Source organism: Heterodontus francisci, chromosome 27, assembly GCF_036365525.1.
Source record: "Heterodontus francisci isolate sHetFra1 chromosome 27, sHetFra1.hap1, whole genome shotgun sequence".
NCBI lineage: Eukaryota > Metazoa > Chordata > Chondrichthyes > Heterodontiformes > Heterodontidae > Heterodontus > Heterodontus francisci.
In genome coordinates, this window is record NC_090397.1 from 3374163 (window position 1) to 3518341 (window position 144179).

At 43.9% G+C, this 144179-nt stretch overlaps 1 protein-coding gene across 1 annotated transcript; it reads right to left on the bottom strand.

The window, feature by feature from the left end:
- Window positions 1-57009: 57009 nt before the first annotated feature.
- LOC137384961 (chloride anion exchanger-like) lies at window positions 57010-115328 on the bottom strand. The gene is made up of 20 exons (XM_068059673.1): window positions 115185-115328; window positions 111095-111234; window positions 100918-101028; window positions 100660-100823; window positions 100410-100574; window positions 100048-100200; window positions 95639-95721; window positions 94031-94178; window positions 88891-89004; window positions 83472-83549; window positions 81172-81267; window positions 78648-78754; window positions 72170-72239; window positions 71984-72076; window positions 71635-71730; window positions 71057-71293; window positions 70015-70069; window positions 63240-63385; window positions 57230-57289; window positions 57010-57143 (listed from the first exon to the last, which is right to left on the bottom strand). The coding sequence occupies exons 1-20, from the start codon at window positions 115310-115312 to the stop codon at window positions 57120-57122; spliced, it is 2268 nt and encodes a 755-aa protein (XP_067915774.1). The 5' UTR covers window positions 115313-115328; the 3' UTR covers window positions 57010-57119.
- Between the last annotated feature and the right edge of the window lie 28851 nt (window positions 115329-144179).

A 144179-nucleotide genomic window follows, 5' to 3' on the forward strand; every position in this document is an offset into this window, starting at 1 on the left:
GACTGAGGAACAATGCTGCACTCTCTCATTAATGTATAGGTCCTGAGGAACAATGCTGCACTCTCTCATTAATGTATAGGTCCTGAGGAACAATGCTGCACTCTCTCATTAATGTAGAGGGACTGAGGAACAATGCTGCACTCTCTCATTAATGTATAGGGACTGAGGAACAATGCTGCACTCTCTCATTAATGTAGAGGGACTGAGGAACAATGCTGCACTCTCTCATTAATGTATAGGTCCGGAGGAACAATGCTGCACTCTCTCATTAATGTAGAGGGACTGAGGAACAATGCTGCACTCTCTCATTAATGTATAGGGACTGAGGAACAAAGCTGCACTCTCTCATTAATGTAGAGGGACTGAGGAACAAAGCTGCACTCTCTCATTAATGTATAGGTCCTGAGGAACAATGCTGCACTCTCTCATTAATGTAGAGGGACTGAGGAACAAAGCTGCACTCTCTCATTAATGTAGAGGGACTGAGGAACAAAGCTGCACTCTCTCATTAATGTATAGGTCCTGAGGAACAATGCTGCACTCTCTCATTAATGTCGAGGGACTGAGGAACAATGCTGCACACCCTCATTAATGTATAGGTCCTGAGGAACAATGCTGCACTCTCTCATTAATGTAGAGGGACTGAGGAACAATGCTGCACTCTCTCATTAATGTATAGGTCCTGAGGAACAATGCTGCACTCTCTCAGTAATGTATAGGTCCTGAGGAACAATGCTGCACTCTCTCATTAAAGTAGAGGGACTGAGGAACAATGCTGCACTCTCTCATTAATGTAGAGGGACTGAGGAACAATGCTGCACACCCTCATTAATGTACAGGTCCTGAGGAACAATGCTGCACTCTCTCATTAAAGTAGAGGGACTGAGGAACAATGCTGCACTCTCTCATTAATGTAGAGGGACTGAGGAACAAAGCTGCACTCTCTCATTAATGTATAGGTCCTGAGGAACAATGCTGCACTCTCTCAGTAATGTATAGGTCCTGAGGAACAATGCTGCACTCTCTCATTAAAGTAGAGGGACTGAGGAACAATGCTGCACTCTCTCATTAATGTAGAGGGACTGAGGAACAATGCTGCACACCCTCATTAATGTACAGGTCCTGAGGAACAATGCTGCACTCTCTCATTAAAGTAGAGGGACTGAGGAACAATGCTGCACTCTCTCATTAATGTAGAGGGACTGAGGAACAATGCTGCACTCTCTCATTAATGTAGAGGGACTGAGGAACAATGCTGCACTCTCTCAGTAATGTATAGGTCCTGAGGAACAATGCTGCACTCTCTCATTAAAGTAGAGGGACTGAGGAACAATGCTGCACTCTCTCATTAATGTAGAGGGACTGAGGAACAAAGCTGCACTCTCTCATTAATGTAGAGGGACTGAGGAACAATGCTGCACTCTCTCATTAATGTATAGGTCCTGAGGAACAAAGCTGCACTCTCTCATTAATGTAGAGGGACTGAGGAACAATGCTGCACTCTCTCAGTAATGTAGAGGGACTGAGGAACAATGCTGCACTCTCTCATTAATGTAGAGGGACTGAGGAACAAAGCTGCACTCTCTCATTAATGTAGAGGGACTGAGGAACAATGCTGCACTCTCTCATTAATGTAGAGGGACTGAGGAACAAAGCTGCACTCTCTCATTAATGTAGAGGGACTGAGGAACAATGCTGCACTCTCTCAGTAATGTAGAGGGACTGAGGAACAATGCTGCACTCTCTCATTATTGTATAGGTCCTGAGGAACAATGCTGCACTCTCTCATTAATGTAGAGGGACTGAGGAACAATGCTGCACACTCTCATTATTGTATAGGTCCTGAGGAACAATGCTGCACTCTCTCATTAATGTAGAGGGACTGAGGAACAATGCTGCACACCCTCATTAATGTATAGGTTCTGAGGAACAATGCTGCACACCCTCATTAATGTAGAGGGACTGAGGAACAATGCTGCACACCCTCATTAATGTATAGGTTCAGAGGAACAATGCTGCACACCCTCATTAATGTATAGGTTCTGAGGAACAATGCTGCACACCCTCATTAATGTATAGGTTCTGAGGAACAATGCTGCACACCCTCATTAATGTAGAGGGACTGAGGAACAATGCTGCACTCTCTCATTAATGTAGAGGGACTGAGGAACAATGCTGCACTCTCTCATTAATGTAGAGGGACTGAGGAACAATGCTGCACACCCTCATTAATGTAGAGGGACTGAGGAACAATGCTGCACACCCTCATTAATGTAGAGGGACTGAGGAACAATGCTGCACTCTCTCATTAATGTAGAGGGACTGAGGAACAATGCTGCACTCTCTCATTAATGTAGAGGGACTGAGGAACAATGCTGCACTCTCTCATTAATGTAGAGGGACTGAGGAACAATGCTGCACTCTCGCATTAATGCAGAGGGACTGAGGAACAATGCTGCACTCTCTCATTAATGTATAGGTTCTGAGGAACAATGCTGCACTTTCTCACTAATGTAGAGGGACTGAGGAACAATGCTGCACTCTCTCATTAATGTAGAGGGACTGAGGAACAATGCTGCACTCTCTCATTAATGTAGAGGGACTGAGGAACAATGCTGCACTCTCTCATTAATGTAGAGGGACTGAGGAACAATGCTGCACTCTCTCATTAATGTAGAGGGACTGAGGAACAATGCTGCACTCTCGCATTAATGTAGAGGGACTGAGGAACAATGCTGCACTCTCTCATTAATGTAGAGGGACTGAGGAACAATGCTGCACTCTCTCATTAATGTAGAGGGACTGAGGAACAATGCTGCACTCTCTCATTAATGTAGAGGGACTGAGGAACAATGCTGCACACCCTCATTAATGTAGAGGGACTGAGGAACAATGCTGCACTCTCTCATTAATGTAGAGGGACTGAGGAACAAAGCTGCGCTCTCTCTTTAATGTAGAGGGACTGAGGAACAATGCTGCACTCTCTCATTAATGTATAGGTCCTGAGGAACAATGCTGCACTCTCTCATTAATGTAGAGGGACTGAGGAACAAAGCTGCACTCTCTCATTAATGTAGAGGGACTGAGGAACAATGCTGCGCTCTCTCTTTAATGTAGAGGGACTGAGGAACAATGCTGCACTCTCTCATTAATGTAGAGGGACTGAGGAACAATGCTGCACTCTCTCATTAATGTAGGGGGACTGAGGAACAAAGCTGCACTCTCTCATTAATGTAGAGGGACTGAGGAACAATGCTGCGCTCTCTCTTTAATGTAGAGGGACTGAGGAACAATGCTGCACTCTCTCATTAATGTAGAGGGACTGAGGAACAAAGCTGCACTCTCTCATTAATGTAGGGGGACTGAGGAACAAAGCTGCACTCTCTCATTAATGTAGAGGGACTGAGGAACAATGCTGCGCTCTCTCTTTAATGTAGAGGGACTGAGGAACAATGCTGCACTCTCTCATTAATGTAGAGGGACTGAGGAACAAAGCTGCACTCTCTCATTAATGTAGAGGGTCTGAGGAACAATGCTGCGCTCTCTCTTTAATGTAGAGGGACTGAGGAACAATGCTGCACACCCTCATTAATGTAGAGGGACTGAGGAACAATGCTGCACTCTCTCATTAATGTATAGGTCCTGAGGAACAATGCTGCACTTTCTCATTAATGTAGAGGGACTGAGGAACAATGCTGCACTCTCTCATTAATGTATAGGTCCTGAGGAACAATGCTGCACTTTCTCATTAATGTAGAGGGACTGAGGAACAATGCTGCACTCTCTCATTAATGTACAGGTCCTGAGGAACAATGCTGCACTCTCTCATTAATGTAGAGGGACTGAGGAACAATGCTGCACTCTCTCATTAATGTATAGGTCCTGAGGAACAATGCTGCACACCCTCATTAATGTATAGGTCCTGAGGAACAATGCTGCAATCTCTCATTAATGTAGAGGGACTGAGGAACAATGCTGCACTCTCTCATTAATGTATAGGTCCTGAGCAACAATGCTGCACACCCTCATTAATGTATACGTCCTGAGGAACAATGCTGCACTCTCTCATTAATGTATAGGGACTGAGGAACAATGCTGCACTCTCTCATTAATGTAGAGGGACTGAGGAACAATGCTGCACTCTCTCATTAATGTATAGGGACTGAGGAACAATGCTGCACTCTCTCATTAATGTAGAGGGACTGAGGAACAATGCTGCACACCCTCATTAATGTATAGGTCCTGAGGAACAATGCTGCACTCTCTCATTAATGTATAGGTCCTGAGGAACAATGCTGTACTCTCTCATTAATGTATAGGTCCTGAGGAACAATGCTGCACTCTCTCATTAATGTATAGGTCCTGAGGAACAATGCTGCACTCTCTCATTAATGTATAGGGACTGAGGAACAATGCTGCACTCTCTCATTAATGTAGAGGGACTGAGGAACAATGCTGCACACCCACATTAATGTATAGGTCCTGAGGAACAATGCTGCACTCTCTCATTAATGTAGAGGGACTGAGGAACAATGCTGCACTCTCTCATTAATGTATAGGGACTGAGGAACAATGCTGCACTCTCTCATTAATGTAGAGGGACTGAGGAACAATGCTGCACACCCTCATTAATGTATAGGTCCTGAGGAACAATGCTGCACTCTCTCATTAATGTATAGGTCCTGAGGAACAATGCTGTACTCTCTCATTAATGTATAGGTCCTGAGGAACAATGCTGCACTCTCTCATTAATGTATAGGTCCTGAGGAACAATGCTGCACTCTCTCATTAATGTATAGGGACTGAGGAACAATGCTGCACTCTCTCATTAATGTAGAGGGACTGAGGAACAATGCTGCACACCCTCATTAATGTATAGGTCCTGAGGAACAATGCTGCACTCTCTCATTAATGTATAGGTCCTGAGGAACAATGCTGCACTCTCTCATTAATGTATAGGGACTGAGGAACAATGCTGCACTCTCTCATTAATGTAGAGGGACTGAGGAACAATGCTGCACTCTCTCATTAATGTATAGGTCCTGAGGAACAATGCTGCACTCTCTCATTAATGTAGAGGGACTGAGGAACAATGCTGCACTCTCTCATTAATGTAGAGGGACTGAGGAACAATGCTGCACTCTCTCATTAATGTATAGGTCCTGAGGAACAATGCTGTACTCTCTCATTAATGTATAGGTCCTGAGGAACAATGCTGCACTCTCTCATTAATGTAGAGGGACTGAGGAACAATGCTGCACTCTCTCATTAATGTATAGGTCCTGAGGAACAATGCTGTACTCTCTCATTAATGTATAGGTCCTGAGGAACAATGCTGCACTCTCTCATTAATGTAGAGGGACTGAGGAACAAAGCTGCACTCTCTCATTAATGTAGAGGGACTGAGGAACAATGCTGTACTCTCTCATTAATGTAGAGGGACTGAGGAACAATGCTGCACTCTCTCATTAATGTAGAGGGACTGAGGAACAATGCTGCACTCTCTCATTAATGTAGAGGGACTGAGGAACAAAGCTGCACTCTCTCATTAATGTAGAGGGACTGAGGAACAATGCTGCACTCTCGCATTAATGCAGAGGGACTGAGGAACAATGCTGCACTCTCTCATTAATGTATAGGTCCTGAGGAACAATGCTGCACACTCTCATTAATGTAGAGGGACTGAGGAACAATGCTGCACTCTCTCATTAATGTAGAGGGACTGAGGAACAATGCTGCACTCTCTCATTAATGTAGAGGGACTGAGGAACAAAGCTGCACTCTCTCATTAATGTAGGGGGACTGAGGAACAAAGCTGCACTCTCTCATTAATGTAGAGGGACTGAGGAACAATGCTGCGCTCTCTCTTTAATGTAGAGGGACTGAGGAACAATGCTGCACTCTCTCATTAATGTAGAGGGACTGAGGAACAAAGCTGCACACCCTCATTAATGTAGAGGGACTGAGGAACAATGCTGCACTCTCTCATTAATGTATAGGTTCTGAGGAACAATGCTGCACACCCTCATTAATGTAGAGGGACTGAGGAACAATGCTGCACTCTCGCATTAATGTAGAGGGACTGAGGAACAATGCTGCACTCTCGCATTAATGCAGAGGGACTGAGGAACAATGCTGCACTCTCTCATTAATGTATAGGTTCTGAGGAACAATGCTGCACTTTCTCACTAATGTAGAGGGACTGAGGAACAATGCTGCACTCTCTCATTAATGTAGAGGGACTGAGGAACAATGCTGCACTCTCTCATTAATGTAGAGGGACTGAGGAACAATGCTGCACTCTCTCATTAATGTAGAGGGACTGAGGAACAATGCTGCACTCTCGCATTAATGTAGAGGGACTGAGGAACAATGCTGCACTCTCTCATTAATGTAGAGGGACTGAGGAACAATGCTGCACTCTCTCATTAATGTAGAGGGACTGAGGAACAATGCTGCACTCTCTCATTAATGTAGAGGGACTGAGGAACAATGCTGCACACCGTCATTAATGTAGAGGGACTGAGGAACAATGCTGCACTCTCTCATTAATGTAGAGGGACTGAGGAACAAAGCTGCGCTCTCTCTTTAATGTAGAGGGACTGAGGAACAATGCTGCACTCTCTCATTAATGTATAGGTCCTGAGGAACAATGCTGCACTCTCTCATTAATGTAGAGGGACTGAGGAACAATGCTGCACTCTCTCATTAATGTAGAGGGACTGAGGAACAATGCTGCACTCTCTCATTAATGTAGAGGGACTGAGGAACAAAGCTGCACTCTCTCATTAATGTAGAGGGACTGAGGAACAAAGCTGCACTCTCTCATTAATGTAGAGGGACTGAGGAACAAAGCTGCACTCTCATTAATGTAGAGGGTCTGAGGAACAATGCTGCGCTCTCTCTTTAATGTAGAGGGACTGAGGAACAATGCTGCACACCCTCATTAATGTAGAGGGACTGAGGAACAATGCTGCACTCTCTCATTAATGTATAGGTCCTGAGGAACAATGCTGCACTTTCTCATTAATGTAGAGGGACTGAGGAACAATGCTGCACTCTCTCATTAATGTATAGGTCCTGAGGAACAATGCTGCACTTTCTCATTAATGTAGAGGGACTGAGGAACAATGCTGCACTCTCTCATTAATGTACAGGTCCTGAGGAACAATGCTGCACTCTCTCATTAATGTAGAGGGACTGAGGAACAATGCTGCACTCTCTCATTAATGTATAGGTCCTGAGGAACAATGCTGCACACCCTCATTAATGTATAGGTCCTGAGGAACAATGCTGCAATCTCTCATTAATGTAGAGGGACTGAGGAACAATGCTGCACTCTCTCATTAATGTATAGGTCCTGAGGAACAATGCTGCACACCCTCATTAATGTATAGGTCCTGAGGAACAATGCTGCACTCTCTCATTAATGTATAGGGACTGAGGAACAATGCTACACTCTCTCATTAATGTAGAGGGACTGAGGAACAATGCTGCACTCTCTCATTAATGTATAGGGACTGAGGAACAATGCTGCACTCTCTCATTAATGTAGAGGGACTGAGGAACAATGCTGCACACCCTCATTAATGTATAGGTCCTGAGGAACAATGCTGCACTCTCTCATTAATGTATAGGTCCTGAGGAACAATGCTGTACTCTCTCATTAATGTATAGGTCCTGAGGAACAATGCTGCACTCTCTCATTAATGTATAGGTCCTGAGGAACAATGCTGCACTCTCTCATTAATGTATAGTGACTGAGGAACAATGCTGCACTCTCTCATTAATGTAGAGGGACTGAGGAACAATGCTGCACACCCTCATTAATGTATAGGTCCTGAGGAACAATGCTGCACTCTCTCATTAATGTAGAGGGACTGAGGAACAATGCTGCACTCTCTCATTAATGTATAGGGACTGAGGAACAATGCTGCACTCTCTCATTAATGTAGAGGGACTGAGGAACAATGCTGCACACCCTCATTAATGTATAGGTCCTGAGGAACAATGCTGCACTCTCTCATTAATGTATAGGTCCTGAGGAACAATGCTGTACTCTCTCATTAATGTATAGGTCCTGAGGAACAATGCTGCACTCTCTCATTAATGTATAGGTCCTGAGGAACAATGCTGCACTCTCTCATTAATGTATAGGGACTGAGGAACAATGCTGCACTCTCTCATTAATGTAGAGGGACTGAGGAACAATGCTGCACACCCTCATTAATGTATAGGTCCTGAGGAACAATGCTGCACTCTCTCATTAATGTAGAGGGACTGAGGAACAATGCTGCACTCTCTCATTAATGTAGAGGGACTGAGGAACAAAGCTGCACTCTCTCATTAATGTAGAGGGACTGAGGAACAATGCTGCACTCTCTCATTAATGTAGAGGGACTGAGGAACAATGCTGCACTCTCTCATTAATGTATAGGTCCTGAGGAACAATGCTGCACTCTCTCATTAATGTAGAGGGACTGAGGAACAATGCTGCACACCCTCATTAATGTATAGGTCCTGAGGAACAATGCTGCACTCTCTCATTAATGTAGAGGGACTGAGGAACAATGCTGCACTCTGTCATTAATGTATAGGTCCTGAGGAACAATGCTGCACTCTCTCATTAATGTAGAGGGACTGAGGAACAATGCTGCACTCTCTCATTAATGTAGAGGGACTGAGGAACAATGCTGCACACCCTCATTAATGTATAGGTCCTGAGGAACAATGCTGTACTCTCTCATTAATGTATAGGTCCTGAGGAACAATGCTGCACTCTCTCATTAAAGTAGAGGGACTGAGGAACAATGCTGCACTCTCGCATTAATGTAGAGGGACTGAGGAACAATGCTGCACTCTCTCATTAATATAGAGGGACTGAGGAAAAATGCTGCACTCTCTCATTAATGTAGAGGGACTGAGGAACAAAGCTGCACTCTCTCATTAATGTAGAGGGACTGAGGAACAATGCTGCACTCTCTCATTAATGTAGAGGGACTGAGGAACAATGCTGCACACTCTCATTAATCTATAGGTCCTGAGGAACACTGCTGCACTCTCTCATTAATGTAGAGGGTCTGAGGAACAAAGCTGCACTCTCTCATTAATGTAGAGGGACTGAGGAACAATGCTGCACTCTCTCAGTAATGTAGAGGGACTGAGGAACAAAGCTGCACTCTCTCAGTAATGTAGAGGGACTGAGGAACAATGCTGCACTCTCTCATTAATGTATAGGTCCTGAGGAACAATGCTGCACTCTCTCATTAATGTAGAGGGACTGAGGAACAAAGCTGCACTCTCTCAGTAATGTAGAGGGACTGAGGAACAATGCTGCACTCTCTCATTAATGTATAGGTCCTGAGGAACAATGCTGCACTCTCTCATTAATGTAGAGGGACTGAGGAACAATGCTGCACTCTCTCAGTAATGTAGAGGGACTGAGGAACAATGCTGCACTCTCTCATTAATGTAGAGGGACTGAGGAACAATGCTGCGCTCTCTCTTTAATGTAGAGGGACTGAGGAACAATGCTGCACTCTCTCATTAATGTATAGGTCCTGAGGAACAATGCTGCACTCTCTCATTAATGTAGAGGGACTGAGGAACAAAGCTGCACTCTCTCATTAATGTAGAGGGACTGAGGAACAAAGCTGCACTCTCTCATTAATGTAGAGGGACTGAGGAACAATGCTGCGCTCTCTCTTTAATGTAGAGGGACTGAGGAACAATGCTGCACTCTCTCATTAATGTATAATTCCTGAGGAACAATGCTGCACTCTCTCATTAATGTAGAGGGACTGAGGAACAATGCTGCACTCTCTCATTAATGTAGAGGGACTGAGGAACAAAGCAGCACTCTCTCATTAATGTAGAGGGACTGAGGAACAATGCTGCACTCTCTCATTAATGTAGAGGGACTGAGGAACAATGCTGCACTCTCTCATTAATGTAGAGGGACTGAGGAACAATGCTGCACTCTCTCATTAATGTAGAGGGACTGAGGAACAAAGCTGCACTCTCTCATTAATGTAGGGGGACTGAGGAACAAAGCTGCACTCTCTCATTAATGTAGAGGGACTGAGGAACAATGCTGCACTCTCTCATTAATGTAGAGGGACTGAGGAACAAAGCTGCACTCTCTCATTAATGTAGAGGGACTGAGGAACAAAGCTGCACTCTCTCATTAATGTAGCGGGACGGAGGAACAAAGCTGCACTCTCTCATTAATGTATAGGTCCTGAGGAACAATGCTGCACTCTCTCATTAATGTAGAGGGACTGAGGAACAAAGCTGCACTCTCTCATTAATGTAGGGGGACTGAGGAACAAAGCTGCACTCTCTCATTAATGTAGAGGGACTGAGGAACAATGCTGCACTCTCTCATTAATGTAGAGGGACTGAGGAACAAAGCTGCACTCTCTCATTAATGTCGAGGGACTGAGGAACAATGCTGCACTCTCTCATTAATGTATAGGTCCTGAGGAACAATGCTGCACTCTCTCATTAATGTATAGGTCCTGAGGAACAATGCTGCACTCTCTCATTAATGTAGATGGACTGAGGAACAAAGCTGCACTCTCTCATTAATGTATAGGTCCTGAGGAACAATGCTGCACTCTCTCATTAATGTAGAGGGACTGAGGAACAAAGCTGCACTCTCTCATTAATGTAGAGGGACTGAGGAACAAAGCTGCACTCTCTCATTAATGTAGAGGGACTGAGGAACAAAGCTGCACTCTCTCATTAATGTAGGGGGACTGAGGAACAAAGCTGCACTCTCTCATTAATGTAGAGGGACTGAGGAACAAAGCTGCACTCTCTCAGTAATGTAGAGGGACTGAGGAACAAAGCTGCACTCTCTCAGTAATGTAGAGGGACTGAGGAACAATGCTGCACTCTCTCATTAATGTATAGGTCCTGAGGAACAATGCTGCACTCTCTCATTAATGTAGAGGGACTGAGGAACAAAGCTGCACTCTCTCAGTAATGTAGAGGGACTGAGGAACAATGCTGCACTCTCTCATTAATGTATAGGTCCTGAGGAACAATGCTGCACTCTCTCATTAATGTAGAGGGACTGAGGAACAATGCTGCACTCTCTCAGTAATGTAGAGGGACTGAGGAACAATGCTGCACTCTCTCATTAATGTAGAGGGACTGAGGAACAATGCTGCGCTCTCTCTTTAATGTAGAGGGACTGAGGAACAATGCTGCACTCTCTCATTAATGTATAGGTCCTGAGGAACAATGCTGCACTCTCTCATTAATGTAGAGGGACTGAGGAACAAAGCTGCACTCTCTCATTAATGTAGAGGGACTGAGGAACAAAGCTGCACTCTCTCATTAATGTAGAGGGACTGAGGAACAATGCTGCGCTATCTCTTTAATGTAGAGGGACTGAGGAACAATGCTGCACTCTCTCATTAATGTATAATTCCTGAGGAACAATGCTGCACTCTCTCATTAATGTAGAGGGACTGAGGAACAATGCTGCACTCTCTCATTAATGTAGAGGGACTGAGGAACAAAGCTGCACTCTCTCATTAATGTAGAGGGACTGAGGAACAATGCTGCACTCTCTCATTAATGTAGAGGGACTGAGGAACAATGCTGCACTCTCTCATTAATGTAGAGGGACTGAGGAACAATGCTGCACTCTCTCATTAATGTAGAGGGACTGAGGAACAAAGCTGCACTCTCTCATTAATGTAGGGGGACTGAGGAACAAAGCTGCACTCTCTCATTAATGTAGAGGGACTGAGGAACAATGCTGCACTCTCTCATTAATGTAGAGGGACTGAGGAACAAAGCTGCACTCTCTCATTAATGTAGAGGGACTGAGGAACAAAGCTGCACTCTCTCATTAATGTAGAGGGACTGAGGAACAATGCTGCACACCCTCATTAATGTATAGGTCCTGAGGAACAATGCTGTACTCTCTCATTAATGTATAGGTCCTGAGGAACAATGCTGCACTCTCTCATTAAAGTAGAGGGACTGAGGAACAATGCTGCACTCTCGCATTAATGTAGAGGGACTGAGGAACAATGCTGCACTCTCTCATTAATATAGAGGGACTGAGGAAAAATGCTGCACTCTCTCATTAATGTAGAGGGACTGAGGAACAAAGCTGCACTCTCTCATTAATGTAGAGGGACTGAGGAACAATGCTGCACTCTCTCATTAATGTAGAGGGACTGAGGAACAATGCTGCACACTCTCATTAATCTATAGGTCCTGAGGAACACTGCTGCACTCTCTCATTAATGTAGAGGGTCTGAGGAACAAAGCTGCACTCTCTCATTAATGTAGAGGGACTGAGGAACAATGCTGCACTCTCTCAGTAATGTAGAGGGACTGAGGAACAAAGCTGCACTCTCTCAGTAATGTAGAGGGACTGAGGAACAATGCTGCACTCTCTCATTAATGTATAGGTCCTGAGGAACAATGCTGCACTCTCTCATTAATGTAGAGGGACTGAGGAACAAAGCTGCACTCTCTCAGTAATGTAGAGGGACTGAGGAACAATGCTGCACTCTCTCATTAATGTATAGGTCCTGAGGAACAATGCTGCACTCTCTCATTAATGTAGAGGGACTGAGGAACAATGCTGCACTCTCTCAGTAATGTAGAGGGACTGAGGAACAATGCTGCACTCTCTCATTAATGTAGAGGGACTGAGGAACAATGCTGCGCTCTCTCTTTAATGTAGAGGGACTGAGGAACAATGCTGCACTCTCTCATTAATGTATAGGTCCTGAGGAACAATGCTGCACTCTCTCATTAATGTAGAGGGACTGAGGAACAAAGCTGCACTCTCTCATTAATGTAGAGGGACTGAGGAACAAAGCTGCACTCTCTCATTAATGTAGAGGGACTGAGGAACAATGCTGCGCTCTCTCTTTAATGTAGAGGGACTGAGGAACAATGCTGCACTCTCTCATTAATGTATAATTCCTGAGGAACAATGCTGCACTCTCTCATTAATGTAGAGGGACTGAGGAACAATGCTGCACTCTCTCATTAATGTAGAGGGACTGAGGAACAAAGCAGCACTCTCTCATTAATGTAGAGGGACTGAGGAACAATGCTGCACTCTCTCATTAATGTAGAGGGACTGAGGAACAATGCTGCACTCTCTCATTAATGTAGAGGGACTGAGGAACAATGCTGCACTCTCTCATTAATGTAGAGGGACTGAGGAACAAAGCTGCACTCTCTCATTAATGTAGGGGGACTGAGGAACAAAGCTGCACTCTCTCATTAATGTAGAGGGACTGAGGAACAATGCTGCACTCTCTCATTAATGTAGAGGGACTGAGGAACAAAGCTGCACTCTCTCATTAATGTAGAGGGACTGAGGAACAAAGCTGCACTCTCTCATTAATGTAGCGGGACGGAGGAACAAAGCTGCACTCTCTCATTAATGTATAGGTCCTGAGGAACAATGCTGCACTCTCTCATTAATGTAGAGGGACTGAGGAACAAAGCTGCACTCTCTCATTAATGTAGGGGGACTGAGGAACAAAGCTGCACTCTCTCATTAATGTAGAGGGACTGAGGAACAATGCTGCACTCTCTCATTAATGTAGAGGGACTGAGGAACAAAGCTGCACTCTCTCATTAATGTCGAGGGACTGAGGAACAATGCTGCACTCTCTCATTAATGTATAGGTCCTGAGGAACAATGCTGCACTCTCTCATTAATGTATAGGTCCTGAGGAACAATGCTGCACTCTCTCATTAATGTAGATGGACTGAGGAACAAAGCTGCACTCTCTCATTAATGTATAGGTCCTGAGGAACAATGCTGCACTCTCTCATTAATGTAGAGGGACTGAGGAACAAAGCTGCACTCTCTCATTAATGTAGAGGGACTGAGGAACAAAGCTGCACTCTCTCATTAATGTAGAGGGACTGAGGAACAAAGCTGCACTCTCTCATTAATGTAGGGGGACTGAGGAACAAAGCTGCACTCTCTCATTAATGTAGAGGGACTGAGGAACAAAGCTGCACTCTCTCAGTAATGTAGAGGGACTGAGGAACAAAGCTGCACTCTCTCAGTAATGTAGAGGGACTGAGGAACAATGCTGCACTCTCTCATTAATGTATAGGTCCTGAGGAACAATGCTGCACTCTCTCATTAATGTAGAGGGACTGAGGAACAAAGCTGCACTCTCTCAGTAATGTAGAGGGACTGAGGAACAATGCTGCACTCTCTCATTAATGTATAGGTCCTGAGGAACAATGCTGCACTCTCTCATTAATGTAGAGGGACTGAGGAACAATGCTGCACTCTCTCAGTAATGTAGAGGGACTGAGGAACAATGCTGCACTCTCTCATTAATGTAGAGGGACTGAGGAACAATGCTGCGCTCTCTCTTTAATGTAGAGGGACTGAGGAACAATGCTGCACTCTCTCATTAATGTATAGGTCCTGAGGAACAATGCTGCACTCTCTCATTAATGTAGAGGGACTGAGGAACAAAGCTGCACTCTCTCATTAATGTAGAGGGACTGAGGAACAAAGCTGCACTCTCTCATTAATGTAGAGGGACTGAGGAACAATGCTGCGCTATCTCTTTAATGTAGAGGGACTGAGGAACAATGCTGCACTCTCTCATTAATGTATAATTCCTGAGGAACAATGCTGCACTCTCTCATTAATGTAGAGGGACTGAGGAACAATGCTGCACTCTCTCATTAATGTAGAGGGACTGAGGAACAAAGCTGCACTCTCTCATTAATGTAGAGGGACTGAGGAACAATGCTGCACTCTCTCATTAATGTAGAGGGACTGAGGAACAATGCTGCACTCTCTCATTAATGTAGAGGGACTGAGGAACAATGCTGCACTCTCTCATTAATGTAGAGGGACTGAGGAACAAAGCTGCACTCTCTCATTAATGTAGGGGGACTGAGGAACAAAGCTGCACTCTCTCATTAATGTAGAGGGACTGAGGAACAATGCTGCACTCTCTCATTAATGTAGAGGGACTGAGGAACAAAGCTGCACTCTCTCATTAATGTAGAGGGACTGAGGAACAAAGCTGCACTCTCTCATTAATGTAGCGGGACGGAGGAACAAAGCTGCACTCTCTCATTAATGTATAGGTCCTGAGGAACAATGCTGCACTCTCTCATTAATGTAGAGGGACTGAGGAACAAAGCTGCACTCTCTCATTAATGTAGGGGGACTGAGGAACAAAGCTGCACTCTCTCATTAATGTAGAGGGACTGAGGAACAATGCTGCACTCTCTCATTAATGTAGAGGGACTGAGGAACAAAGCTGCACTCTCTCATTAATGTCGAGGGACTGAGGAACAATGCTGCACTCTCTCATTAATGTATAGGTCCTGAGGAACAATGCTGCACTCTCTCATTAATGTATAGGTCCTGAGGAACAATGCTGCACTCTCTCATTAATGTAGATGGACTGAGGAACAAAGCTGCACTCTCTCATTAATGTATAGGTCCTGAGGAACAATGCTGCACTCTCTCATTAATGTAGAGGGACTGAGGAACAAAGCTGCACTCTCTCATTAATGTAGAGGGACTGAGGAACAAAGCTGCACTCTCTCATTAATGTAGAGGGACTGAGGAACAAAGCTGCACTCTCTCATTAATGTAGGGGGACTGAGGAACAAAGCTGCACTCTCTCATTAATGTAGAGGGACTGAGGAACAAAGCTGCACTCTCTCATTAATGTAGAGGGACTGAGGAACAAAGCTGCACTCTCTCATTAATGTAGAGGGTCTGAGGAACAATGCTGCGCTCTCTCTTTAATGTAGAGGGACTGAGGAACAATGCTGCACTCTCTCATAAATGCAGAGGGACTGAGGAACAAAGCTGCACTCTCTCATTAATGTAGAGGGACTGAGGAACAAAGCTGCACTCTCTCATTAATGTAGAGGGACTGAGGAACAAAGCTGCACTCTCTCATTAATGTAGAGGGTCTGAGGAACAATGCTGCGCTCTCTCTTTAATGTAGAGGGACTGAGGAACAATGCTGCACACCCTCATTAATGTAGAGGGACTGAGGAACAATGCTGCACTCTCTCATTAATGTATAGGTCCTGAGGAACAATGCTGCACTTTCTCATTAATGTAGAGGGACTGAGGAACAATGCTGCACTCTCTCATTAATGTATAAGTCCTGAGGAACAATGCTGCACTCTCTCATTAATGTAGAGGGACTGAGGAACAAAGCTGCACACCCTCATTAATGTAGAGGGACTGAGGAACAATGCTGCACTCTCTCATTAATGTAGAGGGACTGAGGAACAATGCTGCACTCTCTCATTAATGTAGAGGGACTGAGGAACAAAGCAGCACTCTCTCATTAATGTAGAGGGACTGAGGAACAATGCTGCACTCTCTCATTAATGTAGAGGGACTGAGGAACAATGCTGCACTCTCTCATTAATGTAGAGGGACTGAGGAACAATGCTGCACTCTCTCATTAATGTAGAGGGACTGAGGAACAAAGCTGCACTCTCTCATTAATGTAGCGGGACTGAGGAACAAAGCTGCACTCTCTCATTAATGTCGAAGGACTGAGGAACAATGCTGCACTCTCTCATTAATGTATAGGTCCTGAGGAACAATGCTGCACTCTCTCATTAATGTAGGGGGACTGAGGAACAAAGCTGCACTCTCTCATTAATGTAGAGGGACTGAGGAACAAAGCTGCACTCTCTCATTAATGTAGAGGGTCTGAGGAACAATGCTGCGCTCTCTCTTTAATGTAGAGGGACTGAGGAACAATGCTGCACTCTCTCTTTAATGTAGAGGGACTGAGGAACAATGCTGCACTCTCTCATTAATGTAGAGGGACTGAGGAACAAAGCTGCACTCTCTCATTAATGTAGAGGGACTGAGGAACAATGCTGCGCTCTCTCTTTAATGTAGAGGGACTGAGGAACAATGCTGCACTCTCTCATTAATGTAGAGGGACTGAGGAACAATGCTGCACTCTCTCATTAATGTATAGGTCCTGAGGAACAATGCTGCACTCTCTCATTAATGTAGAGGGACTGAGGAACAATGCTGCACACCCTCATTAATGTATAGGTCCTGAGGAACAATGCTGCACACCCTCATTAATGTATAGGTCCTGAGGAACAATGCTGCACTCTCTCATTAATGTAGAGGGACTGAGGAACAATGCTGCACTCTGTCATTAATGTATAGGTCCTGAGGAACAATGCTGCACTCTCTCATTAATGTAGAGGGACTGAGGAACAATGCTGCACTCTCTCATTAATGTAGAGGGACTGAGGAACAATGCTGCACTCTCTCATTAATGTATAGGTCCTGAGGAACAATGCTGTACTCTCTCATTAATGTATAGGTCCTGAGGAACAATGCTGCACTCTCTCATTAAAGTAGAGGGACTGAGGATCAATGCTGCACTCTCGCATTAATGTAGAGGGACTGAGGAACAATGCTGCACTCTCTTATTAATATAGAGGGACTGAGGAACAATGCTGCACTCTCTCATTAATGTAGAGGGACTGAGGAACAAAGCTGCACTCTCTCATTAATGTAGAGGGACTGAGGAACAATGCTGCACTCTCTCATTAATGTAGAGGGACTGAGGAACAATGCTGCACTCTTTCATTAATCTATAGGTCCTGAGGAACACTGCTGCACTCTCTCATTAATGTAGAGGGTCTGAGGAACAAAGCTGCACTCTCTCATTAATGTAGAGGGACTGAGGAACAATGCTGCACTCTCTCAGTAATGTAGAAGGACTGAGGAACAATGCTGCACTCTCTCATTAATGTAGAGGGACTGAGGAACAAAGCTGCACTCTCTCATTAATGCAGATCGACTGAGGAACAATGCTGCACTCTCTCAGTAATGTAGAGGTACTGAGGAACAATGCTGCACTCTCTCATAAATGTATAGGTCCTGAGGAACAATGCTGCACTCTCTCATTAATGTAGAGGGACTGAGGAACAATGCTGCACTCTCTCAGAAATGTAGAGGGACTGAGGAACAATGCTGCACTCTCTCATTAATGTAGAGGGACTGAGGAACAAAGCTGCACTCTCTCATTAATGTAGAGGGACTGAGGAACAATGCTGCACTCTCTCATTAATGTAGAGGGACTGAGGAACAATGCTGCGCTCTCTCTTTAATGTAGAGGGACTGAGGAACAATGCTGCACTCTCTCATTAATGTATAGGTCCTGAGGAACAATGCTGCACTCTCTCATTAATGTAGAGGGACTGAGGAACAAAGCTGCACTCTCTCATTAATGTAGAGGGACTGAGGAACAAAGCTGCACTCTCTCATTAATGTAGAGGGACTGAGGAACAATGCTGCGCTCTCTCTTTAATGTAGAGGGACTGAGGAACAAAGCTGCACTCTCTCATTAATGTAGAGGGACTGAGGAACAATGCTGCGCTCTCTCTTTAATGTAGAGGGACTGAGGAACAATGCTGCACTCTCTCTTTATTGTAGAGGGACTGAGGAACAATGCTGCACACCCTCATTAATGTAGAGGGACTGAGGAACAATGCTGCACTCTCTCATTAATGTATAGGTCCTGAGGAACAATGCTGCACTTTCTCATTAATGTAGAGGGACTGAGGAACAATGCTGCACTCTCTCATTAATGTATAGGTCCTGAGGAACAATGCTGCACTTTCTCATTAATGTAGAGGGACTGAGGAACAATGCTGTACTCTCTCATTAATGTAGAGGGACTGAGGAACAATGCTGCACTCTCTCATTAATGTAGAGGGACTGAGGAACAATGCTGCACTCTCTCATTAATGTACAGGTCCTGAGGAACAATGCTGCACTCTCTCATTAATGTAGAGGGACTGAGGAACAATGCTGCACTCTCTCATTAATGTAGAGGTCCTGAGGAACAATGCTGCACACCCTCATTAATGTATAGGTCCTGAGGAACAATGCTGCACTCTCTCATTAATGTATAGGTCCTGAGGAACAATGCTGCACACCCTCATTAATGTATAGGTCCTGAGGAACAATGCTGCACACCCTCATTAATGTAGAGGGACTGAGGAACAATGCTGCACTCTCTCATTAATGTATAGGTCCTGAGGAACAATGCTGCACACCCTCATTAATGTACAGGTCCTGAGGAACAATGCTGCACTCTCTCATTAATGTAGAGGGACTGAGGAACAATGCTGCACTCTCTCATTAATGTATAGGTCCTGAGGAACAATGCTGCACACCCTCATTAATGTATAGGTCCTGAGGAACAATGCTGCACTCTCTCATTAATTTATAGGGACTGAGGAACAATGCTGCACTCTCTCATTAATGTAGAGGGACTGAGGAACAATGCTGCACTCTCCCATTAATGTATAGGGACTGAGGAACAATGCTGCACTCTCTCATTAATGTAGAGGGACTGAGGAACAATGCTGCACACCCTCATTAATGTATAGGTCCTGAGGAACAATGCTGCACTCTCTCATTAATGTAGAGGGACTGAGGAACAATGCTGCACTCTCTCATTAATGTATAGGTCCTGAGGAACAATGCTGCACTCTCTCATTAATGTAGAGGGACTGAGGAACAATGCTGCACACCCTCATTAATGTATAGGTCCTGAGGAACAATGCTGCACTCTCTCATTAATGTAGAGGGACTGAGGAACAATGCTGCACTCTCTCATTAATGTAGAGGGACTGAGGAACAATGCTGCACTCTCTCATTAATGTAGAGGGACTGAGGAACAATGCTGCACTCTCTCATTAATGTATAGGTCCTGAGGAACAATGCTGTACTCTCTCATTAATGTATAGGTCCTGAGGAACAATGCTGCACTCTCTCATTAATGTAGAGGGACTGAGGAACAATGCTGCACTCTCTCATTAATGTATAGGTCCTGAGGAACAATGCTGTACTCTCTCATTAATGTATAGGTCCTGAGGAACAATGCTGCACTCTCTCATTAATGTATAGGTCCTGAGGAACAATGCTGCACTCTCTCATTAATGTAGAGGGACTGAGGAACAATGCTGCACTCTCTCATTAATGTAGAGGGACTGAGGAACAATGCTGTACTCTCTCATTAATGTATAGGTCCTGAGGAACAATGCTGCACTCTCTCATTAATGTAGAGGGACTGAGGAACAATGCTGCACTCTCTCATTAATGTATAGGTCCTGAGGAACAATGCTGTACTCTCTCATTAATGTATAGGTCCTGAGGAACAATGCTGCACTCTCTTATTAATGCAGAGGGACTGAGGAACAATGCTGCACTCTCTCATTAATGTAGAGGGACTGAGGAACAATGCTGTACTCTCTCATTAATGTAGAGGGACTGAGGAACAATGCTGCACTCTCTCATTAATGTAGAGGGACTGAGGAACAAAGCTGCACTCTCTCATTAATGTAGAGGTCCTGAGGAACAATGCTGCACTCTCTCATTAATGTATAGGTCCTGAGGAACAATGCTGCACACCCTCATTAATGTATAGGTCCTGAGGAACAATGCTGCACACCCTCATTAATGTACAGGTCCTGAGGAACAATGCTGCACTCTCTCATTAATGTAGAGGGACTGAGGAACAATGCTGCACTCTCTCATTAATGTATAGGTCCTGAGGAACAATGCTGCACACCCTCATTAATGTATAGGTCCTGAGGAACAATGCTGCACTCTCTCATTAATGTATAGGGACTGAGGAACAATGCTGCACTCTCTCATTAATGTAGAGGGACTGAGGAACAATGCTGCACTCTCTCATTAATGTATAGGGACTGAGGAACAATGCTGCACTCTCTCATTAATGTAGAGGGACTGAGGAACAATGCTGCACACCCTCATTAATGTATAGGTCCTGAGGAACAATGCTGCACTCTCTCATTAATGTAGAGGGACTGAGGAACAATGCTGCACTCTCTCATTAATGTATAGGTCCTGAGGAACAATGCTGCACTCTCTCATTAATGTAGAGGGACTGAGGAACAATGCTGCACACCCTCATTAATGTATAGGTCCTGAGGAACAATGCTGCACTCTCTCATTAATGTAGAGGGACTGAGGAACAATGCTGCACTCTCTCATTAATGTAGAGGGACTGAGGAACAATGCTGCACTCTCTCATTAATGTAGAGGGACTGAGGAACAATGCTGCACTCTCTCATTAATGTATAGGTCCTGAGGAACAATGCTGTACTCTCTCATTAATGTATAGGTCCTGAGGAACAATGCTGCACTCTCTCATTAATGTAGAGGGACTGAGGAACAATGCTGCACTCTCTCATTAATGTATAGGTCCTGAGGAACAATGCTGTACTCTCTCATTAATGTATAGGTCCTGAGGAACAATGCTGCACTCTCTCATTAATGTATAGGTCCTGAGGAACAATGCTGCACTCTCTCATTAATGTAGAGGGACTGAGGAACAATGCTGCACTCTCTCATTAATGTAGAGGGACTGAGGAACAATGCTGTACTCTCTCATTAATGTATAGGTCCTGAGGAACAATGCTGCACTCTCTCATTAATGTAGAGGGACTGAGGAACAATGCTGCACTCTCTCATTAATGTATAGGTCCTGAGGAACAATGCTGTACTCTCTCATTAATGTATAGGTCCTGAGGAACAATGCTGCACTCTCTTATTAATGTAGAGGGACTGAGGAACAATGCTGCACTCTCTCATTAATGTAGAGGGACTGAGGAACAATGCTGTACTCTCTCATTAATGTAGAGGGACTGAGGAACAATGCTGCACTCTCTCATTAATGTAGAGGGACTGAGGAACAAAGCTGCACTCTCTCATTAATGTAGAGGGACTGAGGAACAATGCTGCACTCTCTCATTAATGTAGAGGGACTGAGGAACAATGCTGCACTCTCTCATTAATGTAGAGGGACTGAGGAACAATGCTGCACTCTCTCATTAATGTAGAGGGACTGAGGAACAAAGCTGCACTCTCTCATTAATGTAGGGGGACTGAGGAACAAAGCTGCACACTCTCATTAATGTAGAGGGACTGAGGAACAATGCTGCACTCTCTCATTAATGTAGAGGGACTGAGGAACAAAGCTGCACTCTCTCATTAATGTAGAGGGACTGAGGAACAAAGCTGCACTCTCTCATTAATGTAGAGGGACTGAGGAACAAAGCTGCACTCTCTCATTAATGTAGAGGGACTGAGGAACAAAGCTGCACTCTCTCATTAATGTAGAGGGTCTGAGGAACAATGCTGCGCTCTCTCTTTAATGTAGAGGGACTGAGGAACAATGCTGCACTCTCTCATTAATGTAGAGGGACTGAGGAACAAAGCTGCACTCTCTCATTAATGTAGAGGGACTGAGGAACAAAGCTGCACTCTCTCATTAATGTAGAGGGACTGAGGAACAAAGCTGCACTCTCTCATTAATGTAGAGGGACTGAGGAACAAAGCTGCACTCTCTCATTAATGTAGAGGGTCTGAGGAACAATGCTGCGCTCTCTCTTTAATGTAGAGGGACTGAGGAACAATGCTGCACACCCTCATTAATGTAGAGGGACTGAGGAACAATGCTGCACTCTCTCATTAATGTATAGGTCCTGAGGAACAATGCTGCACTTTCTCATTAATGTAGAGGGACTGAGGAACAATGCTGTACTCTCTCATTAATGTATAGGTCCTGAGGAACAATGCTGCACTCTCTCATTAATGTAGAGGGACTGAGGAACAAAGCTGCACACCCTCATTAATGTAGAGGGACAGAGGAACAATGCTGCACTCTCTCATTAATGTAGAGGGACTGAGGAACAATGCTGCACTCTCTCATTAATGTAGAGGGACTGAGGAACAAAGCTGCACTCTCTCATTAATGTAGAGGGACTGAGGAACAATGCTGCACTCTCTCATTAATGTAGAGGGACTGAGGAACAATGCTGCACTCTCTCATTAATGTAGAGGGACTGAGGAACAATGCTGCACTCTCTCATTAATGTAGAGGGACTGAGGAACAAAGCTGCACTCTCTCATTAATGTAGCGGGACTGAGGAACAATGCTGCACTCTCTCATTAATGTAGAGGGACTGAGGAACAATGCTGCACACCCTCATTAATGTATAGGTCCTGAGGAACAATGCTGCACACCCTCATTAATGTATAGGTCCTGAGGAACAATGCTGCACTCTCTCATTAATGTAGAGGGACTGAGGAACAATGCTGCACTCTGTCATTAATGTATAGGTCCTGAGGAACAATGCTGCACTCTCTCATTAATGTAGAGGGACTGAGGAACAATGCTGCACTCTCTCATTAATGTATAGGTCCTGAGGAACAATGCTGTACTCTCTCATTAATGTATAGGTCCTGAGGAACAATGCTGCACTCTCTCATTAAAGTAGAGGGACTGAGGAACAATGCTGCACTCTCGCATTAATGTAGAGGGACTGAGGAACAATGCTGCACTCTCTCATTAATATAGAGGGACTGAGGAACAATGCTGCACTCTCTCATTAATGTAGAGGGACTGAGGAACAAAGCTGCACTCTCTCATTAATGTAGAGGGACTGAGGAACAATGCTGCACTCTCTCATTAATGTAGAGGGACTGAGGAACAATGCTGCACTCTCTCATTAATCTATAGGTCCTGAGGAACACTGCTGCACTCTCTCATTAATGTAGAGGGTCTGAGGAACAAAGCTGCACTCTCTCATTAATGTAGAGGGACTGAGGAACAATGCTGCACTCTCTCATTAATGTAGAAGGACTGAGGAACAATGCTGCACTCTCTCATTAATGTATAGGTCCTGAGGAACAATGCTGCACTCTCTCATTAATGTAGAGGGACTGAGGAACAAAGCTGCACTCTCTCAGTAATGTAGAGGGACTGAGGAACAATGCTGCACTCTCTCATTAATGTATAGGTCCTGAGGAACAATGCTGCACTCTCTCATTAATGTCGAGGGACTGAGGAACAATGCTGCACTCTCTCAGAAATGTAGAGGGACTGAGGAACAATGCTGCACTCTCTCATTAATGTAGAGGGACTGAGGAACAAAGCTGCACTCTCTCATTAATGTAGAGGGACTGAGGAACAATGCTGCACTCTCTCATTAATGTAGAGGGACTGAGGAACAATGCTGCGCTCTCTCTTTAATGTAGAGGGACTGAGGAACAATGCTGCACTCTCTCATTAATGTATAGGTCCTGAGGAACAATGCTGCACTCTCTCATTAATGTAGAGGGACTGAGGAACAAAGCTGCACTCTCTCATTAATGTAGAGGGACTGAGGAACAAAGCTGCACTCTCGCATTAATGCAGAGGGACTGAGGAACAATGCTGCACTCTCTCATTAATGTATAGGTCCTGAGGAACAATGCTGCACACTCTCATTAATGTAGAGGGACTGAGGAACAATGCTGCACTCTCTCATTAATGTAGAGGGACTGAGGAACAATGCTGCACTCTCTCATTAATGTAGAGGGACTGAGGAACAAAGCTGCACTCTCTCATTAATGTAGGGGGACTGAGGAACAAAGCTGCACTCTCTCATTAATGTAGAGGGACTGAGGAACAATGCTGCGCTCTCTCTTTAATGTAGAGGGACTGAGGAACAATGCTGCACTCTCTCATTAATGTAGAGGGACTGAGGAACAAAGCTGCACACCCTCATTAATGTAGAGGGACTGAGGAACAATGCTGCACTCTCTCATTAATGTATAGGTTCTGAGGAACAATGCTGCACACCCTCATTAATGTAGAGGGACTGAGGAACAATGCTGCACTCTCGCATTAATGTAGAGCGACTGAGGAACAATGCTGCACTCTCGCATTAATGCAGAGGGACTGAGGAACAATGCTGCACTCTCTCATTAATGTATAGGTTCTGAGGAACAATGCTGCACTTTCTCACTAATGTAGAGGGACTGAGGAACAATGCTGCACTCTCTCATTAATGTAGAGGGACTGAGGAACAATGCTGCACTCTCTCATTAATGTAGAGGGACTGAGGAACAATGCTGCACTCTCTCATTAATGTAGAGGGACTGAGGAACAAAGCTGCACTCTCTCATTAATGTAGAGGGACTGAGGAACAAAGCTGCACTCTCTCATTAATGTAGAGGGTCTGAGGAACAATGCTGCGCTCTCTCTTTAATGTAGAGGGACTGAGGAACAATGCTGCACACCCTCATTAATGTAGAGGGACTGAGGAACAATGCTGCACTCTCTCATTAATGTATAGGTCCTGAGGAACAATGCTGCACTTTCTCATTAATGTAGAGGGACTGAGGAACAATGCTGTACTCTCTCATTAATGTATAGGTCCTGAGGAACAATGCTGCACTCTCTCATTAATGTAGAGGGACTGAGGAACAAAGCTGCACACCCTCATTAATGTAGAGGGACAGAGGAACAATGCTGCACTCTCTCATTAATGTAGAGGGACTGAGGAACAATGCTGCACTCTCTCATTAATGTAGAGGGACTGAGGAACAAAGCTGCACTCTCTCATTAATGTAGAGGGACTGAGGAACAATGCTGCACTCTCTCATTAATGTAGAGGGACTGAGGAACAATGCTGCACTCTCTCATTAATGTAGAGGGACTGAGGAACAATGCTGCACTCTCTCATTAATGTAGAGGGACTGAGGAACAAAGCTGCACTCTCTCATTAATGTAGCGGGACTGAGGAACAATGCTGCACTCTCTCATTAATGTAGAGGGACTGAGGAACAATGCTGCACACCCTCATTAATGTATAGGTCCTGAGGAACAATGCTGCACACCCTCATTAATGTATAGGTCCTGAGGAACAATGCTGCACTCTCTCATTAATGTAGAGGGACTGAGGAACAATGCTGCACTCTGTCATTAATGTATAGGTCCTGAGGAACAATGCTGCACTCTCTCATTAATGTAGAGGGACTGAGGAACAATGCTGCACTCTCTCATTAATGTAGAGGGACTGAGGAACAATGCTGCACTCTCTCATTAATGTATAGGTCCTGAGGAACAATGCTGTACTCTCTCATTAATGTATAGGTCCTGAGGAACAATGCTGCACTCTCTCATTAAAGTAGAGGGACTGAGGAACAATGCTGCACTCTCGCATTAATGTAGAGGGACTGAGGAACAATGCTGCACTCTCTCATTAATATAGAGGGACTGAGGAACAATGCTGCACTCTCTCATTAATGTAGAGGGACTGAGGAACAAAGCTGCACTCTCTCATTAATGTAGAGGGACTGAGGAACAATGCTGCACTCTCTCATTAATGTAGAGGGACTGAGGAACAATGCTGCACTCTCTCATTAATCTATAGGTCCTGAGGAACACTGCTGCACTCTCTCATTAATGTAGAGGGTCTGAGGAACAAAGCTGCACTCTCTCATTAATGTAGAGGGACTGAGGAACAATGCTGCACTCTCTCATTAATGTAGAAGGACTGAGGAACAATGCTGCACTCTCTCATTAATGTATAGGTCCTGAGGAACAATGCTGCACTCTCTCATTAATGTAGAGGGACTGAGGAACAAAGCTGCACTCTCTCAGTAATGTAGAGGGACTGAGGAACAATGCTGCACTCTCTCATTAATGTATAGGTCCTGAGGAACAATGCTGCACTCTCTCATTAATGTCGAGGGACTGAGGAACAATGCTGCACTCTCTCAGAAATGTAGAGGGACTGAGGAACAATGCTGCACTCTCTCATTAATGTAGAGGGACTGAGGAACAAAGCTGCACTCTCTCATTAATGTAGAGGGACTGAGGAACAATGCTGCACTCTCTCATTAATGTAGAGGGACTGAGGAACAATGCTGCGCTCTCTCTTTAATGTAGAGGGACTGAGGAACAATGCTGCACTCTCTCATTAATGTATAGGTCCTGAGGAACAATGCTGCACTCTCTCATTAATGTAGAGGGACTGAGGAACAAAGCTGCACTCTCTCATTAATGTAGAGGGACTGAGGAACAAAGCTGCACTCTCTCATTAATGTAGAGGGACTGAGGAACAATGCTGCGCTCTCTCTTTAATGTAGAGGGACTGAGGAACAAAGCTGCACTCTCTCATTAATGTAGGGGGACTGAGGAACAAAGCTGCACTCTCTCATTAATGTAGAGGGACTGAGGAACAATGCAGCGCTCTCTCTTTAATGTAGAGGGACTGAGGAACAATGCTGCACTCTCTCTTTATTGTAGAGGGACTGAGGAACAATGCTGCACACCCTCATTAATGTAGAGGGACTGAGGAACAATGCTGCACTCTCTCATTAATGTAGAGGGACTGAGGAACAATGCTGCACTCTCTCATTAATGTATAGGTCCTGAGGAACAATGCTGCACTTTCTCATTAATGTAGAGGGACTGAGGAACAATGCTGTACTCTCTCATTAATGTAGAGGGACTGAGGAACAATGCTGCACTCTCTCATTAATGTAGAGGGACTGAGGAACAATGCTGCACTCTCTCATTAATGTACAGGTCCTGAGGAACAATGCTGCACTCTCTCATTAATGTAGAGGGACTGAGGAACAATGCTGCACTCTCTCATTAATGTATAGGTCCTGAGGAACAATGCTGCACACCCTCATTAATGTATAGGTCCTGAGGAACAATGCTGCACTCTCTCATTAATGTATAGGTCCTGAGGAACAATGCTGCACACCCTCATTAATGTATAGGTCCTGAGGAACAATGCTGCACACCCTCATTAATGTATAGGTCCTGAGGAACAATGCTGCACACCCTCATTAATGTAGAGGGACTGAGGAACAATGCTGCACTCTCTCATTAATGTATAGGTCCTGAGGAACAATGCTGCACACCCTCATTAATGTATAGGTCCTGAGGAACAATGCTGCACTCTCTCATTAATGTAGAGGGACTGAGGAACAATGCTGCACTCTCTCATTAATGTATAGGTCCTGAGGAACAATGCTGCACACCCTCATTAATGTATAGGTCCTGATGAACAATGCTGCACTCTCTCATTAATGTATAGGGACTGAGGAACAATGCTGCACTCTCTCATTAATGTAGAGGGACTGAGGAACAATGCTGCACTCTCTCATTAATGTATAGGGACTGAGGAACAATGCTGCACTCTCTCATTAATGTAGAGGGACTGAGGAACAATGCTGCACACCCTCATTAATGTATAGGTCCTGAGGAACATTGCTGCACTCTCTCATTAATGTAGAGGGACTGAGGAACAATGCTGCACTCTCTCATTAATGTAGAGGGACTGAGGAACAATGCTGCACTCTCTCATTAATGTAGAGGGACTGAGGAACAATGCTGCACTCTCTCATTAATGTATAGGTCCTGAGGAACAATGCTGCACTCTCTCATTAATGTAGAGGGACTGAGGAACAATGCTGCACACCCTCATTAATGTATAGGTCCTGAGGAACAATGCTGCACTCTCTCATTAATGTAGAGGGACTGAGGAACAATGCTGCACTCTCTCATTAATGTAGAGGGACTGAGGAACAATGCTGCACTCTCTCATTAATGTAGAGGGACTGAGGAACAATGCTGCACTCTCTCATTAATGTATAGGTCCTGAGGAACAATGCTGTACTCTCTCATTAATGTATAGGTCCTGAGGAACAATGCTGCACTCTCTCATTAATGTAGAGGGACTGAGGAACAATGCTGCACTCTCTCATTAATGTATAGGTCCTGAGGAACAATGCTGCACTCTCTCATTAATGTATAGGTCCTGAGGAACAATGCTGCACTCTCTCATTAATGTAGAGGGACTGAGGAACAATGCTGCACTCTCTCATTAATGTAGAGGGACTGAGGAACAATGCTGTACTCTCTCATTAATGTATAGGTCCTGAGGAACAATGCTGCACTCTCTCATTAATGTAGAGGGACTGAGGAACAAAGCTGCACTCTCTCATTAATGTAGAGGGACTGAGGAACAATGCTGCACTCTCTCATTAATGTAGAGGGACTGAGGAACAATGCTGCGCTCTCTCTTTAATGTAGAGGGACTGAGGAACAATGCTGCACTCTCTCATTAATGTATAGGTCCTGAGGAACAATGCTGCACTCTCTCATTAATGTAGAGGGACTGAGGAACAAAGCTGCACTCTCTCATTAATGTAGAGGGACTGAGGAACAAAGCTGCACTCTCTCATTAATGTAGAGGGACTGAGGAACAATGCTGCGCTCTCTCTTTAATGTAGAGGGACTGAGGAACAAAGCTGCACTCTCTCATTAATGTAGGGGGACTGAGGAACAAAGCTGCACTCTCTCATTAATGTAGAGGGACTGAGGAACAATGCAGCGCTCTCTCTTTAATGTAGAGGGACTGAGGAACAATGCTGCACTCTCTCTTTATTGTAGAGGGACTGAGGAACAATGCTGCACACCCTCATTAATGTAGAGGGACTGAGGAACAATGCTGCACTCTCTCATTAATGTAGAGGGACTGAGGAACAATGCTGCACTCTCTCATTAATGTATAGGTCCTGAGGAACAATGCTGCACTTTCTCATTAATGTAGAGGGACTGAGGAACAATGCTGTACTCTCTCATTAATGTAGAGGGACTGAGGAACAATGCTGCACTCTCTCATTAATGTAGAGGGACTGAGGAACAATGCTGCACTCTCTCATTAATGTACAGGTCCTGAGGAACAATGCTGCACTCTCTCATTAATGTAGAGGGACTGAGGAACAATGCTGCACTCTCTCATTAATGTATAGGTCCTGAGGAACAATGCTGCACACCCTCATTAATGTATAGGTCCTGAGGAACAATGCTGCACTCTCTCATTAATGTATAGGTCCTGAGGAACAATGCTGCACACCCTCATTAATGTATAGGTCCTGAGGAACAATGCTGCACTCTCTCATTAATGTATAGGTCCTGAGGAACAATGCTGCACACCCTCATTAATGTAGAGGGACTGAGGAACAATGCTGCACTCTCTCATTAATGTATAGGTCCTGAGGAACAATGCTGCACACCCTCATTAATGTATAGGTCCTGAGGAACAATGCTGCACTCTCTCATTAATGTAGAGGGACTGAGGAACAATGCTGCACTCTCTCATTAATGTATAGGTCCTGAGGAACAATGCTGCACACCCTCATTAATGTATAGGTCCTGATGAACAATGCTGCACTCTCTCATTAATGTATAGGGACTGAGGAACAATGCTGCACTCTCTCATTAATGTAGAGGGACTGAGGAACAATGCTGCACTCTCTCATTAATGTATAGGGACTGAGGAACAATGCTGCACTCTCTCATTAATGTAGAGGGACTGAGGAACAATGCTGCACACCCTCATTAATGTATAGGTCCTGAGGAACATTGCTGCACTCTCTCATTAATGTAGAGGGACTGAGGAACAATGCTGCACTCTCTCATTAATGTAGAGGGACTGAGGAACAATGCTGCACTCTCTCATTAATGTAGAGGGACTGAGGAACAATGCTGCACTCTCTCATTAATGTATAGGTCCTGAGGAACAATGCTGCACTCTCTCATTAATGTAGAGGGACTGAGGAACAATGCTGCACACCCTCATTAATGTATAGGTCCTGAGGAACAATGCTGCACTCTCTCATTAATGTAGAGGGACTGAGGAACAATGCTGCACTCTCTCATTAATGTAGAGGGACTGAGGAACAATGCTGCACTCTCTCATTAATGTAGAGGGACTGAGGAACAATGCTGCACTCTCTCATTAATGTATAGGTCCTGAGGAACAATGCTGTACTCTCTCATTAATGTATAGGTCCTGAGGAACAATGCTGCACTCTCTCATTAATGTAGAGGGACTGAGGAACAATGCTGCACTCTCTCATTAATGTATAGGTCCTGAGGAACAATGCTGCACTCTCTCATTAATGTATAGGTCCTGAGGAACAATGCTGCACTCTCTCATTAATGTAGAGGGACTGAGGAACAATGCTGCACTCTCTCATTAATGTAGAGGGACTGAGGAACAATGCTGTACTCTCTCATTAATGTATAGGTCCTGAGGAACAATGCTGCACTCTCTCATTAATGTAGAGGGACTGAGGAACAATGCTGCACTCTCTCATTAATATAGAGGGACTGAGGAACAATGCTGCACTCTCTCATTAATGTAGAGGGACTGAGGAACAAAGCTGCACTCTCTCATTAATGTAGAGGGACTGAGGAACAATGCTGCACTCTCTCATTAATGTAGAGGGACTGAGGAACAATGCTGCACTCTCTCATTAATGTAGAGGGACTGAGGAACAATGCTGCACTCTCTCATTAATGTATAGGTCCTGAGGAACACTGCTGCACTCTCTCATTAATGTAGAGGGACTGAGGAAGAAAGCTGCACTCTCTCATTAATGTAGAGGGACTGAGGAACAATGCTGCACTCTCTCAGTAATGTAGAGGGACTGAGGAACAATGCTGCACTCTCTCATTAATGTATAGGTCCTGAGGAACAATGCTGCACTCTCTCATTAATGTAGAGGGACTGAGGAACAAAGCTGCACTCGCTCAGTAATGTAGAGGGACTGAGGAACAATGCTGCACTCTCTCAGTAATGTAGAGGGACTGAGGAACAATGCTGCACTCTCTCATTAATGTATAGGTCCTGAGGAACAATGCTGCACTCTCTCATTAATGTAGAGGGACTGAGGAACAATGCTGCACTCTCTCAGTAATGTAGAGGGACTGAGGAACAATGCTGCACTCTCTCAGTAATATAGAGGGACTGAGGAACAATGCTGCACTCTCTCATTAATGTAGAGGGACTGAGGAACAAAGCTGCACTCTCTCATTAATGTAGAGGGACTGAGGAACAATGCTGCACTCTCTCATTAATGTAGAGGGACTGAGGAACAAAGCTGCACTCTCTCAGTAATGTAGAGGGACTGAGGAACAATGCTGCACTCTCTCATTAATGTAGAGGGACTGAGGAACAAAGCTGCACTCTCTCATTAATGTAGAGGGACTGAGGAACAATGCTGCACTCTCTCATTAATGTAGAGGGACTGAGGAACAATGCTGCACTCTCTCATTAATGTAGAGGGACTGAGGAACAATGCTGCACACTCTCATTATTGTATAGGTCCTGAGGAACAATGCTGCACTCTCTCATTAATGTAGAGGGACTGAGGAACAATGCTGCACTCTCTCATTAATGTAGAGGGACTGAGGAACAATGCTGCACTCTCGCATTAATGTAGAGGGACTGAGGAACAATGCTGCACTCTCTCATTAATGTATAGGTTCTGAGGAACAATGCTGCACACCCTCATTAATGTATAGGTTCTGAGGAACAATGCTGCACACCCTCATTAATGTAGAGGGACTGAGGAACAATGCTGCACTCTCTCATTAATGTAGAGGGACTGAGGAATAATGCTGCACTCTCGCATTAATGTAGAGGGACTGAGGAACAGTGCTGCACTCTCTCATTAATGTATAGGTTCTGAGGAACAATGCTGCACACCCTCATTAATGTATAGGTTCTGAGGAACAATGCTGCACACCCTCATTAATGTAGAGGGACTGAGGAACAATGCTGCACTCTCGCATTAATGTAGAGGGACTGAGGAACAATGCTGCACTCTCACATTAATGTATAGGTTCTGAGGAACAATGCTGCACTCCCTCATTAATGTAGAGGGACTGAGGAACAATGCTGCACTCTCTCATTAATGTAGAGGGACTGAGGAACAATGCTGCACTCTCGCATTAAGGTAGAGGGACTGAGGAACAATGCTGCACTCTCTCATTAATGTATAGGTTCTGAGGAACAATGCTGCACTCTCTCATTAATGTAGAGGGCCTGAGGAACAATGCTGCACTCTCTCATTAATGTAGAGGGACTGAGGAACAATGCTGCACTCTCTCATTAATGTAGAGGGACTGAGGAACAATGCTGCACTCTGTCATTAATGTAGAGGGACTGAGGAACAATGCTGCACTCTCTCATTAATGTAGAGGGACTGAGGAACAATGCTGCACTCTCGCATTAATGTAGAGGGACTGAGGAACAATGCTGCACTCTCTCATTAATGTAGAGGGACTGAGGAACAATGCTGCACTCTCTCATTAATGTAGAGGGACTGAGGAACAATGCTGCACTCTCTCATTCATGTAGAGGGACTGAGGAACAATGCTGCACACCCTCATTAATGTAGAGGGACTGAGGAACAATGCTGCACTCTGTCATTAATTTAGAGAGACTGAGGAACAAAGCTGCGCTCTCTCTTTAATGTAGAGGGACTGAGGAACAATGCTGCACTCTCTCATTAATGTATAGGTCCTGAGGAACAATGCTGCACACCCTCATTAATGTATAGGTCCTGAGGAACAATGCTGCACTCTCTCATTAATGTATAGGGACTGAGGAACAATGCTGCACTCTCTCATTAATGTAGAGGGACTGAGGAACAATGCTGCACTCTCTCATTAATGTATAGGGACTGAGGAACAATGCTGCACTCTCTCATTAATGTAGAGGGACTGAGGAACAATGCTGCACACCCTCATTAATGTATAGGTCCTGAGGAACAATGCTGCACTCTCTCATTAATGTAGAGGGACTGAGGAACAATGCTGCACTCTCTCATTAATGTAGAGGGACTGAGGAACAATGCTGCACTCTCTCATTAATGTAGAGGGACTGAGGAACAATGCTGCACTCTCTCATTAATGTATAGGTCCTGAGGAACAATGCTGCACTCTCTCATTAATGTAGAGGGACTGAGGAACAATGCTGCACACCCTCATTAATGTATAGGTCCTGAGGAACAATGCTGCACTCTCTCATTAATGTAGAGGGACTGAGGAACAATGCTGCACTCTCTCATTAATGTAGAGGCACTGAGGAACAATGCTGCACTCTCTCATTAATGTAGAGGGACTGAGGAACAATGCTGCACTCTCTCATTAATGTATAGGTCCTGAGGAACAATGCTGCACTCTCTCATTAATGTAGAGGGACTGAGGAACAATGCTGCTCTCTCTCATTAATGTATAGGTCCTGAGGAACAATGCTGCACTCTCTCATTAATGTATAGGTCCTGAGGAACAATGCTGCACTCTCTCATTAATGTAGAGGGACTGAGGAACAATGCTGCACTCTCTCATTAATGTAGAGGGACTGAGGAACAATGCTGTACTCTCTCATTAATGTAGAGGGACTGAGGAACAATGCTGTACTCTCTCATTAATGTAGAGGGACTGAGGAACAAAGTTGCACTCTCTCACTAATGTAGAGGGACTGAGGAACAATGCTGTACTCTCTCATTAATGTATAGGTCCTGAGGAACAATGCTGCACTCTCTCATTAATGTAGAGGGACTGAGGAACAATGCTGCACTCTCTCATTAATGTAGAGGGACTGAGGAACAATGCTGTACTCTCTCATTAATGTAGAGGGACTGAGGAACAATGCTGTACTCTCTCATTAATGTAGAGGAACTGAGGAACAATGCTGCACTCTCTCATTAATGTAGAGGGACTGAGGAACAAAGCTGCACTCTCTCATTAATGTAGAGGGACTGAGGAACAATGCTGCACTCTCTCAGTAATGTCGAGGGACTGAGGAACAATGCTGCACTCTCTCATTAATGTATAGGTCCTGAGGAACAATGCTGCACTCTCTCAGTAATGTAGAGGGACTGAGGAACAATGCTGCACTCTCTCATTAATGTAGAGGGACTGAGGAACAAAGCTGCACTCTCTCATTAATGTAGAGGGACTGAGGAACAATGCTGTACTCTCTCATTAATGTAGAGGGACTGAGGAACAATGCTGCACTCTCTCATTAATGTAGAGGGACTGAGGAACAATGCTGTACTCTCTCATTAATGTAGAGGGACTGAGGAACAATGCTGTACTCTCTCATTAATGTAGAGGGACTGAGGAACAAAGCTGCACTCTCTCATTAATGTAGAGGGACTGAGGAACAATGCTGCACTCTCTCATTAATGTAGAGGGACTGAGGAACAATGCTGCACTCTCTCATTAATGTAGAGGGACTGAGGAACAAAGCTGCACTCTCTCATTAATGTAGAGGGACTGAGGAACAATGCTGCACTCTCTCAGTAATGTCGAGGGACTGAGGAACAAAGCTGCACTCTCTCATTAATGTAGAGGGACTGAGGAACAATGCTGCACTCTCTCAGTAATGTCGAGGGACTGAGGAACAATGCTGCACTCTCTCATTAATGTAGAGGGACTGAGGAACAAAGCTGCACTCTCTCATTAATGTAGAGGGACTGAGGAACAATGCTGTACTCTCTCATTAATGTAGAGGGACTGAGGAACAATGCTGCACTCTCTCATTAATGTAGAGGGACTGAGGAACAATGCTGTACTCTCTCATTAATGTAGAGGGACTGAGGAACAATGCTGTACTCTCTCATTAATGTAGAGGGACTGAGGAACAAAGCTGCACTCTCTCATTAATGTAGAGGGACTGAGGAACAATGCTGCACTCTCTCATTAATGTAGAGGGACTGAGGAACAATGCTGCACTCTCTCATTAATGTAGAGGGACTGAGGAACAAAGCTGCACTCTCTCATTAATGTAGAGGGACTGAGGAACAATGCTGCACACTCTCAGTAATGTCGAGGGACTGAGGAACAATGCTGCACTCTCTCATTAATGTATAGGTCCTGAGGAACAATGCTGCACTCTCTCAGTAATGTAGAGGGACTGAGGAACAATGCTGCACTCTCTCATTAATGTAGTGGGACTGAGGAACAATGCTGCACTCTCTCATTAATGTAGAGGGACTGAGGAACAAAGCTGCACTCTCTCATTAATGTAGAGGGACTGAGGAACAATGCTGCACTCTCTCATTAATGTAAAGGGACTGAGGAACAATGCTGCACTCTCTCATTAATGTAGAGGGACTGAGGAACAATGCTGCACTCTCTCATTAATGTAGAGGGACTGAGGAACAATGCTGCACACCCTCATTAATGTATAGGTTCTGAGGAACAATGCTGCACACCCTCATTAATGTAGAGGGACTGAGGAACAATGCTGCACTCTCGCATTAATGTAGAGGGACTGAGGAACAATGCTGCACTCTCTCATTAATGTATAGGTTCTGAGGAACAATGCTGCACACCCTCATTAATGTAGAGGGACTGAGGAACAATGCTGCACTCTCTCATTAATGTAGAGGGACTGAGGAACAATGCTGCACTCTCGCATTAATGTAGAGGGACTGAGGAACAATGCTGCACTCTCTCATTAATGTATAGGTTCTGAGGAACAATGCTGCACACCCTCATTAATGTAGAGGGACTGAGGAACAATGCTGCACTCTCTCATTAATGTAGAGGGACTGAGGAACAATGCTGCACTCGCATTAATGGAGAGGGACTGAGGAACAATGCTGCACTCTCTCATTAATGTATAGGTTCTGAGGAACAATGCTGCACTCTCTCATTAATGTAGAGGGACTGAGGAACAATGCTGCACTCTCTCAATAATGTAGAGGGACTGAGGAACAATGCTGCACTCTCGCATTAATGTAGAGGGACTGAGGAACAATGCTGCACTCTCTCATTAATGTAGAGGGACTGAGGAACAATGCTACACACACTCATTAATGTATAGGTCCTGAGGTACAATGCTGCACTCTCTCATTAATGTATTGTTCCTGAGGAACAATGCTGCACTCTCTCATTAATTTGTCGGTCCTGAGGAACAATGCTGCACTCCGTCATTAATGTAAATGTCCTGAGGAACAATGCTGCACTCCCACATTAATGTAAATGTCCTGAGGAACAATGCTGCACTCCCACATTAATGTAAATGTCCTGAGGAACAATGCTGCACTCTCTCCTTAAAGTATAGGTATTGAGGTACAATGCTGCACTCTCTCATTAATGTACAGGTCCTGAGGAACAATGCTGCACTCTCTCATTAATGTATAGGTCCTGAGGAACAATGCTGCTCTCTCTCATTAATGTACAGGTCCTGAGGAACAATGCTGCACTCTCTCATTAATGTACAGGTCCTGAGGAACAATGCTGCACTCCCTCATTAAAGTATAGGTATTGAGGTACAATGCTGCACTCCCTCATTAATGTAAATGTCCTGAGGAACAATGCTGCACTCCCTCATTAATGTAAATGTCCTGAGGAACAATGCTGCACTCTCTCATTAAAGTATAGGTATTGAGGTACAATGCTGCACTCCCTCATTAATGTAAATGTCCTGAGGAACAATGCTGCACTCTCTCATTAAAGTATAGGTATTGAGGTACAATGCTGCACTCCCTCATTAATGTAAATGTCCTGAGGAACAATGCTGCACTCCCTCATTAATGTAAATGTCCTGAGGAACAATGCTGCACTCTCTCATTAAAGTATAGGTATTGAGGTACAATGCTGCACTCCCTCATTAATGTAAATGTCCTGAGGAACAATGCTGCACTCCCTCATTAATGTAAATGTCCTGAGGAACAATGCTGCACTCTCTCATTAAAGTATAGGTATTGAGGAACAATGCTGCACTCCCTCATTAATGTAAATGTCCTGAGGAACAATGCTGCACTCCCTCATTAAAGTATAGGTATTGAGGAACAATGCTGCACTCCCTCATTAATGTAAATGTCCTGAGGAACAATGCTGCACTCTCTCATTAATGTAAATGTCCTGAGGAACAATGCTGCACTCTCTCATTAATGTAAATGTCCTGAGGAACAATGCTGCACTCTCTCATTAATGTAAATGTCCTGAGGAACAATGCTGCACTCTCTCATTAAAGTATAGGTATTGAGGTACAATGCTGCACTCCCTCATTAATGTAAATGTCCTGAGGAACAATGCTGCACTCCCTCATTAATGTAAATGTCCTGAGGAACAATGCTGCACTCTCTCATTAAAGTATAGGTATTGAGGAACAATGCTGCACTCCCTCATTAATGTAAATGTCCTGAGGAACAATGCTGCACTCCCTCATTAAAGTATAGGTATTGAGGTACAGTTCTGCACTCTCTCATTAATGTAAATGTCCTGAGGAACAATGCTGCACTCTCTCATTAAAGTATAGGTATTGAGGTACAATGCTGCACTCCCTCATTAATGTAAATGTCCTGAGGAACAATGCTGCACTCTCTCATTAATGTAAATGTCCTGAGGAACAATGCTGCACTCTCTCATTAAAGTATAGGTATTGAGGTACAATGCTGCACTCCCTCATTCATGCAAATGTCCTGAGGAACAATGCTGCACTCCCTCATTAATGTAAATGTCCTGAGGAACAATGCTGCACTCTCTCATTAAAGTATAGGTATTGAGGTACAATGCTGCACTCCCTCATTAATGCAAATGTCCTGAGGAACAATGCTGCACTCCCTCATTAATGTAAATGTCCTGAGGAACAATGCTGCACTCCCTCATTAAAGTATAGGTATTGAGGTACAATGCTGCACTCCCTCATTAATGTAAATATCCTGAGGAACAATGCTGCACTCTCTCATTAAAGTATAGGTATTGAGGTACAATGCTGCACTCCCTCATTAATGTAAATGTCCTGAGGAACAATGCTGCACTCCCTCATTAAAGTATAGGTATTGAGGTACAATGCTGCACTCCCTCATTAATGTAAATATCCTGAGGAACAATGCTGCACTCTCTCATTAAAGTATAGGTATTGAGGAACAATGCTGCACTCCCTCATTAATGTAGATGTCCTGAGGAACAATGCTGCACTCCCTCATTAAAGTATAGGTATTGAGGTACAATGCTGCACTCCCTCATTAATGTAAATATCCTGAGGAACAATGCTGCACTCTCTCATTAAAGTATAGGTATTGAGGAACAATGCTGCACTCCCTCATTAATGTAGATGTCCTGAGGAACAATGCTGCACTCCCTCATTAAAGTATAGGTATTGAGGTACAATGCTGCACTCCCTCATTAATGTAAATGTCCTGAGGAACAATGCTGCACTCCCTCATTAATGTAAATGTCCTGAGGAACAATGCTGCACTCCCTCATTAAAGTATAGGTATTGAGGTGCAATGCTGCACTCCCTCATTAATGTAAATATCCTGAGGAACAATGCTGCACTCTCTCATTAAAGTATAGGTATTGAGGAACAATGCTGCACTCCCTCATTAATGTAGATGTCCTGAGGAACAATGCTGCACTCCCTCATTAAAGTATAGGTATTGAGGTACAATGCTGCACTCCCTCATTAATGTAAATGTCCTGAGGAACAATGCTGCACTCTCTCATTAAAGTATAGGTATTGAGGAACAATGCTGCACTCTCTCATTAATGTAAATGTCCTGAGGAACAATGCTGCACTCCCTCATTAATGTAAATGTCCTGAGGAACAATGCTGCACTCTCTCATTAAAGTATAGGTATTGAGGTACAATGCTGCACTCCCTCATTAATGTAGATGTCCTGAGGAACAATGCTGCACTCCCTCATTAAAGTATAGGTATTGAGGTACAATGCTGCACTCCCTCATTAATGTAAATGTCCTGAGGAACAATGCTGCACTCTCTCATTAAAGTATAGGTATTGAGGAACAATGCTGCACTCTCTCATTAATGTAAATGTCCTGAGGAACAATGCTGCACTCCCTCATTAATGTAAATGTCCTGAGGAACAATGCTGCACTCTCTCATTAAAGTATAGGTATTGAGGTACAATGCTGCACTCCCTCATTAATGTAAATGTCCTGAGGAACAATGCTGCACTCCCTCATTAATGTAAATGTCCTGAGGAACAATGCTGCACTCTCTCATTAAAGTATAGGTATTGAGGAGCAATGCTGCACTCCCTCATTAATGTAAATGTCCTGAGGAACAATGCTGCACTCCCTCATTAATGTAAATGTCCTGAGGAACAATGCTGCACTCCCTCATTAAAGTATAGGTATTGAGGAACAATGCTGCACTCGCTCATTAATGTAAATGTCCTGAGGAACAATGCTGCACTCCCTCATTAATGTAAATGTCCTGAGGAACAATGCTGCACTCCCTCATTAAAGTATAGGTATTGAGGTACAATGCTGCACTCCCTCATTAAAGTATAGGTATTGAGGAACAATGCTGCACACCCTCATTAATGCAAATGTCCTGAGGAACAATGCTGCACTCTCTCATTAATGTAAATGTCCTGAGGAACAATGCTGCACTCCCTCATTAATGTAAATGTCCTGAGGAACAATGCTGCACTCTCTCATTAAAGTATAGGTATTGAGGAGCAATGCTGCACTCCCTCATTAATGTAAATGTCCTGAGGAACAATGCTGCACTCTCTCATTAATGTAAATGTCCTGAGGAACAATGCTGCACTCCCTCATTAATGTAAATGTCCTGAGGAACAATGCTGCACTCTCTCATTAAAGTATAGGTATTGAGGAACAATGCTGCACTCCCTCATTAAAGTATAGGTATTGAGGTACAATGCTGCACTCCCTCATTAAAGTATAGGTATTGAGGAACAATGCTGCACACCCTCATTAATGCAAATGTCCTGAGGAACAATGCTGCACTCTCTCATTAATGTAAATGTCCTGAGGAACAATGCTGCACTCCCTCATTAATGTAAATGTCCTGAGGAACAATGCTGCACTCCCTCATTAATGTAAATGTCCTGAGGAACAATGCTGCACTCCCTCATTAAAGTATAGGTATTGAGGAACAATGCTGCACTCGCTCATTAATGTAAATGTCCTGAGGAACAATGCTGCACTCCCTCATTAATGTAAATGTCCTGAGGAACAATGCTGCACTCCCTCATTAAAGTATAGGTATTGAGGTACAATGCTGCACTCCCTCATTAAAGTATAGGTATTGAGGAACAATGCTGCACACCCTCATTAATGCAAATGTCCTGAGGAACAATGCTGCACTCTCTCATTAAAGTATAGGTATTGAGGTACAATGCTGCACTCCCTCATTAATGTAAATGTCCTGAGGAACAATGCTGCACTCTCTCATTAAAGTATAGGTATTGAGGAACAATGCTGCACTCCCTCATTAATGTAAATGTCCTGAGGAACAATGCTGCACTCTCTCATTAAAGTATAGGTATTGAGGAACAATGCTGCACTCTCTCATTAATGTATAGGTATTGAGGAACAATGCTGCACTCCCTCATTAATGTAAATGTCCTGAGGAACAATGCTGCACTCTCTCATTAAAGTATAGGTATTGAGGAACAATGCTGCACTCCCTCATTAATGTAAATGTCCTGAGGAACAATGCTGCACTCTCTCATTAAAGTATAGGTATTGAGGAACAATGCTGCACTCTCTCATTAATGTATAGGTATTGAGGAACAATGCTGCACTCCCTCATTAATGTAAATGTCCTGAGGAACAATGCTGCACTCTCTCATTAAAGTATAGGTATTGAGGAACAATGCTGCACTCTCTCATTAAAGTATAGGTATTGAGGTACAATGCTGCACTCCCTCATTAATGTAAATGTCCTGAGGAACAATGCTGCACTCTCTCATTAAAGTATAGGTATTGAGGAACAATGCTGCACTCTCTCATTAATGTAAATGTCCTGAGGAACAATGCTGTACTCTCTCATTAATGTAAATGTCCTGAGGAACAATGCTGCACTCCCTCATTAAAGTATAGGTATTGAGGAACAATGCTGCACTCCCTCATTAATGCAAATGTCCTGAGGAACAATGCTGCACTCCCTCATTAATGTAAATGTCCTGAGGAACAATGCTGCACTCCCTCATTAAAGTATAGGTATTGAGGAACAATGCTGCACTCTCTCATTAATGTAAATGTCCTGAGGAACAATGCTGCACTCCCTCATTAAAGTATAGGTATTGAGGAACAATGCTGCACTCTCTCATTAATGTAAATGTCCTGAGGAACAATGCTGCACTCTCTCATTAATGTAAATGTCCTGAGGAACAATGCTGCACTCTCTCATTAATGTAAATGTCCTGAGGAACAATGCTGCACTCCCTCATTAATGTAAATGTCCTGAGGAACAATGCTGCACTCCCTCATTAAAGTATAGGTATTGAGGAACAATGCTGCACTCCCTCATTAATGCAAATGTCCTGAGGAACAATGCTGCACTCTCTCATTAATGTAAATGTCCTGAGGAACAATGCTGCACTCTCTCATTAATGCAAATGTCCTGAGGAACAATGCTGCACTCTCTCATTAATGTAAATGTCCTGAGGAACAATGCTGCACTCCCTCATTAAAGTATAGGTATTGAGGAACAATGCTGCACTCCCTCATTAATGCAAATGTCCTGAGGAACAATGCTGCACTCTCTCATTAATGTAAATGTCCTGAGGAACAATGCTGCACTCCCTCATTAATGCAAATGTCCTGAGGAACAAAGCTGCACTCTCTCATTAATGTAAATGTCCTGAGGAACAATGCTGTACTCTCTCATTAATGTAAATGTCCTGAGGAACAATGCTGCACTCTCTCATTAAAGTATAGGTATTGAGGAACAATGCTGCACTCTCTCATTAATGTAAATGTCCTGAGGAACAATGCTGCACTCTCTCATTAATGTAAATGTCCTGAGCAACAATGCTGCACTCCCTCATTAAAGTATAGGTATTGAGGTACAATGCTGCACTCCCTCATTAATGTAAATGTCCTGAGCAACAATGCTGCACTCCCTCATTAAAGTATAGGTATTGAGGTACAATGCTGCACTCCCTCATTAATGTAAATGTCCTGAGGAACAATGCTGCACTCCCTCATTAAAGTATAGGTATTGAGGTACAATGCTGCACTCCCTCATTAATGTAAATGTCCTGAGGAACAATGCTGCACTCTCTCATTAAAGTATAGGTATTGAGGTACAATGCTGCTCTCCCTCATTAATGTAAATGTCCTGAGGAACAATGCTGCACTCCCTCATTAATGTAAATGTCCTGAGGAACAATGCTGCATTCCCTCATTAAAGTATAGGTATTGAGGTACAATGCTGCACTCCCTCATTAATGTAAATGTCCTGAGGAACAATGCTGCACTCTCTCATTAAAGTATAGGTATTGAGGTACAATGCTGCTCTCCCTCATTAATGTAAATGTCCTGAGGAACAATGCTGCACTCCCTCATTAATGTAAATGTCCTGAGGAACAATGCTGCATTCCCTCATTAAAGTATAGGTATTGAGGTACAATGCTGCACTCCCTCATAAATGTAAATGTCCTGAGGAACAATGCTGCACTCTCTCATTAATGTAAATGTCCTGAGGAACAATGCTGCACTCTCTCATTAAAGTATAGGTATTGAGGTACAATGCTGCACTCCCTCATTAATGTAAATGTCCTGAGGAACAATGCTGCACTCCCTCATTAATGTAAATGTCCTGAGGAACAATGCTGCTCTCCCTCATTAATGTAAATGTCCTGAGGAACAATGCTGCACTCTCTCATTAATGTATAGGTATTGAGGTACAATGCTGCACTCCCTCATTAATGTAAATGTCCTGAGGAACAATGCTGCACTCCCTCATTAATGTAAATGTCCTGAGGAACAATGCTGCACTCCCTCATTAATGTAAATGTCCTGAGGAACAATGCTGCACTCTCTCATTAAAGTATAGGTATTGAGGTACAATGCTGCACTCTCTCATTAATGTAAATGTCCTGAGGAACAATGCTGCACTCCCTCATTAATGTAAATGTCCTGAGGAACAATGCTGCACTCTCTCATTAATGTAAATGTCCTGAGGAACAATGCTGCACTCCCTCATTAAAGTATAGGTATTGAGGTACAATGCTGCACTCCCTCATTAATGTAAATGTCCTGAGGAACAATGCTGCACTCTCTCATTAATGTAAATGTCCTGAGGAACAATGCTGCACTCCCTCATTAATGTAAATGTCCTGAGGAACAATGCTGCACTCTCTCATTAATGTAAATGTCCTGAGGAACAATGCTGCACTCTCTCATTAATGTAAATGTCCTGAGGAACAATGCTGCACTCCCTCATTAATGTAAATGTCCTGAGGAACAATGCTGCACTCTCTCATTAATGTAAATGTCCTGAGGAACAATGCTGCACTCTCTCATTAATGTAAATGTCCTGAGGAACAATGCTGCACTCTCTCATTAATGTAAATGTCCTGAGGAACAATGCTGCACTCTCTCATTAATGTAAATGTCCTGAGGAACAATGCTGCACTCCCTCATTAATGTAAATGTCCTGAGGAACAATGCTGCACTCCCTCATTAATGTAAATGTCCTGAGGAACAATGCTGCACTCTCTCATTAATGTAAATGTCCTGAGGAACAATGCTGCACTCTCTCATTAATGTAAATGTCCTGAGGAACAATGCTGCACTCTCTCATTAATGTAAATGTCCTGAGGAACAATGCTGCACTCTCTCATTAATGTAAATGTCCTGAGGAACAATGCAGCACTCTCTCATTAATGTAAATGTCCTGAGGAACAATGCTGCACTCTCTCATTAATGTAAATGTCCTGAGGAACAATGCTGCACTCCCTCATTAATGTAAATGTCCTGAGGAACAATGCTGCACTCCCTCATTAATGTAAATGTCCTGAGGAACAATGCTGCACTCCCTCATTAATGTAAATGTCCTGAGGAACAATGCTGCACTCCCTCATTAATGTAAATGTCCTGAGGAACAATGCTGCACTCTCTCATTAATGTAAATGTCCTGAGGAACAATGCTGCACTCTCTCATTAATGTAAATGTCCTGAGGAACAATGCTGCACTCTCTCATTAATGTAAATGTCCTGAGGAACAATGCTGCACTCTCTCATTAATGTAAATGTCCTGAGGAACAATGCTGCACTCTCTCATTAATGTAAATGTCCTGAGGAACAATGCTGCACTCCCTCATTAATGTAAATGTCCTGAGGAACAATGCTGCACTCCCTCATTAATGTAAATGTCCTGAGGAACAATGCTGCACTCCCTCATTAAAGTATAGGTATTGAGGAACAATGCTGCACTCCCTCATTAATGTAAATGTCCTGAGGAACAATGCTGCACTCTCTCATTAATGTAAATGTCCTGAGGAACAATGCTGCACACCCTCATTAAAGTATAGGTATTGAGGTACAATGCTGCACTCCCTCATTAATGTAAATTTCCTGAGGAACAATGCTGCACTCCCTCATTAAAGTATAGGTATTGAGGAACAATGCTGCACTCCCTCATTAATGTAAATGTCCTGAGGAACAATGCTGCACTCTCTCATTAAAGTATAGGTATTGAGGTACAATGCTGCACTCTCTCATTAAAGTATAGGTATTGAGGAACAATGCTGCACTCCCTCATTAATGTAAATGTCCTGAGGAACAATGCTGCACTCTCTCATTAATGTAAATGTCCTGAGGAACAATGCTGCACTCTCTCATTAATGTAAATGTCCTGAGGAACAATGCTGCACTCTCTCATTAAAGTATAGGTATTGAGGTACAATGCTGCACTCTCTCATTAAAGTATAGGTATTGAGGAACAATGCTGCACTCCCTCATTAATGTAAATGTCCTGAGGAACAATGCTGCACTCTCTCATTAATGTAAATGTCCTGAGGAACAATGCTGCACTCTCTCATTAAAGTATAGGTATTGAGGAACAATGCTGCACTCCCTCATTAATGTAAATGTCCTGAGGAACAATGCTGCACTCCCTCATTAATGTAAATGTCCTGAGGAACAATGCTGCACTCTCTCATTAATGTAAATGTCCTGAGGAACAATGCTGCACTCTCTCATTAAAGTATAGGTATTGAGGTACAATGCTGCACTCTCTCATTAATGTAAATGTCCTGAGGAACAATGCTGCACTCTCTCATTAAAGTATAGGTATTGAGGTACAATGCTGCACTCTCTCATTAAAGTATAGGTATTGAGGAACAATGCTGCACTCCCTCATTAATGTAAATGTCCTGAGGAACAATGCTGCACTCTCTCATTAAAGTATAGGTATTGAGGTACAATGCTGCACTCTCTCATTAATGTAAATGTCCTGAGGAACAATGCTGCACTCTCTCATTAAAGTATAGGTATTGAGGTACAATGCTGCACTCTCTCATTAATGTAAATGTCCTGAGGAACAATGCTGCACTCTCTCATTAAAGTATAGGTATTGAGGTACAATGCTGCACTCTCTCATTAATGTAAATGTCCTGAGGAACAATGCTGCACTCTCTCATTAAAGTATAGGTATTGAGGTACAATGCTGCACTCTCTCATTAAAGTATAGGTATTGAGGAACAATGCTGCACTCTCTCATTAATGTAAATGTCCTGAGGAACAATGCTGCACTCTCTCATTAAAGTATAGGTATTGAGGTACAATGCTGCACTCTCTCATTAATGTAAATGTCCTGAGGAACAATGCTGCACTCTCTCATTAAAGTATAGGTATTGAGGTACAATGCTGCACTCTCTCATTAAAGTATAGGTATTGAGGAACAATGCTGCACTCCCTCATTAATGTAAATGTCCTGAGGAACAATGCTGCACTCTCTCATTAAAGTATAGGTATTGAGGAACAATGCTGCACTCCCTCATTAATGTAAATGTCCTGAGGAACAATGCTGCACTCCCTCATTAAAGTATAGGTATTGAGGAACAATGCTGCACTCCCTCATTAATGTAAATGTCCTGAGGAACAATGCTGCACTCCCTCATTAAAGTATAGGTATTGAGGAACAATGCTGCACTCCCTCATTAATGTAAATGTCCTGAGGAACAATGCTGCACTCTCTCATTAATGTAAATGTCCTGAGGAACAATGCTGCACTCCCTCATTAAAGTATAGGTATTGAGGTACAATGCTGCACTCCCTCATTAATGTAAATGTCCTGAGGAACAATGCTGCACTCTCTCATTAAAGTATAGGTATTGAGGTACAATGCTGCACTCCCTCATTAATGTAAATGTCCTGAGGAACAATGCTGCACTCCCTCATTAAAGTATAGGTATTGAGGAACAATGCTGCACTCCCTAATTAATGTAAATGTCCTGAGGAATAATGCTGCACTCTCTCATTAAAGTATAGGTATTGAGGAACAATGCTGCACTCCCTCATTAATGTAAATGTCCTGAGGAACAATGCTGCACTCTCTCATTAAAGTATAGGTATTGAGGAACAATGCTGCACTCTCTCATTAATGTAAATGTCCTGAGGAACAATGCTGCACTCCCTCATTAATGTAAATGTCCTGAGGAACAATGCTGCACTCCCTCATTAAAGTATAGGTATTGAGGAACAATGCTGCACTCCCTCATTAATGTAAATGTCCTGAGGAACAATGCTGCACTCTCTCATTAATGTAAATGTCCTGAGGAACAATGCTGCACTCCCTCATTAAAGTATAGGTATTGAGGTACAATGCTGCACTCCCTCATTAATGTAAATGTCCTGAGGAACAATGCTGCACTCTCTCATTAAAGTATAGGTATTGAGGTACAATGCTGCACTCCCTCATTAATGTAAATGTCCTGAGGAACAATGCTGCACTCCCTCATTAAAGTATAGGTATTGAGGAACAATGCTGCACTCCCTCATTAATGTAAATGTCCTGAGGAACAATGCTGCACTCTCTCATTAATGTAAATGTCCTGAGGAACAATGCTGCACTCCCTCATTAAAGTATAGGTATTGAGGAACAATGCTGCACTCCCTAATTAATGTAAATGTCCTGAGGAATAATGCTGCACTCTCTCATTAAAGTATAGGTATTGAGGAACAATGCTGCACTCCCTCATTAATGTAAATGTCCTGAGGAACAATGCTGCACTCTCTCATTAAAGTATAGGTATTGAGGAACAATGCTGCACTCCCTCATTAATGCAAATGTCCTGAGGAACAATGCTGCACTCTCTCATTAAAGTATAGGTATTGAGGTACAATGCTGCACTCCCTCATTAATGCAAATGTCCTGAGGAACAATGCTGCACTCCCTCATTACAGTATAGGTATTGAGGTACAATGCTGCACTCCGTTATTTAAGTATAGGTATTGAGGAACAATGCTGCACTCCCTCAGTAATGTAAATGTCCTGAGGAACAATGCTGCACTCCCTCATTAATGCAAATGTCCTGAGGAACAATGCTGCACTCTCTCATTAATGCAAATGTCCTGAGGAACAATGCTGCACTCTCTCATTAAAGTATAGGTCCTGAGGAACAATGCTGCACTCTCTCATTAATGTAAATGTCCTGAGGAACAATGCTGCACTCTCTCATTAAAGTATAGGTATTGAGGTACAATGCTGCACTCCCTCATTAATGCAAATGTCCTGAGGAACAATGCTGCACTCCCTCATTACAGTATAGGTATTGAGGTACAATGCTGCACTCCGTTATTTAAGTATAGGTATTGAGGAACAATGCTGCACTCCCTCAGTAATGTAAATGTCCTGAGGAACAATGCTGCACTCCCTCATTAATGCAAATGTCCTGAGGAACAATGCTGCACTCTCTCATTAATGCAAATGTCCTGAGGAACAATGCTGCACTCTCTCATTAAAGTATAGGTCCTGAGGAACAATGCTGCACTCTCTCATTAATGTAAATGTCCTGAGGAACAATGCTGCACACCCTCATTAATGTAGAGGGACTGAGGAACAATGCTGCACTCTCTCATTAAAGTATAGGTATTGAGGTACAATGCTGCACTCTTTCATTAATGTAAATGTCCTGAGGAACAATGCTGCACTCCCTCATTAATGCAAATGTCCTGAGGAACAATGCTGCACTCTCTCATTAAAGTATAGGTATTGAGGTACAATGCTGCACTCTCTCATTAATATAAATGTCCTGAGGAACAATGCTGCACTCCCTCATTAATGTAAATGTCCTGAGGAACAATGCTGCACTCCCTCATTAATGCAAATGTCCTGAGGAACAATGCTGCACTCTCTCATTAATATAAATGTCCTGAGGAACAATGCTGCACTCCCTCATTAATATAAATGTCCTGAGGAACAATGCTGCACTCCCTCATTAATGTAAATGTCCTGAGGAACAATGCTGCACTCCCTCATTAATGCAAATGTCCTGAGGAACAATGCTGCACTCTCTCATTAAAGTATAGGTATTGAGGTACAATGCTGCACTCTCTCATTAATGTAAATGTCCTGAGGAACAATGCTGCACTCTCTCATTAAAGTATAGGTATTGAGGTACAATGCTGCTCTCCCTCATTAATGTAAATGTCCTGAGGAACAATGCTGCACTCTCTCATTAAAGTATAGGTATTGAGGTACAATGCTGCTCTCCCTCATTAATGTAAATGTCCTGAGGAACAATGCTGCACTCCCTCATTAATGTAAATGTCCTGAGGAACAATGCTGCACTCTCTCATTAAAGTATAGGTATTGAGGTACAATGCTGCTCTCCCTCATTAATGTAAATGTCCTGAGGAACAATGCTGCACTCTCTCATTAAAGTATAGGTATTGAGGTACAATGCTGCACTCTCTCATTAATGTAAATGTCCTGAGGAACAATGCTGCACTCTCTCATTAAAGTATAGGTATTGAGGTACAATGCTGCTCTCCCTCATTAATGTAAATGTCCTGAGGAACAATGCTGCACTCTCTCATTAAAGTATAGGTATTGAGGTACAATGCTGCTCTCCCTCATTAATGTAAATGTCCTGAGGAACAATGCTGCACTCCCTCATTAATGTAAATGTCCTGAGGAACAATGCTGCACTCTCTCATTAAAGTATAGGTATTGAGGTACAATGCTGCTCTCCCTCATTAATGTAAATGTCCTGAGGAACAATGCTGCACTCCCTCATTAATGTAGATGTCCTGAGGAACAATGCTGCACTCCCTCATTAATGTAAATGTCCTGAGGAACAATGCTGCACTCTCTCATTAATATAAATGTCCTGAGGAACAATGCTGCACTCCCTCATTAATGTAAATGTCCTGAGGAACAATGCTGCACTCTCTCATTAAAGTATAGGTATTGAGGTACAATGCTGCACTCTCTCATTAATGTAAATGTCCTGAGGAACAATGCTGCACTCTCTCATTAAAGTATAGGTATTGAGGTACAATGCTGCACTCTCTCATTAATGTAAATGTCCTGAGGAACAATGCTGCACTCTCTCATTAAAGTATAGGTATTGAGGTACAATGCTGCACTCTCTCATTAATGTAAATGTCCTGAGGAACAATGCTGCACTCTCTCATTAAAGTATAGGTATTGAGGTGCAATGCTGCACTCCCTCATTAATGTAAATGTCCTGAGGAACAATGCTGCACTCCGTCATTAATGTAAATGTCCTGAGGAACAAAGCTGCCCTCTGTTCTGTGATGCACAGAGCCTCAGGAATAACAGTGCACTCCTGAGTAATGTAAAGTTGTCTAGAGCTCCACTTTCTTGTTGTCTGAACTGATGTAATCTTCAGCAATGCATCGAAACCAGTACTGAAGGAGTGTTTTGAGTGATAATGTGATATAAAAAAAGACTGAGTTTTTTGTTTCATTCGTCATTTATTTTTTTGCCTGGTTCAATATGACATATTTCCACTTACGTGTTTTCCTGAAACTCAGTTTCAAATAAACATATTTGCCATGAATTGAAAAAGACATGTTTTTGTTACTTTGTTCCATTCGTATGCTTAATAATCACAATATGTAGTTATGATGAAAACCGTATTCAGCACTCCAGCTGTCACAAGCTGGGTGAACCATAATTTATTTCAACACATATTTAATTGTTTTACCCTGATCTTTCTTTTTTGCTTCTATCAAATAAAATCAGATGAACCCAAGATCCTCCTCTCTGGTCCGTATGGATTTTATTTTCCTTGATCGCTCCCATTAATAGAAATATAGTAATTCTCAATTAGACACTGAACTCATTTTCTTCCATTTTGTACAGAAATCACTGGTGTGAGCAATGTTTCTAAACCATGTGCTACAATATAAAATATCATCGCGATTTATCTGCATGTTTGACAATGCGTCAGAACTCAGCATATAATTGTCATAGTAACTACAGCAAGGTGCCTATAGAAATACAAAAACAATGTATGTCATGATGAGAATCGGGATATGAAAATGAAATTATTGATGAAAGAATCCTGAGTGTCACTGGTGAATCGTCGTCACTTGAACGTTTCGCACGTTAATGCTGCTTTCCATTTTCCCCAGAGACCAATAGTAGTCACGCTGCACTTCTATATGACCCAGAAATTTCATTGCCTTATGGTAAGCATGTAAGCAATCCAAGCTGATTGGTCTGCATTTAGCTGACGGGCCTCTGATCCAATGTCAATAAAGTGAGGGGGAGGGGTGGGGCAGGGATTCTGAGATGTTTCATCATCCAGTAAAGGAGCCTGGTGTCCTCCTTCTTTCTCCCTGCACCAGCTACTGATTTAACACTTCCACACAGGGTGGGAAATATTCTGGGTCACAATCACTTAACAACTGTATCCTCCCACCACTAACCACCATCTCGGCCACCAGTGCCAGCAATGCTACCATCAGATTCCTGAAGCAGGCTTGTGTTTAAGTGAACAGTTGAATGAAAGTAAAACAGTAGATCAATATAATTTAATTCTGTACAGTTCTCAGGATGTGGGCCCTCCCTGGTTGCCCTCTGGGCTTTAAGAATCAAGCACAGAGGCTGAAATTACATGCAGACTGGGTATGGATGACACATCTCAGCATCATTTCCTCGTCCCAGTTAGCCATAAATTACTAGATTTGTTGAATTCAGTTTCACAACTTGCCCTGTTGTCCTTTGACCTCTGGATTGTGAGTCATAGAGAGAGTCGTACAGCATAGAAACAGGCCCTTCGGCCCACCGCGTCCATGCCGACCATAATGCCTATCTATACTAATCCCACCTGCCTGCATTAATTCCATATCCCACTATGCTTTGCTCATTCAAGTACCTGTCTAGATGCCTCTTAAATGTTGCTACTGTTCCTGCCTCCACCACCTCCTCAGGCAGATCATTCCAGATACCCACTATTCTTGGTGTGAAAAATTTATTCCTTTGATCCCCTTTAAACCTCCTCCCTCTCACCTTAAATCTATGCCCTCTAGTTTTAGTCACCCCTACCATGGGAAACAGACCCTGGCTATCTACCCTATTTATGCCTCTCAATTTTATATACCTCTATCATGTCCCCTCTCAGCCTCTTTCGCTCCAGGGAAAACAGACGCAGCCTATCCAATCTCTCTTTACAACTCAAGCCCTCCAAACCAGGCAATATCCTTGCGAATCTTTTCTGCACCCTCTCTAGCTTAATCACTTCTTTCCTGTCGTGCAGTAACCAGAACTGCACACAGTACTCCAAATGCGGCCTAACCAACATTATATACAACTGTAACATGAAGTCCCAACTCTTGAACTCAATGCCTTGGCCGATGAAGGCAAGCATGCCATACACCTTCTTCACCACCCTGTCTACCTGTGTTGTCACTTTCAGTGAACTATGTACTTGCATCCCAAGGTCTCTCTGCTCAACAACACTCCCCAGGGCTCTGCCATTCACTGTATATGTCCTGCCCTGGTTTAACTTCCAAAATGCATCACTTCACACTTGTTTGCGTTAAATTCCATTTGCCAATCCCTTGCCAACTTTCCCAGTTGACCTATATTCTGTTGTAACCTTCTTCACTGTCCACTATACCACCAATTTTGGTGTCATCTGCAAACTTACTAATCATGCCCCCTACATTCACATCCAAGTCATTAATATATATGACAAACAACAGAGAGCCCAGCACCGAACCCTGTGGCACACCACTGGTCACCGGCCTCCAATCTGAAAAACAACCCTCCACTACCACCCTCTGCCTCCTATCACCAAGCCAATTTTGTATCCAATTGGCTAGCTCACCCTGGATCCCATGTGTTTGAACCTTCTGGACCAGCCTACCATGTGGGACCTGGTCAAAGGCCTTGCTAAAGTCCATGTAGACAACGTCCATCGCCCTGCCCTCGTCAATCCGCTTGGTCACCTCCTCACAAAACTCAAATCAAATTCGTGAGACATGATTTCCCATGCACAAAGCCATGCTGACTATCCCTAATCAGATCATGCCTTTCCAGATGCATATAAATCCTGTCTCTCAGAATCCCTTCCAATAACTTTCTCACCACTGATGTCAGGCTCACCAGCCTGTAGTTCCCTGGCTTATCCCTGCTGCCCTTCTTAAATAAAGGCACAACATTAGCTATCCTCCAGTCTTCCGGTACCTCACCTGTGGATAACGATGATACAAAAATCTCTGCCAGGGCCCCAGCAATCTCCTCCCTTGCTTCCCATAGCATCCTAGGATACACCTGGTCAGGCCATGGGGATTTATCCACCTGAATGCGCTTCAAAACCTCCAACACCTCCTCCTTTGTAATGTTGATATGCTCCAGGATATCGCTGTTCCCTCCCTTGAACTCACTAGCTTCTATGACCTTCTCCATGGTAAATACAGATGAGAAATATTCATTTAAGACCTCGCCCATTTCCTGTGGCTCCACACATAAATTGCCACACTGATCCTGAATGGGATCTACTCTCTCCCTAGCTACCCTTTTACTCTTAATATACTTATAGAATCTTTTAGGATTCTCCTTTAGCTTATCTGCCAGGGAAATCTTATGGCCCCTTTTAATGGAGTAACCTGCAGAAAAGATTCACAAGGATGTCGCCTGGTTTGGAGGGCTTGAGTTATAAAGAGAGATTGGATAGGCTGAGTCTGTTTTCCCTGGAGTGAAGGAGGCTGAGAGGGGATACGATAGAGGTACATAAAATTGAGAGAGATGGAGTTTAATCCGGACAAATGTGAGGTAATGCATTTTGGAAGATCTAATACAGGTGGGAAGTATACAGTAAATGGCAGAACCCTTAGGAGTATTGACAGACAGAGAGATCTGGGCGTACAGGTCCACAGGTCACTGAAAGTGGCAATGCAGGTGGATAAGGTAGTCAAGAAGGCATACGACATGCTTGCCTTCATCGGTCAGGGCATAGAGTATAAAAATTGGCAAGTCATGCTGCAGCTGTACAGAACCTTAGTTAGGCCACACTTGGAATATTGCGTACAATTCTGGTTGCCACCCAACCAGAAGGATGTGGAGGCTCTGGAGAAGGTACAGAAGAGGTTTACCAGGATGTTGCCTGGTCTGGAGGGTATTAGCTATGAGGAGAGGTTGGATAAACCCAGAATGTTTTCACTGGAATGACGGAGGTGGAGGGGCGACATGATAGAGGTTTACAAAGTTATGAGTGGCATGGACAGAGTGGATAGTCAGAAGCTTTTTCCCAGGGTGGAAGAGTTAGTTACTGGGGGACATAAGTTTAAGGTGCGAGGGACAAAGTTTAAAGGCGATATGCGAGGCAAGTTTTTTTACACAGAGGGTGGTGAGTGCCTGGAACTTGCTGCCGGGGGAGGTGGTGGAAGCAGGTATGATAGTGACGTTTAAGCGGCATCTTGACAAATACATGAATAGGATGGGAATAGAGGGATACGGACCCGGAAGTGCAGAAGGTTTTAGTTTAGGCAGGCATCAAGATCGGCGCAAGCTTGGAGGGCCGAATGGCCTGTTCCTGTGCTGTACTGTTCTTTGTTTTGTTTTCGCCCTCCTAATTTCCTTCTTAAGTGTAGTCCTACATCCCCTGTACTCCTCAAGGGACTTGCTTGATCCCAGCTGCCTATACCTGACATATGCCTCCTTCTTTGTCCTGACCAGACGCTCAATATCCCTCGTCAACCAAGGTTCCCTAAACTTGCCAGCCTTGCCCTTCCATCTAACAGGAACATGCCGGCCCTGAACTCTTCCCATCTCACTTTTAAAAGCCTCCCACTTGCCAGATGTCCCTTTTCCTGTAAGCAACCTCTCCCCTTCAACTTTTGAGAGTTCCTGTCTGATGCCATCGAAATTAGCCTTCCCCCAATTTAGGACTTCAACCTGAGGACCAGTCCTATCCTTTTCCGTGACTATCATGAAGCCAATAGAGTTATGGTCACTGGTCCCAAAGTGCTCCCCCACTGACACATGAATCACCTGCCCATCCTCACTTCCTAAGAGGAGATCGAGTGTCGCCCCTTCTCTGGTAGGGCCATCCACATACTGCTTCAGAAAACTATCCTGGACACACTTAAATTCTTCCCCATCTGATCCCTTAGCACTAATGCAGTCCCAGTCAAGATTAGGGAAGTTAAAATCACCTACTATTACAACCCTATAATTCCTACACCTATCTGTGATTTCCCTACATATATGCTCCTCCACTTCCGTCTGGCTATTGGGGGGCCTGTAGTATAATCCCATCAAAGTGATCACCCCTTTCTTATTTCTTCCCAATGGCCTCGCTGGACATTCCCCCCGGGATATCCTCTCTAAGTACTGCCGTGATGTCCTCCCTAATCAATAGTGCAACTCCCCCTCCTCTCTTACCTCCACCTCTGTCACGCCGGAAGCATCGGTACCCCAGAACATTGAGCTGCCAGTCCTGCCCATCCCTCAACCACATTTCCGTAATAGCTATAATATCATAATCCCATGTACCGATCCATGCTCTGAGTTCATCTGCCTTACCTGTAAGGCTTCTTGCATTAAAGTAAATGCAGTTTAGCCTACCAGACCTTCCACACTCCCTGTCCTGCCCCTGCCCGGCCTGGTTACTGGACGCTTGCTTTAACCTCTACATTTGCCACAACTATCTCATCAGAGAGACTATTACTTTGGATCCCACCCCCCTGCAAGACTAGTTTAAACCCTCCCGAGTAGTACTAGCAAACCTCCCCACAAGGATATTGGTCCCCCTTCCAGTTTAGATGCAACCCGTCCTTCTTGTCCAGGCCACCTCTGCACCAGAAGAGATCCCAATGATCCAAGTAGCTGAAGCCCTCCCGCCTACACCAGCTCTTCAGCCACACATTCATTTGCCTTATCCTCCTATTCCTACCCTCACCAGTATGTGGCACAGGGAGTAATCCTGAGATTACGACCCTAGAGGTCCTGCTTTTTAACCTTCTGCCGAACTCCCTATATTCAGTTTGCAGGACCTCATCTCTCTTCCTGCCTATGTCGTTAGTACCAAATTGGACCACTACCTCTGGCTGCTCACCCTCCCCCTTCAGAATGTCCTGCAGCTGCTTCGAGATATCCTTGAGCCTAGCACCAGGGAGGCAACATACCATCCTGGAGTCATGTTTGTGGCCACAGAAATGCCTATCTGCACCCCTTACGATAGAATCCCCTATCACTATAGCTCTTCCACCCCTTTTCCTCCCCTGCTGTGCAGCAGAGCCCTCCGTGGTGCCACAAACTAGGCTGTTGCTGTACCATTACCGCTGGGCTTCCCCACCTAGAGTCGAAGGCCAACTACTAACAGGAACTCCTTCCATAAATTGCTGTTTGTTGATGTGACTGAACTTACAGTTACATCCAGTATGTTATTTTTATACAATATCCCTCTTTCAGATGAGATGTTAAACCGAGGTCCCATCTGCCTGCATGGGTGGATGTAAAAGATTCCATGGCATTATTTGGAAGAAGAGCAGGGGAGTTCTCCCTGGTGTCCTGGTCAATATTTATCCCTCAAACAACATCACAAAAATAGATTATCTGGTCGTTATCACATTGCTGGTTGTGGGAGTTTGCTGTGTGTAAATTGGTTGCTGCGTTTCTTACATTACAACAGTGACTTTAAAAGTACTTCATTGGCTGAAATGCACTTTGAGACATCTGGTGGTCATGAAAAGCACTATTTAAATGCAAGTCTTTCTTTTCTTAGTATGGGTGAAAAGTGGTACTACTGGAGTGTAGATATTGGAGCATGAACGGGAAGTGTGTGAATAGACCAGTTCCAAATTAAGTGTGCAGGGCTGAGGCCAACTGTGTCAGAACAGCTCCAGATACCTTCATGAACAGACCTCACACCAGCTGTGATGATGGGACAGTGCAGGACACTCACTGTTACTGGCTCTTCGTTTCTGTATTTCTTTGCAATGTACGACATTATGTCACATCTTTGTCTTAAAAATTACAATCATACATTGATTCATTAAAGTTTCAATATGAATCCAGCACAGTGACAGCCTTTGTAGAACAAATTCTGCATATAAGGGCAACACAAGTTAAGCTAAAATGATGGTCCTTTTTGGATGTGGTTTAGTTTTCAATATTGTGATGCATATGCTTTCTGCATCAGTTTTCCAATCATATTTCAAATACTCAGTCGATCAGAACTGTGTATCCAATAACACCTGTAAGTAAACCAGATAATGGAGCCATTAACTTGGAAAGAACAATATTGTCTACTAAAAGTACAAAGGATATGTTTCTAACTTACCAAACAGGTCCTCTTTTTTAATTCTCCTTCAGAATGAAATGATTCCTTGGTACTTTGTACCTACAGACAATATTAAATAGGATTATAATCTGCAGACTCGACAGTCTCCCATTGTTCCATATTGAAAAGAGCATGATTAGTTGCTTAGTTAATGGTCAACTGCCCATGGTTAGTTAATGATCTCCTGTGCATGGTTAATTGGTTCATTAAGTCTCCTGCACGTGGTTAGTTGGTTGCTTAATGACAATTAGCTTACCTCTTTTACAGATAGAATTGTAAGAGGTGTATAACTGCCCATCTTTCCATACCAGCTGCAAAAAGTTGGGAATGTCAATTGGTCTTAACTGGTCTTTTCTGGTCTCAATTACAAGTATTGGTGTTGTCTGGTTGTCTGGATACAACTGGGATAACTGGCAACATTAACTGGTCACCATTTGGTATTCAAAATTGTCCAGTTGACTTTAACTGGAAGCATTTGGGCTCATCTGGTACCTTGTCTTGCTGACTGGTTCATCTAGAATCAGTTGGGACACAAAGTGGCACCAGTTGGAATTAAGTGGAGCCAGTTGACATATAACTGCTTCAACTGTAACCAGTTGACAAGCAGAATCTTTGAACTGGAAAATATTACTGATAGTCAATCCAGTTGAATCCAACTGATTGACTTAATCAAACCAGTAAGACTGCCTGCAGCTTAAAAAAGTGCCCCTGTGTCTCTGTCTGTGTGCTCTTTGGTTCTTTATAGGACTCTGCTTTTGTATCTTTTTTCAGAGCTCCCTACATGATATCCATTGAATTGAACTGTATTCTGCATTGCTGCACCTCTTTTTCCAATACAGCTCTATGAGAAGGTGAAAAATATGTTCAAATTTATTTTCTGGTTAAAAAGGTGTAAATATATTTCAATTCATGTTTTGATTGGAAAGACTGTAAAATATGTTTAAAGTAATTTATGAAAATTCAAAGGAATGCTATATTTGGTTTTATGAAAGTTCTGTTGCAAGACTGTGCCATTAAGGCTGGGTGAGACAGGAGAAGCCAAACAGGTTAGGAAAAAAAGTATCAATTGTTATAAGGTCAGGAAGGACAAGCTGCACAGAACTTGCACTTTGACACATATAGGCGGATCTGAAATAAGTGATACATAAAGCAGGGTCTATCCACAGAATAGGAAGAGACAGGGTCACAGCAAGAACCACAGAAGAAGACAGAGTAGAAGAAGAAAACAGAGAAGGACTGAAGACAACATCACCTGCGTCCAGGCAGCTTCGAGGAGCAAGGATCGAAAGCAGCTTGTCTACTCTCGCCTATTGTTAAGTATTTTGTTTAAGCATTTATTCTGTTGACGTGTTGCACTGATGCCATTGTTTGTTGCCCTTTTTGTCTTGTCCAAGAACTTGGCTAAGGTCAGGGACCTTACAGCTCTGTCTGATTATAAACAGATATGCAGTAAATTGGAGTTGTGCAAATGGCCTCCCAACTCTGATATATGAATGATGCTAATTATTTTTCACAAAATCAGACATGCCTAGGCATAGCGGTGCACCCCCAGCACCACACAAACATAGTCAGACATGTCTGCACCCCCAGCAAAAACCAGGCAGAGTCAGGAAGTCCCAATTCTTATGAAGCATGAAGAAGCCATACAGTGAGCAGTTGTATACTGTAATTGATGGTGTCATGCTCGGCCTCCACCTGCCAAGAATGAGACATATTAATTTTGTCATGAACATTGAGTTTAAACTGTTACTGGAGTGAAGAAAGGACTTGTTAAACAGATCAGCCGTGGCTGGAAAAGACATTTGCATATTAACAGACGGTGCTTGGAAGGACAAAGGACCATTCCCTGACACATTCAACCCACAATGGAGCTTGATCACCAGGTATTGTGTGTAACAGCAACATTCCAGAGACTGCTAAGGTGATAAAATCCAAGACATAGTCAGACCAGTTAGTCACATGACTAACCTGCTTGGCAACCTGGGTTTTCTGAATTGTACAAACTGTTTGAACTCGGAGTGTCTAATTGCTCCTGGACTGAAAAGACCTCTCTCCTGTCTGCTCCCATCTCTTTTTCACAAGCCTCTGAATCCACTGAAGATACATGAACCCCAAGAGAGAAAAGTCTCCTGCAGTGAACTAGGATTAAGAAGAATACTGGGCACCAACAAAAAGCAACATCTACCTACAATCAAGGATTCTACAGTGAGTTCAAAGCACCATAACAAAAAACCCTCTTCAGAGATTGCCTCAAACGTTTCCACTTTATTTTTCTTCTGCTCTTTCTGTCCCTATCTGCATGTGTGTATCACGTATGCATGCTCGCATGGGCGTGTCGTGTATCCATAGGCATTAACCGAATTAGAGTTTAGGTTTAAGTTTAATAAATTTCAACTTTTCTTCTTTAAACCTGAGAAACCTTATTTGTGCTGGTTTCTTTGCCTTATAATTAGAAAGCGGTGAACAAGGATTCACCCAGAGGGAGCTAAAAACATGGTGTGTTTAAAATTAAACCCTGTTACAGTAAGACCAGGTGACGGCTCAGAGGGACCCCCTAGACACCTTTGTCACCTGGTTGTAACAATGGCAAGGTAATTATTCTTATAATTAATTTTAAGAACATTAGATAATCATTGTTGCCTTCAACAGAAGGTATCGATCATTCTGACATTTAGTGCAGTGCTAAACTTGGCTCCATAATGACTTAAGTCATTCAGTGAGACAGAACCATTGTAATTAGAGTCTATAATTAATTAATTTGTTAATTAGAGTTCAGAACATCACAAATTTCTCTCAACAGGAGTTTGGCAGGGAGACCTCTTGTCTTGGAAGTCTGTGACTTTATCTTTTTCTCTTATTTACAGTATGCATCACACATCACCTCCAAACCCAGGAGCTGAATGAGGAATCTGTCAATCACTGAGAAAATACAAGACCTCAGTAGAAGACCAAAATTCGGTGAACCATCAAATATCTAAATGTAATTAGGGTTTAAGTTTCGTATTTTGATTACAGCTGTAATTTAATGTTTTTGCATTTTAACTGCTGTATTCACTTATTTCTTGATTTCTGCACCATGTTTAATTTCGTTTTGGCTATTTACCTGAGTTTTGTCTTTTTCTATGTCACAAAAAAATTTGAAACGAACAGCCAGGAGCATTTTTAGCTTCATTGCATGACCACAACACACACCACGTAGATCATTTTCACTTGTTAGTGGTATTTAACACTTTTCACAAGTTTACACTCTGGTCTCAAATGGAACGAGTTGAGTCAGAAATCAGCCTAACTGGTCACAGCTGTATACAATATAATTTTCAATTGGAACCAGGTTCACTGGTCTCTCAGGAGCCAATATAATTATCAACCGGAACAAGTACAAATGGTCAACTGGAACCAGTATAACTGGTCCAATTGTCCAAATTTCAAGAACACAAGTAAGAGGAACAGAAGTAGACCATATTGCCCATCAAGTCTGCTCCATCATTCAATACAATCATGGCTGATCTTGGGCTTCAATTCCACTTTCCTGCCCGCTCCCCATATCCCTTGATTCCCTGTGAGACCAACGATCTATCTATCCCAGCTTTAAATGTATTCAATGATGGGGTAGAGAATTCCAAAGATTCACAATCCTTTGAGTGTAATAATTTTTCCTCATCTCTGTCCTGAACCATATGGGGGGAGGGGCACTGCGAGCCATGGAGGGCGGAGGGGGAGAGGGCACTGAGAGCCATGGCGGGAGGGGAGGGGGAAGAGGGGAGGGGGAAGAGGAGAGGGCACTGAGAGCCATGGAGGGAGGGGGAGAAAAAGCAAAAGAAATGGTATGTTGGAGCAGAGAGACAGGCAAATGGAAAGGAAATTTTAAAAAGAGGTGAAGGAGAAAGGAAAGAATTAGAAGGGAAGAAGGTGACTACTTACCCATTGGAATAATTTGACAGCAGGTGTAATCCAGGGTGAGTTACCCTGTACAATGTTACAGTGTCACTATTAGTAGGTCAATATTAACCATAGTAACATCCTATATAATCTATTGATGATGTTAAAGTGCCCCCAATAACGTCTTGCTGGTTTGAGCTGTTTATGGTTTGAGTATCTATGGATGTTATTTACATGTAATTCTAGATAGCATTCAATAAGGTTTTCCACAGGAGACTGTAAATATAAATGAGAGTGAGTGAAATTGGAGGCAATCTTTAGGCTTGGACAAAGAGTTAGTGAGGAGGTAGACAGATAGTAGGGATGATGGGTATGTATTCAAATTAGCAGATTGTGATGAATGGTGTCCTTGAGGGATCTTCAGTGAGGTCTCAGCTTTTCATTATATTTATAAATGACTGGGATGAAGGAATAAAGAACTTTATCTCCAAGTTGACTAAGTCAGGTGCACAGTAAATCATGTAGGTGGGAGCAGAAAGTTGCAAAGGGACTTTGATAGATTAAGTGAATTGGTAAAACTGCTGGGCGGAGTTCACTGTGGGTAAGTGTGAGGTCATCTTTGAACCTAATATAGATCGGAGTATTTTCTAAATGGCAAGAAGCTATCGGCGCTGTGGAGGAGCAGAGAAAGTGTTCACTAAATAAACATGGCCCAGAGAAAGTACAAGAATCTCTAAATGAACCAGTACAAAAAAATAATTTAAAAAAGCAAATGGAATGCTGGCCTTTATCCCAGGACGGCTGGAATACAAAAGGATGGAAGTTATGTCACAACTGCACAGAGCTCTGGTTAAACCCACTTAGAGTAACTGCATTCAGTTCTGAGCACCATACCTCAGGAAGGATATATTGGCCTTGGAGGGGGTGCAGCACAGATTCACCAGAATGATACGGGGTTAAAAGGATATAATTATGAGGACAGGTGCCATAGACTTGAACACTGGAAGGTTAAAGGGTGATCGAACTTAAGATGAGCAAAGGAGTTGATAGGATAGATAGAGAAAAATTATTTCATCCTGTGGGAGAGTCCAGAACAAGATAACTCCGGTTTCCTCCCACAGCCAAAGACTTGCAGGTGATAGGTAAATTGGCCATTGTAAATTGCCCCTAGTGTAGGTAGGTGGTAGGGAATATGGGATTACTGTAGGGTTAGTATAAATGGGTGGTTGTTGGTCGGCACAGACTCAGTGGGCCGAAGGGCCTGTTTCAATGCTGTATCTCTAAATAAAAAAATAAAATAACCTTAAAATTAGAGCTAGTCCATTTGGAAGTGATGTCCTAAAGCATTTCTTCACACAAAGGGTAGTGGAAAACTGGAACTGTCTCCCCCAAAAAGCTGTTGAGGTTGGGGGTCAATTGAAAATTTCAAATCTGAGGTTTTTTTGTTAGGTAAGGGTATTAAGGAATTTGGAGCCAAGACGGGTAAGAGGAGATAAATACAAATCAACCACCATCCTGGAACAAACTCAAGTGGACTCTCCAGTTCCTAGGTTACTATTTTTGTGCCACACTATTGCTGCCATGAAGGTGAAGGGAACCCCAGCAGTGCTTGGTAATGTGGGCAGCACTGTACCCACCTACGATTAACACAGGCCGTCAGCCCTGTGCCACCACTAGATCCCAAGCACGCCACAGTCCACATCTTTGTTCCAAACTCACTTGATCATTCAGTGGAGAAGGGGGAATCAGGGATAGGGCAAGCAGGAAACCTGGGCATGTGTTATCTATCCATAACAGTTCACAGGGCTGGTTTCCTGACTAAGTAATTTCCAGCTAATGGTGTCAGATGTGGCTCACTGATAGTTAATTATCATATTGCTGTTTGTAGGATCTTGCTCTATGCAAATCGGTTGCTGTGTTTCATGCATTATATCATTTAAAAAGTACTGTAAAGAGGTTTGGGATGTCCTAAGGTCATGAAAGGCGCTATATAAATGCAAGTTTGCTCTTTTTTCCCTACCTTTCTTGTTCTAATTGTCCCTTTGTGTACAGTATCCTAATATAAAGCAAAGTGGTTTTAAATATCTAGTCATGATTCTGGCTCGGTGAAATAACAGATGTACAAACATACCTTGTCATCTTTGAAGTTCACAGAATTGCTGGGATCGTGTTTATCTAATATGCAGAGCATTGCATCGTGGATTGTAACGAAGAATATTTTTGGCGTGATTTCATCATCAAAAAATCCACATTTTTCTAATTTTTCCAGGATTAAATCTGAAAGTAAACAAAACAATGACATGTTCAAATACTTATATTTCCAAATCTCTGATTTGAGGCAACTATAAAGATCAAAGACTCAAATTCTCTGCTGGTGAATTTCTGAATCCTAATCTCTCGGTTGGGTGCAGTTCAAACTCGAGATTGGAACTTGTGCTTTTTCCTTTGTTATGGAAACAAGGTGGTAACAAGACAGACATTCTCGCACTCCAGAATAGGCATCTCATCCCACCAGAATCCTGCCCACTGGCACGTAGGTAAGGGTGAGGCAGAGCTCCACCCAGATTAGCGTATCCACTGGGTATTTTTATTGATTTTCAGGAAGTGGGCATAGCTGGCAAGGCCGGAATTTATTGCCCATCTCCAGTTGTCCTGAGGTGGTGGTGGTGAAGGTAGTCTCATTTATTTTATTTATTTATTTAGAGATACAGCACTGAAACAGGCCCTTCGGCCCACCGAGTCTGTGCCGACTATCCACCCATTTATACTAATCCTACATTAATCCCATATTCCTACCACATCCCCACCATTCTCCTATCACCTACCTATACAGGGGCAATTTACAATGGCCAATTTACCTATCAACCTGCAAGTCTTTGTCTGTAGGAGGAAGTTGGAGCACCCGACGACAACCCACGCGGTCACAGGGAGAACTTGCAAACTCCGCACAGGCAGTACCCAGAATCGAACGTGGGTCGCTGGAGCTGTGAGGCTGCAGTGCTAACCACTGCACCGCTGTACCGCCCACTGCAGTCTCTGTGGTAAAGGTTTCTCATTGAACCACTGCAGTCTATGTGGTGAAGGTTTCTCATTGAACCACTGCAGTCTATGTGGTGAAGGTTTCTCATTGAATGATTGCAGTCTCTGTGGTGAAGGTTTCTCATTGAATGATTGCAGTCTCTGTGGTGAAGGTTTCTCATTGAACCACTGCAGTCTCTGTGGTGAAGGTTTCTCATTGAACCACTGCAGTCTCTGTGGTGAAGGTTTCTCATTGAACCACTGCAGTTTCTGTGGTGAAGGTTTCTCATTGAATGATTGCAGTCTCTGTGGTGAAGGTTTCTCATTGAACCACTGCAGTCTCTGTGGTGAAGGTTTCTCATTGAACCACTGCAGTCTCTGTGGTGAAGGTTTCTCATTGAACCACTGCAGTCTCTGTGGTGAAGGTTTCTCATTGAATGATTGCAGTCTCTGTGGTGAAGGTTTCTCATTGAACCACTGCAGTTTCTGTGGTGAAGGTTTCTCATTGAACCACTGCAGTCTCTGTGGTGAAGGTTTCTCATTGAATCACTGCAGTCTCTGTGGTGAAGGTTTCTCATTGAACCACTGCAGTCTCTGTGGTGAAGGTTTCTCATTGAATCACTGCAGTCTCTGTGGTGAAGGTTTCTCATTGAACCACTGCAGTCTATGTGGTGAAGATTTCTCATTGAACCACTGCAGTCTATGTGGTGAAGGTTTCTCATTGAACCACTGCAGTCTCTGTGGTGAAGGTTTCTCATTGAACCATTGCAGTCTCTGTGGTGAAGGTTTCTCATTGAACCACTGCAGTCTCTGTGGTGAAGGTTTCTCATTGAACCACTGCAGTCTCTGTGGTGAACGTACTCTCCTAGTGCTGTTAGAATATAAGAACTAGAAGCAGGAGTCGGCCATGCAGCCCCTTGAGCCTGCTTCGCCATTCAATAATATCATAACCAATCTTTGATCTCAACTCCACTTTCCCACTGGTCCCCTTATCCCTTGATTCCCTTCGAGTCCAAACATTTATCAATCTCAGCCTTGAATATACTCAATGATGGAATATCCACAGTCCACTAGGGCAGAGAATTCAAAAGATTCGCAACCCTCTTAGTAAAGAAATCTTTCCTCATCTCAGTCCTAAATAGCCAACCTTTTATCCTGTGACTATGCCTCCATGTTCTAGATTCTCCATTCGAGAGAAAAGTCTCTCCAGAGTGACATTGTCAAACCCCTTCAGAATCTTACATGTTTCAATGAGATCACCTTTCATTCTTCTGAACTCCAAAGAGTGTACAGTCCCAATTTACTCAATCTCTCCTCATTGGACAACCTTCTTGTCCCAGGAATGCAGCACCTCTAAAGCAAGTATATCTTTCCTTAGATACAGAGACCAAAATGGTGCACAGTGCCCTGTACAATTGCAACAAGATTTCCTTACTCTTATACAACTTGCAAGAGGAGAGGGAAGAGAGAAGAGGGGAAAGAGAGGGGGAAAGAGTGGCGGGACGGGGAGAGAGAGATAGAGAGGAGAGGGGCGAGGGGAGTGAGAGTGGTGGGAGAGGAGAGAGAGGGGGAGGGAAAGAAAGAGAGGAGAGAGAAGGAGGGAGAGGGTAGAGATGGGAGAGAGATAGGGGAGCAAGAGATGGCGAGAGAGAGAGGGGAGAGGGCAGAGAGAGGGGAAAGGGGTGCGAGTGGGGGAAGAGAGAGTGGGGGAGAGAGATGGACACAGAAAGGGGATAGGGATTGACTCAGAGAGGGAGGGAGGGAGAGCGAGAGGGGAGAGAAAGGGATCATGATCACTCTTTTAATTGGCTGACCCCACAAAATTCACAAGAGATGGCCGATACTAGCAGGGTCGGGTTGTCAACTGGACAGGGATAGGCACCAGCATGTTTCACCACAGACATTTGACAAAATTATTGACTCAGCCATGGACATGGGGGCAATTAATTTGTATATATGTACAGCCAACCTAATGCCATCAAAACACAGTCCCATTTAAACCACATTTCTCCCTATTTAGTGAGATACCTGGTATTGTTTTTGTTTGCACAAATAGTCAATGTCTGCCTGCATTGATGTAGCGATGCGGAGAATCCAGATAGATGTCCATCGGTCAGGAGTGATCATGATCCCTTTCTCTCCCCTCTCGCTCTCCCTCCCTCTCTGAGTCAATCCCTATCCCCTTTCTGTGTCCATCTGTCTTCCCCCTCTCTCTCTCTCTCCCCCCACTCGCTCCCTTCCCTCTCTCGCTATCTCTTGCTCCCCCTATATCTCTCCCCCTCCCTCTCCTCTTTCTTTCCCTCCCCCTCTCTAACCTTCTTCTCTCCCTCTCGCCCCTCTCCTCTCTCTCTCCCTCTCTCTCTCTGACAGTTGCACAGAGCGGGAACTCTCAGCTTTGTGATTGGTCAATTTTTTTTGAAAAGCAGCCTTAGTTTCCCAGATGACAGGTGCTAAAGCAGAGACAGCAGTTTCTGGACTTCGGACAACTTCGTGGTTTGCCGGCAAGCTTTTTAAAAAAATCGGAACCTGCCAGGAAACCACGAACTTGTCTGGAGTTCAGAAACTGCTGCCTCTGCTTCAGCAGCTGTCAGCTGTGAAACTAACGGTTGTGAATTTTTAAAAAACCGGTCAGAAAGAAGAAGTCAATAGGAAATTTCTCATCCTTGAAATTACCAGTCATGAAACTCAGAATTTTTACCACGGACACGTTGCTGATTCCCGTGACTAGGACATGGTTCTGACACTCTGTCGAAAACTAGACCTATAGGATTCTGCCCCTTGTGTCCTCCCCACAGCTTAATATCCCACCTAGCCTTGTATTGTCAGCAAACCTGGATGGATTACAACATCTACTTGTATTCATATAGCACCTTGAACTTAAAATGTCCCAAGGCGATTCACAGGAGTGTTATCAAGCAAAATTTGACACTGAGCTACAGTGCGAGATATTAGGGCAGATGGCCAAAAGCTTGATCGAAAAGATAGGTTTCAAGGAGTGTTTTAAAGGAAGGAAACCAGGTAGAGCGGTGAAGGGAGGGAATTCTAGAGATTAGGGCCAAGACAACTGAAGGTGCAGCCACCAATGGTAGAGCGATTAAATTTGAGGACGCTCAAGAGGCCAGAACAAAGAAGGGTTGGGGGGCTGAAGGCGATTACAGAGATAGGGAGGGGAGAGACCTTGGAGGGATTTGAAAACAAGGATTAGAATTTTAAAATCAAGGTGTTGCTTAATTGGGACCCAATGTACATCAGCGAGCACAGGGGTGTTAGGTGAATGGGAAATAGTTCGAGCAAGGACACAAGGAGCAATGGATGAACCCAAGTTTATGGATGGTAGAATGTGGGGAACCAGTCAGGGGTGTGTTGGAATAGTCGAGTCTAAACGTAACAAAACACATGAATGAGGGTTTCAGTAGCAGATGAGCTGAGACAAGGGTAAAGTCGGGCGATGATACGGAAGTAGAAATAGACGATCTTAGTGGTAGAGCAGACAGATGATTGAAAGCTCATCTCAGGATCAAATATGACACCAAGGTTACAAACAGACTGGTTCAGCCTCAGACAGTTGGCAGGGAGAGGCATGGAATCGATGGCAAGGGAGCAGAGATTGTAGCAGGGACCAAAGACTGTCTTCCCATTATTTAACTGGAGGAAATTTCTGCTCATCCAGTACTGTTGGACATGCAGTTTGATAATTTAGCAACAGTGGAGGATTGAGAAAGCTGGTGGTGAGGTAAGGCTGGGTGTCGTCAACGGATATGTGAAAACTAACACTGTATTTTCAGATGATATCATAGAGGGGCAGCATGTAGATGAGAAATAGGAGGGGGCCAAGGATAGGTCCTTGGGGGACACCAGAGGTAATGATGCAGGAGCAGGAAGAGAAGTCATTACAGGAGACGCTTCGGGTAAAATTCGATAATGGAACCAGGTTAAGAGCAGTTCCACTCAGCTGGTGACAGTGAAGAGGCTTTACAGGAGGATAGTGTGGAAAGTTATGGCAAAGGCTGCAAACAGGTCAAGAAAGACAAGAAGGGATAGTTTACCCTTGTCACAGTTACATAGGATATCATTTGTGACTTTGAGAGCCGTTTCTGTACTATGGCAGGGCTTAAACCTGGAGTTCCAACTTTCAGAGTTAAAACTCATTCAAGGACTTGAGAGGAAAGGGAGGTTGGAGAATTTAGAGAAAGATGTGAGTGCTGGGCTAAAACAGCAGAGAATTTTAGAGGAAGTCTGGCCCAGTGGGCTAGAGGAACGGAGGGACACAACAGAGGCAGCTGATTGGATGGTCTCAATCCTAGTGACAAAAATGTCCATGAGTTTCTCCTTGTTGTTGGGAGTGAGGGTGGAGGGGACAGGGGAGAGGGGCTTCAGCAGACAGTTTGCAGTAGAGAAAAGAAGCCGGGGGTTTTCTTTGCATTTCAGGATGATCCTGGAAAAGTGAGTAGTCTTTGCAGATGTGAGCAGGACCCGATAGTCCAGCCAGGGGCGGCACAGTGGCGCAGTGATTAGCACCACAGCCTCACAGCTCCAGCGACCCGGGTTCAATTCTGGGGACTGCCTGTGTGGAGTTTGCAAGTTCTCCCTGTGTCTGCGTGGGTTTCCTCCGGGTGCTCCGGTTTCCTCCCACATGCCAAAGACTTGCAGGTTGCTAGGTAAATTGGCCATTATAAATTGCCCCTAGTATAGGTAGGTGGTAGGGAAATATAGGGACAGATGGGTATGTGGTAGGAATATGGAATTAGTGTAGGATTAGTATAAATGGGTGGTTGATGGTCGGCACAGACTCGGTGGGCCAAAGGGCCTGTTTCAGTGCTGTATCACTAAACTAAACTAAAAGATCTGGCAGTGAATGGCTAAGCCAGTTGTCCACCAGATCCTTTCAAGTCAATGTCCCTTCGACTTAAGGGAGCAGAGATGAAGGCCATACCTGGAGAACGGTCAGGTCAGAGAGAGTAATAGTTTTACTGAGGATTAGGGCATCAAAGGTGGAGCAGAGGGGACAGTTGAGCAAATCAGTAGCTGCAGAAATGTTGTGGTGAATGGGGGGGGGGGCCAAAGGATTTTGAAAGTGCAGTTGAAAGTGAATTGGGGCTCATTTTTCCAGGGGCAGATACAGAAGGAATTGGGACTTGGAAGAGGGATGTGGGTAGACAATGATACAAGAAAGTGATGAGAGATGGCCTTATCTGTGATTGATACGACGGGAGTAGGGAGGCCATGTGAGATGGCAAGGTAAAGATGGCTGTGAATATGGGTTACACTCAATCCCTTCATCTTAGTCATTAACATAGATTGTAAATAGCTGAGGCCCCAGCACCTGAAACTAGTAACTGGTAACCTGCCAACTTGAAAGTGACCTGTTTATTCCTACTTTCTATTTTCTGTACTTTTATCCAATCCAGTTGGGTCAGGAGTCCCAGGATTTTGACCCAGCAGCAAGGAAGGAACAACATTATATGTCAAAGTCAAGATGGTGTGTGACTTGGATGGAGCTTGCAGGTGATGTTGCTCCCATGTGTTTGCTGCCCTTGTCCTTCTCGTTGGTAGAGGTCACGGGTTTGGAAGGTGCTGTCGAACAAGCCTTGGTGCGTTGCTGCAGTGCATCTTGTAGATGGTACACACTGCTGCCACTGTGTGTCGGTGGTGGAGGGAGTGAATGTTTAAGGTGGTGGATTGGGTGTCGATCAAATGGGCTGCTTTGTCCGGATGTGGAGAGCTTCAATTATTGTAGTTGAACCCATGCAGACAGGTGGAGCATAATCCATCACACTTCTGACTTTTGCATTGAGCAACAAACTCCTGCCCAGCAGATAACAAACTCCTTCAATGGGTATTGTCTGTTTTTTCAAAATTGGCAAAAGTTTAGTGAGAAGGAAACTTACTACCACAGGCAGCGATGTAGATATCAATCTCAATCCTGACAAATTCTTTCAAGATCTGTTGAGAGAGAGAGTGAAGGATCGAGAGGTCACTTTCTGTACAATTGATATTCTGTTCATTAGATTTTTAAAGGTTTTATTTTTCTTTCCTAGTTTCTGCTAGAGTAGCTGGGACATCAGGAAATATGTTTAGTAGGTGTCATAGGGTATATTTTCTACACTTTGGCAAATTATTTCAAGCAGGCGACTCAAAAACTGTTGGAATTTGTTGATACTGTGATGCTTAAGTCTAGGCAACATGCAGGTTTGTGACTCCAAACAGCTACCCGTCTATTTGTGAGAAATAGCTGTCTGATCGGTAGCAATGGGACAGAGTTGTTGCTCTCTGTGCATCCAGACTTAAATGTCGAAAATTGACCTGCTCTGATTACTGTACAGTGACCCTCCTAGAAAGTTCACTGCATGAATATTGGGTTAGGACAGAATATAGCGTTCTCCCCAACTAAATATCCTGACACCATCCACTGTCTGCATCAGTGGCGGCACAGTGGCGCAGTGGTTAGCACCGCAGCCTCACAGCTCCAGGGACCTGGGTTCGATTCCGGGTACTGCCTGTGTGGAGTTTGCAAGTTCTCCCTGTGTCTGCGTGGGTTTTCTCCGGGTGCTCCGGTTTCCTCCCACAAGCCAAAAGACTTGCAGGTTGATAGGTAAATTGGCCATTATAAATTGTCACTAGTATAGGTAGGTGGTAGGGAAATATAGGGACAGGTGGGGATGTTTGGTAGGAATATGGGATTAGTGTAGGATTAGTATAAATGGGTGGTTGATGTTCGGCACAGACTCGGTGGGCCGAAGGGCCTGTTTCAGTGCTGTATCTCTAATCTAATCTAAATACATCAACATTAACTAAGTGGAGCAAAAGGGACACTAGTGACTGGAACCATATCTGAACAGAAATCACCTGATTAACAAGGAGAAAAAACTATCACATTTCCAGATTAATAGACTTTGTTAAACATATTCTGCAGTTAGAACTAGTTTTTACCGATTTCAAGCCTTTCATAGCAGACACATCCAGGAAAGATACTGCAGCAAAGTCAAGGACAATGCTGTGTATTTCCACTCTGGGAACATGAACATTGACTGGAAGAGGAGATTTCCAATCTATCCGCAGCGGCAATTCTTGCATATACGTCGCTTTATCCAGTTCCTCAATACTGTTGTTATCTTCGTTTTCTGAATCGCTCAAATGACTTGCATCTTTATTGTGAACATAGCCTCTCTGCACAGAAACAAGAATGTGTTTGGGTACATTAGTGCAAGGCTTTGTGAGTATGGTAGTGTACTGGGTTTGGGGTACATGATTGTAAGGGTTAGTGAGTATGGTATTGTATTGGTTTTGGGGTACATTAGTGTAAAGGTTTGTGAATATGGTAGTGTACTGGTTTTGGGGTACATTAGTGTATGTATTTGACATTCTGGTTCACTAATGTCCTGGTTAATTCATTTTGATAGCAGCTCCATTCTTTGTTTTTTGTGTAACTTGTAATGAGATTCACTAAATATATTTCACATTTGGACTCTGTCATCTCTCGACCTTGTTTTTCAGCTCACAGAACTTACTGATGTGACCATTAACTCTCCTTTCTGTAGCATTTTCTTGATCTTCCGCAGAGCTTTATTCCTTTTACGGAGGATTCGGAGTGGATTAAACCCAGTCTGGAGAAACAGATTTTAAGAAGTTTAGTTAAAGTACAGAATTAGAATGGAATCTCACTGTCAGTCAAATAGAATCATTTGAATCTTACCAAAACACATTGCATTCTGGATAAATCCCGAACTTTCAGAACTGTTTAAATATTCCTTGACTGAAATTTAAAACTGTAATCATACAGAATCAAGAAACCTAAAGATAAAACATGTTTAAACAAACTAAACACTATTAGAAAGTATATGATACATGGCAACTTACAGCTTCAATAAGCTTGGTCCTAAAGAACTCTACATTTGCAAAGAAAATTGGTGAAGGACATCTAAAGATCTTTACTCCCTCGGGCTCATAAATCTAGGGTTAAAAACAAGTTAGATTGGTACATGTACAAATCCATTAAAGAGTGAAAGCCAATAGTGCTGAATGAAGGTAAAGTCATGTCCTTACATTGACATAGTCTTTTCTGTTTCTGTAGATGTCCGTTCCACTAATATTAGCCAACACGGAACATTGTGGACTGAAAATAAACCACAACAAACTGGTCACTCCCACGTACTAGTCACTCCCGTGTATTGGTCACTCTTTTTTACTAGTTCCCAATTACAATATGAATTTTCTCACTGAGATATCTTCGCTGCTTTCTTCCCTCAGCCTCTGCACTGAACAATTTCTCATCCTTGGTGATTTCAACCTCCATCTCAACTCATCATGCTATCTCTCTTCTGAGTTCGCTGCCCTCTTATCCTCCCTAAATATAAACTCCCAAACCCATATTCATGGATACCCCCTTAACCTCACCATCTCACGTGGTCTTTCTTGTCCCATTGTATCAATCACAGATAAGGCCATCTCTGATCACTTCTTTTTATCACTCCTCACTCACATCCTCCTTGCATGACCCTAACCCTACTTTTTTTTATATCCACCCCTGGAAAAAAGTATCCCCCCCCATTCACTTACAAATGCACTTTCAAAATCCCAACTGTCTAGCCTTTGCCCCCCCCCCCTCCATTTGCCACAACATTTCTGCAGTTACTTATTTACTCAACTGCACCATCTCCACCACCACTGATGTTCTAGTCTATAATAAAACCATTACTCTCTCTCACCTTGGCCATTGCCCCTGATACAGCCCTTAACTCCACTCGCTTCGGTCCAAGGGATGTGGCCTTGAACACATATAGTGAACAACTGGTTTAGCACTCACTGCTAGATCTGGCTAGACCACATAAAACACAACTGAGTCCTGCTCTTGTCTGCTAAAACTGCTCACAACTCCAGGATCATCCTGGAATGTAAAGATAACCCCAGCTTCTTTTCTCTACTGCAAAATTTCTTTTTAAACCCCTCTTCCCTGGCTCCTCCTTCCTCACCTCCAACAATAAGTGTGAGGAGCTCATGGATGTTTTTGTTTCTAAGATTGAGATCATCTGATCAGATGCCTCTGCTGTGCCCCTCCCTTCCCCGAGCCCACCTGGACAAACTTCCTCTAAAGATGCTCCCCACCCTAGCCCTCAACTCACATCTTTAACTAGTATCTCTTGTATCTCCCCTGATTGCCTCTTGAGCTCATCTTGTCCATGTGATGCACCTCCTGTAGTATAAGGTTCTGAAAGGGTTAATGTTGAGAAAGTGTAAAGAATGCCTCCCACCATGATGATGTAAGAGATCACATGTGAGAGAGACTTGAAGGGAGATGCAGCGTGACTTCAGAGGAGTCATACAGACTGGTGTGAAGCTGTACATAGTTAGAATGTAATAAAGAGTTTATATTCAAAGTACCGAAGGCTCAGGAATCTCTCTAAGCTAGACTAACTAAGTGTACAAACCAAGCATACAACACCTCCTGATCCCTCGATTCTATTCCCACTAAACTGCTGACAATCCAACTTCCCCTCCTGGTCCCCATCTTAGCTGATATTGTTAACGGTTCTCTTTCTTCAGGCAGTGTTCCTCTCTCCTTTAAATCTGCTGTCATCACCCCTCTTCTCAAAAAACAAACCCTTGACCCCACCATCCTTGCAAACTATCAACCCATCTCCAGCCTCCCTTTCCCCTCCAAAGTTCTTGGAAGTGTCGTTGCCTCCCAAATCCATGCTCATTTTCCCTGAACTCCATGCTGAGTGAGACCGGCAGAGTTTAAAAGAGCAGCGGCAGCGGGACGGAGCGAGACTGAGTGAGACCGGCACAGTTTAAAAGAGCAGCGGCAGCGGGACGGAGCGAGACTGAGTGAGACCGGCACAGTTTAAAAGAGCAGCGGCAGCGGGATGGAGCGAGACTGGCACAGTTTAAAAGAGCAGCGGCAGCGGGATGGAGCGAGACTGAGTGAGACCGGCACAGTTTAAAAGAGCAGCGGCAGCGGGAAGGAGCGAGACTGCGTGGGACCGGCACAGTTTAAAAGAGCAGCAGCAGCAGGAAGGAGTGATACTGAGCGAGACCGGCACATTTTAAAAGTGCAGTGGCAGCGGGAAGGAGTGATACTGAGCGAGACCGGCACATTTTAAAAGTGCAGTGGCAGCGGGAAGGAGTGATACTGAGCGAGACCAGCACAGTTTAAAAGAGCAGCAGCAGCAGGAAGGAGTGATACTGAGTGAGACCAGCACAGTTTAAAAGTGCAGCGGCAGCGGGAAGGAGCGAGACTGAGTGAGACCGGCACAGTTTAAAAGTGCAGCGGCAGCGGGAAGGAGCGAGACTGAGTGGGACCGGCACAGTTTAAAAGTGCAGCGGCAGCGGGAAGGACCAAGACTGAGTGAGACCAGCACATGGAGCAGAGAGCAGTCGGACCTGTGTGAGAGCAGTCCAGGCGCACAGAGGTTTGAAAACAAAGTCAACAGTGACATCACAGGAAAGCTGCAAGGTGATTGGTTGGTGAGTAACTGCTGTTAGGAAATAGCTGTAAATAGCTGGCTTAGTAACTAAGGTAAGAAATGTTTACAGTTTATTTTCATATATAATAAGTAGTGTTTTTTAGGGAGTTCTGCAGTAACGAGGACCAGGGAAGAAGAGCCCTAGAGTAAATGATATTATTTGATATTATGCATCTTCCAAAAGATTTAATTTAAAAGGTTAAGTCATGGCAGGAGAGCTCAAAGCCGTGGTGTGCTCCTCATGCTCTATGTGGGAAATAGGGAACATTTCCAGTGCCTGGGACCAGCATTTGTGCAGGAAGTGTCTCCAACTGCAGCTCCTGGAAGCCCGGGTTTCGGAGCTGGAGCGGCAGCTGGGGACACTGTGGAGCATCCGTGAGGCGGAGAGTATCGTGGATAGCACGTATAGAGAGGTGGGCACACCGCAGGCTCAGACTACACAGGCAGGAAGGGAATGGGTGACCACTAGGCAGAGCAAGAGGACTAGGCAGGCAGTTCAGGAATCTCTTGTGGCTATTCCCCTGCAAAACAGATATTCTACTTTGGATACTGTGGAGGAAATAGCCTCTCAAGGGAAAGCAACAACAGTCCAATTCGTTGCAACATGGTTGGCTCTGCTGCACAGGGGAGGAGTAAAAAGAGTGGGATTGCAATAGTTATAGGGAATTCAATTGTAAGGGAAATAGATAGGTGTTTCTGTGGCTGCAAACGAGACTCCAGGATGGTTTGTTGCCTCCCTGGTGTCACATTACTCCTTCCAAAGTGTATCACCTCACACTTTTCAGCGTTAATTCCATCTGCCACTTTTCTGCCCATTTGACCATCCCGTCTATATCTTCCTGTAACCTAAGACACTCCATCTCACTGTTAACCACTCGGCCAATCTTTGTGTCATCCGCAAACTTACTGATCCTACCCCCCACATAGTCATCTATGTCATTTATATAAATGACAAGCAATAGGGGACCCAGCACAGATCCCTGTGGTATGCCACTGGACACAGTAATACTCAGGAACAGAGTTACAGTAATGCCATTCTGATGGTATATTACACAAAAAACTTGGTTCCATTTATATTTTCTCTTTCAAATTATTACTCCCCTTATAATTCACGTAATTGGCGTTAGATTTGGATTCCGACAACCGAGCACCCCAATTAATATGATCCCAGAGACGAGCAATTAATATGATGCCAGACGCAAGACCCCAATTAATATGTTACGACCGAGGCCGCAGTAATGCACTGTCAATTCAGTCCCATCACTCCACAGGTGACAGCATATTATTTAAGTTTTCCCGCCTAACTCGGAAACAGCCAAATTAAACACTTTACTAACCCCCAGAATAAAACAAAAACACCACACCAAATCTTCAAACAACACAAAAATTAACTATTTATTAATAAACTAAATCTTAAACTGTTAAGATAAATTTATGTCTAAAGACTTTATAACTTCTTATTTAACCTAATCCCCCATGCTCACACACATACATTCAAAAGCTAACAGTTAACCAGTTTAAAAAAAATATGTTTTAAAAATAAGCTGTTTCTTAAGAATAAATATATAACTGGGTTGTTAGTCTTTGTGGGTTAAGTTCCTGATAGGTGAGGTATCCTAGTGTAAACAATAATCAGATGCCACTCGAAGTGTCCATGTAGATTTGATGAACAGCCTTTACTTGATAGGCATTTAAAGCACTTTGGCTGCAGCAGGCGTCAAGCAGTTCTTTCAACACGGGATACAACAACAGGTCTATGTTTGGATTTTTAAAACTGGTAGTCTTTCAGTCAAAACTTTACGGCAACAATACGATAAATATGGAGCGAGGAGCGGATAAATAGAGCCCGAGGATCGGGGCCTAGAGCACTTATCTTCCGGGAGGAGCAAACCTGTGGGAAGAACACGGAGCAAGGGGCAAATAAATAGAGCGCAAGGATCGCGGCCTAGAGCACTTGCCTTCCGAGAGACCAACGGAGAGGAATCCAGGTGCGCCGGAGTTTGGAAACAAAGTGAGCAGTGACGTCACAGGAAAGCTGCAAGGTGATTGGTTGGTGAGTAACTGCTGTTAGGGAATAACTCTAAATAGCTGGGTGAGTACACTACTGTTAGGGTGTGTGTATAAATAGCTTAATAATAAGGAAGTAAGTAAGTAGCTGGTATTTTTTTTGAGTAAGCTTTATTTTAACTCGTGAACTGTATTGATTTTTAGTAGGATTTATCAGTACTAGTAAGGCTTTATTAATAATTCTAAGCTGTTGTAGTATTGGTAAGGTTTTTTTTAGCAGTAGAAAAGGGTCAATTAATAAATAAAGAAATGGCAGGGTTGCTTCAACTTCGAGACTGCACCTCCAGTGCTATGTGGGAGCTCCAGAATGCTTCCCGTATCCTGGAGAACCATTTGTGCAGGAAGTGTCGTCAATTGAAGCAGCTTGTGCTCCAGGTTTTGGAACTTGAGCGGCAGCTGGCGACACTGTGGTGCATTCATGAGGATGAAAGCTACGTGGATAGCACATTAATAGGTGTGGTCACCCCACAGCTTAAGAGTATGCAGGGAGAGAGGGAATGGGTGACCAACAGACAGTCAAAAAGAATCAGGTAGCACAGGACACCCCTGAGTGCATCTCACTCTCCAACAGGCATTCAGTTCTGAATATTGAGGGAAGTGATGTTTTAGCGGGGGAGTGCAGCCAGAGCCAAGTCCATAGAAACATAGAAAACAGGAGCAGGAGTAGGCTATTCAGCCCTTCGGGCCTGCTATGCCAGTCAAAAAGATCATGGCTGATGGTCTAATTCAGTACCCTGTTCCCGCTTTCTCCCCATATCCCTTTGGCATTAAGAAATATATCTATCTCCATCTTGAATATATTTAATGACTTGGCCTCCATTGCCTTCTGCGGTAGAGAATTCCACAGGTTCATCACCCTCTGAGTGAAGCAATTTCCCCCCATCTCGGTTCTAAATGGCGTACCCCATATCCTGAGACTGTGACCCCTGGTTCTGGACTCCCCAGTCATCGGGAACATCCTCCCTGCATCTAGCCTGTCTAGTCCTGTTAGAATTTTACAGGTTTCTATGAGATCCCCTCTCATTCTTCTAAACTCTAGTGAATATAGGCCTAGTCGACCCAATTTCTCCTCATATGTCAATCCTTCCATCCCAGGAATCAGCCTCGTAAATCTTCTTTGCACTCCTCCATGGCAAGAACATCTTTCCTCAGATAAGGAGACCAAAACTGCACACAATACTCCAGATGTGGTCTCACCAAGGCCCTGTATAACTGCAGTAAGACATCCTTGCTCCTGTACACAAATCCTCTTGCAGAGAAGGCTGAGGGGGGACCTGATTAAGTTATACAAAATTATGAAGGGGCATTAATAGGATAGATAGGAAGTAACTTTTTGTCTCAGCGGAGGGATCAATGATCAGGGGACATAGATTTAAGGTAAGAGGCGGGAATTTTAAAGGGATAAAACAATGGTATGGCCTCAACTGGAGTATTGTGTCCAATTCTGGGCATTAGCGAGAGTGTAGAAAAGATCAACGAGAATGATTCCAGGGATGAGGGACTTCAGTTTCAAGGATAGATTGGAGAAGTTGGGGTTGTTCTGCTTAGAGCAGAGAAGGTTGGGAGGATATTTGATAGAGGTGTTCAAAATCATGACGGGTCTACACAGAATGGAGAAAGAAACTGTTGCCATTGGTGGAAGGATCTAGAACCAGAGGAAACTGATATAAAGTGAATCGCAAAAGATCCTAAGGTGACACGAGGAAAAATATTTTTTATGCAGTGAGTAGTTAGGATCTGGAATACACTGCCTGAGAGTGTGGTGGAGGCAGGTTCAGGAATGGGATAAGCACCTGAAGAGAAAAAATTGAGGGACTATGGAGAAAGGGCAGGAGAGTGGGACCAGCTAGGTTGCTCTTGCAGAGAGCTGACATCGATACAATGGGCTGAATGGCCTCCTTCTGTGCTGTAATGATTCTAAAAATTCAATTCTTTAGTCCTTAACTCAAAGCAGCAACTTAATGACATTGAATGGATAAGAATGTACTCACAACTGGGTTCTGAACACAACAGTCAGCAGCTCAAATCCAACACCTGCTGCAAGTCCGATGTCAAGTCCAAGCAGAACAGCAGCAATGAAAGCGATTAACCAAACCAACTGTAAGAAAAGGAAACGTATGCTAAAATTATGGATAAAGCCAAAAAAGCTAATTAAATAATATATCAATAAAATACTCAGGAACAGAGAGACAGCGACACGTGGGAACAGAGAGACAGCGACACGCGGGAACAGAGAGACAGCGACACGCGGGAATAGAGTGACAGCAATACTGAGGAACAGAGTGGACAGTAATACTCAGGAACAGTGTTACAGTAATACGTAGAGACGGTGTGACAGTAATACAAGGGAACAGAGTGGACAGTAATACTCAGGAACAGTGTTACAGTAATACGTAGAGACGGTGTGACAGTAATACAAGGGAACAGAGTGGACAGTAATACTCAGGAACAGTGTTACAGTAATACGTAGAGACAGTGTGACAGTAATACAAGGGAACAGAGTGGACAGTAATACTCAGGAACAGTGTTACAGTAATACGTAGAGACAGTGTGACAGTAATACAAGGGAACAGAGTGGACAGTAATACTCAGGAACAGTGTTACAGTAATACGTAGAGACAGTGTGACAGTAATACAAGGGAACAGAGTGGACAGTAATACTCAGGAACAGTGTTACAGTAATACGTAGAGACAGTGTGACAGTAATACAAGGGAACAGAGTGAAAGTAATACTCAGGAACAGAGTGACAGTAATACTCAGGAACAGAGTGACAGTAATACGTAGAGACAGTGTGACAGTAATACAAGGGAACAGAGTGAAAGTAATACTCAGGAACAGGGTGAAAGTAATACTCAGGAACAGAGTGGACAGTAATACTCAGGAACAGTGTTACAGTAATACGTAGAGACAGTGTGACAGTAATACAAGGGAACAGAGTGAAAGTAATACTCAGGAACAGGGTGAAAGTAATACTCAGGAACAGAGTGGACAGTAATACTCAGGAACAGTGTTACAGTAATACGTAGAGACAGTGTGACAGTAATACAAGGGAACAGAGTGAAAGTAATACTCAGGAACAGGGTGAAAGTAATACTCAGGAACAGAGTGACAGTAATACGTAGAGACAGTGTGACAGTAATATTCGGGAACAGTGTCAGTCACATGTAAATCAATGAAGTAAATCAGAAACTAGTTCAGTGACATATGCTTGGATTGTTAAAAAACGGTCTGAAATTTGTATGACAAATTGGTGTCTGAAGGAGGTGAAGAGGTCAACTGCCTTGAGATTCTGAGAATTAGCGAATTACAGTGGCAGATAATGCAAAAATAGCCCAGATTTTTATACTGTTGTCTTCTTGGAAAATTGATGACATATTTGGAACCTAGAGACACGAGGAACATTGAGAGGAGCTCCAACTACAGTGGGATGGGTACAATAAAGAATAATGGTGATGGAGAGGGATTGAGGGAAAGAAAGAGTGAGGAAAAGATAGTGAGAGGGTAATAGAGAGACGGGCAGAGACAAACACAAACAGAGTGAAACATTCAGGGCAAGAAAGAATCAGAGAGTGAAACAGAGCAAGACAAACAAAGAGAAAGACAGAGAGAAAAACACTAAACAGAGACAGAGAGGTTGAGTGTTGAAAACAGGAAGCCATTTCCTATTTCTTATCCAGAGCAAGTGGGAACAGTTTCCCAGGATATGGGAGCAGGAGGCTGAACTTCGACTTTGAACATTAAGAGTTTTGGAGTGAAAAGAGAAGTTTGACACCAAAGAGGAAGCTAAACTTCTTGGAAGGAACTTTCCTGATGTGGAGTTGTGAGTGAGGGCAGAGGAGATGGGGAGGTAAAGAACATTGATAGCTAAAAGAGGATTAAGAGCAGAGATATTAGGATTGTTTAGACTTCTGGGAAACACCATAAAAGTGTATATGAGAAAGTGAAAGGAGTGTTTTACTTACACAAGCTCAACACTCATTACATTGACAAAAGAGAAACTTTCATGATCTGGAAACCCACGAATAAGAAGTGGACAAATGGCAATGTGATCACACTTTCAATATGCTTCATCTTGGAGTGTTCTGATTAACAGTTACACAATGTTGGTTAAAACCATCTAAGGTGTTATACAATACAAATTAATCAAATGTCAACATTTCTTTAAATCTCATCCCAGCTAAATAAATTTTTTGTAATTAGTGAAAAGATTTTCAGCAAGGGCCTGAATGACAGGCAGCATCCCAGAGACTGGGTACGTACAGCTCTCCCCTCAATCTGTTACCATCAGGGCTACTCAGATTATAGAGGAAAGGCAGCAGAGAATGATAATGCTTCCTCTGCACATTCTTTGCTTTCTCGTCTCCTCTGCTCTCACTCCGAGCTCCACATCAGAAAAACCTCTTAAAGAATTTTGGTTTCCTCTTTGGTGTCAAACCATTATCTTCAAAGAATGGCAGCTGGTGAAGTTGCTGACAGTATGAGGCCCCCCAAAGCTGAATATCACTCACACTTACACAATCATACTTGTCTTTCTTCCATAGAATTCCGATTTCTCTGAACTGCAACAACATTCCTTTCAAATTAATGATAACAAGAGCTCCTAGAACTGACTGTGAGGGAATAAAAAGACTTAAGTTAATAACTGTGTCGATATGTTTGTAATACAAGACTTCTTCTATTTTGATTTATTCTGATACAGCAATGCAACATTTGCGTGGATGTTTTAACAGCTTCATGGCAAGACTGAGAGTATTGCACAGATTCTGTGTTCTGAACTCCATTATGGGTTATGAGTCCGTTATCAGCAGCTAAGTCGTTAACTTCTATCCAGGAGTGAGGACTGCAGTTTATCCCAACACGAGTGGAATCCAATGCAAATGATTCATCAATCAGTCACAACCTATTCTTATGGAAGGCAGTTGATAATCTTTGCAATCTTCGCCACATGTAACATATTACATTCCTAGACAAAGCAAATCATTCTTATTTCTTCACTTAAGAGCTTCTCACTTTCTTCTTTTAAGGAATTTTAAAATGACTCTTAAGTTGTACCTTATCTATTGAATACAAAACCAAGGAAGTCATAGAGTCACTTACAACATAGAAAGAGGCCATTTGGCCCATCAAGTCCATGCCAGCTCTCGACAGAGCAATCCAGCCAGTCCCATTCTCCCACTCGATCTCCACAGCCCTGCAAGTTTATTTCCTTCAACTGCACATCCAATTTCCTTTTGAACTCATTATTGTCTCCATTTCCACCACCCTTGTGGGCAGCGAGTTCCAGGTCATTACCACTCGCTGCGTAAAAAAGTTCCTCTTCACATTCGCCCTGTATGTCTTGCCCAAAACCTTCAATCAGTGACCCCCTAGTCCTTGTACCATCAGTTAACGGGAACAGTTTTTCCTTGTCTAACTTGTCATAATCCTAAACACCTCTATCAAATCTCCCCTCAAACTCCTTTGTTCCAAGGAGAACAACCTAACCTTGTAACTAAAATCCTCCATCCCTGGAATCGTCCTGGTAAATCTCCTCTGCACCCTCTCAAGGACACTCACATCCTTCCTAAAATGTGGTGACCAGAATTGGACACAATACTCTAGTCGGGGCTGAACAAGAGCTTTATAGATGTTCAGTATAAATTCCCTGCTTTTGTACACAATATCGCTATTTATGAAGCCCAAGATCCCATATGCTTTACTGGCCAATATGTCCTGCTACCTTCAAGGATCAATGCATATTCACCCCCAGGTCCCTCTCTCCCTGTATACTCTTCAGAATTGCGCCATTACGTCTACATTTCCTTACCCATCCCTTCTGCCAAAATATATCACCTCACACTTCTCTGTATTAAATTCCATCTGCCACTTGTCTGCCCATTCTGCTAGCCTATCTATGTCCTGTTGCAGGTTGTTTGTATCATCCAGTTATGCTAAACCTTTTCTAAATCACTGGTTAGGCCTCAGCTGGACTATTTTGTTCAATTCTGGACACCACACTTTAGGAAGGATGTCAAGGCCTTGGAGAGGGTGAGAGGAGATTTACTAGAATGGTACGAGGGATAGGGACTTCAGTTATGTGGAGCCACAAGAAAAGCTGAGATTGTTCTCCTTAGAACCAAAAAGGTTAAGAGGAGAGTTAATAGAGGTGTCCAAAATCATGAAGGGTTTTGATAGAGTAAATAAAGAGAAACTGTCTGCAATGGCAGGAGGGGTGGTAACCAGAGGACACAGATTTAGGGTGATTGACAAAAGAAGCAGAAGTGACATGCAGAAATTTGTTTTAAGCAGTGAGTTGTTTTGATCTGCAACGCACTGCCTGAAGGGGCAGTGGAAGCAGATTCAAAAATAACTTTCAAATGGGAATTGGATAAATACTTGAAGGGAAAATTTCAGGTCTATAGGGAAAGAACAAGGGTGTGAAAATAACTGGACAGCTCTTTCTAAAGGTCTGCACAGAAACGATGGGCTGAATGGCCTCCTTCTATGCTATATGATTCTATAATTCTATATTTTTGGAATGGCTGTCTTTGCTGCTCCTCACTGCTCTCTGACGACTAACTGACCAAAGCACCAATCAAATAAATGAGTTTTATACAACAAACAGAAACTGTATTTTTTTCTAACTGGTGAAACAATTGATCGCCCGTGAAACTGAGAGGTGTAATATGTGCAGCAACATTTATATAGAAAAAGTACCAGCATTTGGCAGCTTTCAATGATTCTATTGATCTCCCTTATCTGACATGTTGACAATGGTCAGCATTAAAGTACAGAATACTCAGTCATTTCAAAGTAGTGATGTGTGGTTACTTACCTTGGGTAGAGAGGCGAGCAGGAACCCGATTGCCAGAATTACAATCATCACCACCACAGCAGATATCAGACTAGCAACCTGTGTCAAAATAGAATGGTTTTTATCAATTAAAAATGTTCTCACTTATTTTCCTTTGCTCTTTCCTTCTTCATTAAGTGCTCCATTGGTACAACAACCTGTTTCTTAATTGAGAGGCTCCTGATTGCCGATTTCAGACTGGTCACATGGTCGATGAAACTTAATGCAGAGAAGTGTGATGTGATGCATTTTGAAAGGAAAAATGAGAAGAGACATTAGAAATTAAACAGAACAATTTGAAAGGGAATGCACAAATCTTTTGAAGGCAGTAGGACAAGTTAATAAAGCTGTTAAGAAAGCATATGAGCTTTATAAATAGAAGAATAGAGTACAAAAGCAAGGGAGTTATGTTAAACCTTTATAAATCATTGGTTAGACCTCAGCTAGAATACTGTGTCCTTTTTGGACACCACACTTTAGGAAGGATATCAATCCTTGGAGATGCTGCAGCGGAGATTTACTGGAATGATACCCAGGATGAGGGTCATGAGTTCTGTGGAGACATAAGATAATCTGAGGTTGTTCTCCTTAGAGCACAGAAGATTATGGGGGAATTTCATAGAGGTGTTCACAATTATGAAGGCTTTTGACAAGAGTAGATCCGGAAAACTGTTTCCATTGGCAGGAGGATAGGTAACAAGAAGACACAGATTTAAAATCCAGGCATAAATTGTTGTGTTGTTGTTGTGATTTGGAATGCACTGCCTGACAGGGCGGTGGAAGCAGAGTCAATAATAACTTTCAAAAGGGCATTGGACAAATACATGAAAAGGAGAAATTTGCAGGGCTATGGGGAAGGAGCAGTGGAGTGGGTCTAATTGGAAAGCTCTTTCACAGAGCTGGCACAGTCTTCTGTGCTGTAAGATTCTATGATTGCTAACAGCACTTATAGTTAAACTCCTTGAGCTAGATTTGAAAGGGTCCCCGATGCCGGGAACGATGGCGGGGGGGCTGGGGGGCATGAAGATCGCTACGGATGAGACCCGCCACCAAACCCGACGCCGGCAGGACCTGGCCCGATCTCAATGGAGGCGGAGAGACCTCGTGGAGGCCCCCCTGCCGCTCGGCAATGGGATCATGATTTCCATTTGTAAATAAATTAACCTGCCTGAAGGTCCAGTTGCCTCCTTACTTGCCGACCGACCTTGATTCTGGCAGCCGGCAATGCCATGTCTTCAAATCCCCGTCTGGGGAAACCAGGCGGGCCTCCTGTGAGGAGGGGGGAGGAGGTACCTTTCTCAGTGCAGGAGGGAGGGAGCCGGGTCAAACTCTTCGCATTGGTTGGTGGGGTGATGGGAAGGGGTAAAGGACAAAGATTCTGAACTTTGGAGGGGGGAAAGTCATATATTCCTGGTAGGTTCCGGGGGAGGGAAAGGGCAGGAATGGCGTGTAATGCCATTGGGGGACGGGGGGGGTGGGGGTGGGGGTGCGGCCTCCTCGACCATGCTAATGAGCCACCGTGTTTGGAATCACAGCAGCTCCACGATGTGCACCCAATGTGTGCTGGCCACCATGTTTTTCACCCGCTGCCTATTTCAGCAGAGGGCTTTCAAATTGCAGCCCCTTATGTTTGTCTGAAATCCCACGTGTATTTATACAGTGTTGGCAATTGATGGTAAATTCCTTAATCAGTGCCATAATCTATCACCTTACTTATTCTCCTGTGGTGTTAGAGGTGAAAGAAATACAGAGTACAATTTTTGGGGACATTAAAAGCCAGATCTAAAATGTCCAGTACGTATGTTATGGCTAAGTGAGGAGGGGTCACAGGCTCCCCCTCTTGCCCTTCCTCTTATTTGACCACAACAGGGTTTATTCTTTTCTAAACAGTGATTGTGCTCGCCACCTCAGTGAGTGTTTTACCTTTTACCTTTAATGTGTTCATGAAAGAACCAATCAGACAGTTTTTAGAGTCATAGAATTATACAGCACAGAAACAGGCCCTTCAGCCCATCATGTCTGTGCCGGCCATCAAGCACCTAACTATTCTAATCCCATTTTCCAACACTTGGCCCGTATCCTTGTATGCCTCTAAACCTCCTGCCCCTTACCTTAAATCTATGCCTTCTGGTTATTGACCCCTCTGCAAAGGAAAAAAGTTTCTTCCTATCTAACCTATCACTGCCCTTCATAATTTTGTATACCTCAATCATGTCCCTCCTCAGCCTTCTCTGTTCTAAGGAAAACAACCCCAGACTTTTCAGTCTCTCTTCATAGCTGAAATGCTCCAGCCCAGGCAACATCCTGGTGAATCTCCTCTGCACCCTCTCCTACAGTGCAGTGACCAGAACTGTACACAGTACTCCAGCTGTAGCCTGACTAGCTCCATCCCTGCTCTTACATTCTATGCCTTGGCTGGTAAAGGCAAGCATCCCATATGCCTTCCTAACCACCTTATCTAACTGTGCTGCTGCCTTCAGTGATCTATGGACAAGTACACCCAGAAAGCGGTGAGTTTATTATACTAAACAATCTAAACCTGCTCTAAAAAATAATAAAAATATGCTACACATTCAAGCACACATTCACATTAGAATCGCATACATGAATAGATTACAGAGTGAAAAATAGATTTTGTGGTTGGATTAGAGTCCAGAATGAATGGAAATTAAGTACACAGTCTGTGAGGTTGGATGATTCGGTGGTCTTCTGGCTGAAGGTATATTTCTGAAGTCTTTGGATGGTCAAAGTGCACTTTGTGGCTGGCCTGCTTGGCTCAGGGCTTTCATGGAGGCAGACTTGCAGGTGGCTCTCTTCACCTGGTCTCTTTCTGTAGCAATCTGTAAGTTTGGAGGGTTCACAGTCGCAGATGGTTTTAAAACTTGCAGTGCTATCTGAAAAGACAGAGCACACGGGAGGCACACAGCCTTTCTGCTGCTGCACAGTCTGAGTTACTGGCTTGACCCTTTGTTCAAGGAAACTCCCAGCTTTCTTGCTGTGCGGGGTCCCTTGGGGAGGAGCGACCATAACATGATACAATTCTTCATTAAGATGGAGAGGGAAGTAGTTGAATCCGAAACTAGGGTCCTGAATCTAAATAAAGGAAACTACAAAGGTATGAGGCGCGAGTTGGCTACGGCAGATTGGGGAACTTTACTAAAAGGGTTGACAGTGGATAGGCAATGGATAATATTTAAAGAATGTGTGCATGAATTACAACAATTATTCATTCCCGTCTGGCGCAAACATAAAACCGGAAAGGTGGCTCAGTTGTGGCTTACAAAAGAAATTAGGGATAGTATTAGATCCAAAGAGGAGGCATATAAAATTGCCAGAAACAGCAGCAAGTCTGAGGATTGGGAGCAGTTTAGAATTCAGCAAAGAAGGACAAAGAGGTTAATTAAGTGGGAGAAAGTAGAGTATGAGAGTAAACTTGTGGGGAACATAAAAACTGATTGTAAAAGCTTCTATAAATATATGGAGAGTAAAAGATTAGTGAAGACAAATGTAGGTCCCTTACAGTCAGAAACAGGGAAGATTTTAATGGGGAACAAAGAAATGGCAAAACAATTAAACAGTACTTTGGTTCTGTCTTCACAAAGGAGGACACAAATAATCTCCCAGAAATGGTAGGGAACCAAAAGTCTGATGCAAAGTACTCATTCAGTACCTCTCATCAGTATTCACCAAAGAGAAGGACTTGGTGGATGATGAGTCGAGGGAAGGGAGTGTAGATAGTCTGGGTCATGTCAATATCAAAAAGGAGGAGGTGTTGGGCGTCTTGAAAAACATTAAGGTAGATAAGTCCCCAGGGCCTGATGGGATCTACCCCAGAATACTGAGGGAGGCAAGGGAGGAAATTGCTGGGGCCTTGTCAGAAATCTTTGTATCCTCATTGGCTACAGGTGAGGTCCCAGAGGACTGGAGAATAGCCAATTTGTTCCTTTGTTTAAGAAGGGTAGCAAGGATAATCCAGGAAATTACAGGCCGGTGAGCCTTACATCAGTGGTAGGGAAATTATTGGAGAGGATTCTTCGGGACAGGATTTACTCCCATTTGGAAACAAATGGACTTATTAGCGAGGGGCAGCATGGTTTTGTGAAGGGGATGTTGTGCATCATTAACTTGATCAAGTTTTTTGAGGAAGTGACGAAGATGATTGATGAAGGAAGGGCAGTGGATGTTGTCTACATGGACTTCAGTAAAGCCTTTGAAAAGGTCCCTCATGGCAGACTGGTACAAAAGGTGAAGTCACACGGAATGAGAGGGGATCTCATAGAAACCTACAAAAATCTAACAGGACTAGACAGTCTAGATGCAGGGAGGATGTTCCTGATAGCTGGGGAGTCCAGAACCAGGGGTCACGGTCTCTGGATATGTGGTATGCCATTTAGAATCGTGATGAGGAGAAATTTCTTCACGCAGAGGGTGGTGAACCTGTGGAATTTTCTATCGCAGAAGGCAGTGGAGGCCAAGTCATTAAATATATTCAAGAAGGAGATAGATATATTTCTTAATGCCAAAGTGATCAAGGGATATGGGGAGAAAGCGGGAACAGGGTACTGAATTCGACGATCAGCCATGATCTTTTTTGAATGGCGGAGCAGGCCCGAAGGGCCGAATGGCCTATTTTTGCTCCTATTTCCTATGTTTCTATGTTTCTCTCACAGAGATGGACAGATGGTGAAATGACAGCCTCAGTGTATTCCCTAGAACATTCTAATGAGATTCAAAGTTTGGAATTGGCTCCCCAGGCTACAGGATGCCAACAGTTACACTTGGAGCCATTTGCTCTTTCAAAGTTAAGGTGTTAGGACTGCCTTAATGTGTGCTAATGAAGCAATCTTAGGGTAATTCAATAACCTAGAGCAAACAATTGTCCTGGGTCCATGCTGCTAAGACCTCTGTCTCCGCTTGGGTTTTAGAATGTGCAAAGGTGTTTCAGATGCAAATTGCAGTGGCCATCTTGGCTGCTGGTTTTTTAAAAGTTAACTATAGGATTTTTTCATTAAAAGTTTAATGTAAGTTTCCAACATATTAATTAATGTTCCTTATTTGACATTGTTTTTCTTGACACATACAGGCATACATCAATGAGTTACTGAATTTGCAATTAATTCCATGGATTTCAGCTTCACACAAGTAAAACAACTATTTACACAGATAGAACCTAATTTAAATTTTGAAAACTGACTTAAAATTGTCAGTGAAAAGTATCTGTATGGTATTGTGGGTAGAGGACATTAGGTACTTTGAATTTCAATCAATTCAAATGATCTGGTGGCTTCAATTCAAGTCATCATGAGCTCATTGGATTCCATGTGTTTCCTCCACAATCCCCTCATCCAGGGCAATACAGGCCGGGTAGATGGTAACAACTACTAAACATTAAGTACTGTACCTGTGTTTTACCTCCTGTGCTTTCTTGAACGGCAGTTCTAGACAGCGCTGTGCTTCCTGCAAAACCACGAAATGCTCCACAAAACATATTACTGATTCCAAAAGCAACTAATTCCTGTAAAGAAACCAACAAACACTCATAGGTATTTTACAATAATCATTCGATCAGGTGATTCTGCAATTCCTATCTCCACACTATTGTACTTTTTATTCATAAATGGAATATGGGCATCGTTAGTAAGGCCAGCATATATTTCCCATCCCTAATTGCCCCTGAGAAGTTGGTGGGAAGCTGCCTATTTGAACTGCTGCAGTTTACATGCTGCAGGTTCACCCACAGTGACTTAGGGAAAGGAGTTCCAGGATTTTGACCCAGCGACAGTGAAGGAACGGCGATATAGTTCCAAGTCAGGATGGTGTATGACTTGGATGGGAACATGCAGGTGGTGGTGTTCCCATGTATTTGCTGCCCTTGTCCTTCTAGTTGGTAGAGGTTGCCGATTTGGAAGGTGTTGTCTAAGGAGCCTTGGTGAGTTGCTGCATTGCATCTTGTAGATGGTATACATTGCTGCCACTGTGCGTCGGTAATGGAACAAGTGAATGCTAAAGGTAAATGAGGTACCGATCCAGTGGGCTGCTTTGTCCTGGATGGTGTCGAGCTTCTTGAGTGTTGTTGGTGCTGCACCCATCCAGGCAAGTGGAGAGTATTCCATCATACTCCTGACTTGTGCCTTGTAGATGGTGGACAGGCTTTGGGGAGTCAGGAGGTGAGTTACTTGTTGCAGAATTCCCAGCTTCTGACCTGCTCTTGTAGCCACAGTATTTATGTGACTGCCCCAGTTCAGTTTCGGATCAATGGTGATCCTAGGATATTGATAGTGGGGGATTCAGCGATAGTAATGCTGTTGAATGTCAAGGGGGGGGAGGTTAAATTCAGTTTTATTGGAAATGGTCATTGCCTGACATTTGAATGGTGCAAATGTTACTTGCCACTTATCAGCCCAAGCCTGAATGTTGTCCAGGTCTTGCTGCATGTGAGCGTGGACTTCTTCAGTATGTGAGGAGTTGTGAATGGAACTGAACACCGTGCAATCAAAGAACAAAGAAAATTACAGCACAGGACCAGGCCCTTCAGCCCTCCAAGCCTGCGCTGATCCAGATCCTCTATCTAAACATGTCGCCTATTTTCTAAGGGTCTGTATCTCTTTGCTTCCTGCCCATTCATGTATCTGTCTAGATACATCTTAAAAGACGCTATCGTGCCCGCGTCTACCACCTCCACTGGCAACGCGTTCCAGGCACCCACCACCCTCTGCGTAAAGAACTTTCCACGCATATCCCCCCTAAACTTTTCCCCTCTCACTTTGAACTCGTGAGCCCTAGTAATTGAATCCCCCACTCTGGGAAAAAGCTTCTTGCTATCCACCCTGTCTATACCTCTCATGATTTTGTACACCTCAATCAGGTCCCCCCTCAACCTCCGTCTTTCTAATGAAAATAATCCTAATCTACTCAACCTCTCTTCATAGCTAGCGCCCTCCATACCAGGCAACATCCTGGTGAACATCCTCTGCACCCTCTCCAAAGCATCTACATCCTTTTGGTAATGTGGCAACCAGAACTGCACGCAGTATTCCAAATATGGCCGAACCAAAGTCTTATACAACTGGAACATGACCTGCCAACCCTTGTACTCAATACCCCGTCCGATGAAGGAAAGCATGCCGTATGCCTTCTTGACCACTCTATTGACCTGTGTTGCCACCTTCAGGGAACAATGGACCTGAACACCCAAATCTCTCTGTACATCAGTTTTCCCCAGGACTTTTCCATTTACTGTATAGTTCACTCTTGAATTGGATCTTCCAAAATGCATCACCTCGCATTTGCCCTGATTGAACTCCATCTGCCATTTCTCTGCCCAACTCTCCAATCTATCTATATTCTGCTGTATTCTCTGACAGTCCCCTTCACTATCTGCTACTCCACCAATCTTAGTGTCGTCTGCAAACTTGCTAATCAGACCACCTATACTTTCCTCCAAATCATTTATGTATATCACAAACAACAGTGGTCCCAGCACGGATCCCTGTGGAACACCACTGGTCACACGTCTCCATTTTGAGAAACTCCCTTCCACTGTTACTCTCTGTCTCCTGTTGCCCAGCCAGTTCTTTATCCATCTAGCTAGTACACCCTGGACCCCATGCGACTTCACTTTCTCCATCAGCCTACTATGGGGAACCTTATCAAATGCCTTACTGAAGTCCATGTATATGACATCTACAGCCGTTCCCTCATCAATCAACTTTGTCACTTCCTCAAAGAATTCTATTAAGTTGGTAAGACATGACCTTCCCTGCACAAAACCATGTTGCCTATCACTGATAAGCCCATTTTCTTCCAAATGGGAATAGATCCTATCCCTCAGTAACTTCTCCAGCAGCTTCCGTACCACTGACGTCAGGCTCACCGGTCTATAATTACCTGGATTATCCCTGCTACCCTTCTTAAACAAGGGGACAACATTAGCAATTCTCCAGTCCTCCGGGACCTCACCCGTATTTAAGGATGCTGCAAAGATATCTGTTAAGGCCCCAACTATTTCCTTTCTCGCTTCCCTCAGTAACCTGGGATAGATCCCATCCGGACCTGGGGACTTGTCCACCTTAATGCCTTTTAGAATACCCAACACTTCCTCCATCCTTATGCCGACTTGACCTAGAGTAATCAAACATCTGTCCCTAACCTCAACATCCGTCATGTCCCTCTCCTCGGTGAATACCGATGCAAAGTACTCGTTTAGAATCTCACCCATTTTCTCTGACTCCACGCATAACTTTCCTCCTTTGTCCTTGAGTGGGCCAATCCTTTCTCTAGTTACCCTCTTGCTCCTTATATATGAATAAAAGGCTTTGGGATTTTCCTTAACCCTGTTTGCTAAAGATATTTCATGACCCCTTTTAGCCCTCTTAATTCCTCGTTTCAGATTGGTCCTACATTCCTTCAAAGCTTCATCTTTCTTCAGCCTCCTAGACCTTATGTATGCTTCCTTTTTCCAATCATTAGTGAACATCCCACTTCTGATGAAAGGAAGATCATTGATGAAGCAGCTGAAGATGGTTGGGCCTTGGACATTACCCTGAGGAACACCTGCAGTGATGTCCTGGGGCTGAGATGATTGACCTCCAACAACCACAACCATCTTCCTTTGTGCTCGGTCTGACTCCAACCAGTGGAGAGTTTTCCCCTTGATTGACTTCAATTTTGCAAGGGCTCCTTGATGCCACACACTGTCATATGCTACCTTGATGTTAAGTGCAGTCACTCTCACCTCACCTCAAATTCAACTCTTGGTCCATGTTTGGACCAAGGCTATAATGAGGTCTGGAGCCAAGAGGTCCCGGCAGAACCCAAACTGAGCATCAGTCAGCAGGTTATTGCTGAGTAAGTGTCACTTGAAGACACTGTCAATGACACCTTCCAAGACTTTGCTATGATCGAGAGTGGACTGATGGGGTGGTAATAGGCTGGGTTGGATTTGTCCTGCTTTTTGTGTACAGGACATACCTGGGCAAATTTTCTGCATTGTCGGGCAGATGCCAGTGTTGTTGCTGTACTGAAACAGCTTGGCTGGGGACACAGCTGGTTCTGGAGCACAAGTCTTCAGTACTACAGCTGGGATGTTGTCAGAGTCGATAGCCATTGTTTTCAGTAATGCTATGCTTCCCCGAATGGTGCACTGTTGAAGTCCCCAAATCTGCAATCAATTAGAAACTACTGACTTGACAATAACTAGCCCTTTTATGCTATTGCTGAATAAAACCTTGAAAAACTTACACCTTGTTGAATGAGATGTAAGTTGATTTTTAACAGAGTTCTAACTTCATAATTAGCCCTGAAAAACTAATTTTATATTTGTGGAATGTCAATTTTTTCCATAATGATCAAAAAAATACACATTTTTTAAAAATATTGTATTTCAACTTCTGCCTTAACCCCATGTGTATGTCCCAATCATTTATTTCACTCTCTGTAAAATTACATTCAAAGTGAAGGATAATCAGTGCATATTACTGCCTATTTAGCTGCCAGTGGGAATACTTCAATGTGATTGGCTGCTTACCTTGCTTGATGACATCACTGTTGTTAGATGCCTGGAGGTCCCCTTGACTTGGTGCCAGATTCAAACAAATGTCAGGAAAGGGGAAATCCACGCCAGAGATCTTTGTGGGCAGATTTGTACGAGGTAAGTGGTGAGTTAGGGTTTAAAGGTTGAGTTGAGTGGGAACACCACCACCTGTAAGTTCCCCTCCAAGCTACACACCATCCTGACTTGCAACAATATCACTGTTCCATCACTATTGCTGGGTCAAAATCCTGCAACTCACTCCCTAACAGCACTGAGTATGCACCTACACCACATGGACTGTAGCGGTTCAAGAAGGTAGCTCACCACCACCTTTTCAAAGGAAATTAGGGATGGACAATAAATGCTGGCATTGCCAGCGATGCTCACCTCCCATGAGTGAATGAGAAAAACCTTCTGGATTTCCACATTATTCTGCACATGTGCAGACACCAAAAGTTGCTGTCAGTTTCTGTGGAGCAGCGATGGTGAATGCTGACAATTTCACCATTATTACAACAGTAATAGGGGCCATAAAATTCAAAATCCTTGTTCTTATTTGGAAATTCCTCTGTGGCTTCAACCCTCCATACCTTGAGTACTCCCTATTTCCCTATCCAATTCACCCAATTACCCAATCAGCAGCTGCTGTATTTACCCCTTCCCCTCCTCCACACTCCTCTCCCTCACAGGCACCTCCCAACATGTCCCTCCCCTACACACCTCTCATCCACACTCCTGACCCCACATACTCCGCTCCCGACACTCATTATCCCCAAAAATGACCTACCCCAATCCCCTCCCCCACACTCACATTACCTCCCGCTCGCCTCATCCACATTCCCCTCCACCATTCTTCTCCTCACACACCCCTCCCCCATACTCCCCTCCCCCACTCTCCTCACCCACATGCCCCTCCTCCAAACCACCCCCCACCCCCCCACCCCCCCCAACACTATACCTTTTTCTTGATTGTTTTTATAAGTCTTACACATTAGTTCTCATTACTTACCTGGTTCCCATCTAGAACATAATCATGTTTGACGGCATAGACTTTGGCGACAGAGAATGCAACGGCAAAACCAACAATAGCAATTGAGAAGGCATCACCAACGCTCTGTTGTAAGACAGCGGTATTGGGAGTGAGAGGCGACTGATAGCTGAAACGGACACAGAAAGCAATTCACCATTCATCCTCATCGTTATTCTATCTGCAAAGTCCCTTAATGACACAGTGAAGGTCACATACATCTGTGACATCCCATCGTTCTACTATTTACTAAAAAGAGATCTGCAGAGGTGTCCACCCACAAGAATCTATTTCAACTTAATCTGTACTCAATTAGCTGACTCCAGCTTGGCCAGGAAGACAAGATCAATAATTGACCTCACGAGATAGAGAGGGGAAATCAGCCAGGGTTCCTGCTCCTGGTCACTGTCCATTCACCCCTGGGTTAGAGAGAGGGGAAATCAGCCAGGGTTCCTGGTCCTGATCACTGTCCAGTCACCCCTGGGTTAGAGAGAGGGGAAATCAGCCAGGGTTCCTGGTCCTGATCACTGTCCAGTCACCCCTGGGTTAGAGAGAGAGGGTAAATCAGCCAGGGTTCCTGGTCCTGATCACTGTCCAGTCACCCCCGGGTTAGAGAGAGGGAAATCAGCCAGGGTTCCTGTTCCTGGTCACTGTCCAGTCACCCCTGGGTTAGAGAGAGGGTAAATCAGCGAGGGTTCCTGCTCCTGGTCACTGTCCAGTGACCCCTGGGTTAGAGAGAGAGGGGAAATCAGCCAGGGTTCCTGCTCCTGGTCACTGTCCAGTCACCCCTGGGGTGAGAGAGAGGGGAAATCAGCCAGGGTTCCTGGTCCTGATCACTGTCCAGTCACCCCTGGGTTAGAGAGAGGGTAAATCAGCCAGGGTTCCTGCTCCTGGTCACTGTCCAGTCACCCCTGGGTTAGAGAGAGAGGGGAAATCAGCCAGGGTTCCTGGTCCTGGTCACTGTCCAGTCACCCCTGGGTTAGAGAGAGGGTAAATCAGCGAGGGTTCCTGCTCCTGGTCACTGTCCAGTGACCACTGGGTTAGAGAGAGAGGGGAAATCAGCCAGGGTTCCTGGTCCTGATCACTGTCCATTCACCCCTGGGTTAGAGAGAGGGTAAATCAGCCAGTGTTCCTGCTCCTGGTCACTGTCCAGTGACTCTTCTGTTAGAGAGAGAGGGGGAAATCAGCCACAGTTCCTGCTCCTGATCACTGTCTAGTCACCCCTGGGTTAGAGAGAGAGGGGAAATCAGCCAGGGTTCCTGCTCCTGATCACTGTCCAGTCACCCATGGGTAAGAAAGAGAGGGGAAATCAGCCAGGGTTCCTGGTCCTGATCACTGTCCAGTGATTCCTGGGTTAGGAGTGGTGAGATGAATTAAGGTGGAAGGAGGCCTGCGTGGAGCAAAAGTACCAGCATAGTACCAGTTGGGCCGAATGGCCTGGTTTGTGCTATTAACTCTGTGTAATATTTGAGGTGAAAATCTAGAGAAAACCACCAAAGGCATGAGTCTGAGTGAGAATCTGGATCATCTGAATTCCATCTGAACACTTGGCAAGTATGAGGTAGAGAGAGCTATGAATGAAGCACTGACCCTCTCGTTAAGTTTCCAATAATGTCCACCTGAAATTTTTCCTTGAAGTTGAATGCGTATGAGACACCTGTTGCGATTATTGTCTGCAATGTAATGAGGAAAAGTAAACAGTTCTGCTTTAATCTTCTAGTTTCATACATTAAATATGTAATTTACTCTTCAGAAGTTGTGAGTGAACTTTGTTGTCTATAGAAGTTCCTGATGTAACTGTATTGAAAATTCATGTACTAGATATGCAGGCACAATTAGTGTTGAAATTCATGCACAATTGTCATTGTCGCTTTGATAACTGTATGACAAGCAATACAAAAAGCTACTGGTGAAATTAAAGAGAACACTGAATTTTGGTAAGAAACTGTAATTAAACTAGAAGAAGCATTAAAAAATGTATGAGCTACAAGGCTAGATCAAGGTCATTTCTGAACTTTCTAGAATCAGGTGCAAAGTATTAGGATACCGACTACTTCGACTTTATATCTGTGACCTGGATTCAGGAACTCAAACCAAACTGGGCGAACTTCAGACTGCAAACTAGATGGGGCAGTGAAATCTGAGGAGCCGATAGGGAATACCACAGGATTTAGACTAAATTTACAATTGGATGGACCAACAGCAAATGAAATTTAATATAGGCAAGTACAATGTGCTGCAGATATGAGGAGCAAATGGATGACTCAAGTATTCGAGAGAAACAGAGAACATGAGATTGGAAGACTCAACCTTCAACATGCCCAACCGCTGCCAAGCACGACCAGGAAAGAGAATGCTGAACTATGTAGAGCCAAAGAGTAGAGAGTAAGACAGAGGAGGTTGTGGTCAAAATGTACACCACTTGGTCAGCTTATGTCTGGAGTATGATGTCTGCTTCTGATCACCAAGGCACAGAAGAGATATCAAGCCATAGCGAGAGGTCAAAGAGCAGCAAACAGTGGAGACCAAAAGTGTTTCATCTGGTTAATACTGCCAGGTTCAGCAACTATTTGAAGAGAATAAGACACTTCCACTGGAGATTTCACAGGAGCTGCACACCACCTGACTGGAGTGAGATTTTGGTGAAATGAACTTTGGGTGTGTTATATTGGGATGGAGAATATTTTACTTCACTGACCATAGTGAGTCCCTCTCTGCTCACTTTTAACAGAAGCACCAAGCTATTTAAAATTAATGGGATTAAATACCCCCTTCTCACCATTATAACCTCAATGGGGATTAAATGGCTCCTACTCACCATTATATCCTGTATGGGGATTAAATGGCCCCTTCTCACCATTATAACCTGTATGGGGATTAAATGGTTCCTACTCACCATTATAACCTGTATGGGGATTAAATGGCTCCTACTCACCATTATAACCTGATGGGGATTAAATGGCTCCTACTCACCATTATAACCTGATGGGGATTAAATGGCTCCTACTCACCATTATAACCTGTATGGGGATTAAATGGCTCCTTCTCACCATTATAACCTGTATGCGGATTAAATGGCTCCTACTCACCATTATAACCTGTATGGGGGTTAAATGGCCCCTGCTCACCATTATAACCTGTATGGGGATTAAATGGCTCCTACTCACCATTATAACCTGTATGGGGATTAAATGGCCCCTGCTCACCATTATAACCTCAACGGGGATTAAATGGCTCCTACTCACCATTATAACCTGTATGGGGATTAAATGGCTCCTACTCACCATTATATCCTGATGGGGATTAAATGGCTCCTACTCACCATTAGAACCTGATGGGGATTAAATGGCTCCTGCTCACCATTATAACCTGATGGGGATTAAATGGCCCCTGCTCACCATTATAACCTCAACGGGGATTAAATGGCTCCTACTCACCATCATAACCTGTATGGGGATTAAATGGCCCCTTCTCACCATTATAACCTGTATGGGGATTAAATGGCTCCTACTCACCATTATAACCTGTATGGGGATTAAATGGCCCCTTCTCACTATTATAACCTCAACGGGGATTAAATGGCTCCTACTCACCATTATAACCTGATGGGGATTAAATGGCTCCTGCTCACCATGATAACCTGATGGGGATTAAATGGCCCCTGCTCACCATTATAACCTCAACGGGGATTAAATGGCTCCTACTCACCATTATAACCTGATGGGGATTAAATGGCTCCTACTCACCATTATAACCTGATGGGGATTAAATGGCCCCTTCTCACCATTATAACCTCAACGGGGATTAAATGGCTCCTACTCACCATTATAACCTGATGGGGATTAAATGGCTCCTACTCACCATTATAACCTGATGGGGATTAAATGGCCCCTGCTCACCATTATAACCTCAACGGGGATTAAATGGCTCCTACTCACCATTATAACCTGTATGGGGATTAAATGGCCCCTTCTCACCATTATAACCTGTATGGGGATTAAATGACTCCTACTCACCATTATAACCTGTATGGGGATTAAATGACTCCTACTCACCATTATAACCTGTATGGGGATTAAATGGCCCCTTCTCACCATTATAACCTGTATGGGGATTAAATGACTCCTACTCACCATTATAACCTGTATGGGGATTAAATGGCCCCTTCTCACCATTATAACCTGTATGGGGATTAAATGACTCCTACTCACCATTATAACCTGTATGGGGATTAAATGACTCCTACTCACCATTATAACCTGTATGGGGATTAAATGACTCCTACTCACCATTATAACCTGTATGGGGATTAAATGGCCCCTTCTCACCATTATAACCTGTATGGGGATTAAATGACTCCTACTCACCATTATAACCTGTATGGGGATTAAATGGCCCCTTCTCACCATTATAACCTGTATGGGGATTAAATGACTCCTACTCACCATTATAACCTGTATGGGGATTAAATGGCCCCTTCTCACTATTATAACCTCAATGGGGATTAAATGGCTCCTACTCACCATTATATCCTGTATGGGGATTAAATGGCTCCTACTCACCATTATATCCTGTATGGGGATTAAGTGGCTCCTACTCACCATTATAACCTCAACGGGGATTAAGTGGCTCCTACTCACCATTATAACCTGTATGGGGATTAAATGGCTCCTACTCACCATTATAACCTGTATGGGGATTAAATGGCTCCTACTCACCATTATAACCTCAACGGGGATTAAGTGGCTCCTACTCACCATTATAACCTGTATGGGGATTAAATGGCTCCTACTCACCATTATAACCTGTATGGGGATTAAATGGCTCCTACTCACCATTATAACCTGTATGGGGATTAAATGGCCCCTTCTCACCATTATAACCTGTATGGGGATTAAATGGCTCCTACTCACCATTATAACCTGTATGGGGATTAAATGGCTCCTACTCACCATTATAACCTCAATGGGGATTAAATGGCTCCTACTCACCATTATAACCTGTATGGGGATTAAATGGCTCCTTCTCACCATTATAACCTCAATGGGGATTAAATGGCTCCTACTCACCATTATAACCTGTATGGGGATTAAATGGCTCCTACTCACCATTATAACCTCAACGGGGATTAAATGGCTCCTACTCACCATTATAACCTGATGGGGATTAAATGGCTCCTACTCACCATTATAACCTGTATGGGGATTAAATGGCCCCTTCTCACCATTATAACCTCAATGGGGATTAAATGGCTCCTACTCACCATTATAACCTGTATGGGGATTAAATGGCTCCTACTCACCATTATAACCTCATTGGGGATTAAATGGCTCCTACTCACCATTATAACCTGATGGGGATTAAATGGCTCCTACTCACCATTATAACCTGTATGGGGATTAAATGGCCCCTTCTCACCATTATATCCTCAATGGGGATTAAATGGCTCCTACTCACCATTATAACCTGATGGGGATTAAATGGCTCCTACTCACCATTATAACCTGTATGGGGATTAAATGGCTCCTACTCACCATTATAACCTCAATGGGGATTAAATGGCTCCTACTCACCATTATAACCTGTATGGGGATTAAATGGCTCCTACTCACCATTATAACCTGATGGGGATTAAATGGCTCCTACTCACCATTATAACCTGTATGGGGATTAAATGGCTCCTACTCACCATTATAACCTCAATGGGGATTAAATGGCTCCTACTCACCATTATAACCTGTATGGGGATTAAATGGCTCCTACTCACCATTATAACCTGATGGGGATTAAATGGCTCCTACTCACCATTATAACCTGTATGGGGATTAAATGGCTCCTACTCACCATTATAACCTCAATGGGGATTAAATGGCTCCTACTCACCATTATAACCTGTATGGGGATTAAATGGCTCCTACTCACCATTATAACCTGATGGGGATTAAATGGCTCCTACTCACCATTATAACCTGTATGGGGATTAAATGGCTCCTACTCACCATTATAACCTCAATGGGGATTGGTACAGGGAGCTTGGACTTGAATCGATCATTTATTTCTTTCACAATAAATACAACGACCATGATGATGAGTGAAATGACGAGATCAGCGATGTTTGTTTCCGTGATATGATTGATAATGTACTTCAGTGTCTAAAATAGCACACAACATATACATTAATAACTGATTCATGAAAGCATTTTATTAAGTTACAAATATAATTGTGTTTAGTGAGTCATCTCTTCCTACTTGTTTAAATAAATACCAAGCATCAAGCTCACATTAAAAGTACAAAAAAAAAGCTTAGATTATAAAGATTAGATGTGCAAGTTGCTGAAAGTAGCCTTTTGCTTGGACTTACATAAATTACAGATAGTGGCCCACTGAACCCTGGGACTGCCAACTGCAGGACAAACTTGAGCTGAGACACCAGGACATGAATCGCAGCAGCTGTGGTGAAGCCCGAGATCATTGGGTCCGACAGGTAGATGACAATAAAACCCACCTGAAGTAATCCAAGAGCCAGCTGGAAATGGGAAAAATTCTTGGTGACTTTTAAGAGTATTTATTTTTGAAATGAGAGAATTTTTCATACCTAGAAAGGCACAAACCTGAAAGATCCCAGTGAGGATAGTAACAGTCGCAGCAACCCAGACCTGTCTGTCCTCTTTACTCATTTCAGCAGGGAAAATAGTATTATTCACAGCTGTATCACCATCAGTGACCATCCTGTCCACTACCGAGCCCACCATCAAACTCACCACTGGAAAGGGTCCTGGTGACAAGAAGAAATATTCAGGGTGGGAGGGTGTTTAATAAATGTAGAGTTTCAATAATGCAGAAAAAGTCTTGAGATTTGGCATTCTCACCAACTGATAAATGTTTTGATGTTCCTAACAAAAAGTATGTCAAGACGGGGAAGAAGGCCGCATATAGTCCATAACCAGCAGGGACTGAGACCAACAAAGCAAAGGCCAACCCTGCAAAACACACACAAAAAGGTCAGTGCATCAGACTGGATATTCCATCTGAATGATTGCAAATATCATCTTCACTGCAGGAACTGTTCATCATTGTTGGTTAAATAGGTTTTTAAATTGATTATAATGTTTATCATGGTTATAGTTACTAATTTTGATTTTTATTGGTAATCACAATGGCCACTTCTTAAACATAGGCAAATTTGATTTAAAGTTGCAATGAGACATTCATAGATTGAATGAGTGGACACAAATGTAGCAGCTGGATTTCAATTTCAGTAAATGTGAGGTCATCTACTTTGATCCAAGTGTTATTTAAATGGTGAAAAACCAGGAAGAGTGGAGGCCCAAAGGGATTAAAGAGTACATGACCTCATATCACCAAAACATAGTCGTCCAGGTACAAAAAGTAATTTAAAATAAGATCATGGAAAGTTAGTCTTTATATGGGTGGCACAGTGGTTAGCACCGCAGCCTCACAGCTCCAGCGACCCGGGTTCAATTCTGGGTACTGCCTGTGTGGAGTTCGCAAGTTCTCCCTGTGTCTGCGCGGGTTTTCTCCGGGTGCTCCGGTTTCCTCCCACAAGCCAAAAGACTTGCAGGTTGGTAGGTAAATTGGCCATTATAAATTGCCCCTAGTATAGGTAGGTGGTAGGGAAACATAGGGACAGTTGGGGATGTGGTAGGAATATGGGATTAGTGTAGAATTAGTATAAATGGGTGGTTGATGGTCGGCACAGACTCGGTGGGCCGAAGGGCCTGTTTCAGTGCTGTATCACTAAACTAAACATAACCAGAGGCCTGAAACATAAAGGGGAGGACGTTTTGTTACAGCTATACCAAGCCCTGATTAGACACCATGTGGAGTATTGTGCACAATTCTGGGCACCACAACCTAAAAAGGATATACTGGCCTCAGAAGGAGACAACAAAGACTCACCAGAATGTCTGCAGGCCTCAACAGGCTAAAATAGGAGGACAGATTACATAAACTAAATCTGTATTTCCTGCAATATAAAAGGTCGTGAGGGGGAAGTGTGTGTAGATTGTGCGCGGGTGTTTGCAGAGCAGTGTGAGGGCTCAGGTGACGTGGTTAGTGTTAGTTGGGGTCAATTTCGTTCAGTTAACATTGGCTTAGATTCATGGAGTCACGTTGGGGTCATTTGAGGTTAGTTTGTACTAATAGAGGGAATAGAGGGATACGGTCCCCAGAAGTACAGAAGGTTTTAGTTTAGACAGGCATCAAGATCGGCGAAGCCTGGAGGGCCGAATGGCCTGTTCCTGTGCTGTACTGTTCTTTGTTTGTTTGTTTCTTTGTTTGTAAATTTTGGTCGCTTGGTCTCAGTGTGGGGTGACTGACATTTTTAGGGTCAGTTAGGACAAATTGACTTCGGTGAGCGACAGTAGTAGTAAAATGATAAAATTAAAGGCTCTTGATCTAAATGCGCGAATCATTTTTAATAAGATGGATGAACTAGTGGAAAAACTAGAGAAAATGATTTTGATCTAATCGCCATTGCAGAGACATGGTTACAAGGTGACCAAGGTTCGGGAATAAATATTCCAGGGGACATAACATATCAAAAAGACAGACAGAATGAAAAAGGAGGAGTAATCCGAATAGTAAAGGATGACATAAGGACATACGAACATATGAACATATGAACATGGAGCAGGAGTAGGCCACTCGCTCCCTCAGGCCTGCTCCGCCATTCAATAAGATCATTGCTGATCTGATTGTAACCTCAACTCCACATTCCTGCCTACTCCCAATAACCTTTCACCCCCTTGTTTATTAAGAATCTATTTACCTCTGCCTTAATAATATTCAAAGACTCTGCTTCCACTGCCTGTTGAGAAAGAGTTCCAAAGACTCATGACCCTCTGAGAGAAAGAAATTCTCATCTCTGTCTTAAATGGGCGATCCCTTATTTTTTAAACAGTGACACTTTGTTCTAGATTCTCCCACAAGAGAAAACATCCTTTCCACATCCACCCTGTCAAGACCCCTCAGGATCTTATATGTTTCAATTAAGTCACCTCCTACCAGCGGATACCAGCCCAGCCTGTCCAACCTTTCCTCATAAAACAACCTGCCATTCCAGGTATTTGTTTGGTAAACCTTCTCTGAACTGTTTCCAACACATTTACACCCTTCCTTAAATAAGGAGGCCAGTATTGTACACAGTACTCCAGATGTGGTCTCACCAATGCCCTGTATAGCTGAAGCATAACCTCCCTACTTTTGTATTCAATTCCCCTCGCAATCAATGATAACATTTGATTAGCTTTCCTAATTACATGCTGGACCTGCATACTAACCTTTTGTGATTCATGCACTAGGACACCCTGAGCTGCAACTCAGAGCTCTGCAATCTCTCACCATTTAGATAATATGCTTCTTTTTATTTCTTCCTGCCAAAATGGCCAATTTCACATTTTCCCACATTATACGCCATTTTCTAGATCTTTGCCCACTCACTTAACCTATCAATATCGCTTTGTAGCCTCCTTATGTCCTCTTCACAACTTACTTTCCTACCTATCTTTGTGTCATCAGCAAATTTCGCAGCCATACCTTCCATCCCTTCACCAAGTCATTTATATAAATTGTAAATAGTTGAGGCCCCAGCACTGATCCCTGTGGCACACGACTCGTTACATCTTGCCAACCAGAAAAAGACACATTTATGCCTACTCTCTGTTTCCTGTTAGCTAGCCAATCTTCTATCCATGCCAAAATGTTACCACCTACATCATGAGTTTTTTTTCCGCAATAACCTTTGATGTGACACTTTATCAAATGCCTTCTGAAAATCTAAGTACAGTACATCTACTGGTTCCCCTTTATTCACAGCACATGTTACTTCTTCAAAGAACTCCAATAAATTGGTTAAACATGATTTCCCTTTCACAAAACTATGTTGACTCTGTCTGATTGCCTTGAATTTTTCTAAGTGCCCTGTTATAACGTCTTTAATAATAGCTTCTAACATTTTCCCTATGACAGATGTTAAGCTAACTGGCCTGTAGTTTCCTGCTTTCTGTCTCCCTCCCTTTTTGAATAGGATGAAGTCCATCAGGACCCAGGGACAGTAGTGAAAAAGGATCTTGGCTCAGAAAATCAGGAAGTAGAATCAGTATGGGTGGAGATTAGGAATAACGAGGCTTGGAAAACGCTGGTGGGAGTAGTTTATAGGACCTCTAACAGTAGTTATACTGTTGGACAGAGCATGAGGCAAGCAATAATTGTAGCCATAACAGAGGCAATGTAATAATAATGGGGGACTTTAAACTTCATATAGACTGGACAAATCAAATTGGAAGCTGTGTTTTTAGAATGCTTTCACGACAGTTTCTTGGGACAATATGTTGTGGAATCAACTAGGGATAAAGCTGTTTTAGATCTAGTATTGTGCAATGAGGCAGGGTTAATTAGTAATCTCATTAGATTAGATTAGATTAGAGATACAGCACTGAAACAGGCCCTTCGGCCCACCGAGTCTGTGCCGATCAACCACCACCCATTTATACTAATCCTACACTAATCCCATATTCCTACCAAACATCCCCACCTGAACCTATATTTCCCTACCACCTACCTATACTAGTGACAATTTATAATGGCCAATTTACCTATCAACCTGCAAGTCTTTTGGCTTGTGGGAGGAAACCAGAGCACCCAGAGAAAACCCACGCAGACACAGGGAGAACTTGCAAACTCCACACAGGCAGTACCCGGAATCGAACCCGGATCGCTGGAGCTGTGAGGCTGTGGTGCTAACCACTGCGCCACTGTGCCGCCCTCTGGGGAAAAAGTGATCATAGCACAATTAAATTCCATATTAAGTTTGAAAGTGACATACTCCAGTCCCAAACAAGAATCTTAAACTTAAAATAAAGTAAACATTGGTTCCTTGAAGTCAGAGACAGGAGAAATTACCATGGGGATGAGGAAATGGCAAAGCAGTTGAACAAATATTTTGTGACTGACTTCACAGCATACCACAAATAGAGAGTAACCAAGGGGCTAAAAAGAGTGAGGAACCTAAAGTAAGTATTATCAGCAGAGAAACAGAATTAGAGAAACTTAAGGAGCTAAAGGGAGTACAGGGAAGACTGGAAGAGCTATAGTGATAGGTGATTCAATTCTGGGGAACAGACAGGCATTCTGTGGCCACAGGCATGAATCCAGGATGGTGTGTTGCCTCCTTGGGGCCAGGGTCAAGGATGTCACCGAGCGGCTGCGAAGCATCTTGAAGGGCGAGGGTGAACAACCAGCAGTCGTGGTCCACATCGGAACCAACGACATAGGTAGAAAGAGGGATGTGGTCCGGCAGTCAGAATTTAGGGAGCTAGGTAAGAAATTGGCAAGCAGGACTTCAAATGAAGTAATCTCTGGATTACTCCAGAGCCACGCGCAAGTGAGTATAGAAATAGAAGGATAAGACAGATCCTGACAGGAAAGATGGTGCAGGAGGGAGGGCTTCATATTCCTGGGACATTGGACTGGCTCTGGGGGAGATGGGACCTGTACAGGCCGGACGGGTTGCACCTGAACAGAGCCAGGACTGAGTTCCTTGCAGGATGTTTTTCTAGTGTTGTTGGGGAGGGTTTAAACTAGTTAACCAGGGGGATGGGGACCTGAGGGTAGACATAGCTGGGACAAAATCAGAAGTGAAAATGGAAGACGAAAATTTAATGGAGGAGTCTGGAAGACAGAGGAAATGAGGGGATCGAAAATAAAAGAGTTTGGCAGTGCTCAAGGGTATCTATTTCAATGCAATGAGTATAGAAAATAAAGCAGATGGGCTGAGGGCAGTGGCAGCATGATATCATAGCTATTACAGAAACATGGCTTAAGGAGGGACAGGAATGGCAGCTCAATGTTCCTGGTTACAGATTTTTCAGATGTGATAGGGAGGGGGATAAGAAAGGAGGGGGAGTGGCAATTTTGGTCAATAAAACTATTACAGCAGTGTGAATGGACGATATGTTGGAAGGTTCATCAAATGAGGCCATATGGATTGAGCTAAGGAACAAAAAAAGGGCAATCACACTGCTGGGAGTGTACTACAGACCCCCAAACAATCAGTTGGAGATAGAAGAGCAGATATGAAGGCAAATCTCTGAGAAGTGCAAGAACATTAGGGCAGTAATAGTTGGGGATTTTAATTATCCCAATATTAACTGGGAAAGTTTTAGTGTGAAAGGAATTGAGGGAGCAGAATTCTTGAGGTGCATTCAGGAGAACGTTTTTGCCCAGTATGTAGCAAGTCAAACAAGAGAGGGTGCAGTTTTAGATTTAGTTTTAGGAAATGAAGATGGGCAGGTGGAAGTGGGAGAGCATTTTGGTGGTAGTGATCATAATTCAGTCAGTTTTAACATAATTATGGAAAAGGACAGAGGTAGAACAGGAGTTAGAGTTCTCAATTGGGGCAAGGCCAATTTTACTAAACTGAGCAGTGAAAGGAAAGTGGACTGGAAACAGCTACTTGAAGGTAAATCAGTGTCAGAACAGTGGGAGGCAAAGGGGAGATTCAAGGGGTTCAGAGTAAAGATGTTCCCACAAAGAAAAAGGGTGAGGCGGCCAAATCTAGAGCCCCATGGATGTCAAGGAGCCAACAGGGTAAGATAAGGCAGAAAAGAAAAGCTTATGTCTGACACCGAAAACTCAATACTACAGAAAGCCGAGAGGTGTATAGAAAGTGGAGGGGTGAAATCAAAAAGGAAATTAGGAAAGCAGAGAGTGGGCATGAAAGAATATTGGCAAGCAAAATCAAGGTGAACCCAAAGATGTTTTATCAATACATTAAGAGAAAGAGGATAACAAAGGAGAGAGTAGGGCCCATAAAAGACCAAAAAAGTAACCTATGTGTAGGGGTGGAAGATGTTGGTATGGTTCTTCATGAATACTTTGCGCCTGTCTTCACAAAAGAGGGGGACGATGCAGATATTGTATTTAAGGTAGAGGGATGTGAACATTGGATGGGTAAACATAGGGAGAGAGGAAGTATTAATGGGATTAGCATCCTTGGAAGTTGATAAATCACTAACGCCAGATGAAATGTGCTCTAGGTTGTTCAAAGAAGCAAGAGAGGAAATAGCAGAAGGTCTGACCATCATTTTCCAGTCCTGACTGGATACAGGCGTGGTGCCAGAGATCTGCTAACATTGTACCTCTGTTTAAAAAGGGAGCGAGGGATAAACCAAATAATTACAGGCCAGTCAGTCTAACCTCAGTGGTGGACAAATTATTGGAATCTATTCTAAGAGGCAGGATATACTGAGGATTGGGAGCAGTTTAGAATTCAGCAAAGGAGGTGCAAGGGATTGATTAAGAAGGGGAAAATAGAGTACGAGAGCAAGCTTGCAGGGAACATAAAATCTGACTGTAAACGTTTCGCTAGGTATGTGAAGAGAAAAAGATTGGTGAAGACAAATGTAGTTCCCTCCAGTCAGAAATGGGGGAATGTATTATGGGGAACAAAGAAATGGCTGACCAACTAAATGCATACTTTGGTTCTGTCTTCACAAAGGAGGCTCCAAATATCATACCAGAAATGTTGGGGAACACAGGGTTTAGTGAGAGAGAGGAACTGAAGGAAATCAGTATTAGTAGAGAAATGGTGTTGGGGAAATTGATGGAATTGAAGGCCGATAAATCCCCAGGGCCTGATGGTCTGCATCCCAGAGTACTTAAGGAGGTGGCACTAGAAATAGTGGATGCATTGGTGGTCATCTTCCAAGATTCTATAGACTCTGGAACAGTTCCTACAGATTGGAGGGTAGCTAATGTAACCCCACTATTTAAAAAGGGAGGTAGAGAGAAAGCAGGGAATTATAGACCAGTCAGCCTGATGTCGGTAATGGGGAAAATTCTAGAGTCCATTATCAAAGATTTTATAGCAGAGCACTTAGAGAACAGTAGTAGAATCGGGCAGAGTCAGCATGGATTTACGAAAGGGAAATCATGCTTGACAAATCTACTTGAATTCTTTGAGGATGTAACTAGTAGAGTTGATGAGGGGGAGCCAGTGGATGTGGATTATTTGGACTTTCAGAAGGCTTTCAACAAAGTCCCACATAAGAGATTAGCATGTAAAATTCAAGCGCATGGGATTGGGGGTAGTGTATTGCGATGGATAGAAAATTGGTTGCAGACAGGTAACAAAGAGTAGGGATAAATAGGTCTTTTTCCAAATGGCAGGCAGTGACTAGTGGGGTACCGCAGGGATCGGTGCTAGGACCCCAGCTATTCACAATATATATGAACGATATAGATGAGGGAATTAAATATAATATCTTCAAACATTTGTTATGTTCTTATATACGTATTTTAGGGTTGCTTGACACTAGTTAGGGTCAATGGGTATTGGGTTGGGGTTGATAGGGTTGTGTTGGGGTCAATGGGATTGATGGGTCAGATTGCCCGCCTGTCCATTTGTGCTGCTCAAATTCACAGAATAGAGCAATAGCCTTTCCATTTGTTTTAACACATTGCCCTTTACAACCAACAGAAACTGCATGGAAAACAAAGATTCAGCAAAAGGCAGAGGGTATAGGATCAGGAGGAGGCCATTCAGCCCCTCGAGCCTGTCCCACCATTCACTTAGATTGTGACAGATCTCCATCTTAACTGCACCAAGCCAACTTGTCTCCATATCCTTAACATCCCTTAATATCCCTGTCTAACAAAAATCTTTCAATCTGAGTGTTGAGATTTTCAACTGACCCCCAGCCTCAACAGCTTTTTGGATGACAGAGTTCCAGATTTCCACTATCAAGATCGGCGCAGCCTTAGAGGGCCGAATGGCCTGTTCCTGTGCTGTACTGTTCTTTGTTCTTTTGAAGAAGTGCTTTCTGACATCACCCCTAACAGTCTGACTCTGATTTTAAGGTTATGCTGCCTTGTTCTAAGAAAAGGATTTATAAACCATCATAAATAAAATACCTTGCATTGAAGATAAGCATCTTGACTAAACTACTGTAAACAAAGATACTGTAGCCCAATATATGAATAGCAATTGGCATTTATGATGTGCCTTTATCACAGTAAAATATCTCTCAGTGCTGCACAGGACATGGAGCCACATCAGGAGATTTTAGGGCAGGTGACCAAATGTTTGGTCAAACATATAGGTTTTAAATGGAAAGAGAGGTAGAGAGGAGGAGAGATTGAGGGAGGGAATTCCAAAGCTTAGGGCCTCGGCAACTAAAAGTATGGCCACCAATGGTGGAGCAATTAAAATTGAGGATGCACAAGAGGCCAGAACTGGAGAACACAAATATCACAGAAGGTTGTGGGGTTGGAGGAGATTAAAGAGATAGGGAGGGGAGAGGCTATGGAAGGATTTAAAAACAAAAATGAGAATTTAAAATTGAGGCGTTTCTGGACCGGAAGCTCAGCAAGCACAAGGGTAATGGGTGAAGTGGACTTGGTGCAAGTTAGGACAGGGGCAGCAGAGTTCAAGTTTACAGGGAGTAGAATGTGGGAGACCAGGCAGGTGTGCATTGGAATAGTCAAGTCTAGAGGTAACAAATACATGTGTGTGGGTTTCAGCAGCAGATAAGCTAAGGCAGGGGTGGAGGTGGGCAATTTTAGAGGTGAAAGTAAACATTTTTGATGATGGCGAGAGGTTATGGGTCAGCAGTTCAGCTCAGGGTCAAATAGCATGTGATCAGTCTGGTTCAGCCTGAGACAGTGGCCCGCAAGGAGGGATGGAGTCGGTGCCTCAGGAACTGAGATTATGGTGGGAACCGAAGACAATGGCTTTGGTCTTCCCAATGTTTAATTGGAGGAAATTGTGTCTCCTCCAATACTGGATGTTGGGTAAGCAGGGTGACAATTCAGCGGTGGGGTGATGCAAGCTCATCATCACACTTACACCACCCTCACAATGCCATTCACTGCCTCATTCTGTTGCGTGTTGATTCCATGGGCTGGATTTTACTAACCCCCTGACGTCATGTTTCGTGGTGGGGGAGGGGGGGCGGAAAATGCCTTCGAGAGAGGGCCGCTGGGACCCTGGAACCAGGAGGGCCCGGCCCGATATTACTGGAGGCAGTGAGGCCTTGTAGCGGACACCCCCGCGACATGGCAACAGGACCCCAATTTGAATATTTAAATAAGTTAAATTGATTGATTTAATTAAACTCACGACGTCGCCTGATGTCCCGGTGCCATCTTTGGCCCAGCGGCCTGCACTCCCACACGTTCAGATCCCTATCAGGGGAAACGAGGCACCACACTGCTAGGGAGGGGGGAGGGGGAAGGAGGTAAGTTTATCAATGTGGGAGGAGAGGAAACGGCGTCAAATTAATGTCATGGGTGTAGAGGATGGTGGGAAGGGTTGTAGTTGAATGTGAAGTTTGGCGGGGGAAGGTCAGATGGTAAAGGGAAGTGTTTTGGGGGGCAAAGGGCAAATAATTAATTTAATGTTATTGGGGGGTTGGGAGCGGAGCAAAAGAGGTGTATTTATTTATTTTAATTCAATTTCTCTTTAAATATTTAAATTAGCTGGTAGGGCTGACAGCCCTTTTAAAATGGCATCCGCTCCTGCGCACAGGCAGCTGACGCCATTGCGGGCGACGGACAGCACGCCCCCTCCACGTGATCGGGGGAGCCGGCCCACGTCAGGGATACAAATGAACCACCGCACAGAAGAGTGCAGCGACTTTCTGGCGTGGGCCACCATTTCATTATAAAATCCAGCTGTATGATTTTATGAACAGACCTAATTATAGGCCGGTTAAATATAGCTTAGGAAATTTCATATCAGTTTAACTTTATTGGTGTCATTCCATACCCATTGTTTAATGTTTTTTTATTGAAGACAAGATGATCTTTGAAACTCTGATTTCGAAGAGATAACGCACAGAACAATTTGTGGACCCTCCAAGGCCATTACCTATCAGTTTATGGTATAACTAAAACTAACACAATGTTGACAGGAACTTTAACCTTTCTAAATGGGCTGCAAATAGCAGACTTAGAATTTGAGAACAAAGCATTAAAGTATTATTTTCTGTAATAATTTTGGGGCCGATTTGCCCCGACCAGTACCTTGTAGAACACTCACAAGCCCAGTACTGACACCAGACACAATGTCACCGGGAAGCCATTCTTTCACATTATACCCTGGCAGCCAAGATGCGATGGGAAGGAACGTGTAAAAGAGCTTCTTTGCCTTTGCCGTTGAACATCTGGAAAAGAGAGAGCCTCTTGGGTGACAAGAAATGAATTGTGCCACATGACTGTGTATGCTCAGCAACATTCTTAATACCAATTCTAATCCTCTCAATGGATCTTCACTTTCAGATTCTCCATCCTGAGTTATTTTGAAATAGTTAATTCTCATCATAGAGCAAGCTTTCTTTTCAATAAACCTGTCTTACTGCAAGATATTTTCCCCTTCATGTTTGAGATAGGAGCTGAGTGGCCAACAGAGCAGCTTATTAATTTTTACCCCTACTTTTCAGTTAAGCCAGGGAGGTATTCACACAGGAAGGTTTTACGTCCAGTTCCCACTCTGTGCTCAGTAGCAGGCTCAGCTAAGGAGCAGTCAGGGGCTACAATCACCATTGCTGCTCTCAGGCCAGTTGTAAGGTCTACCCACATCTGTTAGCAGTCTGTGTGTCTGGAGGTATGGGGTGGGGTGTGGCTGTGATGGCCCCCACAGTTCAATAGTCTGACAGCACTCGGTCTCCTTTTGCCATGTGAAAGATAGACACTTTCAGCAGCCAGTGTCCATGGAACCGTACTGTCAAAAGGATTTGAAAGCGTCATGAGAGGGCGAAGAATTGCAGAAAAAGCACAAGCAAGCTGCTTATTGCATTGCGTGAAACACCACTGGATTCAAGTTCCTCTAATAATGCTTCACACTTTTTATTTCACTTTAAAAAATAAATATTTTATGCAATCACATCTGTCTTATCAATCATTTGTATTTCCAACAGATTCTAATATGTTTTAACCCATTCTTGCTGTTAAAATTCCAGTTTAATATCTTGAAACTACCTCTGGGGTTTTGATGTGCATGTTTTCATATTATGGATTACTTAAATCAATTCTATCTCAGCCTATGTTTAATAAAGTTTGCTGAAGCTTTAACTTTGTGCAGCAGTCCCAGTGCAGCCAGCTCACTGGACAATAATGGGGATTTATTTTCATTGTGATCTGTACAGCTTTTATGAAATCCTCAGAAAATTGGACTGCATGTTGTGATTTCCTGTTCTTCAGGTACAGCCTTGTTACTCATTGCTCATCTCATATTGTTATTGATGAGAAGCAAATTGTCACATTCGTTTATCAACAAGAGCAGTTCTGTTATCTGTTGTAAGTTTGTGGTTATGTGAACATTAAGTATATGATGTTTAGTCTGAGTGTGATGCAGACGAACAAGTTCAGTATCACAACATTGTAAACTGTTGTCGCAAAGTGTTCCCCGTTAATAATGATATCACACAAGCTCCATCTTTTCAAGCTGAGTGGGGGATAGTTGATGAATATACAAAAAGTAATTTCTTGCCACAGTAAGTAGCACAAAGTCTAGCTCGACCGGGTATAACTCCAACAGAGCACTTAAACCGGCGAATTTGGTGAGTGAGGGAATTCGGTGCAGTAAGAGAAGAGGTGCTGTTCTGATCTGTTAAAACACAAGGAGCAGTCTGAGTGAGGGAGCGGGAGACAGCGAGATCTGGCAGCAGCAGTAGCTGATAAATCAGAGCAGGGAAAGAGTGGACCATGTACAGAATTTTCCAGGAAAAGCAAGGTGTGATGTCAGAGGATAACAGTAAATTATTGGTTGGTGAGTTTTTAATGTTTCTTAGTTCTCTATAAACTGGACCAGTGGTTTAAACTAACACCAGAAAAGTATAAAGTACTGTATTAAATTTATAGCTTAGATTAATTAATAGAATTCCAATCCAAGTAAGTAAATAGTAAGTGAATTAATAAGAGTATTTAATTAAAATTAATTGTTTATAAAAGATACTAACTAGATTATAAAAGAGGGGATGAGAGTTTTTTTGTTAGCTGCTTGAGCTCAAGCTCAGGAATTCTGAGCTTGAGGGGCAGCTGCAGTCACTGCAGAGCATCAGGGAGCAGGAGAGTTTGCTGGATTGTACACTCCAGGAGGTGGTCACCCCACCAGCAGTCAGAGTTCAGGATAGTAGATGGGGGTGGCCATCTGGAAGAGTAGGAAGAGGCAGGAGATGCAGGAGTCTTCGGGGTGTGTGCCACTCTCAAACAGGTACTCAGCATTGGAGAGTGCTGGGAGTGATGACACCTTGAAAGAGTGCAGTCCAGACATACAAACATATGAATTAGGAGCAGGAGTAGGCCACTTGGCCCTTCGAGCCTGCTCTGCCATTCTATACGTTCATGGTTCATCTGATTATTCCACATTCCCGCCTACCCCCAATATCCTTTCACCCCTTATTTATTAAGAATCTATCTACTTCTGCCTTAAAAATATTCAAAGACTCTGCTTCCACCGCCTTTTGGGGAAGAGAGTTCAAAAGACTCGTGAGCCTCTGAGAGAAAAAATTTCTCCTCATCTCTGTCTTAAATGGGCAACCCCTTATTTTTAAACAGTGACCCCTGGTTCTAGATTCTCCCACAAGGGGAAACATCCTTTCCACATCCACCCTGTCAAGACCCCTCAGGATCTTATATGTTTCCATCAAGTCGCCTCTTACTAGCGGATACAAGCCTAGACTGTCCAACCTTTCCTCATTAGACAACCCACCATTCCAAGTATTTGTTTGGTTAACCTTCTCTGAACTGTTTCTAATACATTTACATCCTTCCTTAAATAAGGAGACCATTACTGTACACAGGCGAGTCGAAGAGACTTTGCAATTGGCAGGAAAAGAGACAGAAGCGCAAGGAGAGAGCCAACGGTGTAACAGCCCTGACAACCAATTTTATCTGCAGTACCTGTGGAAGAGTCTGTCACTCTAGAATTGGCCTTTATAGCCACTCCAGGCACTGCTCCACAAACCACTGACCACCTCCAGTCGCTTACCCATTGTCTCTCGAGACAAGGAGGCCAAAGAGAGCTCCAGATGTGATCTCACCAATGCCCTGTATAGCTGAAGCATAACCTCCCTACTTTTGTATTCAATTCCCCTCGCAATAAATTATAACATTTGATTATCTTTCCTAATTACATGCTGCGCCTGCATACTAACCTTTTGTGATTCATGCATTAGGACACCCTGAGCTGCAACTCAGAGTTCTGCAATCTCTCACCATTTAGATAATATGCTTCTTTTTCATTCTTCCTGCCAAAGTGGACAATTTCACACTTTCCCAAATTATACTCCATTTGCCAGGTCTTTGCCCACTCACGTAACCTATCTATATCCCTTTGTAGCCTCCTTATGTCCTCTTCACAAGTTACTTTCCTACCTATCGAGTACAGAAGGAGGGATAATAAAAGCAAAGTACTGCAGATGCTGGAAATCTGAAACAAAAACAAGAAATGCTGGAAATACTCAGCAGGTCTGGCAGCATCTGTGGAGAGAGAAGCAGAGTTAACGTTTCAGGACGAGTTCTGATGAAGGGTCACTGACCTGAAAGGTTAACTCTGCTTCTCTCTCTCCACAGATGCTGCCAGACCTGCTGAGTATTTCCAGCATTTCTTGTTTTTACTATATAAAGGAGTTACATTTGCTATTTTACAATCTAATGAACCTTCTCCGAATCTAGGGAATTTTGGAAAATTAAAACTAACGCATCAACTCTCTCACTAGCCACTTCTTTTAACATAGGATGAAGTCCATCAGGACCCGGGGACTTGTCAGCCCGCAGCACCAACTATTTGTTCAGTACCACTTCCCTGGTGATTGTAATTTTCTTGAGTTCCTCCCTCCCTTCCATTTGCTGACTTACAACTAATAGTGGGATGTTACTTGTATCCTCAATAGTGAAGACCAATGTAAAATATCTGTTCATTTCATCTGCCATCTGTGTGCTCCTCACCTCATGTCTGTTACTGTTGTAGACTAACTGATAGAGAATGATTGCTAATCGTCAAACAATTTGTATGTTCTTGTGGAAGTATTAGGATGACATGGAAGTTGTAGAAGATTGGATTATTCCTGATTGACCCCCTTTGTGGGACTGTACAATTAATTCACACACTCACCTGAAGTAAATCCTCAGATGGTCACGGGCTGTTTTGTGATACCTCTGCACTTGCTGATTTTCTTCATTAAAGCCGATTTCAGAGTATGCGGGCCGAGCCACAATGTAATGCTGGTTCCCAGAATGCATGGTGCCTGTGACCTGTAACCTGTGACAGGTTCTGATCTGAGCAGGATGCTGTTCACCACCTTCAATTCATCTACTGGAAAGCAAGTTACTGGTTGAAGGAACAACTCAACAACAGATGGGAAAGAACTTTCCTGTTAATCAGCTGAGTAGATGTATAATGTGAAATATAGAATTGATTCATAAGCAATAATGCAAGGTGACCATCACAAGTCAGTTCTGAAGTTCATTATTGTGGTTCCAATCATTGAATATTGTTCAACAACACTCAATGATTTAATTTCTCGCAGAATCATGAAAGATATGGAGGATCCTGTTCTAGACTCTACAAATAGTATAAACAATCTCAACAATCTCTCACCATGTCTCCAGATCTGAACTGGACAAACTTTTAATAAAAGTGAGAAAATGATAGGACCCATTCCCACTCCCTCTTACATAGGTGGAGAATCACGTGGACTTGGAGCTTGAACCATAGACCAAAGAGAAAGATTCAACTCCCTTTGACCTATTTTTTTATTTATTTAGAGATACAGTACTGAAACAGGCCCTTTGGCCCATCGAGTCTGTGCCGACCATCAACCACCCATTTATACTAATCCTACATTAATCCCATATTCCTACCCCATCCCCTCAATTCCCTACCTAATACAGAATCAAAATGGTCTCAATGACCTTTGGTGAATGGCTGTACAGAATGTAAACCTGGCATCACTGCTTGAAGTGAGGTTTATTTTTTTGAGCTATGTGGCTCTATGAAAGAGAACATTCGAGTTTGGCTGCAGACCAGACAGAGATTATATTTTCTTTTTGTGATGATATTTGGGGACAGAGTTAGCTGATCTTTCATTTCACATCAGTGAGGCAGGTTCTACATCTTCTGCACTGTAAACATGAAATTTTAAACCCCAATATTACAGGTGTGCTAGACAGATAAATGCTTCATATAACCAGAAAGCTGTTTGCACTTTTGGAAGGTTGTTGGAGAAGATGCTTTAGTAGAAGTGAATATATTGGTGATTCCCCTATGTAGTTGTCTCAGGATAATACTAGAAGTTAGAAAGAAACTAAACTTGTTAGAAAGAAACTAAACTTGAAGAAGAAAGTCATGGGCCTTATAGTATAATAAGGATCTAAGAAAATAAGGAAAGATTGAAGCAGGGATAATGGAAGAAAAGATGGAGAATCAGAATAACACCACAAAAAATAAAGTGTATCAGTCAAAAGAGAACTGTTAAAAGAGGAAGGACGACTTAATGGGGATGGCTAGTGAGTTGGGCGAAGGTAGTGAGTTGGGCGAAGGTAGTGAGTTGGGCGAAGGTAGCAGTGAGTTGGGAGAGGGCAGTGAGTTGGGAGAGGGCAGCGAGTTGGGAGAGGGCAGCGAGTTGGGAGAGGGCAGCGAGTTGGGAGAGGGCAGCGAGTTGGGAGAGGGCAGCGAGTTGGGAGAGGGCAGCGAGTTGGGAGAGCACAGTGAGTTGGGAGAGCACAGTGAGTTGGGAGAAGGTAGTAAGATGGGAGAGGCTAGTGAGTTGGGAAAGGTTAGCGAGTTGGGAGAAGGTAGTGAGTTGGGAGGCACAGTGGCGCAGTGGTTAGCACTGCAGCCTCACAGCTCCAGCAACCCGGGTTCAATTCTGGGTACTGCCTGTGCAGAGTTTGCACGTTCTCCCTGTGACCGTGTGGGTTTCTGCCGGGTGCTCCGGTTTCCTCCCACTGCCAAAGACTTGCAGGTTGATAGGTAAATTGGCCATTGTAAATTGTCCCTAGTGTAGGTAGGTGGTAGGAGAATGGTAGGGAATATGAGATTAATGTAGGATTAGTATAAATGGGTGGTTGATGGTCAGCACAGACTCGGTGGGCTGAAGGGCCTGTTTCAGTGCTGTATCTCTCTATGAGGTTGTAGTGAGTTGGGAGAAAGCAGTTTTGGGTGATTTTATAGCAGAGCACTATAGAACAGTGTTAGAATCTGGCAGAGTCAGCATGGATTTACAAAAGAGAAATCATGCTTGACAAATCTACTAGAATTCTTGGAGGATGTAATTAGTAGAGTTGATGAGGGGGAGCCAGTCGATGTGGTCTCTTTGGACTTTCAGAAGACTTTCGACAAAGTCCCACATAAGAGATTAGCGTGTAAAATTAAAGCGCGTGGGATTGGGGGTAGTGTATTGCAATGGATAGAAAATTGGTTGGCAGACAGGAAACAAAGAGTAGGGATAAATGAGTCTTTTTCTGAATGGCAGGCAGTGACTAGTGGGGTTCCACAGGGATTGGTGCTAGGACCCCAGCTATTCACAATATATATTAATGATTTAGATGAGGGAACTAAATATAATATCTCCAAATTTGCAGATGACACAAAACTGGGTGGGAGGGTGAGTTGTGAGGTGGATACAGAGAGGCTTCAGGGTGATTTGGACAGGTTGAGTGAGCGGGCAAGTGCATGGCAGATGCAGTATAATATGGATAAATGTGAGGTTATCCACTTTGGTAGCAAAAACAGGAAGGAAGATTATTATCTGAATGGCTACAAACTGAGAGAGGGGAATATGCAACGAGACCTGGGTGTTCTCGTACACCAGTCGCTGAAGGTAAGCATGCAGGTCCAACAGGCGGTAAAAAAGGTAAATGGTATGTTGGCCTTCATAGCGAGAGGATTAGAGTACAGGAGCAGGGATGTCTTGCTGTAATTATACAGGGCTTTGGTGAGACCACACCTGGAATATTGTGTGCAGTTTTGGTCTGCTTATCTGAGGAAGGATGTTCTTGCTATAGAGGGAGTGCAGCAAAGGTTTACCAGACTGATTCCTGGGATGGCGGGACTGACATATGAGGAGAGATTGAGTCGGTTAGGATTATATTTGCTGGAGTTCAGAAGAGTGAGGAGGAATTTCATAGAAACCTATAAAATTCTAACAGGACTTGACAGGGTAGATGTAGGAAGGATGTTCCCGATGGTGGGGGAGTCCAGAACCAGGGGTCATAGTCTAAGGATATGGGATAAACCTTTCAGGACTGAGATGAGGAGAAATTTCTTCACCCAGAGAGTGGTGAGCCTGTGGAATTCGCTACCACAGAAAGCAGTTGAGGCCAAAACATTCTATGTTTTCAAGAAGGAGTTAGATATAGCTCTTGGGTTTAAAGGGATCAAAGGATATGGGGTGAAAGCAGGAAGAGGTTACTGAGTTGGATGATCAGCCATGATCATAATGGATGGCAGAGCAGGTTCGAAGGGCGGAATGGCCTACTCCTGCTCCTATTTTCTATGTTTCTATATTTCTATAGGAGAAGGTAGTGAGTTGTTGAGGGTAGTGAGTTGGGAGAAGGTAGTAAGTTGTGAGATGGTAATGAGTTAGGAGAGGGTAGTGAGTTGGGAAAGAGTTGTGAGTTTGGAGACGGTAGCAAGTTGGTGGAGGGTAGTGAGTTGGACAGGGTAATGAGTTGGGAGAAGGTAGTGAGTTGGCAGAGGGTAGTGAGTTGGCAGAGGGTAGCAAGTTGGTGGAGGGTAGTGAGTTGGGACAGGGTAATGAGCTGGGAGAAGGTAGTGAGTTGGGAGAGAGTAGTGAGTTGGGGGAGGGTAGTGAGTCAGGACAGGGAAGTGAGCTGGGAGAAGTTAGTATTGTTACGCGCACGTAAAGTGCAGTGATTGAAAGTGCAAGAACAGTTGTGAAAATTGACTTTTCCTTTTAAAAAGTGGATAATATGCTTCAAAATGGCCACCAAGGTCAAAATACCTAGCTTTGTATATTCAAACTGTCTTACTCTCTGGCAATGATAGAAGGACACATTCCAAAGTTAAGAGGTGCCAATAACACCCATCCTGATCCCATCAAGAAACATGTTTGAATTGAATGGGCTCTTCTGAAGGCGTGAAGTAGCCACATCCTGGCTATTGTCAGTCACCACAGAGAGGAAGATAATTGGCTCCCAACAAAGGCAGGATGAGAGAATCTTTTAGAATAAATCAGAAAAACAAAAATCACCAAAGCCTGTCCAGCTGGGAGCTTGGAGAAAATACAGCAAGAAGGTGTCCTACTGTGAGTTCTACACTTCAGCCTGTGCAGCAGAGAACTTGAAGTGATCCCGTCTTCAGACTGATATTTCAATCGACAGAGAAATCTACAAACAATCCCAGGCCTGCAACTTTAAAGAAGAAATTGACCTCCAAGAAGATTCATCAGGTTACCGTGAACCCTGAAAACCCACCTCACCTCAAACTCCTCAATTCTTTTGCTCTCTATCTATCTCTTCTGTGTGTGTGTGAGAGTGAATACACGTGCAGGTATGGTTGCAACCATATCAGGAGTGAATATCTGCTCAATAAATAGTTAATCTTCTGTCTTCAACTACAAGAAAACCTGTTGCTGTCTGTTTATTTGACAAATAAAACACAAAAGGGTTGAAACCCTAACAACAAAAACACTTGCTGTGGTCAGACAGGAGTGGAACAGTTGGAGACCACCCAAACCCCTCACCACGTGGCCATAGCAGTAATGTATTGGGGGAGGGTAGTGAGTTGGGAGAATGTAATGAGTTTGGAGAGGGTAGTGAGTTATTTTAGTGAGTTTGGATAGGTTAAACAGGAACTGGATGGAATAGTTAGTGGGTATAATTCCTTCAGTGTTTACAGAAGAGAACGATATTCGGGAGCAGTTAAATCCTAAACTGGTTAAAAGTGAGATCAGAGGTATTGTAATAAATTAAGGGAAAGTATTAGAGCATTTAGTTAAGATAAAGGATGACAAAGTGTTGGGAATTGATTTGGATCAATCTAAGAAACCCGAGAGAATTGGGGACAAACAGTAGGAAAGCTAAAAGTTATAGCTCAGGTGTTACAGTTTGTGGATATACGCTCGAGAGATTAGTCCTGGACTCAAAGGGAGACTGAGCTAACAATGGTAATAACAGCCAACTAGCTGAACATCTAGAATTAGGAGAAGAATAGAAATTGTAATACCTGGACCAGCCACATAAATACTGCGGCTACATTAGCAGGTCAGAGACTGGGAATTCTGCAGGGAGTAACTCATTTCTGACTTGGGGAGATGATGGTGTAGTGGTTATGTCACTGGATTAGTAATCCAAAGGTCCAGGCCTGGGGACAGGGGTTTAAATCCCATTATGGCAACTGGTGGAATTTAAATTCAATGAATTAATTTTAAAAATTGGAATTAAAAGCTAGTCTCAGTAATGGTGCCACAAAACTATTTTTGATTGTTGTAAAAAAAACCATCTGATTCAATAATGCCATTTAGGGGAGGAAATCTGCTGTCCTTACCTGGTCCGGCCTACATGTGACTCCAGATCCACAGCAATGTGGTTGACTCTTAAAATGCCCTCTGAAATGGGCTAGCAAGCCACTCAGTTGTCAAGGGCAATTAGGGATGGACAACAAATGCTGGCCTTGCCAGTGATACCCAAATCCCATGAAAGAATGAAAAAACTCCCCAAAGCCTGTCCACCATCAACAAGGCACAAGTCAGGAGTGTGTTGGAATGCTCTCCACTTGCCTGGATGGGTGCAGCTCCAACAACACTCAAGAAGCTCGACACCATCCAGGACAAAGCAGCCCACTTGATTGGCACCCCATCCACCACCACAGACATTCACTCCCTCCACCACCGACGAACAGTGACAGCAGTGTGTACCAGCTACAAGATGCACTGCAGCAACTCGCCAAGGCTCCTTTGACAGCACCTTCCAAACCCATGACCTCTACCAACTAGAACAGGGTTGCCAAGCTTTATACATGGGGGAGGGGGCAACATTACAATTTTAATCTTACAAAGGGGGCCAGTGAGACAATTTCAGAAGATAAAGACATTAAAAAGTTATCTTACTATTAATCAAAACAACAGCAAATGTAAATTTTTGTGAAGAAGCTTTGAATAAGATGATTAATTTGCTGACTTACTTTCTTATCACTATTTTGGACACTGATTTGGTAAGATATCTGGCATTTTTTGCTTGCACAAGTAGTCAATGTCTGCCCGCACACTTGTACTAATGTGGAGTATTCCAGATAGATGTCCATCTGTCAGGAGTGATCTTGATCACACTCTGTCTCTCTCTTTCCCTGTGTCCCCCATCTTGGTACCCACTCACCACCCACACCTCGGTGTTTCCCTCTCGCTGTGTTGTTCCCTTTTTTTAAAAAAGCCGACCACAAAACCCTGAATCTTTCCGAAGTTGGGAAATGGCTGTTCCTGATGTCAGCAGATGTCAGCTGTGAAACTGACTTGCAATGTTGTTTTAAAAGCCAGTGGAAAATTTTCCATCTCCTATCATGGACCCCTTGAGGATGAGAAACGGCCCCGTGTACAGTTTACACCCACAGGCTGGATGGAAACCTTTGGCGGGCCGGATCCTGGCCTACAGGCTGTATGTTGGATAACCCTGACCTAGAAGGACAAGGGCAGCAGATGCAGGGGAACACCACCACCTGCAAGTTCCCCTCCAAGCTACACACCATCCTGATTTGGAACTATATCGTCGTTCCTTCACTGTCACTGGGTCAAAATCCTGGAACTCCCTTCCTAACAGTACTGCAGTGGTTCAAGAAGGCAGTTCACCACCACCTTCTCAAGGACAATTAGAGATGGGCAATAAAAGCCCATCCATGATCATAAATTTTAAAAAAGCTGGTTAGAAGGGACGAAATAGTGAGTAGGAGCTAAGGGCATTTTCCCAAAATAGTTGGAAGTAGGTTCTAGAGGGTTCAGTTCTGGGTCCAGTTCTGTTCATAGTGTACATCAAGGATTTGGATGTTAGCCTAGAGGGAGTCGTGTCCAAATTCACAGAGGACCAAAGGAAAATCTAAAGAGATGCTGATAAGATGGGGAATGGACTAAAAAGTGACAGTGATATTGTATACAAATATGAGGTGATTTATTTGAGTGAAAAAATAAAAACAATAATTATACTTAAATCAGGTATGGCCACGTAGTAGCTATGCTACCGGACTAATGATCCAGAGAAAGGGTGTTTTAAATCTCACCATGGCAGTATGACAATTTGAATTCAGTTTTTAAAAACTTCTGGAATAAAAAGCTGGTGTCAGTAAAAGTGACCGTGAAGCTGTTAGATTTTCATAAAAACCCAGCTGATTGACTAATGTCCTTTGGGGAAGGAAACCTCCGATCCTTACCTGGTCTGTGACTCCAGTTCCACACAAAGTTGTTGACTCTTAACTACTCTCTGAAGTAATCACTCAGTCACCAGATACACAGGCCATTAAACCGCTAATGAAATCCTAGGTTTTATGGCAAGAGGTATAGAATATTGAAGTGGAGATGTAAAGCTGAGTCTGTATAAATCTTACAGTTAGGACACTGTTACAGTGGGAGCACTGTGTGCAGTTTTGAGTGCCACACTGTAGGAAGGATGGTGAGGCAGTAAAGAGGGTGCAACAGATTCAGCAGAATACTTATCTGGTATGAGGAAATACAAGCTCAAAGACAGACTTGAAAATTTGGGCTATTTCATTAGAACAAAGGGGATTATGAGCTGATTTGAAATTATAAAGGGATGGGACAGTGTGTAGAAACAAGTGTTGGAGTAGTTTGGAATGACGGGGTGTAGCTATAAGATTAACTGTAAGTGATTTAGAACAGGGAGCTGGAGAGATTATTTGAAGCAGAGACCATGTTAACATTCAGAATAGGTTAGTGAGGTGATTGAAGGAAATGGGAACTGACCTGCTGCTTATGCAGAGAATAAACACCAACATGGAGTGCTTAGACTGTAGAGTCTGTTTCTGTGTCTAGTTAACTCATCTGACTGATGTTGGGCCACAGTCCCCAAGTTCTCGCAGCACCAAGTACCTCACCCAAGCTTCCGGTGTGAGCCTGATCAAACATTGGCAACCACCGAAAAGCAAGTGTATTGAATCCAGTCCACAGCTCACACACACACACAAGGGGCCTGTTGATCCTAAGCTATGTTTTCTTCCTTATCCTGGGGATATGGAACCCAGTGATATCACCCCCTCCCCCAGTGATATCACCCCCTCCCCCAGTGATATCACCCCATCCCCAGCCATCCCAGCTGCTGGCACTGACTCAATACTGACTATGCAATAGAGAAGTCCCACCTCAGACAGCTCCAGGGCATTACATTAGTTCATGTTTATGACAAAAAAACAGAATTTCAAAACAAGAGAGAATGAGACAGGTAAATTGCTGAATCGAACATTCTGTAGGATTTTAGATTGTTGCTATAAATGAATGCTTCACATTTAGTTTGAAATATCAGCATAGGCACTGTACAGACTGAAATCATCATCCAATATAACAAAAGATTTACCTGTGGTTTCCCAGTCAGTACAGGTACGGACAGGTTCTGAGATGGACAGCTTCTGTTTGTATATTATACACTGACTTTAAGTGAAACTGGTTGAACCCTTTTCACTACAGTTGTAATAATTAACTGCATACAGATTTCGATTGAGATTTGAGGTTAAGTATTCAAGGTGTGAGGAGGAAGGCAGTTGGTCTCACGGTTTATTGAACTATCTCAGCAACACCCATTGTTTTATGACAAAGGGGAAGAAAAGGAACTGATCATCTTGATTGCACTGATGGATGATTAACTGAGACAGTGAGAGCGAGACGGGTAAATCAGCAAGTTTAGTTAATAGGATTTGGAAATTGGCGACCTTGCTGATAAGGATGAAGATTTCATTTAACATTGTTATTTTTAGTCTCACAAATTACTCCATTGTTTCATGAATAACCCAGTGAAGTGTGGTGCCAAATACACAGCACAGTAACAGGCTCGACCTAGAGGCTATGATGAAAGAGGTCAACTTCATTTGCACTACATTCACATCAACTGCCTGCGTGAGGGAACTAATCAATTAGCAAGTCCTGATTTAAATCAAACAACTCCTGCCTGCAGTGTGTGTGCTCCAATTCAAACACTAAACAGAAATCAAAGTTATACAGGTCTCCCTCATGAATCCCACTTTTATACATCATTTGCTAGTTAAAAAAAGAAGAAATGAGATTGTGGCTCAGTGACGGAGTGAGTGTGGTTGGTTGTGAGATGGTTGGTTGTGAGATTGTAGGCAGAATTTTCATTCCAAGGTCAGGAACCCGGCACCCAGAACATTTGCAGGTCTCCGCCTTGGGCCATGTCAGCAATGCTGACACAACATTATTTTCAAATGATAAAGGCCTAACTGGCCTGGGGGCAAATTGAGGGCCCAATTATTGATGCTGGGAGCAGCCTGGAGGTGGGAGCTGGAAACCGGGGTGATTTTCAAAGGTAAACGGCAGCCATGACTGGGCTTGCTGTTGCCTGAAGGTAAGGAGCAGCAGGGAGCTCAGAGGACCAGCATAGGCATGGGCAAGCACCCCTGGGCAACACCACAATTTTCTGATGCCTCCCTTGAGGCATTAACGGATGCAAAACATAAACAGGACAGATGTCCTTATCCCTGCTTCCGGAAGGAGAAATCTGCCAAGAGTGGCCAAGCAGGCATAGTTGGAGGTAGCCACAGAGGTAACAGCAAGGGACTTACCAGAAGGACACGGGTCCAGTGGAGTAAGAGACTCAATGGCCTGATAAGGTCAGGTAAGGTGAGTGGCCAGTAGTACCCAGGTGATAAATCACCAACTCGGTAAATACCAGCATGCATACGAGCTGACCTCACAGAATGCCCATAGTTCTCTCTAACATTGTCAGATCAAGTGTCCAGTTGCATCAATGAGATGATAGCCACCTTCACATATCAGGCGCTACTCAGAAGGGGCACATCAGCTCACTTGTACCTCTTGCTGGAAGAGATGAGGGAGGGCAGCCTACTCATGAATAATTCTCCTCTCATCGTGCAGGAAAAGCGAGCCTATAAGACTTGGGAAATGGTCAGAACGGGTGGCTGATGCAGATGGAGGAGGCGGCACTTGTAGTGTTTTGTGTACTCTAGAGGCTGCTGTAGAACACATGCTAGCAAAGGGGAAGTGGAACAAAAACAGAATAAAGAAGAAGCCTTTGTGTTCAGCAGACTGCAACCTTATCTCTCTCTGTTTTTGCCTCATATCCTATATTAAACTTGGCTAAACCTCAATCCAGTCCCGAGGACATCACAATGGTTTCAAGGTTGGGATGGTTAAAAAAAAAAACAGAAAAATTGCTTTCAGATATGAAAATTTTGGAAGGTTTTTGTCTACTTTTACAGACAGTATTTTAAGTTGGAGGCTGTTAGAGTGACACACAGGACGCTTGTACAGTGTATACAGCACACTGATCTCTCCAAAATAACCACCCAATCAAAAAAATATATATAATCTCAGATCACTGCAGAGAAGCTTCCTCTGAAAGGGACGCGATCCCAGATTCTTTATCACTGCATTGCTGATCAATATGTTGTTGTCTATGCCCAACCTACCATCTTTTGAAGTACATTCAGAGCCATCATCCGTATCCCTATGTTGGCAAAAGTGGCTGTGATGTTTTGAAGGCACGGTGGCAGGTTTTGCAATTACAAGAAAAAAGGCCTTGCTTCTACACTATGGAGGTGAAGAATTAAAAGATATCTTTGAGGCATATACGCCTGAGCAAAATGACTATGACTCAGCAAAACATGCACTGACGACCTACGTCACGCCCAAGAAAAACACTATATATGAAATTATTGTCTTCTGACACGCTAAGCAAAAAGCAGACGAGACAATTGCCCAATATTGCACATGATTGAGGCAACTAGCAATCAAGTACGACTTCAATGATGTTGGACATGTCGAACGGGAAATCATAACATAAATAATCGAAGGCTGTTTCTCTAGTCAACTTTGTTGAAAAGCACTTGAGAAAGACAGAAAGCTGTGAGAGATGCTGGAGTTAGCAAGATCACTATCGCTTTCAGAGTCCAGAGCTACTGAAGTTAAGGCTGCTAAAAGTAATTACCACACTCCAAGTTCAACATCTGTGAACACTACTCATTCTTCATGTACCAGGAAACCACCTGCAAAGCAATAACATCCATCTCACAAACAGAGCTGCAACTTATCCAAAGAATGTTTCCACTGTGGCGGTGCTTACCCACACTGGACAGAATGTTCTGCTACTGGTAAACAGTGCAAAGCCTGTGGAAAACCCAACCACTTTGCTCGTGTTTGTTGCTCATCAGCAAAATCAACAAATAAGAACAGTACCAACAGAAGGGTGCCATGTATGTGCACCACAGCAAAAGGACGAGTGAAGTTCGCTAATGTAGAGGCAGATGCCCATGAACATACTTTCATCCTCTCTCTCACACACAGCAAACAGCCATGTGTGATGGTGAACATTGCTGCTTGAACATAGATGCAGTCATATATACAGAAGCGTCAGTCAATGTGTTTTTTTTAAATTCCTTTCATGGGCTGTGGGTGTCGTTGGCCTGGCCAGCATGTATTGCCCATCCCTAATTACCCATGAGAAAGTGGCGGTGAGCTGCCTTCTTAAACCACTGCAGTCCCTGTGGGGTAGGGACACCCACAGTGCTTTTAGGAAGTGAGTTCCAGGATTTTGACCCAGCGACAGTGAAGGAACAGCGATATAGTTCCAAGTCAGGATGGTGTGTGACTTGGAGGGGAACTTTCAGATGGTGGTGTTCCCATGCATCTGCTGTCCTTGTCCTTCTCGGTGGTAGAGGTCGCGGGTTTTGAAGGTGCTGTCAACGGAGCTGCAGTGCATCTTGCAGATGGTACACACTGCTGCCACTGTGCGGCGGTGGTGGAAGGAGTGAATGTTTGTGGACGGGGTGCCAATCAAGCGGGTTGCTTTGTCCTGGATGGTGTCGAGCTTCTTGAGTGTTGTTGGAGCTGCACCCATCCAGCAAAGTGGAGAGTATTCCATCACACTCCTGACTTGTGCCTTGTAGATGGTGGACAGACTTTGGGGAGTCAGGAGCTGAATTACCCGCCACAGGATTCCTAACCTCTGACCTGCTCTTGTAGCCACAGTGGCGCAGTGGTTAACACTGCAGCCTCACAGCTCCAGCGACCTGGGTTCAATTCTGGGTACTGCCTGTGCAGAGTTTGCAAGTTCTCCCTGTGACTGCGTGGGTTTTCGCTGGGAGCTCCAGTTTCCTCCTACAGCCAAAGACTTGCAGATTGATAGGTAAATTGGTCATTGTAAATTGCCCCTACTATAGGTAGGTGGTAGGGGAATTAAGGGAAGGTGGGGATATGGTAGGAACATGGGATTAATGTTGCATTAGTATAAATGGGTGGCTGATGGTCGGCACAGACTCAGTGGGCCGAAGGGCCTGTTTCAGTGCTGTATCTCTAAAATAAAAAATAAAAAAATATGGCTACTCCAGTTCAGTTCTTGGTCGATGGTAACCCCCAGGATGTTGATAGTGGGGAATTCAGTGATTGTAATGCTGTTGAATGTCAAGGGGAGATGGTTAGATTCTCTCTTGTTGGAGATGGTCATTGCCTGGCACTTGTGTGGCGCAAATGTTACTTGCCACTTATCAGCCCAAGCCTGGATATTATCCAGATCTTGATGCATTTCTACACGGACTGCTTCAGTATCTGAGGAGTCGTGAATGGTGCTGAACATTGTGCAATCATCAGCGAACATCCCCACTTCTGACCTTATGATTGAAGGAAGGTCATTGATGAAGCAGCTGAAGATGATTGGGCCTAGGACACTATCCTGAGGAACTCCTGCAGTGATGTCCTGGAGCTCAAATGATTGACCTCCAACAACCACAATCATCTTAATAAAAGCAAAATACTGCAGATGCTGGAAATGTGAAACAAAACAAAAAGTGCTGGAAATACTCAGCAGGTCTGGCAGCATCTGTGGAGAGAGAAGCCAAGTTAACGTTTCAGGTCTGTGACTTTTCAATTTAGGCTCCAGCATTATCCTTCCATAACCAGCTTTCTGAAGTTTAATATCTACAACTCTTGTAGGATAAAGGAATCATCACAGCTGCCCGGGAATCGGACGCAGATCTACCAGATTCACTTCCTGCGGTTACAGCCCAGATGGACGTTTAATGAGTGGCAGCCCTTTCTGTTCAGGAATATGGCTGGCTAGTGTGTTTGTGCCTTGATGGCTATGTGGGTGCAATCGATGGCCTCCCTGGATCTGAGGGAATCCATCAATGGTGGCAAACCCCAATGCCCTCTCTGCCTGCACAGGCCCATCTGTCTCAAAATGAATGTAGTCCCCCTCTCTCCGGATTAGGGCATCCGTGAACTGCCTGATGGCGTGATGAGCTGCTGACTGCGAGATGCCATCTAGGTCCGCAGCTGATTCCTGCAATGACCCAATTGCACGGAAATTCAGGGTGAGGGTGACCTTGACGGCTGCGGGTAAAGGATGGCTAGGGGGGCCACGAGGCTTCAGGTCATCGTGGATCAGAGCACAAATGTCTGACACCATCTCCAATGGCACTGATGCTCTGTCATTTTCAGGTAGCTGACTCTTGGACAGAAGACCCAATGTCTTGGGTAGTGCCTTCTTCCCTTTGCAGCTCCCCCCTCCCCCCACCCCCGGCACAATCCTGTGACTTCCTGCTGTCCAGGATGTTGCATCTGCTGAAGCTCATCGTAGTTTCTCTGTCCAATGTCAGAGTAGCCTCAACCCATCTGATCTCCCTCGGCTAGCGCATGTTCGCTTACGAGGCCTTCCCCTGCCAACCTCAGCTGCCCAAGCAATGCCAACAGCCTCACATCCCTCTCCAGATTCCTACCACTCACCACTGCCGAATGCAAGCCTTTAGGAACTAGGAACATAGAAAATATGAGCAGGGGTAGGCCATTCAGCCCCTCGAGCCAATGCCACCATTCAGTTAGATCATAGCTGATCTTCTGCCTCAATGCTATTTTCCTGTACTATCCACATATCCCTACAGAAAGAGGATGTGCTCTGTGACAAAGTAAAACAGTTTTGTCAAAGCAACGAAGCCATCTTACTATTGTCAACGACTTACTAGTGTACGACGAAAGACTAGTTGTTCCAGAAGTTTTAAGATTAGACAACCTAGAGAAACTACACCAAGTACACTGAGGAATCACCCAGTGTAGAGCAAGAGCTAGGAACTCTGTATGGTGGCCAAAGGTTTCCAAGGAGATTGAAGACAAGATCTCCAATTGTATTACATGTGCTACAACCAGACTGGACTCTAGAGAGCCACTGATGTCGTCTTTGTTTCTGACCAGGCTATGGGAATGCCTAGGAATAGACCAATTTGAATATAAAGGGAAGATTTTCCACATTGTTATTGATTACTCTGGATGGGTTGAAGTCAAACCAATACATGGCCAGAGTTCTGAAGCCATAATCAAATCACTGAAAGAGATTTTTGTCACACATGGCATTCCAGACCCAGTGATCTCTGATAAGGGTCCACAATTCATGAATGAGGCATTCCAGCAGTTCGTAGAAATGCATGGATTTGCCCTTGTTACAAGTACACCAAGTTCCGCGTCCCCACACCCTGCCCCTCTCAAAGACGATGAAGAAGCAGAGAGGTGTTCAAACTGTGAAAATTCTCCCGAAACAGAATGAGAATTTTCAGCTAGTGCTGTTCAATTACTGATCACGCCACTCCAGAATGGGCTGGCTCCATGTGAATTGTTAATGGGTAAGAGACTGAGAACACAACTACCCACACTCCCAAGCATCCTTCAGCCACGAGTCAGTGCTGAGGACCAGGAAAGGGTGAGGGAGAGAAAAGAGAAAGAAAGGTCATCGCAAATGGAGAAACATGATAGACGTTATGGACGCCACAGAGACCTATGACCTGGAGGTTCGGTTTGGATTAAAGACCAGGGTCGATATGTGGAAGTGATGGAGAAATCTTCATATCCTCGTTCATACATAGTCCAGACAGACCAGGGATGGATAAGAAGAAATAGAAGATCTTTGGTACTGGCACATCCGAATAAATAATTGATAAAAAATCATGAGAATCAGCTGCCAGAGAGAGCTGATGAACCTGTGACAGAACCAACAGATAACCCAGATGACAGTGAAAACCGAGAACATGAGTCATCTTATAGTTCCACACACACACACAGGAAGGTGAGGAAGAAGAACTGAAAAAGTCGATAACCCAAACAAGTGAAAGAAGAATGTGCTATGGCAGAGTCGCTAGAACCCTACAGCGTTACAGACTTGGTGAATGAAGTCAGAGACTTGGGGGGAAGATGTAGTATAATGTACATAAACTGTTGCTGGGTAGATTATGTATATAGACATTAAATATCACAGGATGTGATGTCTTGAGGCTGTACCGCACACTGTTCATTGTTCACCTTAGTGAGAAGACCCCTGTTACTTTGACCCAAAGTCTACAATTGGCATTCAGTACTAATAGCACACTGACAAGATAGTACACATTCATCCTCCCACCATTGTCATTCTGTCAGTGCCCTTGCTGTGGTATCAGCCAGTCAGCCCAGACTGCTGTCAGCCATGCTGAGCTGGTGTAGTCCGAAGCTGGACCCTCAAGGTCCAGAGCTGCTGGAGATCATCCTGCAAGGCCATCTGCAGTCTCCCCCAGTGAAAACCAGCAGTCTTCCACCAGCAATGCTGGAACCACTGGGATAGTGCACTGGGATAGTGCCGTGTAGGAGCACTAGGCTAGGCAAAGGCACATAGAACACCAAGCAAAATATTGCAGATGCTGGAAATATGAAATAAAAACAGAAAATGCTGGAAATACTCAGCTACAGTATCTGTGAAGACAAAAACAGAGTTAACATTTCAGAACTGGAAAAACTTGTAACAGGTTTTAAGCAAGTGAAAGGGGAGAAGGGAGGAAAAAACAAAAGGGAAGGTCTATGATGGGGAAGGCAGGAGAGAGAGGCACTAAGGGAATGCACAAGGGTTAGTTAGCTAGTTAGTTGACTTTTGTATGTTATTTTGGATGGTTTCCTTGATAAAAAGTTGGTTTGTAATGTTTGTTTGGTGGTGGCTTTTACTTCAGCATTGTGGCCAAGAGGATGTTGCAATAGTAATCAAGGAAAGGCAAGATGTGGGACTTTTGGTGAATGGGGAATTGAGGTTGTGTTCACTGGTACCCAGGGATGGGCACCGTCATGCAACACCATGGACCTTTGACAAAATTATTGACTCAGCCACGGACGTGGGTTAATTAATCTGTATATAAAGTGTATAGCCCATCTCATGCCAGCAAAACATAGTCCAATTTAAAACGTATTTCTCCCTATAAATAAAATAGCTAAGCATGCAAACATCAATGGAGAGCAGCACAACTGTATTAGCTAGCTAGCAAGCAAAACAATATGCAATGCCAATGCAAATTACTTTTGTCGAGAGAATAGAGCTAGCTAAAGCATGTCACGGGGTGATAAATGGATCTTATCGGATGCCTCTGTGATTCAAACTGTGTCAGGAGTGCAAATTCATCCAATAAACCATGAAACTCAAGGAGAAGATTTTTATTGTGGTTATTGAGATGAGGCAGTAGAAAAATCAGCAATAGGAAGATGGACCATTTCTCGCAATGCTGTTGTCACAAGATAGTTTAGCCCATGATGGTGAATGTTTGTGCAACTTCTCCACCTGTTATTAATGTGTGTCTGAAGACAGGGCAGCTAACAATGGGCAGTGATCTCCAAATCAGGAAAACTTTATAGGATGGAGCAAATAGTACTTCAGAAGAGTCATGTAAAACAGAGAAGCAGAGTGGGACAGGAAGGGACAGAAAGATTAACAGCAGGTATCCAAGAATAGTTTATTCATCTGGATAGGCTGTTAAACTAAATCCTGAATTCTATAATACAGAAACAACAGAATATCTTATGAACAAAATGTCATTTGCTCACCAAAGCTAGTGACAAAATTAAATAAACACAATCACAAATAAAGATCACTCTTCAGTTCCTCTAATAAAGTGATTCTCTTAAATTCACGTATGCCTATATCTCAGTCTATCATTGTCGATTCTGATTCAGCTCTAAGAAGATAAATATAACAAAAAACTTTTCTGCAAAAAGTTGAGTGGTTGTTGCTGCATGTATTATTCAGTTACAAAATGTTTAGACACTATCTGTAAGATCATACACCTGACTAACCAACTTATGTCCATGCCAAATCTCTTATTTGTTAGCAAAGGTGTACTTTTAACATAATATAATTATATGATACAGACAACTTTCAAATGATATTCACCACTCAGGTTATCTGTCCTCAAACTGGATGGTAAATGATGTACATTACAGTTACTGATCTTTAACATACTTGTAACATTTGTCCTTTCATGCAAGTTGCAGCAAACAAAAATCAGTTAATGACTGTTTCTAACAAGGTCATTGAAACAATCAATTTTTACTATGTCTTTCCAACAGCTTTAAAACTGCAAATGCAGCATGGATTTTGTTAAGGAATCATAGACAGTCCATCATAGATTAAGGTTTATTAAAGCTATCCATTATATTTTATTTACTAACTATTGTATATGGGTCAGCAGCATCCTGTTTTTGCCAATATCACTGAGCCCCATTACACTGTACTCTTGTATTCTTGAGGAACATCCAATGCTGACTTCTTGAGATTCTTTGGATTTTCCTGCCTGTTTTCCCCTCAATACAAATTCTGGAATGAGGTAATTCCAAATACATAAAAGCGGAATTACGATATTTATATAGAAGTAAAGGTCCCTCTCTGAGTACTCCCATCCTTCTGTGTTGTCTCCCACTCTGTGTTGTCTCCTCCCTCTATGTGGTATACCCTCCTCTGTGTCACTTACCCCCGTGCTGTCCTCCCTCTCTGTGTTGTTACAGCCGCCGTATTGTCCCCCTTCTCTGTGTTGTCACTGCTCTCTCTCTCTCACTCTGCCTCCCCCTTTGGCTCTGTCCACCCTCTCTCTTTCTCTTCTCTCTCTCTCGCTCTCTGTCCCCCGCTCTCCCTCACTGTCTCCCCTCTGATTCCCCCCTCTCTCTCTGTACCACCCCTCTCTGTTCCCCCGCCCTCTCTCTGTCCTCCATCTCTGTCCCCACTCACCCTGGCCCCCTCGCTCTCTGTTCCCCCTTGTGTCCTCTCCCCTCTCTGCGTCACCCCCTATCTGTGTCATTCCCCCCATGTCATCACTGTGCTCCCTGTCCCCCCCTCTATGTCCCCACATCTCTGCCCCCACAACCCCCACGCTTTCCCTGTCCCCCCTCTCTATGTTCCCCTCTCTCTCTGTCCCCCTCTCTGTGCCTGTCTCCCCTCTGTCCTCCTTTCTCTCTCTCTCTCTGTCCCCCACTCTCCCTTTCTATTCCTCCCGTCCCCATCTTTCTCTCTCTCCCCCCTCTCTCTCTGTCCCCCCTCTCTCTGTCCGTTCCTCCAACCATCTCTGTCTCCCTCTTTATCCCTGTCCCCCCTCCCCCACTGTGTCCTCCCCACTCTGTCATCCCACCTCTCTGTATCGTCACCTCCTTCTGTGTCTTCCCTGCTCTCTCTGCCCCCTGCTCTTTCTGTCCCCACTGTCTCACTCTCTCTATCCCCCAACTCTCTCTCTGTCCACTCTCTGTGTCCTCTCTCTCCCTCTCCATCCCCTCTCACTCTCCCTGACCCCTCTCGGTCTCTTTCTCTCTGACCCTCTCTCTCTCTCTCTCCCTCTCGCTGTCCCCCCACTCTCTCACTCTCTCTGTCCCCCCCCTCTCTGTCGACCCCTCTGACCCCCTTTCTTATTCTCTCTCTCTCTCTCTGTCCCCCATTCTCTCTCCCTCTGTCCCCTCTCTCTCTGTCCCCTTCTCATTTGTCGGGATTTTACGGCCCCCTCCCCCCAACTGCCCCGTTGCAATTCTACGCAGCGGCGTTGGCAAGAAATGGCCCACACGCCCCGGGCCAATCAAGGCCTTTAAGTGGCCAATTAACTGCCACTTGAAGGCCCCCTCCTGCCCCCTCAGGTATTTTACCCTCAGAGGCCGATGGCAAAGGCCCCAAGAACCCCACCTAGAGCGGTTTTTTACCAGGTGGCCTTCTTGTGGACGGACTGGGGGCCCTCCTGATCGGGCACCCTGTGCCCCACTGAGGGCCACCACTGAACAAAGAACAAAGAACAGTACAGCATAGGAACAGGCCATTCGGCCCTCCAAGCCTGCGCTGATCTTGATGCCTGTCTAAAATTGAAGCCCCAGTTGTCCCCAACACACAACACTGCCCACCCCCCCACCCCCGACCTAACCAACTCCTCTTGCCTCACTGGAGCCCGGTTGATTGTTCCCAGCAACGTCCCAAAAGCTTACCTGATGTTGCGGTGCCATCCTTCCTGTTGCCTCCAATGGCTGGGTGTAGTCCTAGCAGTGGCCACCACTCCCACTGGATTGGCCAGCAACTCCATTAGGCAGGACTTCTTACCTCAAGGAGGTGGAAGTTCCACCCAAGACCAATTAAGGGTCCAGGGAGCAAAACATTCTAGCGTGGCTCCCCAGGCCCGATGGAGGCGGGCTCACCACCGACTTTTTGGCTGGTGGGGGGGCCTCCTGCCCAACATAAAATTCCAGCCTCTGTCTGTCCCACTCTCTTTGTCCCCCTCTTTCTTTCAGTCTGACCTCTATCCCTCCCTGCCACCCCCCTGTCTCTGACACCCATATCTGTGTCCTCCCCCTTTCTGTGTCACACACCTCTCTGTGTTGTTCACCTTCCTCTGTGGCTTCCCTGCTCTCTCTGTTCCCCCTTTCTCCCTGTCCCCCACTCTCTCTCTCTTTTGCCCTCTCTCTCTGTCCCCCCTCCCTGTGTTCTCCCCTCTCTCTGGCTGCCCCCCATCCCTCTCTGCCCCCCCCTCTGTCCCCCCACACTCTCTCTTTCTGTTCCCCCACTCTCTCTCTGTCCTCTTTCTCTCTCTGTCCTGCCTCTCACTGCCCCCCCCCATCTCTATGCCCCTCTGTGGCCTCGCCCCTTTCTGTGTTATCCCCTATCTGTGCTGTTCCCCCCCGTATCATCTACACACTCTCTGTCCCCTCACGGTGTCCCTCCTCTCTCCTGTCTCTCTGTCCCCTCTCTCTGTGTCAAACATACGAACATACAAATTAGGAGCTGGAGTAGGCTACATTCAATAACTTCATGGCTGAACTGATTATTCCACATTTCCAACTACCCCCGATTATCTTCCATCCCCTTGTTCATCAAGAATCTATCTACCTCTGCCTTAAAAATATTCAAAGACTCTGCTTCCACCGCCTTTTGAGGAAGAGAATTCCAAATACTCACGACCCTCAGAGAAAAAATTTCTCCTTATCTCTGTCTTAAATGGGCAACGCCTTATTTTTAAACAGTGACCCCTAGTTCTAGATTCTCCCACAAGGGGAAACATCCTTTCTTTTTCCACCCTGTCGAGACCCCTCATGATCTTATAGGTTTCAATCAAGTCGCCTCTTACTCTTCTAAATTCCAGCAGATACAAGCTTAGTCTGTCCAATCTTTCCTCATAAAACAACCTGCTCATTCCAGGTATTAGTCTAGTAAACCTTCTCCGTACTGCCTCCAATGCATTTACATTCTTCCTTAAATAAGGAGACCAGTACTGTACACAGTACTCCAGATGTGGTATCACCAATGCCCTGTATAGCTGAAGCTACTTCTGTATTCAATTTCCCTTGCGATAAACAATAACATTCTAGTGGCTTTCCTAATTACATGCTGTATACTGACATTTTTACGATTCATGCACTAGGATACCCAGATCCCTCTGCTTCTCAGAGCTCTGCAATCTCTGACCATTTAGATAATATGCTTTTTTTTATTCTTCCTGCCAAAGTGGACCTTTTCACACTTTCCCACATTATACTCTCTTTGCCCACTCACTTAACCCATCTATATCCCTTTGTAGCCTCCTTGTATCCTCTTCACAAGTTACTTTCCTACCTATCTTTGTGTCATCAGCAAATTTAGCAGCCATACCTTCGGTCCCTTCATCAAAGTTTTTTATATAAATTGTTAGAAGTTGAGGCCCCGAGCACAGATCCCTGTGGCACAACACTCGTTACATCTTGCCAACCAGAAAATGACCCATTTATGCCTACTCTGTTTCCTGTTAGCTAACCAATCTTCTATCCATGCCAATGTGTTACCCCCTACACCATGAGCTTTTGTTTTCTGCAATAACCTTTGATGTGGCACCTTATTAAATGCCTTCTGGAAATCTAAGTACAATACATTCACCGGTTCCCCTTTATCCACAGCACATTAATTCCCTCAAAGAACTCCAATAAATTGGTTAAACATGATTTCCCTTTCGCAAAACTATGTTGACTCTGCCTGATTACCTTGAATTTTTCTAAATGCCCTGCTATAATGTCTTTAATAATAACATTTTCCCTCAGACAGATGTTAAGCTAACTGGCCTGTAGTTTCCTGCTTTCTGTCTCCCTCCCTTTTTGAATAAAGGAGTTACATTTGCTATTTTCCAATCTAATGGAACATTCCCTGAATCGAGGGAATTTTGGAAAATTAAAACTAACGCAACTACTATCTCACTAGCCACTACTTTTAAGACTCTAGAATGAATTCCATCAGGACCCGGGGACTTGTCAGCCCACAGCTCCAACAATTTGTTCAGTACCACTTCCCTGGTAACTGTAATTTTCTTGAGTTCCTCCCTCCCTTTTATTTCCTGACTTACAGCTAATACTGGGGTGTTACTTGTATCCTCAATAGTGAAGACCGATGCAAAATATCTGTTCAATTCATCTGCCATCTCCTTATTATCCATTATTATTTCACCAGACTCACCTTCGATAGGACCAACGCTCACTTTGTTAACTCTTTTCTTTTTAAAATATCTATAGAAACTCTTACTATCTGTCTTTATATTTCTAGCTAGCTTTCTCTCTTACTCTAATTTTACCTTCCTTATCAATCTTTTAGTCATTCTTTGCTGTTTTTTATATTCTGTTCAATCTTCTGACCTGCCTCCCATATTTGCACAATTATAGGCTTTTTCTTTAAGTTTGATACTATCTTTAACTGTTTTAGTTAACCACGGATGGCGGGTCCCACCCTTGGAATTTTTCTTTCTTGTTGAAATGTATCTATTCTGTGTATTCTGAAATATCCCCTTAAATGTCTGCCATTGCATCTCTATTGACCTATCCCTTAACCTGATTTGCCAGTTCACTTTAGCTAGCTCTGCTTTCATGACCTCATAATTGCCCTTATTTAAATTTAAAATACTAGTCTTGGACCCACTCTTCTCTCCCTCAAACTGAATATAAAATTCAATCATATTATCATCGCTGCTACCTAGGGGTGCCTTCACTATGAGGTCATTAATTAATCCTATCTTGTTGCACAATACCAGGTCTAGTATAGCCTGTTCTCTGATTGGCTCCAGAATGTATTGTTACAAGAAATTATCCCGAAAACATTCTATGTACGCCTCATCTGGGGTACCTCTGCCTATCTGATTTTTCTAGTCTATATGTAGGTTAAAATCCCCCTTAATTATCACTGTATCTTTCTGACAAACTGCCATTATTTCTTCCTTTATACCCTATCCTACACCACTCCAAGTGACTTCTTGCGTTTATCATTTCTCATCTCTCCCCAAACTGCTTCTATATCCTGGTCTTCTGAACTTAGGTCATCCCTCCCTATTGTGCTAATACCACCATTAATTAAGAGAGCCACTCCTCCACCTTTCCCTAGCTTCCTGTCCTTCCTAAATGCCACGGACCCTTCATTATTCAGTTCCCAGTCTATGTCGTCCTGCAGCCATGTCTCTGTAATGGCTATCAGATCGTGCTTATTTATTTCTATTTGTGCTCTCAGTTCATCGGTTTTGTTTCGAATGCTAATTCAGATACAGAACCTTTAGTTTTGTCCTTTTATTATTTTTGTAACCTCTAGCCTTATCTGTTGATTTACTCTTAGATTTCTACGCTCTGTCCCTTCTTGTCACAGTCTGTTTATCATTTCCCATGTTAATACCTTCCTCTCTTGCCTTGTCTCTACACCTTGATTTACCATATCTTTCCAAATTTGATCCCTTGCCCCCACTATTCAGTTTAAAACCCTCTCTACTTCCCTAGTTATGCGGCTCACTAGAACATTGCTCTCAGCATGGTACAGGTATAGACTGTCCCAACGGTACAGCCACAACTTTCCCCAGTACTGGTGCCAGTGCCCCACGAACAAGAGCCCACTTCTACCACACCAGTCTTTGAGCCAAGCATTAATATCTCTAATCTTGTTTGCCCTATGCTAATTTGCACGTGGCTCAGGTAATAATCCAGAGATTATTACCTTTGAGGTTCTGCTTCTTAATTTGGCACCTTGTTCCTCATACTGATTATGCAGAACCTCTTTCCTTGTCCTGCCTATGTCATCGGTACCTACGTGTCCCTCTCCCTCTCTCTGTCACCTCTCTCACTCTCTGTTCTTCCCTCTCTCTTTCCCCTCTCTGTCTGTCCCCTTCTCTCTACCCCACCTCTCTGTGATCCCCTCTCTCTCTCTTTCTCTGTCCCCCCTCTCTCTGCCCCCGCTCCCTCATGTCATCTCCACTCTGTGTCATTCCCCTGTCTGTCTCTCTCTCTTACCCCACTTCTCTCTGTCCCCCCTCTCTGAGCTACATTTTATATTCCCGGCATTGAAATCGAAAGCGGGCGTAAACAATTGCGGGCTGCTCATGGGGGCTGGATGTCGCAGAACTGCCAAGATCCTAAGCGCAGTGGTTCATTTAAATAGCTGGGGCAAACTGCCACCACCCCCAATCATGTGGAGGGGGTGGGCTGCATGCCCTAGCAATGTTGTCAGCTGCTTGTGCGCAGGCACTGATACCATTTTTAAAGGGGTTTGAACTCCACCGTTAAATTTAAATTTTAAAAGCAACAGTCATTTAAAAAAATAAATACATTTTTTGCCCCTCTCCCATCCCTCAATATCCATAAAATTAATTACTTGCCCTCTGCCCTCCAAACACTTACCTTGTCCACTTGACCACCCCCACAAAGTGCATAAACTTTACACTATAACCCTTCCCACCATCCCCTACACTAATGATGTCACTTTGACCCCATTTCCCCCGCACTGAGAAACCTACCTCCTCCCCCCTCCCCACAAGTGTTCCTCCTTGTTTCCCTGGACGGGGATCCAAAGGCGCGGGAGTGCTGGCCAGCGGAACGAAGATCATACTGGGCCGGAAGGCAGCGGCGTAAGTATAATTTATGCATTCATTTTAATTAATTTTAATATGTAAATGGGGTCCTGTCACTAAGTGGCAGGGAGGGGCCACCTAGAGGCCTTGACGCCACCGGCAATATTGGGCCAGGCCCTCCCGGTATCGGGATGTGTGGCGGCCCTCTCCCAGAGGCATTTTCTGGCCCCTGCCCCCACCACGCACCCTGACGTCGGGGGTCTGTAAAATTCAGCCCTCTCTCTCTGTTCCTCCCTCTCTTTCTATCCCCTTTCTGTGTCCCTGCTCTGTATCCCCCGTCTCTCTCTGACCCCTCTCTCTGTTCCCCCCATCCGCTTTCTCTCTGTCCTCCCTCTCCCTATCCCCGCTCTCTGTGATCCCTCTCTCTCTCTTCCCCACTCTCTCCGTCCCCCTCTCTCTCTGCCCCCCTCTCTCTGTGTCCCCTCACAAGAACACAAGAAATAGGAGCAGAAGTAGACCATATGACCATCGAGCCTGCTCCACCATTCAGTACAACCATGGCTGATCTTGGGCTTCAATTCCACTTTCCCGCCCACTCCCCATATCCCTTGATTCCCTGAGAGACCAACAATCTATCTATCCCAGCCTTAAATGTATTCAATGATGGAGCATCCACAACCCGCTAGGGTAGAGAATTCCAAAGATTAACAACCTTTTGAGTGAAGTAATTTCTCCTCATCTCAGTCCTGAATGATTGGTCCCTTATCCTGAGACTCTGTCCCCGTGTTGTAGATTCCCCGACCAGTGGGAACAATTTCTCACTGGGAACAACTTGTATGTCTCAATTAGATCACCTCTCATTCTTCTAAACTCCAGAGAATATCGGCCCAATTTACTCAGCCTCTCATCATAGGACAACCCCGTCATCCCAGGGACCAATTTCATAAATCTTCGCTGCACCCCCTCCAGTGCAAATATATCCTTTCTTAAATGTGAAGACCAAAACTGCACACAGTATTCCAGGTGCGGTCTCACCAAAGCCCTGTACAATTTTAGTAAGACATCTTTATTCCTGTACTCCAATCTCCTTGCAATAAAGGCCAACATGCCATTTGCCTTTCTAATAGCCTGCTGCACCTGCATGTTAACTTTGTGCATTCCTTGTATGAGTACCCCCAAGTCTCTCTGAACATCAACACTTACCAATCTCACACCTTGTAAAAATATTCTGCTTTTCTATTTTTACGACCAAAGTGAACAACTTCACACTTCCCTACATTATACTCCATTTGCCATCTTGTTGCCCACTCACTTAACCTGTCTATATCTCTTTGCAGCCTCTCTACATCCTCCCTGCAGCTTACCTTTCCACCGAGCTTTGTATCATCAGCAAATTTAGATACATTACACTCTGTGTCTTCATCCAATTCATTAATATAGATTGTAAATAGCTGAGGCCCCAGCACTGATCCTTGCGGCACCCCACTATTCACTGCCTGCCGACTTGAATTTCCCCATTTATGCCCACTCTCTGCTTCCTGTCTGTTAAGCAATCCTCTATCTATGCTAATATATTCTGGAAAATCATAGCCAGAACATCCACTATCTCTGCAACTATATTTTTTCGAACCCTAGGATGTAGGCCATCTGGTCCTGGGGATTTGTCAGATTTTAGTCCATTAAGTTTCTCCAATACTTTTTCTCGACTGATATCAATATCCTTAATTTCCTCACTCTCTTTAGCCCCCTGGTTACTGTCTATTTCTGGTATGGAAACTTGTGTCTTCTCCTGTGAAGACGGACACAAAATATTTGTTCAATGCCTCTGCTATTTCCTCATTCCCCATGATGATTTCTCCTGTCTCTGCCTCTAAGGGACCAACATTTACATTAGCTACTCTAATCCTTTTTATCTACTTATAAAAGCTCTTACGATCTGTTTTTATATTGCTGGCTAGTTTACTGTCATTCTACTTTTTCCCTTTTTGTCAACTTTTTGGTGGCCCTTTGGTGGTTTTTCAAACACTCCCAGTCCTCACACTTGCTATTATTTTTTGCAACATTGTAAGCCTCTTCTTTTAGTCTTAAGTTCCTGAGTGAGCCATGCATGGGTTTTTCTTGATGATTTTCTGTTTTTGAATGGAATGTACTTTTGTTGAACCCTTTGAATTGTTTCTTTAAATGTTTCCCACTGTTCATTTACCGCCAGTCTATTTACCCAAGTAACCTTAGCCAGTTCTTTCCACATACCTTCAGAATTGGCTTTAAGTTAAAGATTCTTGTTTGTGATCGAAATGCGTCACTTTCAAACTTAACATGAAATTCAATGGTATTATGATCACTATTTCCCAGTGGATCTTTTACTATGACATTGCTCCCTCTCTCTCTGGTCCCACCCCACCCCCTGTCCCCTCTCTCTCTCTGTCCACCCTCTTTCTCTGTCCCCACGTTCTCTGCCCCACCCCCCTATGTGATCCCCTCTTTATCTCTGTCCCTCTCTTTCTCTTTGTCCACCCTCTCCCTCTCTGTCCACCCATTCTCTCTCTCTGTTCGCCCATGCTTTTTGACAGTTGCTGAGAGCGGGAACTTATAGCAGAGCAGCTTCCTGGTTGGCCAGCTTTAAAAATTGTAACTGTCAGTTTGATAGCTGACAGGTGCTCAGAGGAGGAACAGCGGCTTCATACAGATTCGTGGTTTTCTGGTGGGCTTTAAAAAAAAATCAGAACCCAGACCCTGTATCTGTCCAAAGTTCCCTCTCCCAACAGCTTCTCTTTCTCTTTGGCCTCCTTATCTCGAGAGACAATGGGTAAGCGCCTGGAGGTGGTCAGTGGTGAGTGGAGCAGCGCCTGGAGTGGCTATAAAGGCCAATTCTGGAGTGACAGGCTCTTCCACAGGTGCTGCAGAAAAATTTGGTTGTCAGGGCTGTTACACAGTTGGTTCTCCCCTTGCGCTTCTGTCTTTTTTCCTGCCAACTGCTAAGTCTCTTCGACTCGCCACACTTTAGCCCCGCCTTCATGGCTGCCCGCCAGCTCTGGCGAACGCTGGCAACTGACTCCCACGACTTGTGATCAATGTCACAGGACTTCATGTCGCGTTTGCAGACGTCTTTAAAGTGGAGACATGGACGGCCAGTGGGTCTGATACCAGTGATGAGCTCGCTGTACAATGTGTCTTTGGGGATCCTGCCATCTTCCATGCGGCTCACATGGCCAAGCCATCTCAAGCGCCGCTGACTCAGTAGTGTGTATAAGCTGGGGGTGTTGGCCGCCTCGAGCACTTCTGTGTTGGAGATACGGTCCTGCCACCTGATGCCAAGTATTCTCCGGAGGCAGCGAAGATGGAATGAATTGAGACGTCACTCTTGGCTGACATATGTTGTCCAGGCCTCGCTGCCATAGAGCAAGGTACTGAGGACACAGGCTTGATACACTCTGACTTTTGTGTTTGTGTCAGTGCGCCATTTTCCCACACTCTCTTGGCCAGTCTGGACATAGCAGTGGAAGCCTTTCCCATGTGCTTGTTGATTTCTGCATCTAAAGACAGGTTACTGGTGATAGTTGAGCCTAGGTAGGTGAACTCTTGAACCACTTCCAGAGCATGGTCGCCAATATTGATGGATGGAGCATTTCTGACGTCCTGCCCCATGATGTTCGTTTTCTTGAGGCTGATGGTTAGGCCAAATTCATTGCAGGCAGCCACAAACCTGTCGATGAGACTCTGCAGACACTCTTCTGTGTGAGATGCTAGAGCAGCATCGTCAGCAAAGAGGAGTTCCCTGATGAGGACTTTCCGTACTTTGGACTTCGCTCTTAGACGGGCAAGATTGAACAACCTGCCCCCTGATCTTGTGTGGAGGAAAATTCCTTCTTCTGAAGACTTGAATGCATGTGAAAGCAGCAGGGAGAAGAAAATCCCAAACAGTGTAGGTGCGAGAACACAGCCCTGTTTCACGCCACTCAGGATAGGAAAGGGGTCTGATGAGGTGCCGCTATGTTGAATTGTGCCTTTCATATTGTCTATCAGCTGTGAAACTGACAGCAGTGTTTCTTTTTTAAAGCCAGTCTGGTCATAAAGAAAAGCCAATGCTAAATTTCACATTCCTGAAATTACCAGTCATGGACCTCAACATTTTTTAAACATGGACATGTTGCCAATTCCTGCTGGTACCATAGTCGGATGAGCCAATCGTGGAGAGCCTGGCCAGTAAGGGGCAGTGCTGGTTGCCTCCTCCCTTCATCCTCCTCCACTTCCTCAGCTACTGACCATATTCCTGGTGGCAAGGATTGTGCTGTTTTGATGGTGGGGCTATGCAGCAGATCGCAAGGAATAATGACACAGACTCTGGAAAGTACTGCAGGACTCCTCCAGATTGGTCCCAGTAGCGGAAGCATTGCTTAAACAGCCCAATGACCTGCTCAATGATGTTCCTTGTGGGTACATGATAATTATTATACACATGCTGCACACATGCACGCTGGAGTCATGAGCCAGGTGGTCAGCGGGTCATCCTTATCGCCCAGTAGCCACCCTATGGTTTGACACAGTAGCTCAAAACCTGATGCTATGGCAGACTAGTGCAAAATAAAGGCACCTTGACTGCTGCCAGGATACTGGGGATTCACCTGCACGGTCACACACCAACACATTCAGGGAGTGGAACCCTTTACGGTAGCGGTACCTCTCTGCATTTACAGCTGACAACCACAAAGCAAAGTGCGAAATGCCCTTCTCACCGCATCCTCCTTCCTATGTGAGCAGCTAGTCTCCTCTGTGTTACCTCTGCTCAATTTCCCTTTCATACTGCAGGCCAATAGGCGTGGGAACTAC

What these genes read in the sequence shown, in the direction of transcription:
- LOC137384961 (XM_068059673.1), bottom strand. Translation starts at nt 115,312, where the DNA reads ATGCATTCTGGGAACCAGCATTACATTGTGGCTCGGCCCGCATACTCT. An exon ending in ACAGAAAAGACTATGTCAAT is followed by an intron (nt 72,077 to 72,169) that starts GTAAGGACATGA and finishes TTTTAACCCTAG; the next exon opens with ATTTATGAGCCCGAGGGAGT. An exon ending in CTACATCGCTGCCTGTGGTA is followed by an intron (nt 63,386 to 70,014) that starts GTAAGTTTCCTT and finishes GTTTACTTTCAG; the next exon opens with ATTTAATCCTGGAAAAATTA.